Source organism: Oncorhynchus mykiss, chromosome 21, assembly GCF_013265735.2.
Source record: "Oncorhynchus mykiss isolate Arlee chromosome 21, USDA_OmykA_1.1, whole genome shotgun sequence".
In the NCBI taxonomy this organism is placed as follows: domain Eukaryota; kingdom Metazoa; phylum Chordata; class Actinopteri; order Salmoniformes; family Salmonidae; genus Oncorhynchus; species Oncorhynchus mykiss.
The window spans coordinates 36,794,995-36,939,173 of NC_048585.1; the positions used below are offsets into that span (position 1 = coordinate 36,794,995).

The 144,179-nt window shown below is 42.2% G+C and overlaps 2 protein-coding genes across 2 annotated transcripts; both read right to left on the reverse strand.

The window, feature by feature from the left end:
* Positions 1 to 739: 739 nt before the first annotated feature.
* LOC110500333 (tumor necrosis factor ligand superfamily member 10) lies at positions 740 to 84,864 on the reverse strand. Its single transcript, XM_021577646.2, has 6 exons — positions 84,206 to 84,864; positions 54,829 to 54,978; positions 6,714 to 6,750; positions 6,307 to 6,414; positions 3,596 to 3,759; positions 740 to 1,587 (listed from the first exon to the last, which is right to left on the reverse strand). Exons 1-6 carry the CDS (start codon positions 84,419 to 84,421, stop codon positions 1,297 to 1,299), a joined length of 966 nt encoding a protein of 321 aa, XP_021433321.2. The 5' UTR covers positions 84,422 to 84,864; the 3' UTR covers positions 740 to 1,296.
* Positions 84,865 to 101,815: 16,951 nt separating this feature from the next.
* On the reverse strand, positions 101,816 to 108,178 carry si:dkey-171c9.3. The gene is made up of 2 exons (XM_021577647.2): positions 108,012 to 108,178; positions 101,816 to 104,214 (listed from the first exon to the last, which is right to left on the reverse strand). Exons 1-2 carry the CDS (start codon positions 108,012 to 108,014, stop codon positions 102,823 to 102,825), a joined length of 1,395 nt encoding a protein of 464 aa, XP_021433322.2. The 5' UTR covers positions 108,015 to 108,178; the 3' UTR covers positions 101,816 to 102,822.
* Between the last annotated feature and the right edge of the window lie 36,001 nt (positions 108,179 to 144,179).

Below are 144,179 nucleotides of genomic sequence, written 5' to 3' on the forward strand. Positions count from 1 at the left end.
CTGTGCTCAACTCCTTTCTATACAGTCAGTATGTAATGTACAGTGCCTTGCGAAAGTATTCGGCAAACTTTAAACAACACTTTTTATGGATATCTTTAAGAAATGGCTTTCTTCTTGCCACTCTTCCATAAAGGCCAGATTTGTGCAATATACAACTGATTGTTGTCCTATGGACAGAGTCTCCCACCTCAGCTGTAGATCTCTGCAGTTCATCCAGAGTGATCATGGGCCTCTTGGCTGCATCTCTGATCAGTCTTCTCCTTGTATGAGCTGAAAGTTTAGAGGGACGGCCAGGTCTTGGTAGATTTGCAGTGGTCTGATACTCCTTCCATTTCAATATTATCACTTGCACAGTGCTCCTTGGGATGTTTAAAGCTTGGGAAATCTTTTTGTATCCAAATCCGGCTTTAAACTTCTTCACAACAGTATCTCGGACCTGCCTGGTTTGTTTCTTGTTCTTCATGATGCTTTCTGCGCTTATAACGGACCTCTGAGACTATCACAGTGTAGGTGCATTTATACGGAGACTTGATTACACACAGGTGGATTGTATTTATCATCATTAGTCATTTAGGTCAACATTGGATCATTCAGAGATCCTCACTGAACTTCTGGAGAGTTTGCTGCACTGAAAGTAAAGGGGCTGAATAATTTTGCACGCCCAATTTTTCAGTTTTTGATTTGTTAAAAAAGTTTGAAATATCCAATAAATGTCATTCCACTTCATGATTGTGTCCCACTTGTTGTTGATTCTTCACAAAAAAATACAGTTTTATATCTTTATGTTTGAAGCCTGAAATGTGGCTAAAGGTCGCAAAGTTCAAGGGGGCCGAATACTTTCGCAAGGCACTGTATGTATAAATGGCACAGATACAGCGAGCATACTGAACCACTCTTGGCTATCACATCATCACATACATTTCTTTGCCCTTTTTTTCTGCTACCGTTCGGTTCCATAGTTCCACAGTTCCACATTATATGATGTGAATTATAAATGAATACATTCTTCTGTCTTTTGATCCTCTGTGTCCATCCAATGTTTTCAGGTTCATAACTCCCTCCTTCACATGTAGAATCTACAGATCTATTTACAATTCACTTTGGAAAGAATGGGGGAGTTAGTCCTTGGGTCCTCACCCTTCCCTCCTCCTCTCCTCTAATCCCTCCTTTCACCCCCTAATTCCTCACTCTGGCAGTGTCGTCACGCTGCCTCCGTTCCTCACCCTATCCTTTTCATCCCACCCCATACCCTCTTCTGACAGTGGTCTCCCTTCTCTCTCTCTCCTCCATCTATCTTTACAGATCCAAACGGAACACCCCAAAATAACTTGATGACTCCTCTGCATGAACCATGGTGGGGGAAGAGACAGAGACGAAGAGCTCATCCCCGGCCCTCAGCTCAAACAGCCCTCCCTGGTAGACAGAGTGGAGGGCGTACTCTGCCTCTGGGGCCCAACACTTAGTGCCTACGCCCTTCAACAGCTGGATGGGCCGCAGGTAGGACGTCTTCTTGTAGACACACTGTACCAGCTGGTGACTGGCTGTTGGCTGGTCCCCTTCACTGGGCGACGGGTAACGGAAGTAGACCTAGGGATGGAGGGATGAGGGTTGGGATGGAGGGAGAGAGATATACATATTACTCAATGTGATAAAATGCATTATGATATGATTATAATGCAGTCGAAGACTTGTCTTAAGCATGCATCACCACTTAATAATGTCTTATTATCATCGCATATGATGCTCACTATATTAAAAAAAACTGAGTCTCATACTTGTTCCCACAATTGCAAAAGTATTCATCCCCCTTGGTGTTTTTCCTACTTTGTTGCAATACAACCAGTAATTTAACTGGATTTTTATTTGGATTTCATGTAATGGACATACACAAAATACTCCAATTGGTGAAGTGAAAAGAATGTGAAATCACCCCATTTGCTATCAAACCCATAAGTATGATCTGGTGCAACCAATTACCTTCAAAAGTCACATAATTAGTTAAATAAAGTCCAGCTGTGTGCAATCTAAGTGTCACAAGATCTCAGTATGTATACGCTTGTTCTGAAAGGCCCCAGAGTCTGCAACACTACTAAGCAAAGGACACCACGAAGCAAACGACACCATGAAGACCAAGGAGCTCTCCAAACATGTCAGGGACAAAGTTGTGGAGAAATACAGATCAGGATTGTGTTATAAGAAAATATCTGAAACTTTGAATATCCCATGGAGCACCATTAAATCCATTATTAAAAAATGGAAAGAATATGGCACCATAACAAACCTGCCAAGAGAGGGCCGCCCACCAAAACTCATGGACCAGGCAAGGAGGGCATAATCAGAGAGGCAACAAAGAGACCAAAGATAACCCTAAAGGAACTGCAAAGCTCCACAGCGGAGATTGGAGAATCTGTCCATAGGACCATTTTAAGCCATACACTCCACAGAGCTGGGCTTTACAGAAGAGTGGCCAGAAAAAGGCATTGTTTAAAGAAAGAAATAAGCAAACACATTTGGTGTTCACCAAAAGGCATGTGGGAGACTCTCCAAACATATGGAAGAAGTTACATTGGTCAGATGAGACTAAAATTGAGCTATTTGACCATCAAGGAAAACGCTATGTCTGGCGCAAACCCAACACCTCTTTATCACCCAGAGAATCCCATCCCCACAGTGAAGCATGGTGGTGGCAGCATCATGCTGGGGGGGGGGGGGGGGGGGGGGGGGGGGGGTTCCATCGGCAGGGACTGGGAAACTGGTCAGAATTGAAGGAATGATGAATGGTGCTAAATACAGGGAAATTCTTGAGGGAAACCTATTTCAGTCTTCCAGAGATTTGAGACTGGGACTGAGGTTCACCTTCCAGCAGGACAATGACCTTAAGCTTACTGCTAGAGCAACACTCGAGTGGATTTAGGGGTAACATTTAAATGTCTTGGAATGGCCTAGTCAAAGCCCAGACCTCAATCCAATTGAGAATATGTGGTATGACTTAAAGATTGCTGTACACCAGCGGAACCCATCCAACTTGAAGGAGCTGGAGCAGTTTTGCCTTGAAGAATGGGCAAAAATCCCAGTGGCTAGATTTGCCAAGCTTATAGAGACTTACAGCAAAATTACTGCATAAATAGGGGGGATAAATAGTTGTGCACGCTCAAGTTCAGTTTTTGTGTCTTATTACTTGTTTGTTTCACAAGAAAAATGTTTTGCATCTTCAAAGTGGTAGGCATGTTGTGTAAATAAAATGATACAAACCCCCCCAAAATCAATTTTAATTCCAGGTTGTAAAGGCAACAAAATAGGAAAAATACCAATACCACTGTGTGTATTAATACACGTGTGAATTGAAAATGTGTTTTTGCATATCCCAACTCTCCTTGGGACAACCTTGGAGAGTGGGGTCAACGCAAGGGTCAGCCATTATCAATGGCAACCTTGGAGAAATTAGAGTTAAGTGCCTTGCACAAGGATTACGTCGGCAGATTTGTCACCTTGTCGGTTTGGGGATTCAAACAAGCTACCTTAACCAGCCCAATGCTCTAAACGCTAGGCTACCTGCCGCCCTTATACAGTATACTTCAATGTCAAATGTGTTTACCTGAGAGTACATGTAGTAACGCCCATCCTGGGGCACACGCAGCCTCCCATCGGCTAAGGTCATGTTGTGAAGGTGGGCTCCGAAGCTCTGATTGGTCCACGAGCGGACTGGGTGGCGACATGATTGGTGGAGGTCGGGCTGGGGGGTGGGATACACGGGAGACCCTGTTGGAGAGAGAGTGCGCAAGAGAGAGAGAGAGCGAGCGAGGAAAGGAGAAAAATGGGCAGCAGCGGGCACAGAGAAAAAAACGAAGTGAGGGTGAAAGGGAGGGAGAGGCAGAAAGAAGTGAGTATAGGAGGAGTAACCAAACAGACAAGTACTATTCCTGCAGGAAAATCTATATCAGATAAGTGTGCATGCGTCCTAAATGGCACACTATTCCCTATTAAGTTCTATTGGCCCTTTATAAGGTACACCTATTTATTAATTTGCCTCCAGAACAGCCTGAATTCTTCATGGCATGGATTCTACAAAGTGTAGTTCAAACGTTACTCAATTGGTATCAAGGGACCTAACATGTCCCAGGAAAACATTCCCCGCACCATTACACCACCGCCACCAGCCTGTACCATTAAAACCAGGCAGGATGGGACCATGAACTCATGCTGCTTACGCCAAATCCTGACTCTGCCATCAGCATGACACAACAGGAACCGGGATTCATCGCCTCCTAAATTGTCTAGCGTTGGTGATCGCGTACCCACTGAAACAGCTTCTTCTTGTTTTTAGCGGATAAAAGTGGAACCCGGTGTGGTCGTCTGCTGCAATAGTCCATCCATGACAAGGACCGACGGAGTTGTACGTTCCGAGATGCCGTTCTGCAAACCACTGTTGTACTGCACCGTTACTTGCCTGTTTGTGACCTGCCTGTTAGCTTGCATGATTCATGCCATTCTCCTTCGATCTCTCTCATCAATGAGCTGTTTTCACAAACACGACTGCCACTGACTGGATGTTGTTTTTTTTCAGACCCCTCGACTTTTCCCAAATTTTGTTATGGTACAGCCTTATTATAAAATTGATTAAATTGACTCCCCCCCCTTATCAATCTGCACACAATAGCCAATAATGAAATATGGAAAACAGTTTTTATTTATTTTTGCAAATGTATTAAAAATTTAAAACAGAAGTGCCTTATTAACACAAGTATTCCGACCCTTTGCTATGAGACTCGAAATGGAGCTCAGGTGCATCCTGTTTCCATTGATCATCCTTGAGTTGTTTCTAAAACTTGATTGGAGCCCACTTATGGTAATTAAATTGATTGGACATGAGTTGGAAAGGCACACACCTGTCTGTATAAGGTCCTACAGTTGAGCAAAAACCAAGCCATGAGTTCAAACTAATTGTCCGAAGAGCTTCGAGGCAGGATTGTGTTTTTGATTTGCCATTATGTGGTATTGTTTGTAGATTGATGAAAAAATATTTAATACATTTTAGAATAAGCCTGTAACGTAACAAAATGTGGAAAAAGTCAAGGGTTCTGAATACTTTCCAAATGCACTCAATAGGGTGCCATTTGGGATGTAAGATGTCTTTAATTTGAACAAACTGATTCCTAATGTTCCTATTAGTTAAACCACACAAACGAGCTTGCATGGATGCATGCAAACACACACACACTCATAGCGCTAGGCGATGAGGTAAAACACATAGCCCTTTGAAGTGTGTGTAAGTGTGCATGCACGCCTGCATGCGTGCGTACATGCATGTGTACATTCCTGTAATGTCACCCAGGGCTTTTTGGCTGGTCTGGAATGGACTTCCTTATTGCCTTACAAGAAGAGCCAGGAGTTTTGCCAAGACAGGAGACCTTCCAGATCAGGATAAACTTCTGGCACTCATAAGGAATTAAAGTGAATTATTTCCTTATGAGAAAAGTTGACTCCCTCTTCCTCCTCCCTACTGACTGTTTTTTGATTTTTTTATTCAACCTTTATTTAACTAGGCAAGTCAGTTAAGAACAAATTCTTATTTACAATGACGGCCTAGGAACAGTGAGTTAACTGCCTTGTTCAGGGGCAGAACGACAGTTTTTTACCTTGTCAGCTCAGGGTAACTTTCGGTTACTGGCCCAATGCTCTAACCACTAGGCTACCTGCCGCCCCTGTTAACTAACAAAGAGACAGGCCTTGGCCTGGATGGCTAGCAAAGAGAGAGAGAGAGCAGGAGCGAGAGAGAAAGGGGAACCATGCCCTTAGTGCCCTGAAGAGCAGTGGATGCTGCTAAGGGGAGGACGGCTCATAATAATCGCTGGAATGGAGTCAATGGAATGGTACTGTATCAACCATGTGTTTGATACCATTCCATTTACTCCATTCCAGACATTATGAGTTGTCCTCCCCTCAGCAGCCTCCACTGCTTTAGAGCTGATGGTAATAACACCAGAAACGCAGGCCAAACCTGACTACAACCTGCTGTAGCATTTCAAATAATTCCCCATAAATAGCATACTATTTGAAAGCATTTTCAAATACTTATTTCAAATGCTAAATACCTGGGTAAACACTACGGAGTGTATCTGAGTATTTTCAAATACTTTCCAATTGTATTTCCAAATTTATTAAAATATTAAACTAGCTGTCTTTTCAAACAACAAATATCTAAATTACAAATGTAAAAGTAACTGAAAAGTAATTGAAATACCTTAAATAGTATTTGAACCCAGGTCTGGTACACACTAGCACAGACAGAGACACACACACTCTCACCTTGAGTGCTGCTGTCTCTGAGGGTCAGGTGGGCTGACGGCCGCTGGGGCACAGAGGTAGCGAACTTTGACCTCGAAGTGTTGAAGGTGTGAGGTAACGTTCTCGCTTCTGACAGAGAGACGCATAAACATGACATCATCATCATCATTACCATCATCACCACCACTCACGAGGTCATGACCGATAAAGACAAAATGTAGTTCCAGATTCAACACCACAATAGGGGGTATACATGTACTGTGTGTATAGATAGATTTGTCATTGTTTTTTAGTCAGACAATAGGTCATGGAGGTAGAGTATGATAGGGGATAGGTATTCGGTTGATAGAGTTTTAATTGTTGTCATTGTTACTGAGTATCACACAACAGTCATACAGACAGGTAAAGTATTTTAGAGATTGACTCACCTTGAAACGTCTGCTTTGAGATTATGTTCTCTGTCACCTATAAAATTAAGATAAAAGATTTCGTATGAGAACAGGTGGCATTGGTGCTGGCAGAGACTAGATCAGCATCATTATCTTTATGATAGAAGCTCCCAATACAACAGGTGACTCAAAGTATAGACATCGAAAGTAAAAAAAAAAAACACACAACCAATATCATCATTATCGTCATCTTCATCACTATCAGTCACGTGCTGTGGTTTAGTTACTTCCTTATGCCATTTCTCTGGCATGTACTGTAGTCTTGACTTACTCAAAGTTAAGACACTAATAAAGTCAAGCTTTCATTAAATAACACACTCCATCTCGCTCTCTTCTCAAATCCCTTACTCCTTTGACGGTGGTTTGGTGGGTACGTGCGAAAGATAAACAAACAAACAAAATAAACAGATCCAACAAGAGATATCACTTGTTTGTTGGGCAGAGTGTGTCTGTGGGTTAGATTCAAGATGCATTGCTTAAGTTCTGCTATGGGCATATAGACATTGTAGGAAAACGTATCAGGAAAGCCAATGTGATGGTATTTACACAATACATGTAGGCAGAGGAAAGACGGATATAGACATTGCAGGAGAACATAGCAGGAAAGCCAGTGTGATGGTATTTACACAATACATGCTGACAATTGGCAGCAACAACCAGTGATATTTCAAACTGTACTCTGTACTTTATGTGTACAGTATGTGTATATAGCCTTGTTATTGTGTTACATTTTTACTTTAGTTTATTTGGTAAATATTTTCTTAACTCTTCTTGAACTGCACTGTTGGTTAAGCGCTTGTAAGCAAGCATTTCAAGGTAAGTTTGGTGCAGTTGACAAATAAAGTTTCAGTTGATTTGTTGTTAGAAAGACCCTGTTCTCTGTCTGTCTGTCTATGTACACTACCATTCAAAAGTTTTGGGTCACTTAGAAATGTCTGTTTTTGAAAGAAAAACATTTTTTGTCCATTTAAATAACATCAAATTGATCAGAAATACAGTGTAGACATTTTTAATGTTGTAAATGACTTTTGTAGCTGGAAACGGCTGATTTTTTAATGGAATATCTACGTAGGCGCACAGAGCCCCATTATCAGAAACCACCACCCCTGTGTTCCAATGGCGCGTTGTGTTAGCTAATCCAAGTTGTTAACACAGCTGAAAACTGTTGTTCTGATTCAAGAAGCAATACAACTGCCATTCTTTAGACTGGTTGAGTATCTGGAGCATCAGCATTTGTGGATTCGATTACAGGCTTAAAATGGCCAGAAACAAAAAACTCTTCTGAAACTCATCAGTCTTTTCTTGTTCTGAGAAATGAAGGCTACTCCATGCGAGAAATTGCCTAGAAACTGAAGATCTCATACAATACTGTGCACTGCTCCCTTCACAGAACAGCGCAAACTGGCTCTAACCAGAATACAAAGGAGTAGGAGGCCACGGTGCACAACTGAGCAAGAGGACAAGTACATTAGAGTGTCTAGTTTGAGAAACAGACGCCTCACAAGTCCTCAACTGGCAGCTTCATTAAATAGTACCCGCAAAACACCAGTCTCAACGTCAACAGTGAAAAGGTGACTCCGGGATGCTGGCCTTCTAGGCAGAGTTCATCTATCCAGTGTCTGTGTTCTTTTGCCCATCTTATTATTTTCTCTTTATTGGCCAGTCTGAGATATGGCTTTTTCTTTGCAACTCTGCCTAGAAGGCCAGTATCCATGAGTCGCCTCTTCACTGTTGACGTTGAGACTAGTGTGTTGCGAGTAGAACAAACAGGACAATGACCCCAAGCATATAACCAAAGCAATGTTGGAATGGCTTCAGAACAATGTGATAGTTCCATGAAACATGGGACCAAAACTTTACATGTTGCATTTATATTTTTCTTCAGCGTATGTTGGTTCAGCTACAGTGGGGCAAAAAAGTATTTAGTCAGCCACCAATTGTACAAGTTCTCCCACTTAAAAAGATGAGAGAGGCCTGTAATTTTCATCATAGGTACACTTCAACTATGACAGACAAAATTAGAAAAAAAATCCAGAAAATCACATTGTAGGATTTTTAATGAATTTATTTGCAAATTATGGTGGAAAATAAGTATTTGGTCACCTACAAACAAGCAAGATTTCTGGCTCTCACAGACCTGTAACTTCTTCTTTAAGAGGCTCCTCTGTCCTCCACTCGTTACCTGTATTAATGGCACCTGTTTGAACTTGTTATCAGTATAAAAGACACCTGTCCACAATCTCAAACAGTCACACTCCAAACTCCACTATGGCCAAGACCAAAGAGCTGTCAAAGGACACCAGAAACAAAATTGTAGACAAGTACCAGGCTGGGAAGACTGAATCTGCAATAGGCAAGCAGCTTGGTTTGAAGAAATTAACTGTGGGAGCAATTATTAGGAAATGGAAGACATACAAGACCACTGGTAATCTCCCTTGATCTGGGGCTCCACGCAAGATCTTACCCCGTGGGGTCAAAATTATCACAAGAACGGTGAGCAAAAAGGGGGGACCTAGCGGGGGGCCTAGCGAATGACCTGCAGAGAGCTGAGACCAAAGTAACAAGGCCTACCATCAGTAACACACTACGCCGCCAGGGACTCAAATCCTGCAGTGCCAGACGTGTCCCCCTGCCTAAGCCAGTACATGTCCAGGCCCGTCTGAAGTTTGCTAGAGAGCATTTGGATGATCCAGATGAAAATTGGGAGAATGTCATATGGTCAGATGAAACCAAAATATAACTTTTTGGTAAAAACTCAACTCGTCGTGTTTGGAGGACAAAGAATGCTGAGTTTCATCCAAAGAACACCATACCTACTGTGAAGCATGGGGTTGGAAACATCATGCTTTGGGGCTGTTTTTCTGCAAAGGGACCAGGACGACTGATCCGTGCAAAGAAAATAATGAATGGGGCCATGTATCGTGAGATTTTGAGTGAAAACCTCCTTCCATCAGCAAGGGCATTGAAGATGAAACGTGGCTGGGTCTTTCAGCATGACAATGATCCCAAACACACCACTCGGGCAATGAAGGAGTGGCTTCGTAAGAAGCATTTCAAGGTCCTGGAGTGGCCTAGCCAGTCTCCAGATCTCAACCCCATAGAAAATCTTTGGAGGGAGTTGAAAGTCTGTGTTGCCCAGCAACAGCCCCAAAACATCACTGCTCTAGAGGAGATCTGCATGGAGGAATGGGCCAAAATACCAGCAACAGTGTGTGAAAACCTTGTGAAGACTCACAGAAAACGCTTGACCTCTGTCATTGCCAATAAAGGGTATTTAACAAAGTATTGAGATAAACTTTTGTTATTGACCAAATACTTATTTTCTACCATAATTTGCAAATAAATACATTAAAAATCCTACAATATGATTTTCTGGATTTTTTTCTCTCATTTTGACTGTCATAGTTGAAGTGTACCTAGGATGAAAATTACAGGCCTCTCTCATCTTTTTAAGTGGGAGAACTTGCACAATTGGTGGCTGACTAAATACTTTTTTGCCCCACTGTATATGCCCAAATGTTGGCCAAACTCACAATCCTATTGCTGCTGGTTTCTTTACAATTGTACATTGATAACATCTTATTTTACAGTGCACGCACACATACACAAAACACACACGCACCAGACAATTGCTTTCACACTGCAGTTTTGGTTTATAGCACGAAGAGCTGTGTTCTAAATGTGACCAGGGTTAAAGTTTGAGCACCGACTGCAACCATAACAGTAAAACCACCAGCGGCAATAACAACAAACAAACTAAGTCTTCAACCTTTCACCCTTTTTACAGAGACCCTAGTACAGTACAGACCCTGTAGAAAAAGAACTGAGACACAGGGTCCTGATTCACTTAAATGGATAGTGCAAGATTTTCAGATGAACTCGGATACCATTTTTATATCTCTGCGTCGAGCATAAAGGAAGTTAAACGTAGTTTCGCGAGCCAATGCTAACTAGCGATAGCGCAATGACCGGAAATCTCTGGATGCAGAGACCTAAAAATGGTATCCACAAGTTCATCTGACTAGGGAAGTAGACAGAGGGCTTAATTTCCAAAATCTTGACCTATCCCTTTAAAGTTCTTAAGAACGAATTTGAAAAAGTTCTTAAGATGATTCTGCACAGAGCCTTATTGGGGCCAGTAATCAATGCGACTCAAACTAGGAGTGCTGATTTAGGATCAATCCCCCCCCCCCCATGTAATCTTATTAATTACGATCTATGAAGGCCAAACTGATCCTAGATCAGCAGAACTACACCGTCATGCTTTGTGAATATGGCCACTGATATCAGAAAGAACTGATAAACAGGGTCTTGATTCACTAAACATTTTTAAGGAGGAATTTGAGAAAGTTCTTACGATTTTGCAAGTTTGCATGTACCTCATAACTTCCTTGAAAACTTATTTGCATTTTTGTTATGAAGCTTCTTGGATTTTTTTCTCTAGAAGGTTTTACTGAATCCATGCCCTCGTTATTCATTGTAAAAGCTAGTGAAAAGTGAAGAAGGAAAGAGGGAAAACAATGGGAGAGGGAAAGACAAGTATGCACATGAACAAGTATTAGGACTACTCTGGGAGCTTAGCAGAAAATGGAAACCCAATCCCTTAATATGTGTGTGCGGTGCAGGTCTGGGCCAGCCTAAACTCTCCATAGCTCTGTGGCACAGAAAGGGAAACTTATCTTGCCATAATCTACTCAAAAAAGTTTGTTTCTCAGTTCCTTCTGCAGGGCTGATGATAAATATGTAACATATATCTCATTTAAGAGACAGATATAGAAATATGATAGATAGAATGAACATGGTCTGAGTGATATACAGATCTAGATCTATGGAACGGACAGGGAACCTTATCTAGGTCTGATCTAATCTAAGAAGTTACTGTTTTCCCGTTCTTTCAGCAGGAGTTAACATTAATAAGTAACTTATACCTCCTTTAAGACACAGTTCTAGAAATACAGTAGACAGTCACAGTCTGAGTGATATACAGATCTGAGCTAGTGGTCTTATAGTGGGTGAATCTTATCTAGTACTAATATACTCTAAGAAGTTACCTTTCTGTCTTTCAGCAGGGTCAATTATGTAATAAGTAATTTATACCCTCCTATAGGTATAGAATAGAAATCTAGTAGATTGTTTTGTACTTATTATGGATTCCCATGCTGCCTAGGCAGCAGCTACTCTTACTTGGGTCCGGCAAAATTAAGGCAGCTATGCAATTTTAAAATCATTAAATACATTCAGAACAGATTTCACAACACACAAAGTGTGTTTCCTCTGGCCCCTACTCCACTATCACATATCTACAACACAAAATCCATGTGTACTTGTGTATAGTGCGTCTGTTGCTTCACAGTCCCCGCTGTTCAATAAGGTGCATTTTTATCTGTTTAAAAACAAATCTGATTCTACTGCTTGCATGAGTTATTTGATGTGGAAAAGAGTTTTGTGTAGTTATGGCTATTTGGAATACTGTGCTCCTCCCATAGTTTGTTCTGGACTGTGAAGAGACCTCTGGTGGCATGTCTTGTGGGGTATGCATGGGTGTCTGAGCTGTGTGCCAGTGGTTTAAAATGACAGCTCTGTGATTTCAACATGTCAATACCTCTCACAAATACAAGCAGTGATAAAGTCAATCTCTCCTCCACTTTGAGCCAGGAGAGATTGACGTGCATATTACTAATGTTTGCTCTCTGTGTACATCCAAGGGCCATCTGAGCCAATTGTCATTTTTTAAGTCCCTCCTTGTGGCACCTTTTATTTAAAAAAAATTCACCTTTATTTAACCAGGTAGGCCAATTGAGAACAAGTTCTCATTTACAACCGCGACCTGGCCAAGACAAACCAAAGCATTGCGACAAAAACAACACAGGATTACACATGGGATAAACAAATGTACAGTTAATAACACCATAGAAAAATCTTTATACAGTGTGTGCAAATTAAGTAAAGAGGTAAGGTAATAAATAGGCCAAAAGTGTCAAAGTAATTACAATTTAGCAATTTACACTGGAGTGATATATATGTGCAGATGAGGATATGCACGTAGAAATACTGGTGTGCAAATGAGCAGAAAAACAAACAAATATGGGGATGAGGTAGGTAGGTAGTCGGTTGGACAGGCTATTTACAGATGGGTTGTGTACAGCTGCCGCGATCGGTAAGCTGGTCTGACAGCTGACGCTTAAAGACAGCTGACGCTTAAAGTTAGGGAGGGAGAAATAAGCCTCCAACATCAGTGATTTTTGCAATTCGTTTCAGTCATTGGCAGAAGAGAACTGGAAGGAAAGGTGGCCAAAGTGTTGTTGGCTTTGGGGATGACCAGTGAAATATACCTGCTGGAGTGCATGCTACAGGTGGGTGTTGCTATGGTGACCAGTGAGCTGAGATAAGGCGGAGCTTTACCTAGCAAAGACTTATAGATTACTTGGAGCCAGTGGGATTGGCAACGAATATGCAGCGAGAAGTCAAGGATCGGTAGGATAGTCAGTTTTACGGGGTTATGTTAGGCAGCATGAGTGAAGGAGGCTTTGTTGCGAAATAGGAATAGGATAGGAGATGCTTAATGTGAGTCTGGAAGGAGCGTTTACAGTCTAGCCAGATACCTAGGTATTTATAGTTGTCCACATATTCAAAGTCAGATCCGTCCAGAGTAGTGATACCAGTCGGGCAGGAGGGTGCGGGCAGCGACTGGTTGAAGAGCATGCATTTAGTTTTACTAGCATTTAAGAGCAGTTGGAGGCCACGGAAGGACTGTTGTATGGCATTGAACCTCATCTGGAGGTTTGTTAACACAGTGTCCATAGAAGGGCCAGAAGTATACAGAATGGTGTTGTCTGCATAGAAGTGAATCAAAGAATCTCCAGCAGCCAGAGCATCATTGATTTTTAAAGAGTGTCGGCCCGAGAATCGAGCCCTGTGGTACCCCCATAGAGACGGCCAGAGGTCCGGACAACAGGCCCTCCGATTCGACACACTGAACTCTATCTGAGAAGTAGTTAGTGAACCAGGCAAGGCAGTCATTTGAGAAACCAAGGCTGTTGAGTGTGCCGATAAGAATGTGGTGATTGACAGAGTTGAAGGCCTTGACCAGGTCGATGAAGACAGCTGCACAGACCTGTATTTTATCGATGGAGGTTATGATATCGTTTAGGACCTTGAGCGTGGCTGAGGTGCACCCGTGACCAGTTCGGAAACCAGATTTCATAGCAGAGAAGGTACGGTGGGATTCGAAATGGTCAGGGATCTGTTTGTTCACTTGGCTTTCAAAGACTTTATAAAGGCAGGGCAGGAAGGATATAGGTATGTAACAGTTTGGGTCTAGAGTGTCTCCTCCTTTGAAGAGGGAGATGGCCGCGGCTGCTTTCCAATCTTTAGGAATCTCAGATGATACGAAAGAGAGGTTGAACAGACTAGTAATAGGGGTTGCAACAATGGTGACGGATCACTTTAGGAAGAGAGGGTACAGATTGTCTAGCCCAGCTGATTTGTAGGGATCCAGATTTTGCATCTCTTTCAGAACATCAGCTCTGGATTTAGGTGAAGGAGAAGCCGGGGGGCTTGGGCCAGTTGCTGAGAGGGGTGCGGAGCTGTTGGCCAGAGTTGGAGTAGCCAGGTGGAAAGCATGGCCAGCCGTAGAGAAATGCTTATTGAAATTCTCGATTATCGTGGATTTATCAGTGGTGACCGTGTTTCCTAGTCTCAGTGCAGTGGGCAGCTGGGAGGAGGTAATCTTATTCTCCATTGACTTTACAGTGTCCAAAAACATTTTGGAATTAGTGCTGCAGGATGCACATTTCTGTTTGAAAAAGCTAGCCTTTGCTTTCCTAACTGACTGTGTGTATTGGTTTCTGACTTCCCTGAAAAGTTGCATATCGCTGGGACTATTCGAAGCTAGTGCAGTACACCACAGGGTGTTTTTGTGCTGGTCAAGGGTAGTCAAGTCTGGAGTGAACCAAGTGCTATATCTGTTCTTAGTTCTACATTTTTTGAAAGAGGGAATGCTTATTTCTGATGGTGAGGAAAGCACTTTTAAAGAAGAACCAGGCAGCCTATACTGACGGGGTGAGGTCAATATCCTTCCAGGATACCCGTGTTTTAGGGAGCATTTGACAGTGATGAGGGATGGTCGTTTGACTGCGGAACCATAAAGGACGCAGGCAATGAGATAGTGATCCTGGTTGAAAACAGCAGAGGTGTATTTAGAGGGAAAGTTGGTCAGGATGATATCTGTGAGGGTGCCCATGTTTACGGATTTGGGGTTGTACCTGGTAGGTTCCTTGATAATTTGAGTGAGATTGAGGGCATCTAGCTTAGATTGTAGGATGGCCGGGGTGTTAAGCATATCCCAATTCAGGTCACCTAGCAGTACGAACACTGGCGATAGATGGGGGGGGGCAATCAATTCACATATGGTGTCCAGGGCACAGCTGGGAGCTGAGGGGGGTCTATAACAAGCGGCAACAGGGAGGGATTTATTTATTTCTGGAGAGATGGATCTTTAAAAGTAGAAGCTCGAACTGTTTGGGCATAGACCTGGATAGTATGACAGAACTCTGCAGGCTCTCTCTACAGTAGATTGCAATTCGCCCCTTTAGCAGTTCTGTCTTGACTGAAAATGTAATTGGGGATGGAAATTTTTTGGTGGCCTTCCTAAGCCAGGATTTAGACACGGCTAAGACATCAGGGTTGGTGGAGTGTGCTAAAGCAGTGAATAAAGCAAACTTAGGGATGATGCTTCTGATGTTAACATGCATGAACCAAAGCTTTTACGGTTGCAGAAGTAAACAAATGAGAGCGTCCGGGGAGATACAGGGCCTGGGTTAACCTCTACATCACCAGAGGAACAGAGGAGGAGTAGGATGAGGGTACGGCTAAAGGCTATAAGAACTGGTCGTCTAGTGCTTTGGGAACAGAGAATAAAAGGAGCAGATTTCTGGGCGTGGTAGGATAGATTCAGGGAATATTGTACAGAGAAGGGTATGGTAGGGTGCGAGTACAGTGGGGGTAAACCTAGGCATTGAGTGACGATGAGAGAGGTTGCATCCTAGAGGCTCCAGTTAAGCTACAGTACAGTAGTCCAGGTGTGCCATAACTAGGGCCTGTAGGACCTGCCTTGTTGATAGTGCTGTTAAAAAGGTAGAGTAGCGCTTTATTATGGACAGACTTCTCCCCATCTTAGTTATTGTTATATCAATATGTTGTGACCATGTCATTTTACAATCCAGGGTTACTCCAAGCAGTTTAGTAACCTCAACTTGCTCAATTTCCACATTGTTTATTAAGAGATTTAGGGTTTTGTGAATGATTTGTCCCACATACAATGCTTTTAGTTTTTGAAATATTTAGACTAACATTCCTTGCCACCCATTCTGAAACTAACTGCAACTATTTGTTAAGTGTTGCAGTCATTTCAGTCGCTGTAGTAGCTGATGTGTATAGTCATCCACATACATAGACACACTGGCATCACTCAAAGTGGCATGCTATTAGTAAAAATTTAGTTTGATCCTTTCAAAACAACCACCTTGTTCACAAACACAGAATCATTCACAGCCTAAAATATCTAAAATCCATTCTATAATATTTTCTGTGATCTCAGACAAACAACATGGCATCGACCTCTATTGTGACATTTTCTCTGTAGGGCACTGTGGAGCAACCACAGACATAGATTTCATGCCAGACATCCAATCTCATGATAACCCCTATACTGGAGTTTCCAGTCCTCTATATGCTTCACCTGCATTCATGGGCCAGGGAGGGGCAAGACAGTGTTGAAGCCCTCTTTAGAATAGGCATAGCACCTCCATTAGCACCAGCAAAAAGTATTTTATTAGTACCTGCACGCACACCTTATAACACCTAAGAATTTAGACGTTTGTTCAACCAGTTGCCTTGATCCGTTGGTTTCATTTCACTAGAAACCCTCTGAGCATAGAAATGTGTCTGGACTGGTAGAATATGAAGGCAATGCATTTAAACTTCAAAAGATTAGCATTCTCATGTCTGAACTGATCTCCAATGTTGTTATAAATGCTTAAATTGAATTAAATCTATCAAGAGTATTTTCCCTCTAGCATGGGGAGTAAACATAATCTATAACACATCCTACCCTACATTGTTTGTATTTATTGGAGGTATTGCCTAAGAAACAGACAACTCTTCCTCTACATTATTCACGGTTATATCATACTGGCACACACACACGTTTACCTGTCCAGCAACCAGACTTGAATTATCAGGCTTATATCATTCACAATTGGGGAGTTTGTACTGCTCTGTGGATGAATGATGCCACACACACACACACACACACACACACCTACCTCTATGTAATCCCTGGATGAACCGCTCCATATTGTCACGCCCATATTGTCACGGCCATAGAGAAGCTTTTTATTCTCTATTTTGGTTAGGCCAGGGTGTGACTAGGCTGGGCATTCTATGTCCTTTTTTCTATGTTTTGTATTTCTATGTCTTGGCCTGGTATGGTTCTCAATCAGGGACAGCTGTCTATCGTTGTCTCTGATTGAGAACCATACTTAGGTACCCTTTTCCCCCACCGGTTTTGTGGGAAGTTCATTTTGACTTTGTTCAGGGCACATAGACCAAGCTTCACGGTTTGGTTTTGTTCTTTGTTTTGTCGGCGTCATTTTTAAATAAAGAAAATGTACGCTTACCATGCTGCACCTTGGTCCAGTCCTTCAGCCAGCCATGACACATATAAACACAATCCATTAAAAGATGTACCTTAATCAAAAGTGGTGCTTTACAAAGGGAATAGGGTGCGATTTGGAACACATCCTATGATAGAAGTTTGTAAATATCTCACCTTATAAAATGTAGGATTAACTTGTCCAGAGTTCACAGTTTGGTTCTACATGTTATATGTTTACTATGAATGTCATACACTGAATAATAAGTATACTAGATCAGCATACCAAATGGCACCCTATTTCCCAATTTATTGCACACGTTTGACCAGAGCCCTATAAGCCTTGGGCAAACGTAGTGCATTAAATAGGACATAGAGTCCTGTTTACTATGACTGTCATATATTCATGCAGTTTCACATGTGTACTTAGAGGAATAAAAGTTAATATATGCCCATAACGCCACCTATACAACAACATAGGCGGCCTATATATCCTTTAAGCAGGGTTCATACAGACATTGGGATGTCAAATTCAAGGACTTTTTCAAGCACTTAATTGTAATTTTCAACTACCGAAATGTTATACAATTGTACAATTCATATAATAGTACATTTAACGGCAAATATAGAACCCCTCCCCCCAAAAATCATGCAAAAATAGTTTACATTTTTCATTTTTTATATTTCATTTCTAGTCAAATGAAACCAACGGATCAAGGCAAAAACAAATTAGTTATTTTTTGAACCTTTAAATTAACTAGGCAAGTCAGTTAAGAACAAATTCTAATTTTACAATGACTAAGACACCAACACATTTTTAGGCCTTGCCAATGTATTGATATTGTAATTATTATTACATTATAAAATATGTGAGAATAATGTGGATATTGCATCCAACAAATAGTATGTATAATTATTGAAGAACCACGTTAACGACAGTATCGATTTAGGTTTTACGTATCAAGGTATGGTGACCCGGTTTGAAGCATTCGATTTTGCAATGCATATATTGTTTTGGATTTGTGTGCCCATGAAAACAGTTTTTGCCCAATAACATAAGGAGACACGAAATTATATGTACAGTGCCTTGCAAAAGTATTCGGCCCCCTTGAACTTTGCGACCTTTTGCAACATTTCAGGCTTCAAACATAAAGATATAAAACTGTATTTTTTTGTGAAGAATCAACAACAAGTGGGACACAATCATGAAGTGGAACGACATTTATTGGATATTTCAAACTTTTTTAACAAATCAAAAACTGAAAAATTGGGCGTGCAAAATTATTCAGCCCCCTTAAGTTAATACTTTGTAGCGCCACCTTTTGCTGCGATTACAGCTGTAAGTCCCTTGGGGTATGTCTCTATCAGTTTTGAACATCGAGAGACTGAAATTTTTTCCCATTCCTCCTTGCAAAACAGCTCGAGCTCAGTGAGGTTGGATGGAGAGCATTTGTGAACAGCAGTTTTCAGTTCTTTCCACAGATTCTCGATTGGATTCAGGTCTGGACTTTGACTTGGCCATTCTAACACCTGGATATGTTTATTTTTGAACCATTCCATTGTAGATTTTGCTTTGTGTTTTGGATCATTGTCTTGTTGGAAGACAAATCTCCGTCCCAGTCTCAGGTCTTTTGCAGACTCCATCAGGTTTTCTTCCAGAATGGTCCTGTATTTGGCTCCATCCATCTTCCCATCAATTTTAACCATCTTCCCTGTCCCTGCTGAAGAAAAGCAGGCCCAAACCATGATGCTGCCACCACCATGTTTGACAGTGGGGATGGGTGTGTTCAGCTGTGTTGCTTTTACGCCAAACATAACGTTTTGCATTGTTGCCAAAAAGTTCAATTTTGGTTTCATCTGACCAGAGCACCTTCTTCCACATGTTTGGTGTGTCTCCCAGGTGGCTTGTGGCAAACTTTAAACAACACTTTTTATGGATATCTTAAAGAAATGGCTTTCTTCTTGCCACTCTTCCATAAAGGCCAGATTTGTGCAATATACGACTGATTGTTGTCCTATGGACAGAGTCTCCCACCTCAGCTGTAGATCTCTTCAGTTCATCCAGAGTGATCATGGGCCTCTTGGCTGCATCTCTGATCAGTCTTCTCCTTGTATGAGCTGAAAGTTTAGAGGGACGGCCAGGTCTTGGTAGATTTGCAGTGGTCTGATACTCCTTCCATTTCAATATTATCGCTTGCGCAGTGCTTCTTGGGATGTTTAAAGCTTGGGAAATCTTTTTGTATCCAAATCCGGCTTTAAACTTCTTCACAACAGTATCTCGGACCTGCCTGGTGTGTTCCTTGTTCTTCATGATGCTCTCTGCGCTTTTAACGGACCTCTGAGACTATCACAGTGCAGGTGCATTTATACGGAGACTTGATTACACACAGGTGGATTGTATTTATCATCATTAGTCATTTAGGTCAACATTGGATCATTCAGAGATCCTCACTGAACTTCTGGAGAGAGTTTTCTGCACTGAAAGTAAAGGGGCTGAATAATTTTGCACGCCCAATTTTTCAGTTTTTGATTTGTTAAAAAAGTTTGATATATCCAATAAATGTCGTTCCACTTCATGCTTGTGTCCCACTTGTTGTTGATTCTTCACAAAAAAATACAGTTTTATATCTTTATGTTTGAAGCCTGAAATGTGGCAAAAGGTCCTAAAGTTCATGGGGGCCGAATACTTTCGCAAGGCACTGTAGTTTCACTGCATTTCTGGGATTTTCGACGCAAAAAAAAACTGTAGGACAGCTAGATCCAGGATTCTTACATAGTTTAAGTTTAATGGCTAATTTAACTTGTTAATGCTTAATATATATAGTAAGTAATTGCCATAAATGCAAGGACAGGAAAGTCCTGTTTTATGTCACACGATTTTGGACAAATCCGTCAAGACACCAACGAATATGAAGCAAGGACCAGCCGACTAGAGCATACAGGTCGCAGTGGTGGGTGGTATAAGGTGCTTTAGTAACAAAACGGATGGCACTGTGATAAACTGCATCCAGTTTGCTGAGTAGAGTTTTGGAAGCTATTTTGTAGATGACATCGCCAAAGTCGAGGATTGGTAGGATAGTCAGTTTTACTAGGGTAAGTTTGGCGGCGTGAGTGAAGGAGGCTTTGTTGCGGAATACAAAGCCGACTCTAGATTTGATTTTAGATTGGAGATGTTTGATATGAGTCTGGAAGGAGAGTTTACAGTCTAGCCAGACACCTAGGTACTTATAGATGTCCACATATTCTAGGTCGGAACCATCCAGGGTGGCGATGCTAGTCGGGCGTGCGGGTGTAGGCAGTGAACGGTTGAAAAGCATGCATTTGGTTTTACTAGCGTTTAAGAGCAGTTGGAGGCCACGGAAGGAGTTTTGTATGCCATTGAAGCTCGTTTGGAGGTTAGATAGCACAGTGTCCAAGGAAGGGCCAGAAGTATACAGAATGGTGTCGTCTGCGTAGAGGTGGATCAGGGAATCGCCCGCAGCAAGAGCAACATCATTGATATATACAGAGAAAAGAGTCGGCCCGAGAATTTAACCCTGTGGCACCCCCATAGAGACTGCCAGAGGACCGGACAACATGACCTCCGATTTGACACACTGAACTCTGTCTGCAAAGTAGTTGGTGAACCAGGCAAGGCAGTCAATCGAAAAACCGAGGCTACCGAGTCTGCCGATAAGAATATGGTGATTGACCGAGTCGAAAGCCTTGGTCAGGTCGATGAAGACGGCTAAACAGTACTGTCTTTTATCGATTGCGGTTATGATATCGTTTGGTACCTTGAGCGTGGCTGAGGTGCACCCGTGACCGGCTCAGAAACCAGATTGCACAGCGGAGAAGGTACGGTGGGATTCGAGATGGTCAGTGATCTGTTTGTTGACTAGGCTTTCGAAGACCTTAGATAGGCAAGGCAGGATGGATATAGGTCTGTAGCAGTTTGGGTCCAGGGTGTCTCCCCCTTTGAAGAGGGGGATGACTGCGACAGCTTTCCAATCCTTGGGGATCTCAGACGATATGAAAGAGGTTGAACAGGCTGATTATAGGGGTTGCGGCAATGGTGGCGGATAGTTTCAGAAATAGAGGGTCCAGATTGTCAAGACCAGCTGATTTGTACGGGTCCAGGTTTTGCAGCTTTTTCAGAACATCTGCTATCTGGATTTGGGTAAAGGAGAAGCTGGGGAGGCTTGGAAGAGTAGCTGCGGGGGGGGGGGGGGGGGGGGGGGAGCTGTTGGCCGAGGTAGGAGTAGTCAGGAGGAAGGCATGACCAGCCATTGAGAAATGCTTGTTGAGGTTATCGATTATCATGGATTTATCAGTGGTGACCGTGTTACCTAGCCTCAGTGCAGTGGGCAGCTGGGAGGAGGTGCTCTTGTTCGCCATGGACTTTACAGTGTCCCAGAACTTTTTTAAGTTAGAGCTACAGGATGCAAATTTCTGCTTGAAAAAGCTGGCCGTTGCTTTCCTGACTGACTGTATTGGTTCCTGACTTCCCTGAACAGTTGCCACAGGATGTTTTTATGCTGGTCGAGGGCAGTCAGGTCTGGAGTGAACCAAGGGCTATATCTGTTCTTAGTTCTGCATTTTTTGAACGGAGCATGCTTGTCTAAGATGGTGAGGAAGTTACTTTTAAAGAATGACCAGGCATCCTCAACTGACGGGATGAGGTCAATATCCTTCCAGGATACCCGGGCCAGGTCGATTAGAAAGGCCTGCTCGCAGAATTCTTTTAGGGAGCGTTTGACAGTGATGAGGGGTGGTCGTTTGACTGCGGACCCATAGGGGATGCAGGCAATGAAGCAGTGATCGCTGAGATCCTGATTGAAGACAGCGGAGGTGTATTTGGAGGGCCAGTTGGTCAGGATAACGTCTATGAGGGTGCCATTGTTTACAGATTAAGGGTTGTAACTGGTGGGTTTCTTCCAACGCTACTGTGTTTTTCACACTCACTGAGTAGATGCAGTGTACTCAGTGTGTGTGTGTGTGCATGGTACTCAGTGTGTGTTCCTACGTGCAATATTTTCTTAGCTCTGTCCTCTCCACTGCACCATAACCTAAGTATGTAACCTGACTCTCAGCCATACCAGCTCTGACTGAGCTGCTGCACATTGTTGGCAGAGAGAGAAAGAGAGGGGGGAGAGAGAGACCAGTTCACAGTAAACAGCAGTACTACCACCCCAACCCCCCCTATACCAACTTGACCTTAGCTACTTTATCAACCAGCCTCTCTCTCCCTCTCCCCATTTCCTCTCCCCGCTTCCTTGTTCTTTCTCTCTGTCCCTATAACTCTACCTTTTTTCACTCTCTCTCTCCCTCAATCATTCCATTATTTTATTTTCCTTTTCCAAACAGTCTGCTCTGTTCACAGGTTATGGAGCAAGACCCCCGTAGCACGCTCCGCTCCAAGATAATATTTTCCCCCTTTATTTCTTCCTCTCTTTTTTCTCCTTTTTTTCCCTTTTTTTAAAAGACACAAAGGGCAGACAGACAGACAACTCCAAACTGGGTGGAATGCAAAACTTGACCCAGGACAGAGAGAGGGATGGAGGGAGCAAGGGACGATGGAGGGACAGATGGAGAGCAAGGAGAGGGGTAGACAACTAGACACACAGATGCCTTTTTGTGTTAGTGTTTGTTTTTCTGGTAGAAATTAGACTAAGACTTTTGTGACCCCCAGGTGGCCGTCATTCGTTATTCATTTTTAAGCCTGTTGAATATAGCCCACTTTGTTGGTACACATCACGTCCCATACCACCTCATCCTCGGGCAGGTGTTGAAGGGAGGGAAGGAAGAAAATAACACAAAGAGCACACATACACCTGTTGTATTCAGCGAAAGGGACAAATAAAAATGTGTTGAGTGTGTGCATGTGTGCTCTGTCTGATATGTTAGATGGTTAAACAATGTATCTATGGTTAAACAATGTATCTACAGTAACCAGGATCTAGACTAAATCTATCTACAGTTATTACATATCCCCCTCTATTTACTTCCTTCCCTCCCTTCAACCCATTCCCGAGGACAAGAAACTTCCGAAATTAACCAGCAATTTGTGTGTGTGTGTGTGTGTGGGGGGGGGGGTTAAAAAGAAAGGATTGGAATGAGGAAGAGAGGGTGGACAAAATGAGCCATTGAGACTGGGCAGCGGAAGAGGGGATGGTGAGGATTATCTACAACGTTTGGAGGAGGCTAGCCGAGGGGGGGTCACGTATAACACACATGCAAGGAGCAGAGGAGAGATGGATAAATTAACAATTTGGGTGACTATGAGTGGAGGAGAGGATGAGGAGGGGAAATAAAAGGATAGTAGAGGTGGATGAATGAGGAATGTAGATGACTATGGGTCAGATGAGCAGTGGAGAGAAGGAGAAAGGAGAGGAGGATGGATGAGATACGAGGATGACTATGGGTCAGATGAGTGGAGAAGAGGGGGAGAAAGGAGAGGGGGATGAATGAGAAGGACTATGAGTGCTGTATGGTCTCCTTGTCTCTAAGGTGTTAATAATAGATTATACCAGCCATGTCTGGTTAAAGCCACATGTGCCTAAGAGATTAGAATGAATGAAGGAACATCAGTGTTCATTTCAAGTTGACCTGAAATACTTGTTCCCTTCCAAGTTGTTTTATTTCACCTTATTTAACCAGATAGGTCACTTGAGAACAAGTTCTCATTTACAACTGCGACCTGGCCAACATAAAGCAAAGCAGTGCGACACAAACAACACAGAGTTACACATGGAATAAACAAACGTACAGTCAATAACATAATAGAAGAACTAACCGGACAACATGCCCTCCGATTTGACACACTGAACTCTGTCTGCAAAGTAGTTGGTGAACCAGGCAAGGCAGTCAATCGAAAAACCGAGGCTACCGAGTCTGCCGATAAGAATATGGTGATTGACCGAGTCAAAAGCCTTGGTCAGGTCGATGAAGACAGCTGCACAGTACTGTCTTTTATCAATGCCGGTTATGTTATCTTTTAGGACCTTTAACGTGGCTGAGGTGCACCAGATTGGAAACCATTTGCATAGCGGAGAAGGTACCGTGGGATTCGAAAATGGTCAGTGATCTGTTTGTTAACTTGGCTTTCGAAGACCTTAGAAAGGCAGGGTAGGATAGATATATGTCTGTAACAGTTTGGGTCTAGAGTGTCTCCCCCTTTGAAGAGGGGGAATTTGACGATTTGTTTATCTTGAAGTTGACCTAACTTGTTCCCTTCTAGTTGACGTTACTGTACTCTACAGTGAAGCGTCAGTGTCACCGCCCTTTAGTAGCCCCCGTGGAGGGTGTCTAGCAATGGAGCATTGGTCTTTAATGGTCTCCAACCCTGGTACAGGAGAAATACTGTATGCAGGCTTACACTGGCACATCTGATTCAGCTAAACAACTAATCGTCAGGAGCACACAAACTTTTGGTCTTATCTTAGGCTATAGGACATCTGTTTACATTCCTAAGCACTAATGCATACATGCCATCACTAATCCCTCTCCTGCCTTCTCTAAGTTTCCCTCCCCTCTCTCTCCCGCCCCTTCTCCATATACTCTCTCCTCTCCTCCCTCTGTTTCAGCCATCTCTTTTCAGAAATGTGCAATCTCTCTCTAGTTCAAGCCACTATCCCCACCTCCTTCAAGATTTCCACTATCATCTCAGTGCCCAAGAAAGGGAAAGTAACCCACTACTAACCCATAGCACTCACCTCTCATCATGAAGTGCTTCGAGAGGCTAGTCAAAGATCACATCGCCTCCTCCCTTCCTGACACAATTGACCCTCTCCAATTTGCCTATCGCCCTGACAGACCAACTGACGACGCAATCGCCATTGCACAATGCCCTCACCCATCTGGAAAAAAGGAATGCATATGGGGATGCTGTTCATTGACTACAGCTCAGCCTTCAATAACACAGTGCACTCTAAGCTCACGGCCCTGGGTCTGAACTCCTCTCTATGCAACTGGGTCCTGAACTTCCTGACATGCCACCACCAGGTGGTGAAGGTAGGCAACATTATCTCCTCGACACTGATTCTCAACCCAGGGCCCCACAAGGGTGCATCCTCAGTCCACTCCTGTATACCCACGACTGTGTGGCCTCATACAGTTCCAACTCCATCATCAAATTCAGAGTTCCAACTCCATCAAATTCGCTGATGACATGACAGTAGTAGGCCTGATTACCAACAATGACGAGGCGGCCTACAGGGAGGCGGTACGCACGCTGACGGCATGGTGCCAGGTAAACAACCTCTCCCTCAACGTCAACAAAACAAAGTAGTGGATTGTGGACTTCAGGAGGAACCAGGCTGGGCACACGCCATCCTCATCAACAGGGAGAGAGTCAAAAACTTCAAGTTTCTCGGCGCAACTCCAAGTAGCTGAATTGGTCAAATTACAAGGACACTGTGGTGAAGAAGGCATGACAGCGACTCTTCAACCTCAGGATGCTGAAGAAATTCTGCCTGCCCAAGAGGGTCCTCAGTGTTCTACAGGAGCAACATTAAGAGCATACGGGCGGGCTGCATCACAGCCTGGTACAGCAACTCCATCGCTGCGGATCGCAAGGCACTACAGTGGGTGTTACGCTCAGCCGAACGCACCATTGTCCTCCAGGACACCACCAATATTATATTTATAGAATTATTTATTTAATATTACATGTATTGCTTTTATTTCATTTTGACCTTCATTGTTGGAGCTCGGACCTTAAGATGTTCCCTGCACCCTGTAATTACACCAGCAACCCTGTACATGTGACTATTAAAATTATAATCTAATATCTCTGGTTCTCTGCTTCAGCCCTCGCTACATACCCCACATCTGGAACCACATCAAAAGGCCAATGCATGGAAGAGACATGGAGATAGATGTAAAAAGAGAGAGAGAGAATACCTAACACACACAGGGGGTCCAGCAGACAGGAAAAACACCGTCCCTTTTCTTTTGTTGTCTCCATTCCTCTATTTCTCTCCATTCCTTAGTCTTCCTCTCTTTCCCCTCCATTCCACCCTCTCTCCTTCCCTCCATTCCCCTCTGTTCCTCTCCATACAGTAAATAAGTCTGTGTTCCACGGTCAGGAATTCGACTACGTCATAGAAACTTATTCTCTCTCCCTGTGATAATAACTACCAGGTGTGTCAGCTACATGTTCTAAAGAATGGAATGCCTTCGTGAAAAGTAGGTTACGAGTCTTTTCTTTCTCTTTTTTTTCCTTTTCAATTTCCCTCCTCTGTTCTTCTCCCTCTCTCTCGCTCTTCAATCATTCCCACTCTTCCATTTATCTCTCCTCGCCTCTTTTCATCCATCAATCCATCTGTCTCTTTTATTTTACTTCTCTCCATTGATTAACCTCCCTCCATTCTCTAACACTTTTCTTCATCTATCACTCACTTTTCTTTTCCTCTACCCTCCCTCTCCATCACCAAGTACGAGGAGAGATTTATAATCGCGTTATTCATCGTTGTGGCAATAGGCCTAACCAATCCCAGCATTCCGTGGGTCTATGTTAATACACTTCATGTCTCCGAGTGTGATTGTGTGCGCCCACAGTGTGTGTGTGTGTGCGCGAGTGTATTTATGCGTGTATATGTATGCGTGTATAGTATTTGTGTGTGTGTGTTGTGGTCCATGTGTTTTACATTAGGATCTAGAATGCCTCTGTCTCTGCTGACATATAATGGACTACAGCCGCTCTCAATTAGCACACAGATTTGATGACCCACTGGGAGTGTGTGTGTGGGTGTATGTGGGAGAACCCCAAAATACTTTCTTACAGACAGACAGAGAGAGTGTGTCTATAGGAGAGGCAATGCATTATACTGTGTGATTGTGTGCATTGTGTGATTGTGTGCATCCGCTCGCTCAATCGCTCAAATGTGTATCTTGGATAGGGAGATATAATATATTCCACATTAACAGTGGCTATGTGAGGGCTCTAGCAAAACGGTTTGGTTAAAGCTAGGCCAGTTTTAAAATTTTTGTACAGAGACAGAATCTAACACAGACAAGCCAAAGCCCCACAGAAAACCATCGACACTCATTAGCCTGAGTATTTTCATACTAGAACATTGAGCAGAAAGAGCAAGCCAAGTGCTGGGTTTGGCTTACGCTAACCTAATGTTAGCCATATAGCCTAGCATAGCCTAACACTTGTTAACCCTAATTAAAAAAAATTGCCCCAGTTGCATAGAACATTAAGTGTTTCCCTTAAGGATTAAGGAACAATTTTCCCATACCTAAGGAAATTGTTTAAAGTGGAACTGACAGAGTTTAAGCAACATAAAACCTGTTCATATACACACAGGAAGAATAGGATACTTTTTATTTAAAAAAAAAATGGAAAGCAATTTAGAGTGGAAAAGCGGCCATGCATTTGGACAATTAATAGACACTGCAGTAAATAAAACTTATCATTAACATCTGTCTTGTCCAGGACCGGAGTCTACGCAGAGCGGTGCGCCATAGCCAATCAGAGCTACAGTAGGCCTATATGCAAATAAGTCATTTGCCACAAGGGCCTGAAATCAATCATTTGAACTGGAACGTGTGTTTACAGGCAGTAGCAACAGTTCGACTTCAGCTCATTAGAACGCATTTGCCAAAAGCCACCTGCATGGATATCAGCAAATATGGGAATACCACGGGAGTCCTCTTACGTTTGGGAACTTCACAGTTCTATTGATCAAACAACAATGAAAAGGTAGGCTCTCTCCCCCTCAGCTACCTATACACATCAACTACGAGATCACCAACTAATGCTAGACAGAGAGAGATAAGCTCAAATATAACCAGGGAACATTAGATAAACCCACTCAAACTTTTTAAACCGAAGCCAGACTGCAACATTTTCATAGCCTAGCTAGGACTATCGCATGTACACTTTCCCCCGCTGCATGCTGTAAATGGGACAAACAAAAGCAGTGTAATTTCAATTCAATTCACAGATGCGTGCGCATCAGGCTGTAATTTCATATAGTAGATGACTCAACTGTTGACTCATTGATGCTCGCTTGTGTGTTCTATTCTATTCGGCCTGCGGGGCCTTGTGTTTGACACGTGTGCTAGCCTATTAGCCAGGTTATTACTGACTTGTGATCATTGCCCTTGCTAGTTTGATTGTATTGACATTCCCAGCCTTAGTTACAGTCATCCATTTTTATTTATTATTTTGTCACCAAGATGGCATAGCAGTCAGACGTCTTTTGTCCTCGTCTTGTCGTGTCCCGTATATATATATATATAACTTTCTTCGCATACCTTTTTATTAATATTTTTTTCTATTCCATAAACTCAGCTTCAAAACACTCTCCTGCAACCCACAAATTTATAAAAAAAGAAAGTATTATTTACCTCAAATCTGTAATCCTCCATAGAAGCTAACCAGAAGCTAACCAGAAGCTAAAAAAACTCCAAGATCGCATAGCAGTTCAGACGTCTTTTGTCCTCGTCTTGTCGTGTCCTGTATATATATATATATTTACAACTTTTTTCACATACATTTTATTTTTATTTTCCATCAACTCATCTTCAAAACACTCTCCTGCAACCCGCCTCACCAATTTATATTTATAATATATATATATATATATATATATACACACAACTTTCTTCGCATACCTTTTTATTAATATTTTTTTCTATTCCATAAACTCAGCTTCAAAACACTCTCCTGCAACCCACAAATTTATAAAAAAATAAAGTATTATTTACCTCAGATCTGTAATCCTCCAAGAAGCTAGCCAGAAACTCCAAGAAGCTAGCCAGAAACTAGCCAGAAGCTAGCCCAGAAGCTAATCCAGAAGCTAATCAGAAGCTAGTTAGCTTCTTTACTGGCAAATCGTTAGTATTCAGCTAACCACGGTTTGTGGTCATCAGCTATCCTTTAGCTCGAAAATCTATCGCCAGTTTTGTGCGGCGCAGCGCTGCTCGGAACATACCGGACCAATTTTTCTCTCCATGTCCCTGGATTTCAACTGCTCTCTGGACATTCATACCCGGATCTCACAGCTAGCTAGCTGCTATCCGTGTGACAATCGGCTTTCGTCGATTCCGGAGCAAACATCAATTATTCCGGTGCTAGCCAGCTCCGTCAATCACTCCTGAGTTCCATCATTCACTCCTGGGCTGCAGTCACCTATCCGGACCTGTTTTACTGCCTACGCGGAGCCCCACCGGGCCTTCACAACTGGACTGCCGACGTTATCTACCTGAAGGAGATCTGGCAAATCGTTAGTATTCAGTTAACCACGGTTTGTGGTCATCAGCTATCCTTCAGCTCGAAAATCTATCGCTAGTTTTGTGTGGCACGGCTCGGACCGGAACATACCGGACCTATTTTTCTCTCCATGTCCCCGGATTTCTACCGCAAGCTCTGGACATTTATACCTGGATCTCACAGCTAGCTAGCTGCTATCCGTGTGACTATCGGCTTACGTCGATTCCGGAGCAAACATCAATTATTCCGGAGCTAGCCAGCTGAAGAGTTCCATCAGCCACTCCTGTGCTACAATCACTTATCCGGACCCGTTTTATTGCCAACGCGGAGCCCCACTGGGCCTTCACAACTGGAATACCGACGTTATCTGCCCGAGGGAGTTATCCAGCTGGCTCCTCCGTCGCGACGTTACCTGAACGCCCATCTCCGGTCTGCTAATCGTTAGCTGTCTTGTCGGCTGCTATCTGAATAGATCTATCGGACAATTATTATTTATTTTTTTCTTGGGCCTCTATATCTATTTTTTTTGCGAATTGGATTGATCCCATCTACCACACGGAATCCTACCAACGGAAATGCACGAGGTGGCTAAAAACAGACCTCCATCCTATGCTAGCTTGCTACCGATGGCCCGGCTAGCTGTCTGAATCGCCGTGACCCCAACCAACCTCACTACTCACTGGACCCTTTTGATCACTTGACTAAGCATGCCTCTCCTTAATGTCAATATGCCTTGTCCATTGCTGTTCTGGTTAGTGTTTATTGTCTTATTTCACTGTAGAGCCTCTAGTCCTGCTCACTATACCTTATCCATCCTATTAGTTCCACCACCCACACATGCGATGACATCTCCTGGTTTCAATGATGTTTTGTAGAGACAATATCTCTCTCATCATCACTCAATACCTAGGTTTACCTCCACCGTATTCACATCCTTCCATACCTTTATCTGTACATTATACCTTGAAGCTATTTTATCGCCCCCAGAAACCTCCTTTTACTCTCTGTTCCAGACGTCATTGCTTTTAGCCGTACCCTTATCCTACTCCTCCTCTTTTCCTCTGGTGATGTAGAGGTGATTCCAGGCCCTGCAGTGCCTATTCCCCAGACTGTCACGTTCTGACCTCTATTTCCGTTGTTTTGTATTTATTTAGTATGGTCAGGGCGTGAGTTGGGTGGGCAGTCTATGTTTGTTTTTCTATGTTTTGGGGCATTTCTATGTTTTCGGCCTAGTATGGTTCTCAATCAGAGGCAGGTGTCATTCGTTGTCTCTGATTGAGAATCATACTTAGGTTGCACTGTTTGTTTGTGGGTGATTGTCTATGTTGATGGCTTGTTTCAGCACAGGTCTCATTTTGTAGCTTCACGGTCGAATTTGGTTTATTGTTTTTGTTACTCGTTTGTATAGTGTTCAGTCTTTCTTGATTAAAGATTTACCATGGACACTTACCACGCCGCATTTTGGTCTTCCGATCCATCTCGCCTCTCCTCTTCAGATGAAGAGGAGGACGACCGTGACACAGGCGCTCTCTTTTGATGACTTTTGTAACCGTAATAGCCTTGGTTTCATGCATGTTAACATTAGAAGCCTCCTCCCTAAGTTTGTTTTATTCACTGCTTTAGCACACTCTGGAAACCCAGATGTTCTAGCTGTGTCTGAATCCTGGCTTAGGAAGACCACCAAAAATTCTTAAAATGTCATCCCTAACTACAACATTTTCAGACAAGATAGAACTGCCAAAGGGGGCGGTGTTGCAATCTACTGCAAAGATAGCCTGCAGAGTTCTGTCCTACTATCCAGGTCTGTACCCAAACAATTTGAACTTCTACTTTTAAAAATCCACCTCTCTAAAAACAAGTCTCTCACTGTTGCCGCCTGCTATAGACCACCCTCTGCCCCCAGCTGTGCTCTGGACACCATATGTGAACTGATTGCCCCCCCATCTATCTTCAGAGCTCGTGCTGCTAGGCAACCTAAACTGTAAAATGCTTAACACCCTAGCCATCCTACAATCTAAGCTTGATGCCCTCAATCTCACACAAATTATCAATGAACCTACCAGGTACCTCCCCAAAGCCGTAAACACGGGCACCCTCATAGATGTCATCCTAACTGACTTGCCCTCTAAATACACCTCTGCTGTCTTCAACCAAGATCTCAGCAATCACTGCCTCATTGCCTGCATCCGTAATGGGTCAGCAGTCAAACGACCTCCACTCATCACTGTCAAACGCTCCCTGAAACACTTCAGCGAGCAGGCCTTTCTAATCGACCTGGCCGGGGTATCCTGGAAGGATATTGATCTCATCCCGTCAGTAGAGGATGCCTGGTTATTTTTTTTAAATGCCTTCCTAACCATCTTAAATAAGCATGCCCCCTTCAAGAAATTTAGAACCAGGAACAGATATAACCCTTGGTTCTCCCCAGACCTGACTGCCCTTAACCAACACAAAAACATCCTACGGCGTTCTGCATTAGCATCGAACAGCCCCCGTGATATGCAGCTTTTCAGGGAAGCTAGAAACGATTATACACAGGCAGTTAGAAAAGCCAAGGCTAGCTTTTTCAAGCAGAAATTTGCTTCCTGCAACACTAACTCAAAAAACTTCTGGGACACTGTAAAGTCCATGGAGAATAAGAACACCTCCTCCCAGCTGCCCACTGCACTGAAGATAGGAAACACTGTCCCCACTGATAAATCCACTATAATTGAAAATTTCAATAAGCATTTTTTCTACGGCTGGCAATGCTTTCCACCTGGCTACCCCTACCAACAGCACTGCACCCCCCACAGCAACTCGCCCAAGCCTTCCCCATTTCTCCTTCTCCCAAATCCAGTCAGATGATGTTCTGAAAGAGCTGCAAAATCTGGAGCCCTTACAAATCAGTCGGGCTAGACAATCTGGACCCTTTCTTTCTAAAATAATCTGCCGAAATTGTTGTCACCCCTATTACTAGCCTGTTCAACCTCTCTTTCGTGTCGTCTGAGATTCCCAAAGATTGGAAAGCAGCTGCGGTCATCCCCCTCTTCAAAGGGGGGGACACTCTTGACCCAAACTGCTTCAGACCTATATCTATCCTACCCTGCCTTTCTAAGGTCTTTGAAAGCCAAATCAACAAACAGATTACCGACCATTTCGAATCTCACCATACCCTCTCTGCTATGCAATTTGGTTTCAGAACTGGTCATGGGTGCACCTCAGCCACGCTCAAGGTCCTAAACAATATCTTAACCGCCATCGATAAGAAACATTACTGTGTAGCCGTGTCATTGATCTGGCCAAGGCTTTCGACTCTGTCAATCACCACATCCTCATCGGCAGACTCGACAGCCTTGGTTTCTCAAATGATTGCCTCGCCTGGTTCACCAACTACTTCTCTGATAGAGGTCCGCACTGAAGTGTGTCAAATCGGAGGGTCTGTTGTCCGGACCTCTGGCAGTCTCTATGGGGGTGCCACAGGGTTCAATTCTTGGACCGACTCTCTTCTCTGTATACATCAATGATGTCGCTCTTGCTGCTGGTGAGTCTCTGATCCACCTCTACGCAGAGAGGTGACTGGAAACACATCTCCCTCACTAGCTTTAACACTGGAGTGATAAATGATAAGATGAACATGTGCAGGTAGAGATACTGGTGTGAAAAGGCCAACCCTCGCAAGGCTGCAGGCCCAGACGGCATCCCCAGCCGCGCCCTCAGAGCATGCGCAGACCAGCTGGCTGGTGTGTTTACGGACATATTCAATCAATCCCTATCCCAGTCTGTTGTTCCCACATGCTTCAAGAGGGCCACCATTGTTCCTGTTCCCAAGATAGCTAAGGTAACTGAGCTAAACGTAATCATGAAGTGCTTTGAGAGACTAGTCAAGGACCATATCACCTCCACCCTACCTGACACCCTAGACCCACTCCAATTTGCTTACCGCCCAAATAGGTCCACAGACGATGCAATCTCAACCACACTGCACACTGCCCTAACCCATCTGGACAAGAGGAATACCTATGTGAGAATGCTGTTCATCGACTACAGCTCGGCATTTAACACCATAGTGGCCTCCAAGCTCGTCATCAAGCTCGAGACCCTGGGTCTCGACCCCGCCCTGTGCAACTGGGTACTGGACTTCCTGACGGGCCGCCCCAGGTGGTGAGAGTAGGCAACAACATTTCCACCCCGCTGATCCTCAACACTGGGGCCCCACAAGGGTGCGTTCTGAGCACACTCCTGTACTCCCTGTTCACCCACGACTGCTTGGCCACGCACGCCTCCAACTCAATCATCAAGTTTGCGGACGACACAACAGTGGTAGGCTTGATTACCAACAATGACGAGACGGCCTACAGGGAGGAGGTGAGGGCCCTCGGAGTGTGGTGTCAGGAAAATAACCTCACACTCAACGTCAACAAAACTAAGGAGATGATTGTGGACTTCAGGAAACAGCAGAGGGAACACCCCCATATCCACATCGATGGAACAGTAGTGGAGAGGGTAGTAAGTATTAAGTTCCTCGGCGTACACATCACAGAAAACTGAGTTGGTCCACCCACACAGACAGCATCGTGAAGAAGGCGCAGCAGCGCCTCTTCAACCTCAGGAGGCTGAAGAAATTTGGCTTGTCACCAAAAGCACTCACAAACTTCTACAGATGCACAATCGAGAGCATCCTGTCGGGCTGTATCACCGCCTGGTACGGCAACTGCTCCGCCCACAACTGTAAGGCTCTCCAGAGGGTAGTGAGGTTTGCACAACGCATCACCGGGGGCAAACTACCTGCCCTCCAGGACACCTACACCACCCGATGTCACAGGAAGGCCATAAAGATCATCAAGGACAACAACCACCCGAGCCACTGCCTGTTTACCCCGCTATCATCCAGAAGGCGAGGTCAGTACAGGTGCATCAAAGCTGGGACCGAGAGACTGAAAAACAGCTTCTATCTCAAGGCCATCAGACTGTTAAACAGCCACCACTAACATTGAGTGGCTGCTGCCAACACACTGACTCAACCCCAGCCACTTTAATAATGGGAATTGATGGGAAATGTAAAATATATCACTAGCCACTTTAAACAATGCTACCTAATACAATGTTTACATACCCTACATTATTCATCTCATATGTATATGTATATACTGTACTCTATATCATCTACTGCATCTTTATGTAATACATGTATCACTAGCCACTAACTATGCCACTTTGTTTACATACTCATCTCATATGTATATACTGCACTCAATACCATCTACTGTATCTTGCCTATGCCGCTCTGTACCATCACTCATTCATATATCTTTATGTACATATTCTTTATCCCCTTACACTTGTGTCTATAAGATAGTAGTTTTGGAATTGTTAGCTAGATTACTTGTTGGTTATTACTGCATTGTCGGAACTAGAAGCACAAGCATTTCGCTACACTCGCATTAACATCTGCTAACCATGTGTATGTGACAAATACAATTTGATTTGATTTGATTACAGGTCGCAGTGGCGGGTGGTATAAGGTGCTTTAGTAACAAAACGGATGGCAATGTGATAAACTGCATCCAGTTTGCTGAGTAGAGTATTGGAAGCTATTTTGTAGATGACATCGCCGAAGTCGAGGATCGGTAGGATAGTCAGTTTTACTAGGGTAAGTTTGGCGGCGTGAGTGAAGGAGGCTTTGTTGCGAAATAGAAAGCCGACTCTAGATTTGGTTTTGGATTGGAGATGTTTTATATGAGTCTGGAAGGAGAGTTTGCAGTCTAGCCCGACACCTAGGCACTTATAGATGTCCACATATTCTAGGTCGGAACCATCCAGGGTGGTGATGCTAGTCGGGCGTGCGGGTGCAGGCAGCGAACGGTTGAAAAGCATGCATTTGGTTTTACTAGCGTTTAAGAGCAGGTGGAGGCCACGGAAGGAGTGTTGTATGGAATTGAAGCTCGTTTGGAGGTTAGATAGCACAGTGTCCAAGGAAGGGCCGGAAGTATACAGAATGGTGTCGTCTGCGTAGAGGTGGATCAGGGAATCGCCCTCAGCAAGAGCACCATCATTGATATATACAGAGAAAATAATCGGCCTGAGAATTGAGCCCTGTGGTACCCCCATAGAGACTGCCAGAGGACCGGACAACATGCCCTCCGATTTGACACACTGAACTCTGTCTACAAAGTAGTTGGTGAACCAGGCAAGGCAGTCATTAGAAAAGCCGAGGCTACTGAGTCTGCTGATAAGAATATGGTGATTGACAGAGTCGAAAGCCTTGGCCAGGTCGATGAAGACGGCTGCACAGTACTGTCTTTTATCGATGGTGGTTATGATATCGTTTAGTACCTTGAGCGTGGCTGAGGTGCTCCCGTGACCGGCTCGGAAACTGGATTGCACAGCGGAGAAGGTACGGTGGGATTTGAGATGGTCAGTGATCTGTTTGTTGACTTGGCTTTCGAAGACCTTAGATGGGCAGGATGGATATAGGTCTGTAACAGTTTGGGTCCAGGGTGTCTCCCCATTTGAAGAGGGGGATGACCGCGGCAGCTTTCCAATCCTTGGGGATCTCAGATGATACGAAGGAAGGTTGAACAGGCTGGTAATAGGGGTTGCGACAATGGCGGCGGACAGTTTCAGAAATAGAGGGTCCAGATTGTCAAGCCCAACTGATTTGTATGGGTCCAGGTTTTGCAGCTCTTTCAGAACATCTGCTATCTGGATTTGGGTAAAGGAGAAGCTAGGGAGGCTTGGTCGAGTAGATGCGGGGGGGGGGGGGGGGGCGGAGCTGTTGGCCGAGGATGGAGTAGCCAGGAGGAAGGCATGGCCAGCCGTTGAGAAATGCTCGTTGAAGTTTTCGATTATCACGGATTTATCGGTGGTGACCGTGTTACCTAGCCTCAGTGCAGTGGGAAGCTGGGAGGAGGTGCTCGTGTTGTCCATGGACTTTACAGAAGTGTCCCAGAACTTTTGGGAGCTACAGGATGCAAATTTCTGCGTGAAAAAGCTGGCCTTTGCTTTCCTGACTGACTGCGTGTGTTGGTTCCTGACTTCCCTGAACAGTTGCATATCGCGGGGACTATTCAATGCTATTGCAGTCCGCCACAGGATGTTTTTGTGCTGGTCGAGGGCAGTCACGTCTGGAGTGAACCAAGGGCTATATCTGTTCTTAGTTCTGCATTTTTTGAACGGAGCATGCTTGTCTAAGATGGTGAGGAAGTTACTTTTAAAGAATGACCAGGCATCCTCAACTGACGGGATGAGGTCAATATCCTTCCAGGATACCCGGGCCTGGTCGATTAGAAAGGCCTGCTCGCAGAATTCTTTTAGAGAGCGTTTGACAGTGATGAGGGGTGGTCGTTTGACCGCGGACTCGTAGCGGACACAGGAAATGAGGCAGTGATCGCTGAGATCCTGATTGTAGACAGCAGACGTGTATTTGGAGGGCAAGTTGGTCAGGATAATGTCTATTAGGCTGCCCATGTTTACGGATTTAGGGTTGTACCTGGTGGGTTCCTTGATGATTTGTGTGAGATTGAGGGCATCTAGCTTAGATTGTAGGACTGCTGGGGTGTTAAGCATATCCCAGTTTAGGTCACCTAACAGAACAAACTCTGAAGCTAGATCAATTCACATTTGGTGTCCAGGACACAGCTGGGAGCTGAGGGGGGTCGGTAGCAGGCGGCAACAGTGAGAGACTTATTTCTGGAGAGATTCATTTTTTTAAATTAGAATTTCGAACTGTTTGGGCATAGACCTGGAAAGTATGACAGAACTTTGCAGGCTAACTCATCCCCCTTTGGCAGTTCTATCTTGACGTAAAGTGTTATAGTTGGGTATGGAAATCTCAGAATTTTTGGTGGCCTTGCTAAGCCAGGATTCAGACACGGCAAGGACATCAGGGTTGGCAGAGTGTGCTAAAGCAGTGAGTAAAACTAAATTTAGGGAGGAGGCTTCTGATGTTGACATGCATGAAACCAAGGCTTTTTCGATCACAGAAGTCTAGGGACATGCAGGGCCTGGGTTTACCTCCACATCACCGGAGGAACAGAGAAGGAGTAGGATGAGGGTGCGGCTAAAGGCTATCAAAACTGGTCGCCTAGAGCGTTGGGGACAAAGAATAGAAGGAGCAGATTTCTGGGTGTGGTAGAATATATTCAGGGCATATTGTGCAGACAGGGGTATGGTGGTGGGTGATGATAAGAGAGGTTGTATTTTTTTATTATTATTATTATTTTTTTTACCTTTATTTAACCAGGCAAGTCAGTTAAGAACAAATTCTTATTTTCAATGACGGCCTAGGAACAGTGGGTTAACTGCCTGTTCAGGGGCAGAACGACAGATTTGTACCTTGTCAGCTCAGGGGTTTGATCTTGCAACCTTCCGGTTACTAGTCCAACGCTCTAACCACTAGGCTACCCTGCCGCCCGTATCTCTGGACATATCTCTGGTTATAATGGGTGAGGTCACCACATGTGTGGGAGGTGGGACAAAGGAGGTATCAGAGGTATGAGGACAATGATAACTAACCTGAACAACAGTATACAAGGCCTATTTATATTTGAGAGAGACATACCACAAGGAATAAAGTAATCACAGGTCTTGATTGGGAGAGCTAGCTAAAACAACAGGTGAGACAACAACAGCTAGTCAGCTAACACAAGAACAGCAGGTAAAATGGCGATGACTAGGCAGAGAGAGTCGGATTAACTACACACAGAGCCTGAGTTCGCGGCTGGGGCCGACAGATAAAACATAAATAAAACAGAATGGAGTACCGTGATTAATGGACAGTCCAGCAGGCATCAGCTATGTAGCCAAGTGATCATAGTGTCCAGGGGGCAGCAGTAGATGGAACAGGGAAGCCGCCACAACGCTAGTGCGCGGGCGACACGGCGTTTAAAGTTAGTAGCCCGGGGGTGGTAGGGGGGTCTGCTCAGACAGAGGCCGGTTGAAGGCACCGCGGATGGAGTATTCGTCGGCAGACCAGACGTGGTGGTGCAGCGGGGCGCCGCGTCGACAGACAATCCAAGCCAGATGGCAAAAGAGGCATTGTAGAATTTTGTTTGCTAGCCGGGAGATGTGCCTGGCTCACGTCTAACTGGTGCTAGCTTTGTGGCAGTGGTGTTAGCCACTATAGCCAATCGGTAGCAAAGGTGATCCGGTGCCAAGGTCCAGAGTTTACAGCAAGGATCCGGTGGAGTATTGGGCTCTAGCCGTGTATGAGTGGGGTTCGGGTGAACAGCTGAGTAGGCCGGGGGGTGGGCCTCAGGGATAGCGTTGGTACTGGGTGCCACGGAGGGTGCAGGCTAGCTGTGAAGATTAGAAGTAGTGGCCCAGGGATTACTGAGCCTGCAGGAGGAAGGGTTCCACATGAGGGAGGAGGATGTCTTCCCTGTAACGCACAGCATTGAGATTGCCTGCAACGACAACAAGCTCAATCTGATGATGCTGTGACACACCGCCCCACACCATGACAGAACCTCCACCTCCAAAATCGATCCTGTTCCAGAGTACAGGCCTCGGTATAACTCTCATTCCTTCAACGATAAACGCAAATCCGACCATCACCCCTGGTAAGACTAAACCGCGACTCGTCAGTGAAGAGCACTTTTTGCCAGCCCTGTCTGGTCCAGCAATGGTGGGTTTGTGCCCATAGGCAACGTTGTTGCCGGGGATGTCTGGTGAGGAGCTGCCTACAATAGGCCTACAAGCACTCAGTCCAGTCTCTCTCAGCCTATTGTGGACAGTCTGAGCACTGATGGAGGGATTGTGTGTTCCTGGTGTAACTCGGGCAGTTGTTGTTGCCATCCTGTACCTGTCTGTCCCACAGGTGTGATTTTCAGATGTACTGATGTTGTTACACGTGATCTACCACTGCGAGGACGATCAGCTGTCCATCCTGTTTCCCTGTAACGCTGTCTTAGGCGTCTCACATTGCAATTTTTTACCCTGGCCACATCTGCAGTCCTCATGCCTTCTTGCAGCATGCCTAAGGTACGTTCACGCAGATGAGTCAGTAGAAAGGTCTCTTTTGTGTCCTTAGTTTTCCGAACTGTGACCTTAATTGCCTACCGTCTGTAAACTGTTAGTGTCTTAATGACCGTTCCACAGGTTATGTTCATTAATTGATTATGGTTCATTGAACAAGCATGGGAAACAGTGTTGACCTCTTGAAGCTAGGGGGCACAGTCTTTAGACATAGTTTCAGGCTTTTTTTTTTGAAAAATAAGTGAGAAAGATAACATTGCGTCATTGTATGGCCGGGTGCCAGCAACGTTTTGTTTGGCGCAACAGAGTTTGGGCAGCCATTGCCTTTCCCTCTCCTACTGAAAAGAACAGTTGTGGTTGATATATTATTGATTATATATTTTAAAAACAACCTGAGGATTGATTATAAAAAATGTTTGACATGTTTCTATGGACATTACGGATATTATTTGGAATTTTCATCTGCGTTGTCGTGACTGCTCTTTCCTGTGGATTTCTGAACATAACACGCCAAACAAACGGAGGTATTTTGGATATAAAATAATCTTTATGGAACAAAAGGAACATTTATTGTGTAACTGGGAGTCTCGTGAGTGAAAACATCCGAAGATCAAAGGTAAATTATTAATTAGATTGCTTTTCTGATTTTCGTGACCAAGCTACTTGATGCTTGTTGTACATCATGTTTTGTCGAGCGATCGATAAACTTACACAAACGCTTGGATTGCTTTCGCTGTAAAGCATATTTTCTGACATGACAGGTGGATTAACAAAAGGCTAAACTGTGTTTTGCTACTTTGCACTTGTGATTTCATGAATATAAATATTTTTAGTAATATTATTTGAATGTGGCGCTATGCAATTCAGTGGTTGTTGATGACAATTATCCCGCTACAGGGATGGGTAGCGTCAAGAAGTTAAAACACTTCACAATGAAGATCTGTGAAGTTATTTGGATTTTTACAAATGATCTATGAAAGACAGGGTCCAGAAAAAGGGACATTTCTTTTCATGATGAGTATATATTAATCATATATTGAACTGCATCCATCTATTCTGACAACAATGTCTTACTGTACGTCATTGAATTTTTTGTCAAATATAACCTATTTTTAAAACCTCTTATGAAGTTAGTTTTGAAGCATAAACTGGGAATTTGATATTTTTAACAAATATTATAAATGTCTGTTTCATATCTGCAAAGTAATTAACACGCTGTCAGTTCCACTTTAAGGGCGTTGCATAGAGCCCTTAAACGTTCCTTAGGTAAGGGCATAATGTCAAATGTGCAATGAAATGGCAGAATTCAGATATGACCTCATTGTTTTGGCACTATCCACTGAGTTTGTAAACTAAGGAGCGCGACATGGTTCAATGTGCCAATAAATCAGCACAAAATACCTTTTCGGTTTTTCACACTGCCTGCGTCTTGAAGCTAAAATTGGGATCATGTATTCTCAGCTAATGTCCTTATAAAAAAATAGTAACGGAGAGCAATGTACAATACAGTTTTCAAGAGGGGAAGTATGGTTTTACAAGTACCTACTTTTCTTCTCCAAGAACTTGGGCTACAATACAGTGCGTGCAGTCAGGCAGATGTTCATTCTGAAAGAGACATTGTGTAGCCTCAGGGGGTTCACTTTGGACAAGCTCAGTCTCATACATCGCTAATCCAAGTCAATTAAGAGGCACATATATTCACATGCACACGCGTGCATGCACAAACAAATATATACATGCACACTATCCAAGTAAATTTACACCACAAGAAATAAGACATTCCATTTCAACTGGCGACAGGACTGGCATAGAACAATTGTATATTTGTGGTGGAACGGTGACTGTCAGAGTGTGTGTGTCTGTATTGAAGCGGAGAAGTAAGGAAATGAGGGGGATGCAGAAATAATCAGACACCAACACAGATGGGGAATGCCTGTGGTGGTGTCTGTGTTAAGGTAGTGTGTGATACAGACTATGACTCACCATTAAACTCACTGACTCAGTAGAAATCAAGGTAATCTGAACCAAAAGCAGACCTATGTGACCCAGGGTCCATATGTATCAAGCACCTGATTAGGACTGCTGATCTAGGATCTGCCTGTCCATCTAATGTTTTTATCATTGTGATCTAAAGGGCAAAACTGATCTCCGATACAGATGGCCCGAGATCAATGTGACTCATTGTACTACCAGAGATGGCTGATTTAGGTTGTGTTGATCTATGATGGTAAGACTCTGAATGGTGCCCCATATTTTAGGGGCAAGGGCGCTCAACCGAGTGTGTAGTTACGTGTGTATGTGTGGCTTTTGACTGTGTGTGCGCGCATGTTCACATGTACATGTTACGTGGGTGTTGAAAACCCCATTAAATGGAAGACACCATATAGCTTTATGAAGGATCCCTTAACATGACAGACAGAACTAAATCCAAACACTTTAACCCAATGCTATCAAACCCAATGCGCTCCTCACAGTAAATTTGTGATCTGATTTTTAACACCCACAGTGTTAAATGTAACACTTTCTTAGAAATTATATGTGACCATGTCATACACTGTGAAACTAACACTTTTCAAAGTGTTGACACCAACACCCCAAGAGTCTTGGGTACATAATACCATGGGTGTTATACATTTCAAATCATTGGAGCTGATGCTGTTACACTTTCTCAGTGTTAGGGAATAAAAAAATGTGATGTTACAGTAACTATATATGGGGGTGTTGTTTTAACACTGTAGGGTGTAAATTTGCATTTATTTCCTAAGGTGCCTTTAGAGTGAATTTTAGAGGTACCAGTACCACCCATGACTATGTTTGCTAGTGACAGAGACATGATTGTTGCATTTGATGGCTTTCAACCTGTAGCCTTAACCAAGTGAGTGCCTAAGTGAATATTTTATCATAAATATTTTATTATTTATGACAATACATTTTCCTTTTTTCCTTTTTTTTTTTTTCTTTTACAATGGTATACTTTGACAGCCTAGCTTTACCCTAACACAGTTGTTTGACACTTCTGGTTTGCAGGCCACATCAGCAAGTCACATTATACTGGCTGAGAAAGTGTCACAGTGGGGCAAAAAAGTATTTAGTCAGCCACCAATTGTGCAAGTTCTCCCACTTAAAAAGATGAGAGGCCTGTAATTTTCATCATAAGTACACTTCAACTATGACAGACAAAATGAGAAGAAAAGAAATCCAGAAAATCACGTTGTAGGATTTTTTATTTATTTATTTGCAAATTGTGGTGGAACATAATGTGTACTTAACCATAAACATCAATGCCCTTAAAATCAATACACAAGTATATATTTTTAAACCTGCATATTTAGCTAAAAGAAATCCAGGTTAGCAGGCAATATTAACCAGGTGAAATTGTGCCACTTCTCTTGCGTTCACTGCACGCAAAGTCAGGGTATATGCAACAGTTTGGGCCGCCTGGCTCTTTGCAAACTAATTCTCCAGAATTTTACGTAATTATGACATAACATTGAAGGTTGTGCAAAGTAACAGGAATATTTAGACTCATGGATGCCACCCGTTAGATAAAATACGGAACTGAATAAGCGTTTTGTTTTCGAGGTGATAGTTTCCGGATTTGACCTAAGGCTCGAATTTCTGTGTGTTTATTATAGTTAAGTCTATGATTTGATATTTGATAGAGCAGTCTGACTGAGGGGTGGTAGGCAGCAGCAGGCTCGTAATAGTCAAAGGTATACGGTTTAGAGAGAAATAGTCGATGCGTTATAATTCCTGTAATAACTTGCGGCTGAACTTGAAAGGGGTTCCTTCGTTACTTTACCGTTCATGTCTTCCATAGAGAATGTCTTGATCTACTTCAAATAAGGTCTGTTTCGTGCAGCCTTAACCTCTTGAACCTATAGGGGCGCTGTGTCATTATTGGATAAAAAGACGTGCCCGTTTTAAGCGCAATATTTTGTCACGAAAAGATGCTCGACTATGCATGGAATTGACAGCCTTGGAAAGACACAACTCTGACGTCTCCAAAACTGCAAAGATATTATCTGTGCGTGCCCCAGAACTAATGCAACAGGCGAAACCAAGATGATGTTTCATACAGGAAATGCCCCGGATTCTGAAGGCGCTGTGTTCCAATGTCTCCTTATATGGCTGTGAATGCGCCAGGAATGAGCCTGCGCTTTCTGTATATTCCCCGAGGTGTCTGCAGCATTGTGACGTGTTTGTAGGCATATCATTGGAAGATTGACCATAAGAGACTACATTTACCTGGTGTCCCGCCCGGTGTCCTGTGTGCGTAATCAGTAAGTCCATGCGCATTCCATTTCTTCAGAATTGAAAGTAAACTGCCACGATGGATTTTATCGTCGGTAGATATGTGAAAAACACCTTGAGGATTGATTCGAAACATCGTTTGCCATGTTTCTGTCGATATTATGGAGTTAATTTGGAAAAAAGTTCGCGTTTTAATGACTTTTTTTTTTTTCCCTTACCCAAACGTGATGAACAAAACGGAGTGATTAGTCGACACAAATAATATTTTTTGTAAAAACGGAACATTTGCTATCTAACAGAGTCTCTTCATTGAAAACATTTGAAGTTCTTCAAAGGTAAATTATTTTATTTGAATGCTTTTATGGTTTTTTGTGGAAAATGTTGCATGCTGAATGCTAGGCTTAATGCAATGCTAGGCTATCAATACTCTTACACAAATGCTTGTTTAGCTATGGTTCAAAAGCATATTTTGAAAATCTGAGATGACAGTGTTGTTAACAAAAGGCTAAGCTTGAGAGCAAATGGATTAATTTCATTTCATTAGCCATTTTCATGAATATTTAACGTTGTGTTATGCTAATGAGCTTGCTGATAGATTTACACAATCCTGGATACAGGGGTTTTTTCGTAGCTAAACGTGACGCAGAAAACGGAGCAATTTGTCCTAAACAAATAATCTTTCAGGAAAAACTGAACATTTGCTATCTGAGAGTCTCCTCATTGAAAACATCTGAAGTTCTTCAAAGGTAAATGATTTTATTTGAATGCTTTTCTGTTTTTTTGTGTAAATGTTGCCAGCTGAATGCTAATGCTAAATGCTATGCTAAATGCTACGTTAGCCATCAATACTGTTACACAAATGCTTGTTTTGCAATGGTTGAGAAGCATATTTTGAAAATCTGAGATGACAGTGTTGTTAACAAAAGGCTAAGCTTGAGAGCTAGCATATTTATTTCATTTCATTTGCGATTTTCATGAATAGTTAACGTTGCGTTATGGTAATGAGCTTGAGTCTTGTATTCACGATCCCGGATCCGGGATGGGGAGATCAGAAAGGTTAAACCACCTCGCCGTTTTGAAACCTGTGTAAATCTCACAAGGATAGGGTAACGTTTGTCAAAATATTTTCATAAAGCCACTCTACAAAAAAATGTATCCTCGCTTATATTTAGCCAATATTGATCAGAGGTACCTTGTCCTATGGATATCTACACAGTTAAAAAATTGGCAAGGTGGTGTAAGCCTACACGAAACACAGACCTTATTTTAAGTTAATCTAAAAATATCCTATGGAATAAATGAACGAAGGAACCGCTTTTCAGATTTTGCTAGAAGGTGTCATGGGAATTATGACTCGCACTTTGGTAGTCAATTCTTACCATGTCCATTATTAAAATAGGATTTCCTGCATATAGAAATTACAGTTTTTGTTTTCAACATTCATCACAGGTAACTTAAACTCAATTTTTATTCAAACAGTTGAGAGTATTTGTCTCCTAAGCAGACTCAGTATCATTGTCACTTCAGAGCTGTGTGTGTGTTTTACAGATGGCAGAGAAAAGCAGAACACCAGTGTGGGACGATTTCATGGAATTGGCACCAGGGAAAGCAAGGTGTCTTATTTTTTTTGTTTTTGAAAAATAACATTCCCAAAGTAAATGGCTATTTTTCAGGACCAGATAATAGAATATGCATATAATTGACAGCTTAGGATAGAAAACACTCTAAAGTTTCCAAAACTGTAAAAATATTGTCTGTGAGTATAACAGAACTGATATTGCAGGCGAAAGCAATAAGACTAAATAAGACTAAATAAGACTCTTATTTAGAAACCTCTGCGTTCCTATGCGTCCCTATTGAGCAGTGAAAGGGATATCAACCAGATTCCATTTTCTATGGCTTCCCTAATGTATCTAGTGTCACAAGACATAGTTTCAGGCTTTTATTTTGAAAAATGAGCGTGAGCGACAACATTGCGTCAGTGGTCAGCTGGTGTCTCTCAGAGTGATTTGTGCGTAATAGACAAATGCGTCCATTGTTTCTCTCGCTCCTACTAAGAAGCCAACTGACGCGGTTGATATATTATCGAATAGATATTTGAAAAACACCTTGAGGATTGATTGTAAAAAAACGTTTGCCATGTTTCTGTCAATATTATGGATCTAATTTGGAATATTTTTCGGCGTTGTCGTGACCGCAGTTTCCGGTGGATTTCTCAACCAAACGTGAAGAACAAACGGAGGTATTTCGGCTATAAAAATAATCTTTATGGAACAAAATGAACATTTGCTGTCTCGTCAGTGAAAACATCCGAAGATCAAAAAAGGTAAACGGTTAATTTGATTGCTTTTCTGATTTTCGTGACAAAGCTTCCTGCTGCTAGCTGGACATAATGCTATGCTAGGCTATCGATAAACTTACACAAATGCATGTCTTGCTTTGGCTGTAAAGCATAATTTCAAAACCTGAGATGACAGGGCGATTAACAAAAGGCTAAACTGTGTTTCACTATATTTCACTCGTGATTTCATGAATATGATTATTTTCTAGTAATATTTTTTGTCCATTGCGTTATGCTAATTAGTGTCAGTTGATGACAATTCTCCTGGATCCGGGATGGGTAGTTCCAAGGAACACCCATCCAAAAGCCCATATGTACTATATTAAGTTAAAATAAAAGTGTTCATTGTTCATTCAGTATTGTTGCAATTGTCATTATTACAAAAATGTGTATATATACACATTTAAAAAAATTGTCCGATTAATTGGTATCTGCTTTTTGTTCTCCAATAATCGGTATCGGCGTTGAAAAATCATAATCAATCGACCTCTAATCCAGATTGTCATACCTACAGTGCCTTGCGAAAGTATTCGGCCCCCTTGAACTTTGCGACCTTTTGCCACATTTCAGGCTTCAAACATAAAGATATAAAACTGTATTTTTTTGTGAAGAATCAACAACAAGTGGGACACAATCATGAAGTGGAACGACATTTATTGGATATTTCTAACTTTTTTAACAAATCAAAAACTGAAAAATTGGGCGTGCAAAATTATTCAGCCCCTTTACTTTCAGTGCAGCAAACTCTCTCCAGAAGTTCTCTGAATGATCTAATGTTGACCTAAATGACTAATGATGACAAATACAATCCACCTGTGTGTAATCAAGTCTCTGTATAAATGCACCTGCACTGTGATAGTCTCAGAGGTCCGTTAAAAGCGCAGAGAGCATCATGAAGAACAAGGAACACACCAGGCAGGTCCGAGATACTGTTGTGAAGAAGTTTAAAGCCGGATTTGGATACAAAAAGATTTCCCAAGCTTTAAACATCCCAAGGAGCACTGCAAACGATAATATTGAAATGGAAGGAGTATCAGACCACTGCAAATCTACCAAGACCTGGCCGTCCCTCTAAACGTTCAGCTCATACAAGGAGAAGACTGATCGAGATGCAGCCAAGAGGCCCATGATCACTCTGGATGAACTGCAGAGATCTACAGCTGAGGTGGGAGACTCTGTCCATAGGACAACAATCAGTCGTATATTGCACAAATCTGGCCTTTATGGAAGAGTGGCAAGAAGAAAGCCATTTCTTAAAGATATCCATAAAAAGTGTTGTTTAAAGTTTGCCACAAGCCACCTGGGAGACACACCAAACATGTGGAAGAAGGTGCTCTGGTCAGATGAAACCAAAATTGAACTTTTTGGCAACAATGCAAAACGTTATGTTTGGCGTAAAAGCAACACAGCTCATCACACTGAACACACCATCCCCACTGTCAAACATGGTGGTGGCAGCATCATGGTTTGGGCCTGCTTTTCTTCAGCAGGGACAGGGAAGATGGTTAAAGTTGATGGGAAGATGGATGGAGCCAAATACAGGACCATTCTGGAAGAAAACCGGATGGAGTCTGCAAAAGACCTGAGACTGGGACGGAGATTTGTCTTCCAACAAGACAATGATCCAAAACATAAAGCAAAATCTACAATGGAATGGTTCAAAAATAAACATATCCAGGTGTTAGAATGGCCAAGTCAAAGTCCAGACCTGAATCCAATCGAGAATCTGTGGAAAGAACTGAAAACTGCTGTTCACAAATGCTCTCCATCCAACCTCACTGATCTCGAGCTGTTTTGCAAGGAGGAATTGGAAAAAATGTCAGTCTCTCGATGTGCAAAACTGATAGAGACATACCCCAAGCGACTTACAGCTGTAATCGCAGCAAAAGTTGGCGCTACAAAGTATTAACTTAAGGGGGCTGAATAATTTTGCACGCCCAATTTTTCAGTTTTTGATTTGTTAAAAAAGTTTGAAATATCCAATAAATGTCGTTCCACTTCATGATTGTGTCCCACTTGATGTTGATTCTTCACAAAAAAATACAGTTTTATATCTTTATGTTTGAAGCCTGAAATGTGGCAAAAGGTCGCAAAGTTCAAGGGGGCCGAATACTTTCGCAAGGCACTGTATATACCAAACTTGTGCCATACCAGGATATGCGGTAATACTGGCACTGAACACAAGGGGCACTGTTCTCGAACTCCACTGATAGCATTGCTATCCTTCGGATTACAGAGTAACAAGTACATGTAACATCCCATAAAGAATGCTAACTAAATGCGAGCGCATTGCAAACATTTTGTACAATTTCTGACCTAAACTATACAAGTTTACAAGTAATTCAAAAATGCTACTCACAGTTTGCTGCAGGCATAAATACAAATTAGCCAGCAAGGCTCCTGATCCAGGAGTGGATTCCTTGCTGTTACCAAGCGAATGCTTGATTTTGGAAGACGCTAACCCTTAGCTAGAAAGCTAACAAGCTACTAAATTAGCAAACCAAATGTTCAACTGCAAAGCATTTAGTACATTTTAGACAGTTAACTTAATAGCTATAAAATATCTATATGGCAAGCATTTAGTTGTGAATTCCATACAGTAATTAGATCACCTGGTGCATGCTGCACAACAATGAGTGACTCAGAAGGCTCCGGTCTCTCGCCTTTGTGTGCTTGTAAACAAACACCACGTGACTGGGGACTTTAAGCTTCATAATAACGTGACCGGTGAAATGAAGAAAGCAATGTTCTTTATCTCCTAACGTATTGCACAACATGACTGCAGGTATTTACTTAATAAATCCTCTTGGTGTTAGGGGGCAGTATTTTCATTTTTGGGAAAAAAACGTTCCCGTTTTAAACGGGATATTTTGTCAGGAAAATATGCTAGAATATGCATATAATTGACAGCTTTGGACAGAAAACACTCTTCCAAAACTGCAAAGATATTGTCTGTGAGTATAACAGAACTGATGTTGCAGGCGAAAGCCTGAGAAACATCCAATCCGGAAGTGCCCCAGGTTTTAAAAGCGCTGCGTTCCAATGACTCCCTATTCAGCTGTGAATGTACCATCAACGAGCTTACGCTTTCTACATATTCCCCAAGGTGTCTACAGCATTGTGACGTAGTTTTACGCATTTCTGTTGAAGAATAGCCGTAGGCGGCCACATTGCGTAAGTGGTCACATGGTGGCTCCGAGAGAGATTCTCGCGTAAAATACAGAGGTAGCCATTACTCCAATCGGTCCTAGTGAAAAACGAATTGTCCCGACGGATATATTATCGAATAGATATTAGAAAAACACCTTGAGGATGGATTCTAAACAACGTTTGCCATGTTTCTGGTCGATATTATGGAGCTAATTTGGAATATTTTTCGGCATTGTGGTGACCGCAATTTCCGGGCGATTTCTCAGCCAAACGTGAAGAACAAACGGAGCTATTTCGCCTACAAAAATAATATTTTGGGAAAAAATGAACTTTGGCTGTCTACCTGGGAGTCTCGTGAGTGAAAACATCCGAAGTTCAAAGGTAAACTATTTAATTTGATTGCTTTTCTGATTTCCGTGACAAGGTTGCCTGCTGCTAGCAAGGCATAATGCTATGCTAGACTATGATAGACTTACACAAATGCTTGTCTAGCGTTGGCTGTAAAGCATATTTTGAAAATCTGACATGACAGGGTGATTAACAAAAGGCTAATAGCTGTGTTCCAATATATTTCACTTGTGATGTTCATGAATAGGAAGATTTTCTAGGAAGATTTATGTCCGTTGCGTTATGCTACTTAGTGTCAGATGATGACAAAGGTCCCATGCACGGGATGGAGTGTCACTACAGGTTAAAAAGTACCTACAAATATTCCAATTTATTTTATAAAAAAACTTCAAAGAAATCGTTTCAATGGTATGAAAAAACATCCGTGGCTTTTTCCAAATACCCCGGTATCCCGTATATACTTTCGTAATAGCTTCTAAATGCACTGTATATATTTACACATAGACTCTGTCCTAACATTTCTATATTTCTTAATTCCATTCTTTTACTTATAGATGTGTGTACTGTTGTGTAATGTTAGATAGAAAAACAAGCATTTCACTACACCAGCAGTAACATCTGCAAAATACAAAGCACGTGTAAGCAACCAATAACTGTTGATTTATGTGATAATGAGGTCATTTATTTTTCAAAATCAAAGAGTTAATGTAAATTAACTCAACACAGTCAAGTTAGTGGTGATTCCACTGTGATTCAAATAACACTTAATTTATTCACTGCAGGTGGTGTCGATTTCAATCCCACTGGTGAAAACCCCACTAGAATCAACACTCAAAACCGTTTTTACCCTAACACTTAGATTTAACACCCGTAAATTTGCTGAGCACTCACACAGAATGGAATGTATGTAGAGAACCTTCATGCTGACAGCCAGTGGAATGTTCCCTGAACACCAGTGTTCTTCAAATAAATAGTGGATTGGTCAGCCAATCTGCACCTAGTATTTGGCTCGTCAGTTGTACAATGTATAATTTTTTAACTATTTACCGTTTCAATGTCACACACACACACACACGGGGCACATTGGCTGCCTCAGACCAATCCACTATTTATTTTTAGAACACAGGTGTGAATCTATATGATTATTTACAGTCCTTCGACTTGGCCGCACAATAGAACTCTGGCGTGATAGAATTCAAAAATTCAATTTTTTTTACAGGTGATGACAAAGGCATAAAATTAATGCCAAGCGTCAGGTCTGGAGGAAACCTGGCACCATCCCTACGGTGAAGCATGGTGGTGGCAGCATCATGCTGTGGGGATATTTTCAACGGCAGGGACTGGGAGACTAGTCAGGATCAAGGGATAGATGAACGGAGAAAAGTAGAGAGATCCTTGATGAAATCCTGCTCCAGAGCGCTCAGGACCTCAGAAGGTGAACATTTGCCCTAGTCTAACAGTACAACTAGCCTAAGCACATAGCCAAGACAACACAGGATTGGCTTCGGGACAAGTCTCTGAATATCCTTGAGTCACCCAGCCAAAGGCCAGACTTGAACCCGATCGAACATCTCTGGAGAGACCTGAAGATATCTGTGCAGCGACACTCCCCATCCAGCCTGACAGCGCTTAAGAGGATCTGCAGAGAATGCGAGAAACTCCCCAAATACAGGTGTGCCAAGCTTGTAGCGTCATACCTAAGAAAACTTGAGGCTGTAATCGCTGCCAAAGGTTCTTCAACAAAGTACTGAGTAAAGAGTCTGAATACTTGTGTTATTTCTTTTTTTCTTTCTCAAAAACATTTCTTAAACCTGTTTTTGCTTTGTTATTATGGGGTATTGTGTGTAGACTGATAAGAAAAAACATTTAAGATTCATTTTAGAACAAGTCTGTAAACTAACAAAATGTGGAAAAAGTCAAGGGGTCACACGTACTCATACTTTCCAAATGCACTGTACCAAGGTATACTGCTTTGAATATGGAATCTTCTCTCAGCTAACCATTCTATTGGCTGTGCTAGCTATTGGGATGTCCATACACAAGCCTTTAGGCAAAAGTAGTACTTGATTTATTATAAACTGGGTGATTCGAGCCCTAAATGTTGATTGGGTATGACAAAATATTACTTTTTACTCTTCTTATTACATTGATAACCAGTTTATAATGGCAATAAGGCACCTCAGGGGTTTGTGGTATACAGGATGGCCAATATACCACAGCCCCTTGGGCCTTATTGCTTAACTATCTACTGTAGGGATAGGGGACATTAAACATCTGTAGGGATAGGGGGCATAGCCTATATCTGTGAGGTCTTACCTTAGAGATGTATGCCTTGATACCCTTGGCCAGTTTGACGCAGGGCCCTACCTTAGAGATGTACAGTACCAGTCAAAAGTTTGGACACACCTACTCATTCAAGGGTTTTCTTTATTTTTACTATTTTCTACATTGTCCTCAAAACTATGAAATAACACATATGGAATCATGTAGTAACTAAAAAAAGTGTTAAACAAATGAAGATATATTTGAGATTCTTCAAAGTAGACACCCTTTGCCTTTAGGACAGCTTTGCACACTTTTGGCATTCTCTCAACCAGCTTCATGGAGGTAGTTACCTGGAATGCATTTCAATTAACCATTGTGTGTTGTTCAGGTCTGTGGGACCAATTTTCAATGTTTACTAAAGTAAAACGTTTTTTTCAACCTGAGACGCATTGGCCTTGGCTCATTTTCTGTGAATAATATGTAAAATAACACATCATCATTTAGTGCACACCCCTACATATTTACATTACATATGTGGTGTTCGGGTCCACTGGACAGAAATAAAAGTAATAAAAGTGTGGAAAAGTGCGTGTGTAGATGAAAACAAGTAAAAATTAAACAAAAAGGTTTTCTGTGTGCCTTCACTGTCTTCCTCCTCTCTGGGGCCTGCTGTTTCAACATAGCACCAATAACCTGTCTCACTCCCTGCCTGTCTCCCGCTTTTCTCGCACTCTTTACCCTTTGTAGTGTGTGAAATTACACACATGTCTTGCGGGACCCTGCACACTTATTACAATACATTATTTCGATACATTGTAAACAATTCTGTATTTCCCACACTACCACAGCCAGGTGCAAATTGGGGGAGGGACATAACAAATAAATACTTTGCATGTGTGGCTCCTTACCACAATCAATCAGTATGGCTCTTTCGCGATGAGCTGGGCAAGGCATTGGTAAGACCTCAAATCCAGAGGCAACATATCCCAAGGACCCCAGCATCTGCAGCCATCGTGAGGAGGATTCAGGAGGAGGATGCTGGTGCCCCATCCGCCCGACCCACAGAAATAACACCTCCAATACCGGAAGAAAGTGTGGGTGATGTTGTTGCATGTGTTTGTGTCTGACTCTCTTACCTTGGCCTGCAGTAACTGTACATGTGAGTGAGATGTTACTAAAATTCCTGAAGTGTTTTCATCATTCTAGATTGTAGCAACAAGAAGAAGCACTGTGATGTGTGTGGACCCAAGAAGGACAGGAAGACAGTACACATGCATCAAGTGCAAGAAATACATTTGTAACACAAACACACAGCAAAACAAATCTGTCCCTCATGTGGTGTGTAGACAGGCCTTAATTTGTGTTCAATGGGGCTCATTTATAATTTTCATAAAATACTGTATGTAAAATGGGTCCTTCCAGTTAGTTCAGTTCCAAGCAATAAACATCAATAGTGATGAAAATACTTGTTTCATTTATATTTGTTCAAGATAAACATGACTTATTCTACCGTTGTCTTGATGTTAAGTTTTTTCATTTTAAATAAACGAATAGTGCTTTTATTGATACATTTGATCTGGCAGAGGTAAATGGCAAATATTAACCATGTCTAAATTATTTTTTTTTAACCTTTATTTAACTAGGCAAGTCAGTTAAGAACAAATTCTTATTTTCAATGACGGCCTAGGTTAACTGCCTGTTCAGGGGCAGAACGACAGATTTGTACCTTGCCAGCTCGGGGGTTTGAACTTGCAACCTTCCGGTTACTAGTCCAACGCTCTAACCACTAGGCTACCCTGCCGCCCCCAAATTGCTTGTAATTGATATCAGTCAACATCTCGTTATGGCTGTATTGTTTTAAAAACCCAATAAATGTTGTGTGTCCATCAGACACGCGAACATTGGGTAATTAACAAAAACATGGAAAAAACACAAGAGTTAACAGGCGTGCGCTTTGATAAAAGTTAATTTGTGGAATTTCTTTCCTTCTCAATGCGTTTGAGCCATTTCAGTTGTGTTGTGACAAGGTAGATAGACCTATTTGGTAAAATACCAAGTCCATATTAGGGCAAGAACAGCTCAAATAAGCAAAGTCATGAAGGTGCGGGAAATTCCAATAACTTTGAACATTTCTTCAAGTGCAGTCACAAAAACCATTCAAATGCTATGGTGAAATTGGCTCTCATGAGGACCGCCACAGGAAAGGAAGACCCAGAGGTATCTCTGCAGCAGAAGATAAGTTCATTAGACTTACCAGCCTCAGAAATTACAGCCCAAATAAATGCTTCACAGTTCAAGTTACAGACACATCTCAACATCAACTGTTCAGAGGAGACTGCATGAATTTGATTTGCTGCAAAGAAACCACCAATAAAGGACCAATAAAAAGAAGAGACTTGCTTGGGCCAAGAAACACGAGCAATGGACATTAGACCAGTGGAAATATGTCCTTTGGTCTGATTTTTGAGATTTTTGGTTCCAAACGCCATGCATGTCTTTGTGAGACGCAGAGTAGATGAACAGATCATCTCCACATATGTGGTTCCCACCGTGAAGCATGAATGTTGGAAAAGCATTCCAGGTGAAGCTGGTTTAGAGAATGCAGAGCGTGTGCAAAGCTGTCATCAAGGCAAAGGGTAGCTATTTGAAGAATCTCAAATATATTTTGATGTATTTAACACTTTTTTGGTTACTACTTGATTCCATATATGTTATTTCATAGTTTTGATGTTGTCACTATTATTCTACAATGTAGAAAATAGTAAAAATAAAGAAAAATCCTTGAATGAGTAGGTGTGTCCAAACTTTTGACTGGTACTGTAGGTTTTGATGCCCTCGGCCAGTTTGATGCAGGGTCCTATTGTAGTGCACTATCCAGGGAATAGGTTGCCATTGAGCACTACATTTGTGTTCTTCTTACCTTAGAGATGTAAGCCTTGATGCCCTCGGCCAGTTTGATGCAGGGCTCTCCAAACAGCTGAGCCAGGTTCTCTGGGATGTCTTGGTCTTTATCCAGAGCATTTAACAGACTGAGACACTTCAGCTCCTCTGTTACACCCTGGCTACGCACCTACAGGGAGGAAATAATATAAAAACTTGGGTTACGAGAGATAGTGTTATAGTGTTATAAGCGTACGTAGCAGTAACAAAGCATTTGGCAGACTGATACACTTCAACTGCTCTGTAACGCCCTGGCGTTTAAAAAAAAAAAGTTTATTTAACCTGGCAAGTCAGTTAAGAACAAATTCTTATCTAGGAACAGTGGGTTGTGGCCTTGTTCAGAGGCAGAAAGACAGATTTTTAGCTTGTCAGCTCGGGGATTCGATCTAGTAACCTTTCGGTTACTGGCCCAACGCTCTAACCACTAGGCTACCTGCCGCCCCAAAATCACCTGACCTCAAATCCGTGAAGCAAGCCTTCATGGTCGATTTGCTGCAAAGAAACCACCAATAAAGGACCAATAAAAAGAAGAGACTTGCTTGGGCCAAGAAACTCGAGCAATGGACATTAGACCAGTGGAAATAAGTCCTTTGGTCTGATGAGTCCAAATTTGAGATTTTTGCTTCCAAACGCCATGTCTTTGTGAGATGCAGAGTAGATGAACAGATAATCTCCACATATGTGGTTCCCACCGTGAAGCATGGAGGAGGTGTGATGGTGCTTTGCTGGTGACACTGTCTGTGATTTATTTACAATTCAAGGCAAACTTTCGATACGCCATCACATCTGGTTTGCGCTTAGTGGGACTCTCATTTGCTTTTCAACAGGATAATTAACCATCACACATCCAGGCTGTGTAAGGGCTATTTGACCTGGAATGCGATGCATCTACAGGGAGGAGAGAATAGAAAAGACTTAGCGACATAAAGCCATATAAGCAATGCATAGAGTGATATAAAGCATTCAACAGGCAGAAACTTTAGCTCCTCTGTTAAGCCCTGGCTACGCACCTACAGGGAAGGAACAAAGAAAACATATTTTCGGAGAGGTAGTGTAAGTGTTATAAGTGTGACATATGGCATTCATAGGTACTTTGAATGTCACAATCAATGAGAGATTGCGTCGATGATGGCAGACCAACAGCAAGATGAGAACAAGATTGTAATAAAGGATCGGTCATTTTATGAATGTTAGTGCTTTCATTATGTCTGGAATGTGTCATCCTTAACAACAGTTTCAATGTCATTCACAGACTGCTTAACTAGCGGTTGGATTCTCCTGGAATGAACTCGAACATACACCCATATCCCAGATATCTAATAGGCCAATAAACCAACCACTCCTCCAGGGCACACAGGAAATACTCAAATTTCTCTCCTTTCTTCCTCTCTTTTGGTCTTTCTCTCTATCTGAGACTCAGACTCATTCTATCCCCCACTCAGATCCCTGCAGTTAATTTCTGTATTACGTTTGCGTCTGTGTGTAATTTGTGTGTAATTGAGTGTGTGTGTAATTTGTGGCCAGGGGTACGGAACTGCTCAGCATCACGCATATTCTCTCAGACATATTGTTGACGTTTGAATGGTTCTCTATCCTCCTAATAAAGGGGGAGTGAGGGAGGAGAGGGGGACATGGGAGTGATTCCTCACGAAACCCAATCAAGAACAAAAAAGACCTATGGATTATATTTCATGAAAATTCCCCAAATCATGATTAGTACTTGTTGACATACAGTGGGGCAAAATAGTATTTAGTCAGCCACAAATTGTGCAAGTTCTCCCACTTAAAAAGATGAGAGGCGCCTGTAATTTTCAGACAAAATGAGAATAGTTTTTCTCCAGAAAATCACATTGTAGGATTTTTAATGAATTTATTTGCAAATTATGGTGTAAAGTAAGTATTTGGTCAATAACAAAAGTTTCTCAATACTTTGTTATATACCCTTTGTTGGCAATGACAGAGGTCAAATGTTTTCTGTAAGTCTTCACAAGGTTTTCACACACTGTTGCTGGTATTTTGGTCCATTCCTCCATGCAGATCTCCTCTAGAGCAGTGATGTTTTGGGGCTGTTGCTGGGCAACAGACTTTCAACTCCCTCCAAACACTTTCTATGGGGTTGAGATCTGGAGACTGGCTAGGCCACTCCAGGACCTTGAAATGCTTCTTACGAAGCCACTCCTTCGTTGCCCGGGCGGTGTGTTTGGGATCATTGTCATGGTGAAAGACCCAGCCACGTTTCATCTTCAATGCCCTTGCTGATGGAAGGAGGTTTTCACTCAAAATCTCACGATACATGGCCCCATTCATTCTTTCCTTTACACGGATCAGTCGTCCTGGTCCCTTTGCAGAAAAACAGCCCCCAAAGCATGATGTTTCCACCCCCCATGCTTCACAGTAGGTATGGTGTTCTTTGGATGCAACTCAGCATTCTTTGTCCTCCAAACACGACGAGTTGAGTTTTTACCAAAAAGTTATATTTTGGTTTCATCCGACCATATGACATTCTCCCAATCTTCTTCTGGATCATCCAAATGCTCTCTAGCAAACTTCAGACGGGCCTGGACATGTACTGGCTTAAGCAGGGGGACACGTCTGGCACTGCAGGATTTGAGTCCCTGGCGGCGTAGTGTATTACTGATGGTAGGCTTTGTTACTTTGGTCCCAGCTCTCTGCAGGTCATTCACTAGGTCCCCCTGTGTGGTTCTGGGATTTTTGCTCACCGTTCTTGTGATCATTTTGACCCCACGGAGTGAGGTCTTGCGTGGAGCCCCAGAGCGAGGAAGATTATCAGTGGTCTTGTATGTCTTCCATTTCCTAATAATTGCTCCCACAGTTGAATTCTTCAAACCAAGCTGCTTACCTATTGCAGATTCAGTCTTCCCAGCCTGGTGCAGGTCTACAATTTTGTTTCTGGTGTCCTTTGACAGCTCTTTGGTCTTGGCCATAGTGGAGTTTGGAGTGTGACTGTTTGAGGTTGTGGACAGTTGTCTTTTATACTGATAACAAGTTCAAACAGGTGCCATTAATACAGGTAACGAGTGGAGGACAGAGGAGCCTCTTAAAGAAGAAGTTACAGGTCTGTGAGAGCCAGAAATCTTGCTTGTTTGTAGGTGACCAAATACTTATTTTCCACCATAATTTGCAAATAAATTCATTAAAAATCCTACGATTTTCTGGATTTTTTCCCCTCATTTTGTCTGTCATAGTTGAAGTGTACCTATGATGAAAATTACAGGCCTCTCTCATCTTTAAGTGGGAGAACTTGCACAATTGGTGGCTGACTAAATACAGTATATACAGTGGGGCAAAAAAGTATCTAAACGCATAATTGGGAAATAATTGATAAAAATGTGTATATTTATGACATTTTGGCCTTTCCAGGACTCCATAATGTTTCATCTGTTTTTGATTTCAAGAAAACGTTTTATTTTACATTAATTTGACGCGTACCAAAACAGGGTGGGATCATTCTACAGTGGTCCCTGCAGAGTACACTCAAACCACAGTGACTAGAATGTATTAAGAACGCCCAGCTTCAATTGACCCAACAGTCAGCGTTTGAGCTGGCAACACTGTTTTTTACAAACATTTTGCGCAAACAATCCTTACAAATGTGACCATTTTATTTTTGGATGCAATGTTCAGACATCCACAGACGTGGAAACCGTAAAATGTAGGCCACATTAGTCCTAGTGCTAACTGAGGAAAGATTGACTTAACACAAGCGGTCATATTCAACTAACTCTCGGCTGACAGAAACCATAATATTAATTAGACAATAGAAATTACGGGTGAGCTTACCATTGATCAAAATCATTTCATATAACTCTTTCCAAAAATAGAAAGTAATCCGATGGGTAGTTTGTGGACACCGCCATGTTTCATTTTTCTGTTCAACCAAAGATAAGATGAGACTAGATGAGTTTGATCTGTTTGTAGTATGCATGTTGAAGGGGGTGTGTCATCTACCATCACTCATTTCCCATCATTCACTTACGGAAGTTTACTCGAAAGATGAGTGAATCATCCCTCACCTCATTTTGTTATAACATCTTTGGTTCAACAGACGTTTACGTGACAACCAGAATGCATTGTATAATGTCAACAAACATGGTGCCCCACATACCTGGCATTCCTAGGCCATCCTTAGCATTAGGTCATCATAATCAGTACAACCTTCAAAAAATTATTTTACACACATCATGTGTGTACATTACAATCTATGGATGAATAGGAATGCATGATTTGTCACCAGAACTTGAAAACGTAAATACATTATGAAAACAGTAAATACAGTTGAAGTCGGAAGTTTACATACACTTAGGTTGAAGTCATTAAAACTTGTTTTTCAACCACTCCACAAATTTCTTGTTAACAAACTATAGTTTTGGTAAGTTGGTTAGGACATCTACTTTGTGCATGACACAAGTAATTTTTCCAACAATTGTTTACAGACAGATTATTTCACTTATAATTAACTTTAATGTATGTAAACGTATGTAAACGTCCGACTTCAACTGTACATTATGATCCACACATATATACGGTAGGCTACAATCGAAATGACAAGACGATATACAGAAAATAAAGGACTTCCTTTGATTGGAATGCACACATGTCCAAAGTTATTATTTGTAAGGACAAAAATGAAGGCAATGCGAGTGCCAGCCAGAAAATGTGCCAAGGGGAAAACGTTTGTACTAGACTGTGTAAATGTCTGCATACTTGATCTGGGGAAAGACTAGGGTGTTGCTTGCGCTGTCATCAAAAAGAGTCAAGCCTCAAACAAATTGTCCACAACAGTGAAATGGGCTACATCTTTTTGAAATAATGAGGAGGCGGAACATACCTAAATTCAAACTGTTGTTAGAAAATAAAACTTATTGTAAAATAATTTCAAATTGACAAGTTTAAATATAGCCTATAGATAATTTGCAGGTAGCGTGTGGCTTGGTTTGAGGGCAGGGTGGGTTAACGTTCATGTTGTGTAACAATCACATTTTAGAACAGTTGAGTGCATTCTGACATCACGTTAGAGATATTTGGAACTCACACGTGAAAAGGTTAATTTATGAATAATGAAATATATAAACATAAATATAGAAAATATACCATTTGGATTTGGCAAAATTATCAATATATTGTTTAACATAATATACTCTACAGGTATATCAATGTTCCCGAGTGGGATCCCTGCTAGTTTTAAAGTTTTATCGCCCATTTTATATACAGAAATTGGTATATTAGGCAATGTATCCAATCACAGCCCTCCTTTTACTTGCATCATTGCACATTCTGTAAATCACCAGCAGACGGTGGCCATTTTGAATCCATTTTCACATTCACTCGGTAATGCTTACTTACATTTTCATATGACACAAATGTTTGCTATGTAGCACTTACAGACTAAACACTATGGAGTCTTAAAAGAGGCCCGGGTAAGGCCAAAATTTCATAAATATGCCAACTTTGATAAATTATTTTGTAATTATGCTTTTAGATACATATGTCAAATATATGTCAACAGTGCTTTCTCCAATGGGCTATTCTATGGATTACATTTAGTGAAAATCCTCAAAATCATGGTCTTATTTGTCTGTGTTTCATGAGGAATCACTAGCATAAAACAAGATTCTGGCACATTCTACTTACTGGAAGTATCTGGGTTCTCCAAAACAGTGGCTGGCTGGGCCTCAATCTAATATAGCCAGACATGGGGTGCGTCTCCATACTCTTGACAGTAGCATGAGTGTGCATGGCATGAAAGAGAACGTAAAAGTGGGCTATTGGTGTCTTTGTAGGCCTTCGCCAGACTATTTGTTATTAACCTTTTGAAGCTAGGGGGCACTATTTTTATGTTTGGAAAAATAACGTTCCCAAAGTAAACGGCCTATTTCTCAAGACCAGATGCTAGAATATGCATATAATTGACAGATTAGGATAGAAAACACTCACAAGTTTCCAAAACTGTCAAAATATTGTCTGAGTATAACAGAACTGATATTGCAGGCGAAACCCTGAGGAAAATCTAACCAGGAAGTGGCTTCTATTTTGAAAACTCCATGTTCCATAGCCTGCCTTTGCTCCATTTAAAGGGATATCAACCAGATTGCTTTTCCTATCGCTTCCTCAAGGTGTCAACAGTCTTTAGACATAGTTTCAGGCTTTTATTTTGAAAAATGAGCGAGAAAGATAACATTGCGTCATTGTATGGCCGGGTGCCAGCAGCGTTTTGCTTGGCGCAACAGAGTTTGGGCAGCCATTGCCTTTCCCTCTCCTACTGAAAAAGACAGTTGCGATTGATATATTATCGATTATATATTTTAAAAACAACCTGAGGATTGATTATAAAAAACGTTTGACATGTTTCTGTGGACATTACGGATACTATTTGGAATTTGTCTGCGTTGTCGTGACCGCTCTTTCCTGTGGATTTCTGAACATAACGCACCAAACAAACTGAGGTATTTTGGATATAAAAATAATCTTTATGGAACAAAAGGAACATTTATTGTGTAACTTGGAGTCTCGTGACTGAAAACATCCGAAGATCAAAGGTAAACGATTAATTTGATTGCTTTTCTGATTTTCGTGACCAAGCTACTTGATGCTAGGTGTTCATAATGTTTTGTCGAGCGATCGATAAACTTACACAAACACTTGGATTGCTTTCGCTGGAAAGCATATTTTCAAAATCTGACACGACAGTTGGATTAACAAAATGCTAAACTGTGTTTTGCTATATTGCACTTGTGATTTAATTAATATAAATATTTTTTTTTATATTATTTGAATGTGGCACTATGCAATTCAGCGGTTGTTGATAACAATTATCCCGCTAAAGGGATGGGTAGCGTCAAGAAGTTAACAGATGTTTACAGCAGTGGAGTGGAGACTGCAGTGTGTGCAAGTGTGTGTGTGTGTGTAATCCTTCCCTCCCATTAGAAAAACCCCTATTACAGGATTAATATGTCATTAACTCTTCCCATAGCCAGGACAGGAACACACACAAATCGACAAAGCCCCACAGATCTCAGGAACGCCATCAAGGAAGTAGGGAACAATGTAGTAGTGTTACCTCCGGACACCAAGCACCGGCCATGGCCCAGGGAGTGTGTGTGTGTGTTCACAACGCAGGATTTTACCAAGTCTTATTAAAGGTGATTATGGAAGAGAAGCCAGCCATGTAACTCAAAGCCAGGCCCAGAGACCTGGATTGTGTGTGTGTGAGGGAGTGGGTCGGTGTGTGTCATGCATGTGTCTATGTTTAAGCGCAACTGTACATTACATTTTGTAAGTGTGTACGTGTGCTTCACACAATCCATGTCTCAATTTTCTGAAGGCTTAAAAATCATTCTTTAATCTCTCTCCTCCTCTTCATCGACACTGACTGAAGTGAATTTAAGAACTTACAATAAGGGATCATAGTTTTCCCCTGACAATAAGGGATCATAGTTTTCACCTGGATTCACCTGATCAGTCTGTCATGGAAAGAGTTGTACACAGTGTATATCTCTCTATTACGATTGGGAATACTTCCAAAATTAAAACCACTTGGAGCTGATTTGCTGGCATTTTTACAGTCATTTATGTCCAACGATTTTAAAAAAGATATACACTACCATTCTAAAGTTTGGGGTCACTTGGAAATGTCCTTGTTTTTGAAAGAAAAGCAATTTTTTTGTCCATAAAAAACAAACATCAAATTGATCAGAAATACAGTGTAGACATTGTTAATGTTGTAATCGACTATTGTAGCTGGAAACTGATTATTTTAAAAAATGGAATATCTACATAGGCGTACAGACGCCCATTATCAGCAACCATCACTGCTGTGTTCCAATGGCACGTTGTGTTAGCTAACCCAAGTTTATCATTTTAAAAGGCTAATTGATCATTACAAAACCCTTTTGCAAGTGAAAACTGTTGTCCTGATTAAAGAAGCAATAAAACTGGTATGGACTATGTATGGAATAGGGTGCCATTTGGGACACAGTCATTGTATAAATCAGAAACAGAATGGTAACCAACCAGCCTAGAGTAATTTTTTCTCTCTCCATTCCCCTGGTCCCCTGCTCATGTCCTTGAGAACATTGTTATTGTTCTTTAAAAACCATTGCTGTAATGATTAGCTACGATAACACAATGAAGCACACACACATTAAGTAGAACAGGTGATTACAGATTTTCACTCACTTTAAACCAGGGTTAATTTAAAGCGGCAATTTGTAGCTTATTGGTTGACTTGACTAAATTCACATAGAAGTGTGAGTTACAGATCGGTCATTCTCATTTTAAGCAAGTCTAGGAAGTGGCAGACCTGTTCTATGTGTGCTATTTCAATGATTCCCTTGCTGATCTCACGGTCAGTTTGGCGTTGCCACAAATGTTAAGGTCAGCAGTTATGGTAATCTGATCCTCCATCAGAACAACATGGGGCTTCAGTTCAGCCAACTAACAGACAGAACCCGCTGATTCCTGGGTTCCGTCCCGGGGTTCCACTCCACTTCCATCTATGACTCAACGCATTCTACTGTGTCCAAAATCGCTCATGCATCCAAGTGGCTACCACCTTCAAACGCCTAGCACGTCCAAGACGCTAACGTTGTCGCTAACCTCTGACCTCTCTTCTGAACCTCCTGCTAAAGAACACAAGGGCTAGGATAATTTTCATAGAGCAGCCTGAAGCCACTGGATTCTCTGTCATGGAGGAGTGAAAGGGAAAATATGTTTTAGTGAAATGAGGCAAAAGGGGGTAAAGAGAGATTGGGAAGTTAAATAAAATAGGGAAGAGGTGTGTGAGGAGTTAGGGAAAGTAGTCATCCCAAGATGGCATAGTAGTTCAGACGAATTTTTGTCCTCGTCCTGTCGTGCATATAAATATATAGATATAGATATATTTATTTTAGATATATTTTAGATATTAGATTTAGATTTAATTTAGATATATTTACAACTTTTTTTTTTTCACATACATTTTTAATTTTCCAAAAACTCATCTTCAGAACACTCTCCTGCAATCCGCTTCACCAATTTATATTTATATAAAAAAGTATTATTTACCTCAGATCTGTAATCCTCCGAGAGGCTAGCCAGAAATTAGCCAGAAGCTAGCCGGGAGCTAGCCAGAAGCTGGTCCAGAAGCTACTCTGAAGCTGGATCTGAAGCTAGTTAGCTTATTTACTGGCTAATCGTTAGTACTCAGCTAACCACGGTTTGTGGTCATCGGCTGTCCTTTGGCTCGAGAATCTATCGCCAGTTTTGTACGGCGCGGTGCAGCGCAGCGCGGCTCGGAACGGAACATACCGGATTTCGGCCGCTGGCTCTGGACATCCATACCTGGATCTCACAGCTAGCTAGCTGCTATCCGTGTGACTATCGGCTTTCGTCGATTCCGGAGCTAACATCAATTGTTCCGGAGCTAGCCAGCTGAAGAGTTCCATCAATCACTCCTGGGCTGCAGTCACCTATCCGGACCCGTTTTGCTGCCTACGCGGAGCCTCACCGGGCCTTCACAGTTGGACTGCCGACGTTGTCTACCCGAGGGAATTGTCCGGCTGGCTCCTCCGGCGCAACGTTGCCTGGGCGCCCATCTGCGGCCTGCTAGCCGTTGGCTATCTTATCGGCTGCTATCTGAATAGACAATCGGACAATTTTAATTTTATTTTAATTTATTTATTTATTTTTCTTCTTGGGCCTCTATAACTATATCTATTGTTTTTATTTTTGTTGTTGTTGTGTGATTTGGATTAATCCCCTCTACCACACGGAAACCCACTAATCTACTAACGGAACGCAAGAGTTGGCTAATAACAGACCTCCATTCTATGCTAGCTTGCTCCTATGCTAGCTTGCTACCGATTTAGCTGTTTAAATCGCCGTGACCCCCAACCAACCTCTCCACTCACTGGACCCTTTTGATCACTCGACTGAGCATGCCTCTCCTTAATGTCAATATGCCTTGTCCATTGCTGTTCTGGTTAGTGTTTATTGGCTTATTTCACTGTAGAGCCTCTAGTCCTGCTCATTATACCTTATCCAACCTATTAGTTCCACCACCCACACATGCAATGACATCTCCTGGTTTCAATTATGTTTCTAGAGACAATATCTCTCTCTTCACCACTCAATACCTAGGTTAACCTCCACTGTATTCACATCCTACCTTACCTTTGTCTGTACATTATACTTTGATGCTATTTTATCGCCCCCAGAAACCTCCTTTTACTCTCTGTTCCAGACATTCTAAACGACCAATTCTTATTGCTTTTAGCCGCACCCTTATTCTACTCCTACTCTGTTCCTCTGGCGATGTAGAGGTGAATCCAGGCCCTGCAGTGCCTAGCTCCACTCCTATTCCCCAGGCGCTCTCTTTTGACGACTTCTGTAACCTTAATAGCCTTGGTTTCATGCATGTTAACATTAGAAGCCTCCTCCCTAAGTTTGTTCTATTCACTGCTTAATACTGTCAACAAAACTAAGGAGATGATTGTGGACTTCAGGAAACAGCAGAGGGAACACCCCCCTATCCACATCGATGGAACAGTAGTGGAGAGGGTAGCAAGTTTTAAGTTCCTCGGCATACACATCACAGACAAACTGAATTGGTCCACTCACACAGACAGCATCGTGAAGAAGGCGCAGCAGCGCCTCTTCAACCTCAGGAGGCTGAAGAAATTCGGCTTGTCACCAAAAGCACTCACAAACTTCTACAGATGCACAATCGAGAGCATCCTGGCGGGCTGTATCACCGCCTGGTATGGCAACTGCACCGCCCTCAACCGTAAGGCTCTCCAGAGGGTAGTGAGGTCTGCACAACGCATCACCGGGGGCAAACTACCTGCCCTCCAGGACACCTACACCACCCGATGTCACAGGAAGGCCATAAAGATCATCAAGGACATCAACCACCCGAGCCACTGCCTGTTCACCCCGCTATCATCCAGAAGGCGAGGTCAGTACAGGTGCATCAAAGCTGGGACTGAGAGACTGAAAAACAGCTTCTATCTCAAGGCCATCAGACTGTTAAACAGCCACCACTAACACTGAGTGGCTGCTGCCAACACACTGACACTGACTCAACTCCAGCCACTTTAATAATGGGAATTGATGGGAAATGATGTAAATATATCACTAGCCACTTTAAACAATGCTACCTTATATAATGTTACTTACCCTACATTATTCATCTCATATGCATACGTATATACTGTACTCTATATCATCGACTGTATCCTTATGTAATACATGTATCACTAGCCACTTTAAACTATGCCACTTTGTTTACATACTCATCTCATTTGTACATACTGTACTCGATACCATCTACTGTATCTTGCCTATGCTGCTCTGTACCATCACTCATTCATATATCCTTATGTACATATTCTTTATCCCCTTACACTGTGTACAAGACAGTAGTTTTGGAATTGTTAGTTGTTGTTGATTACTTGTTATTACTGCATTGTCGAAACTAGAAGCACAAGCATTTGTGTGTGTATGTGACAAATAAAATTTGATTTGATTTGATTTGCTTTAGCACACTCTGCCAACCCGGATGTTCTAGCTGTGTCTGAATCCTGGCTTTGGAAGACCACCAAAAATTCAGACATTTTAATTCCAAACTACAACATTTTCAGACAAGATAGAACTGCCAAAGGGGGCGGTGTTCCAATCTACTGCAAAGATAGCCTGCAGAGTTCTGTCCTACTATCCAGGTCTGTACCCAAACAATTTGAACTTCTACTTTTAAAAATCCACCTCTCTAAAAACAAGTCTCTCACCGTTGCCGCCTGCTATAGACCACCCTCTGCCCCCAGCTGTGCTCTGGACACCATATGTGAACTGATTGCCCCCCATCTATCTTCAGAGCTTGTGCTGCTAGGCGACCTAAACTGGAACATGCTTAACACCCCAGCCATCCTACAATCTAAACTTGATGCCCTCAACCTCACACAAATTATCAATGAACCTACCAGGTACCTCCCCAAAGCCTTAAACACGGGCACCCTCATAGATATCATCCTAACCAACTTGCCCTCTAAATACACCTCTGCTGTTTTCAACCAAGATCTCAGCGATCACTGCCTCATTGCCTGCATCCGTAATGGGTCAGCGGTCAAACGACCTCCACTCATCACTGTAAACGCTCCCTGAAACACTTCAGCGAGCAGGCCTTTCTAATCGACCTGGCCGGGGTATCCTGGAAGGATATTGATCTCATCCCGTCAGTAGAGGATGCCTGGATATTTTTTTTAAATGCCTTCCTAACCATCTTAAATAAACATGCCCCATTCAAGAAATTTAGAACCAGGAACAGATATAGCCCTTGGTTCTCCCCAGACTTGACTGCCCTTAACCAACACAAAAACATCCTATGGCGTTCTGCATTAGCATCGAACAGCCCCCGTGATATGCAGCTGTTCAGGGAAGCTAGAAACCATTATACACAGGCAGTTAGAAAAGCCAAGGCTAGCTTTTTCAAGCAGAAATTTGCTTCCTGCAACACTAACTCAAAAAAGTCCATGGCGAATAAGAACACCCAGCTGCCCACTGCACTGAAGATAGGAAACACTGTCACCACTGATAAATCCACCATAATTGAGAATTTCAAGAAGCATTTTTCTACGGCTGGCCATGCTTTCCACCTGGCTACTCCTACCCCGGTCAACAGCACTGCACCCCCCACAACAACTCGCCCAAGCCTTCCCCATTTCTCCTTCTCCCAAATCTGCTCAGCTGATGTTCTGAATGAGCTGCAAAATCTGGACCCCTACAAATCAGCCGGGCTAGACAATCTGGACCCTTTCTTTCTAAAATTATCTGCCAAAATTGTTGCCACCGCTATTACTAGCCTGTTCAACCTCTCTTTCGTGTCGTCTGAGATTCCCAAAGATTGGAAAGCAGCTGCGGTCATCCCCCTCTTCAAAGGGGGTGACACTCTTGACCCAAACTGCTACAGACCTATATCTATCCTACCATGCCTTTCTAAGGTCTTCGAAAGCCAAGTCAACAAACAGATTACCGACCATTTCGAATCTCACCATACCTTCTCTGCTATGCAATCTGGTTTCAGAGCTGGTCATGGGTGCACCTCAGCCACGCTCAAGGTCCTAAATGATATCTTAACCACCATCGATAAGAAACATTACTGTGCAGCCGTATTCATTGATCTGGCCAAGGCTTTCGACTCTGTCAATCACCACATCCTCATCGGCAGACTCGACAGCCTTGGTTTCTCAAATGATTGCCTCGCCTGGTTCACCAACTACTTCTCTGATAGAGTTCAGTGTGTCAAATCGGAGGGTCTGCTGTCCGGACCTCTGGCAGTCTCTATGGGGGTGCCACAGGGTTCAATTCTTGGACCGACTCTCTTCTCTGTATACATCAATGAGGTCGCTCTTGCTGCTGGTGAGTCTCTGATCCACCTCTACGCAGACGACACCATTCTGTATACTTCCGGCCCTTCTTTGGACACTGTGTTAACAACCCTCCAGGCAAGCTTCAATGCCATACAACTCTCCTTCCGTGGCCTCCAATTGCTCTTAAATACAAGTAAAACTAAATGCATGCTCTTCAACCGATCGCTACCTGCACCTACCCGCCTGTCCAACATCACTACTCTGGACGGCTCTGACTTAGAATACGTGGACAACTACAAATACTTAGGTGTCTGGTTAGACTGTAAACTCTCCTTCCAGACCCATATAAAACATCTCCAATCCAAAGTTAAATCTAGAATTGGCTTCCTATTTCGCAACAAAGCATCCTTCACTCATGCTGCCAAACATACCCTTGTAAAACTGACCATCCTACCAATCCTCGACTTTGGCAATGTCATTTACAAAATAGCCTCCAATACCCTACTCAACAAATTGGATGCAGTCTATCACAGTGCAATCCGTTTTGTCACCAAAGCCCCATATACTACCCACCATTGCGACCTGTACGCTCTCGTTGGCTGGCCCTCGCTTCATACTCGTTGCCAAACCCACTGGCTCCATGTCATCTACAAGACCCTGCTAGGTAAAGTCCCCCCTTATCTCAGCTCGCTGGTCACCATTGCATCTCCCACCTGTAGCACACGCTCCAGCAGGTATATCTCTCTAGTCACCCCCAAAACCAATTCTTTCTTTGGCCGCCTCTCCTTCCAGTTCTCTGCTGCCAATGACTGGAACGAACTACAAAAATCTCTGAAACTGGAAACACTTATCTCCCTCACTAGCTTTAAGCACCAACTGTCAGACCAGCTCACAGATTACTGCACCTGTACATAGCCCACCTATAATTTAGCCCAAACAACTACCTCTTTCCCTACTGTATTTTATTTATTTATTTATTTTGCTCCTTTGCACCCCATTATTTTTATTTCTACTTTGCACATTCTCCCATTGCAAATCTACCATTCCAGTGTTTTACTTGCTATATTGTATTTACTTTGCCACCATGGCCTTTTTGCCTTTACCTCCCTTATCTCACCTCATTTGCTCACATCGTATATAGACTTGTTTATACTGTATTATTGACTGTATGTTTGTTTTACTCCATGTGTAACTCTGTGTCGTTGTATGTGTCGAACTGCTTTGCTTTATCTTGGCCAGGTCGCAATTGTAAATGAGAACTTGTTCTCAACTTGCCAACCTGGTTAAATAAAGGTGAAATAAAATAAAATAAAATAAAAAGGGGAGAGAAGACAGAAGGGAGTGAGAGCAGAGAGAGGAGAAGGAAGAGGTGATAAATAGGTTAGGAAAGAGGGTAGAGGACAGCGGAGAGGGGAGTAGAAGGGATAGCGTACAGAAAGGAGAACGAAGAAGGGGGAAAAGGAGGGTAAAGAGAAATAGAGGCCTCGAGTCGGGGAGAGAGAAGAGAATGCGAGAGAGGAGAAAAAGAGGGGAATGTTCTTCCAGTAGCTTTAATTAATAGCTATAGAAATGAGCGTTGACTGTGGGACAGGAGGGCCCAATTTCAACATTTATTTCGCATTGAAGTGTGTCAATCTCAAGGTCAAATCAAATTAAAGGTTACATCTCTCTCTCCCCCTCGTCTCTCTATCCTTGCCCCGTCTTTCCGTATCCCTCTCACCATTCCCAGTCTATCCATCCCCCAGTCTCTCCCTCTCCCCCCGTCTCTCTCTCTCCTTCCCCCCGTTTCTTTCTGTCTCTCGCTCTCCATCTCGTCTCTCTCGGTCTCTCCCCATCACTCTGTGTCTCTCCCTCTCTCGGTCTCTCCCCATCACTATGTGTCTCTCCCTCCCCCAGTCTCTCCCTTCCACCGTCTCTCTCCCTCATCTCTCTCCCTCCCTGCCCCCAGCAACTCTGTCCCTCGCCCCGTCTCTCTCCCTCCCTCCCCCTGCAACTCTGTCCCTCGTCCCGTCTCTCTCTTGCTCTCCCTCTCGCTCCCACATCTCCCTCTCGCTCCCACATCTCCCTCTCGCTCCCACATCTCCCTCTCGCTCCCACATCTCCCTCTCGCTCCCACATCTCCCTCTCGCTCCCACATCTCCCTCTCGCTCCATGCAACTCTCTATCCCTTGCCCCGTCTCCCTCTCTCCGTCTCTCTCTCTCTCTCCCTCCTCGTCTCTCTCGCTCTCCCCCTCCACCCCCAGTCTCTCTCTTCCCTGTCTCTCCCACGTCTCTCTCTCCCCCCGCCTCCCTGTCTCTCACCCTCCCATCTCTCCCTCTCCGTCTTTCTCTCCCTCCCCCCTCTGTTTCTCTCTCTCCATCCCACGTCTCTCTCTCTTCCCCATCATCTCTGTCTCTCCCTCCCCCGTGTCGCTCTGTCCCTCCCCGTATATAGCGATCTCCCTCCGTCTCTCTTCCCCATCTCCGTGTCTCTGTCCCTCCCCATGTCTCTCACTCCCTCCGTCTCCCTCCCACCCACCCATGTCTCTCTCCCCCAGTTTCTCATTCCCTTCACCGTCCCTCTCTCTCCCTCCAGCTCTCTCTCTACCGCAGTCTTTCTCTGTCTCTTCCCCCCCCCACCTCTCCCTCCCCCAGTCTCTCCCTCCCCCAGTGTCTCTCTCTCTCTCCCCCAGTCTCTCCCACTCTCCCTCACCCAGCCTCTCCCACTCTCCCGAGTGGCACAGCGGTCTAAGGCGTAGCATGTCATTGCTAGAGGCGTCACTACTGACCCTGGTTTGATTCCAGGCTGTAACACAACCGGCCATGATTGGGAGTCCCATAGGGCGGCACACAATTGTCTCTCCCCCTCTCTTCTGATAGAGAAAATTAGCTCCATGGTCCAAAAAAATGCCTATAACCATTCCTGGAAGATCCGTTCTATTTATAACGGACAAAATCTGTATATAAAAAAGGTTTGCGTTATGCAAGTCAGTTGCACAACACTCATTGGCAGGAGAGAATGAATTGAGAGAGAGAGGGAAGAAAGAGAGAGGGGTGAGAGAGCGAGAAGGGGCGGAAAGATGGATGGAGAGAGAGACAGAGAGAAATAGGAAATAAGTGAGGAGGAAAGAGAGAAACAAAGAGATAGTGTGTGTACTTTGGCAGAAGGGAATGTGAGTGAGGTTTATGTTAGTAGCGTTGAGGGAAAATTCATGCATTGTGCTATTAAGATAAACCGCTGTGTCTCTCGTTCTCCAACTCCGTCTCTCTCCTTCTCCCTTTCTGCTGGAACGAGCATAGCCTTGCATCGTCAGTTAGACACTACATTATAAAGGCTTCAGCATGGTATTTCTGTATCAGCATGGTATTGACCTGTCTAGTGTTAACGTTTACTCTGTTTAAATCAATACGCAAAATCAATTACACTACCGGCCTAAAGTTTAAGAACACCTACTCATTCAAGGGTTTTTCTTTATTTGTACTATTTTCTACATTGAAGAATAATAGTGAAGAAATCAAAACTATGAAATAAAAAAAGTGTTAAATCAAAATATATTTTGAGAGTCTTCAAATTGCAAAGCTGTCATCAAGGCGAAGGTTGGCTTACTCTTTGCATTCTCTCAACCAGCTTCATGAGGTAGTCACCTGGAATGCATTTCAAATAACAGGTTTCTTCAAGTGCAGTCTCAAAAACCATCAAGCGCTACGATGAAACTGGCTCTCATGACGACCGCCACAGGAATGGAAGACCCAGAGTTACCTCTGTGAAAGATAAGTACATTAAAGTTAGCAGCCTCAGAAATGGCACCCCAAATAAATGCTTCATAGAGTTCAAGTAACAGACACATCTCAACATCAACTGTTCAAAGGAGACTGTGAATCAGGACGAATTGCTGCAAAGAAACAACTACTAAAGGACACCAATAAGAAGAAGAGACTTGCTTTGGCCAAGAAACATGAGCAATGGACATTAGACCAGTGGAAAGTTGTCCTTGTGAAATGCTGTGTGGGTGAACGGATGATCTCTTGCATTTGTATTTCCCACCGCAAAGCATGGAGGAGGTGTGATGGTGCGGGGGTGCTTTGCAGATTACATGGTCAGTGATTGATTTAGAATTCCATGCACACTTAACCAGCATGGCTACCACAGCATTCTGCAGCATTCTGCAGCGATACACCATCACACCTGGTTTGGGCTTAGTGGAACTATCATTTGTTTTTCCAACAGGACAATGAACTAACACACCTCCATGCTGTGTAAGGGCTATTTCTCCAAGAAGGAGAGTGATGGAGTGCTGCATCAGATGACCTGGCCTCCACAATCCCGGCCTCAACCAAATGGAGATGGTTTGGGATGAGTCGGACCACAGAGTGAAGGAAAAGCAGCCAACAAGTGCTCAACATATGTGGGAATGCCTTCAAAACTGTTGGAAAAGCATTCCAGGTGAAGTTGGTTGAGAGAATTCCAGGAGTGTGCAAAGCTGTCATCAAGGCAAAGGGAGGCTATTTGAAGAATCTCAAATATATTTGAATGTGTTTAACCTTTTTGGGATAGGGGGCAGCATTTTCACTTTTGGATGAATAGCGTGCCCAGAGTGAACTGCCTTCTACTCTGTCCCAGATGCTAATATATGCATATTATTAGTAGCATTGGATAGAAAACACTCTGAAGTTTCTAAAACTGTTTGAATGATGTCTGTGAGTATAACAGAACTCATATGGCAGGCGAAAACCTGAGAAAAATCCAACCAGGGAGTGGAAATCTGAGGTTTGTAGTTTTTAAAAGCTTGGCCTACCGAATACACAGTGTCTATGGGGTCAAGTTGCACTTCCTAAGGCTTCCACTAAATGTCAACCTTCTTTAGAAACTTGTTTCCGGCTTCTGTTATAAAGGAGGGGGAAATGGGAGCTGAATGAGTCATGGGTCTGGCAGAGTGTCTCAGGCTCGTGAAGCGCAGTCCCGACAGAGTTAGCTCTCGTTCCAGTGCTTTTCTTCAGACAATGGAATTCTCCGGTTGGAACATTATTGATGATTTATGTTAAAAACATCATAAAGATTGATTCCATACATCGTTTGACTTGTTTCTACGACCTGTAACGGAACTTTGAGTTTTTGTCTGGACGTAGTGCTAACAACAAGTGGCTATTTGGAAATAAATTATGGACTTTATGGATCTTTATAGAAAAAAAATCAGTAATTTATTGTCGAACTGCGATTCCTGGGAGTGCATTCTGATGAAGATCAAAGGTAAGTGAATATTTATAATGTTATTTCTAACTTCTGTTGACTCCAACATGGCGGATATTTCTTTGGCTGGATTGGGTTCTGAGCACCGTACTCAGATTATGCTTTTTACGTAAAGTTTTTTTTAAATCTGACACAGACTTCTCCTTAATGCAATCGCTATCTTTAATTATGTGAATAACAGTTGTATCTTTTATCAATGTTTATTATGAGTATTTCTGCAAATTCACCAGATGTTTTGGAATCAAAACATTACTGCAAGTAATGCGCCAATGTAAACTGAGATTTTTGGATATCAATATGCACATTATCGAACAAAACATACATGTATTGTGTAACATGTATTGTGTAACATGATGTCCTATGAATGTCATCTGATGAAGCTCATCAAAGGTTTATATATTTATGCTTTTTGTGACTCCTATCTCTGGCTGGAAAATGGTGAAAGTGTTTTTTTTTACTTGGCTCTGACCTAACTTAATCATGCAGTGGGGCAAAAAAAAGTATTTAGTCAGCCACCAATTGTGCAAGTTCTCCCACTTAAAAAGATGAGAGGCCTGTAATTTTCATCATAGGTACACTTCAACTATGACCGACAAAATTAGAAAAAAAATCTAAAAAAATCACATTGTAGGATTTTTTATTAATTTATTTGCAAATTATGGTGGAAAATAAGTATTTGGTCAATAACAAAAGTTTCTCAATACTTTGTTATATACCCTTGTTGGCAATGACAGAGGTCAAAGGTTTTCTGTAAGTCTTCAAAGTTTTCACACACTGTTGCTGGTATTTTGGCCCATTCCTTCATGCAGATCTCCTCTAGAGCAGTGATGTTTTGGGGCTGTTGCTGGGCAACACGGACTTTCAACTCCCTCCAAAGATTTTCTATGGGGTTGAGATCTGGAGACTGGCTAGGCTACTCCGGGACCTTGAAATGCTCCTTCGTTGCCCGGGCGGTGTGTTTGGGATCATTGTCATGCTGAAAGACCCAGCCACGTTTCATCTTCAATGCCCTTGCTGATGGAAGGAGGTTTTCACTCAAAATCTCATGATACATGGCCCCATTCATTCTTTCCTTTACACGGATCAGTCGAACTGATCCCTTTGCAGAAAAACAGCCCCAAAGCATGATGTTTCCACCCCCATGCTTCACAGTAGGTATGGTGTTCTTTGGATGCAACTCAGCATTCTTTGTCCTCCAAACACAACGAGTTGAGTTTTTACCAAAAAGTTATATTTTGGTTTCATCTCACCATATGACATTCTCCCAATCTTCTTCTGGATCATCCAAATGCTCTCTAGCAAACGTCAGACGGGCCTGGACATGTACTGGCTTAAGCAGGGGGACAAGTCTGGCACTGCAGGATTTGAGTCCCTGGTGGCGTAATGTGTTACTGATGGTAGGCTTTGTTACTTTGGTCCCAGCTCTCTGCAGGTCATTCACTAGGTCCCCCCGTGTGGTTCTGGGATTTTTGCTCACCGTTCTTGTAATCATTTTGACCCCACGGGGTGAGATCTTGCGTGGAGCCCCAGATCGAGGGAGATTATCAGTGGTCTTGTATGTCTTCCATTTCCTAATAATTGCTCCCACAGTTGATTTATTCAAACCAAGCTGCTTACCTATTGCAGATTCAGTCTTCCCAGCCTGGTGCAGGTCTACAATTTTGTTTCCGGTGTCCTTTGACAGCTCTTTGGTCTTGGCCATAGTGGAGTTTGGAGTGTGACTGTTTGAGGTTGTGGACAGGTGTCTTTTATACTGATAACAAGTTCAAACAGGTGCCATTAATACAGGTAACGAGTGGAGGACAGAGGAGCCTCTTAAAGAAGAAGTTACAGGTCTGTGAGAGCCAGAAATCTTGCTTGTTTGTAGGTGACCAAATACTTATTTTCCACCATAATTTGCAAATAAATTCATTAAAAATCCTACAATGTGATTTTCTGGATTTTTCCCCCTCATTTTGTCTGTCATAGTTGAAGTGTACCTATGATGAAAATGTACAGGCCTCTCATCTTTCTAAGTGGGAGAACTTGCACAATTGGTGGCTGACTAAATTATTTTTTGCCCCACTGTATGTTGCGCTTTCGCTGTAAAACCTCTTTGAAAATCGGACACGATGGGTAGATTAACAACAAGTTTATCTTTCATTTGCTGTAATGTGTGAAAGTTACATATTTAAAAAATATATTTTTGAATTTCGTGCACTACCTTTTCAGCGGAATGTTGTCGAGGGGTTCCGCGAGCGGAAGTTTAACACTTTTTTGGTTACTACATGATTCCATATGTGTTATTTCATAGTTTTGATGTCTTCACTATTATTCTCCAATGTAGAAAATAGTAAAGATAAAGAAAAACCCTTGAATGAGTAGGTGTTCTACAACTTTTGACTCCGGATGACTGTGTGATCTCACTCTCCATTGGATATGAGCAAAACTTTTAAATCATGTTAACACTTGCAAGGCCTCCGGGCTAGATGGAATATCAGGACCAGCCCGTTCACAGAGCATGCAAGGACCAACTGGCAAGTGTCTTCACAGACATTTTCAATCTTTCCTTGTCCCAGTCTATAATCCCAACATGTTTCAAGGTGACCACCATTGTCCCTGTTCCCAAGAACTCCAAGGTAGCATGCCTATATCACCCTGTAGCACTCACATCTGTAATTATGAAGTGCTTTAAAAAAACTGGTCATGACACACAACACCATCATCTCAGACACCCTGGGCCTACTTCAATTTGCATAACGCCCCAACAGACCCACAGATGGTGAAATCTTAATTGTACTTCACACTGCCCTCTCCCACCTGGACAAGAGGGAAAATAACTATGTCATAAACTGAGGGTATTTGGAAAAAGCCACAGGATGGTTATTCAATACCGTCAATTTCAAAACTGTTTCTTTGAATTTTTTCAATAAATTTGAACATTTGAATAACCTTTTAAGTTAATACCTGCAGTCAACTTGTGCAATATGTTAGGAGATGAAGCAGATTGCTGTCACACCCTGACCTCATTTCGTCTGTCATAGTTGAAGTGTACCTATGATAAATTACAGGCCTCTCATCTTTTTAAGTGGGAGAACTTGCACAATTGGTGGCTGACTAAATACTTTTTTGCCCCACTGTATATGTTATTAATAGGGATGCGCAACATATCGGTGAGCATATCAGAATCGGACGATATTAGCTAAAAATGAAAGCACGGCCCGATGTCTAGTTCGACGCCGATGTGCAAAACTGATGTCAAAGCTGACGTGCATACTTATATAAACGTAAGTAGATTACGTAACAAAAAACACAGCGCCATACAGAACAAAAGCAGAAAAATACTACGCGCACACTACCAAAAGTTCAAAGTTCAAGTCGAGCAGTCCTTTTTAAGAGTAAGAACATTTCAACGAGACAACTCAAAAGGCAAAATCCATTAATGCCAAGATAATGGAATTCATTGCCCTTGACAATCAGTGCTCTGTCGTGGATGATGTTGGCTTTCGCCGACTGGTCGAGCCCCAGTACACACTATTTTTCAGATGTTGCCCAACCAGAGTTATACAGTATTGTTGAAACTCACATCCATGAGCGTCACTGTTATTAGCTTCACGACTGACATTTGGACCAGCGATGTCAGCCCCATGAGCATTATGAGTCTGACAGCACAGTGGGTCGATGAGGATTTCATACTGAGGAAAGCTCAAGAATGTGCTGGTTCTCATACCGCTGCTGCCATTTCAATGGCATTTGAGAACATGTTTGAAACTTGGAAACATGAGCACTCCTAGCTCCATTCGAACAACTGACTCAACTGCATCTTCAGCAGACGGGATACCCTGTCATGGCATCGAAACGCCTGCTCAACAAAATTGCCAACACAGACCGTGGGGTTAAAACAAAAGTACTCGAGGCTGTGAACAAGCTCTCTGAGCCTCTTTACTGTGTCGCCACCATGCTCGATGCTAGATACAAGGACCGCTACTTCGATGCAGACAAGAAACTGTGATTATGTGAAATGTTACATACACAGGTGGACATGGGGATGGGGATATACGTAAATGCCAACCAAAACTTTTTGGTCAGTGTGTGTGTGTGTGTATAACCTTTATTTAACTAGGCAAGGCAGTTAAGAACAAATTCTTATTTACAATGACAGCCCACCCCAGCCAAACCTGGATGACACTGGGCCAATTGTGCACCGCACTATGGCACTCCCGATCACGGCCAGATGTGACAGATGTGACTGTAGTGACGCCTCTTGCACTGAGATGCAGTGCCTTAGACCGCTGTGTCCGTGTGTGTGTTAACTATTTACTGTACTAGAATGCTTAAAATGCCACTAAAATGTAAAAAATTGGTCATTGGTATAGTTTTTTTTGGCAAGGAAAATATTAGATATCGGTATTGGCTAAAAATGTAATATCTGTGCATCACTAGCTAATGTTGCATTAATTCAGTCACAATTGCCACAGAAAGGGGTTGCTAGTGTTAACTAACAGGGAAAACTCTAGAAAGTTTAGAAAAGTTAAGTTAAGTGAAGTTCAATCTTGTGCTTCTCTCCATGGGCTGATGGTTCCCACTAAACTGCGCAAGTACTTTGCTCACAAGCTTATACAGTTGAAGTCGGAAGTTTACATACACCTTAGCCAAATACATTTAAACTCAGTTTTTCACAATTCCTGACATTTAATCTTAGTAAAAATTCCCTGTCTTAGGTCAGTTAGGATCACCACTTTATTAAGAATGTGTAATGTCAGAATAATAGTAGAAAGAATGATTTATTTCAGCTTTTATTTCTTTCATCACATTCCCAGTGGATCAGTTTACATACACTCAATTAGTATTTGGTAGCATTGCCTTTAAATTGTTTAACTTGGGTCAAACGTTTCAGGTAACCTTCCACAAGCTCCCAACAACAAGTTGGGTGAATGTTGGCCCTATCCCCTGACAGCGCTGGTGTAAATGAGTCAGGTTTGTACGCCTCCTTGCTCGCACACGCTTTTTCAAATTTTCCATAGGATTGAGGTCAGGGCTTTCTGATGGCCACTCCAATACCTTGACTTTGAGCATTTTGACGCAACTTTGGAAGTATACTTAGGGTCATTGTCCATTTGGAAGACCCATTTGCGACCAAGCTTTAACTTGGACTGATGAGATGTTGGTTGCTTCAATATATCCACCTAATTTTCCTCACTCATGAAGTCATCTATTTTGTGAAGTGCACCAGTCCTTCCTGCAGCAAAGCACCACCACAACATGATGCTGCCACCCCCGTGATTCACGGTTGGGATGGTGTTCTTCGGCTTGCAAGCCTCCCCCTTTTTCCTCCATAACATAACGACAGTCATTATAGCCAAACAGTTCTATTTTTGTTTCATCAGACCAGAGGACATTTCTCCAAAAAGTATGATCTTTGTCCCAATATGCAGTTGCAAACCGCAGTCTGGCTTTTTTAATGGCGGTTTTGAAGCAGAGGCTTCTTCCTTGCTGAGCGGCCTTTCAGGTTACGTCGATATAGGACTTGTTTTACTGTCAGAAGCTTCTAAAGCCATGACATAATTTTCTAGAATTTTACAAGCTGTTTAAAGGCACAGTCAACTTAGTGTATGTACACTTCTGACCCACTGGAATAGTGATTGAGTGAAATAATCTGTCTGTAAACAATTGTTGCAAAAATTACATTTGTGGAGTGGTTGAAAAACAAGTTTTAATGACGCCAACCTAAGTGTATGTAAACTTCCGGCTTCAACCGTATATAAAAAAACATATGTGACCCGTTTCAAGAAGCTAGGCCAATGTTGCACGCCTACACAGGAGAGGCATTTGAACGTTTTTTTATTTTTACATAAATTGGTTTTTGGCAGAATTGCCTTCTGGAACTGCCTTCCTGTGCCTTAATAACAAATGTGTATGCCATCTGTAAACACGAATAAAATTGTTAAATTACAAGCCTAGTTTACAGGAAAAAGCCAGGAACCTTCCCGCTAACTGTGATTGACTGAGATAATTTATGGGCTGGACATTCCAAGAAATGAGTTCAGGTTGGTCTGCCATGTAGCACGCTTGTCTACATCATGTTAAATATATAGTGTTAGCCATGGAGAACTGCAAAAGTGTTGCTACTGCTCTCAATAATATGGCTTCCCTGAAGATCAGTGGGAACAAATTGTGATGGTCTACTTTCTGCACACGATCAGTGTGACCCGGGATGACTTGACACAACGGTCAAACAAGTTTTAGCTAACTTCAAACCAAATGGAAAAGACACGCTCCCGTGAAGTGTTCATCCATGTATATGGACGGGTAAGACTAACTCTATTTTCAGATATTATAAGTTTCTAATTTTGTCAGTAATTTTTATTGTAAGTTAAAGTGTACTGTTAGCTAGCAAGTGAACTGTTAGCTAGCAAGCAATCTGTGTGCATACTTACCTGATTTATTTGATTAATGGTTAAAAATGAATACTTAACAAATAGTAAGACATTTCTGTTCTACTAATGCTGTGTTTTTATGGACTCCACTCAAGCTCTCTGTAGCTAATCTGGGCGTATGGTCAAGAATGGGTTTCACCAGAGATAATGAGGGATTGTTCTACTCCTAAACTGTCTCAAAATCATTCTTGCATCTGGGAGACTAAGCCAGGTGGGGGTCTGCTCGGCCCAACAGTCAAGAGTGTTGGGTTGCCTAGTCTCATTATTCCAATAATTAAATCGATATTAAATAAAGATGATTGTTTGAAGAAATTACAAAGTCTCAGTATGAATTTCCACAACAAACCACACAATATTGCAAAGACTTTGATATTACCGGCCACAATTGATATGGTGAAAACAATGTGAGGGGAGGCAGAGGCATAGAAACTCACATCAATACCTTTGTCCGATAACACTGTCAAACTAAGAATTGATGATATAGCTAGCAATCAAAAGGAAACTGAGTAACGACTCAAACTCCCCACCTTATGCTCTCCAAATGGATGTTAGCTGTGAGGGCCAAGATACACGGACTTTAGTTTGCTACATGTCGGGGGATGCTATTCACAAAGACATATTGTTCTGTCTCACGATTCCCGAGCAAGAGTTCGAGGTACGCACTGTCGACCACGCCTCCTGACTTTGAGAATTTACCATGCGACATGCATCAAGCACACCCATCTCAGTAGTGGTGGTGAGATAATTTCTCTTATGTCAGACTAATTTGCAATTGAATGTCATAACCACACATAAGTATATGATGGTGAATTGAGAATACAATCAGGCGTACAGTTAGAATGTTCTGCAATTGACTGCCATAACTTGTTTTATTCGCTGTTAATTACATAATTTTCTTTATCGTGGTTGGGCTCGCGAGAAAGTTCTTGTATCAAAATGGGGTCGTAGGCCCAAAAAGTTTGGGAACCCCTGGGATAGTGTTAGGTTTAGAATAGGGCTTTAGGGTAAAGGTTTAAGTTTAGGGTTAAAAAAGGGTTAAGGTTAGGGTTAGTAGATAGTCAATCTGAAGATGCTCTATGAATAGGCAACCTTACGCTGTTATTGGGCTATGTAGCCTATACTCTTAGAAAATATTGTTATTTTGGGGCTCTATATAGAACCCTTTGGCTCTTTGGATGATATTAAAGATCACTTTACTAAAAAAGGTTATATATTTATATACCCCATGAGGGCAAAGAACCTTGAGGGTTTTACCCCTACCCCAGAGTGTGATGTGGATTTTTGCAAACAGCTAACAAAAGCTAACCCTTGTTAGACCTTGTTGATATCATGAAATGGCTAGCGGACATCCGAAACCTTAACTCTATGGCACGGGGAGATCGAATTTGTATTTTACAAAATTGTTACCGAGGTCAGAGTGGCAAACAGCAAGGTTCATTAAGAAAGGTTCATACAAACCTGCGCTGTTGCAAACTAAATGCTAGAAGCAAGAGGAAATAATGTGTTTAATAAAAACATTCTTATAAACACATGATTTCCTCTTGCTTTAAAATAAATACAAATTAAGGGGTTCTATATAGAACCTTTGTGATCATTTCAAATTTTAACTGCCCTTCAGGTCAAAAACCAACTGCCATTAAAGCATGAAGACGCAAGAGGAAGGTGGTTGAACTTGTAAATATACTATTTTTCAATTTATTAAGGTAAACAAAGTTGATTATTTATTTCAAATATATGAAGCCAAAGTCATATGATGAACTATGGGTTAGATAATGTTGTATTAGAATGTGTGCACCATTTGTAAGCTAGCTAGCTAGCCGAAAAAGCTAGGCTACTTTAATAAACCACTTTACAAGTTAGCTAGCTTACTCTTACAAATAAATATACTTTTTCAATTATGGAATATGAAAAATAGAGCTACAGACCCAGCCTGACATTGGAAATTATCTAATTGTTCATTGTATTTGAGTATTTCAGTGAGGGGACTATTTTCTTGAAGTCAAAGAAGACTGTTGCTGACCTCTGAACGTACGTGAACGGCCAGTGGGCTGACTGAGAGAAGGTATGTATCTAAATGATTTATTAATAAAGTATTATATATGCTATAATAAGTCTTGGTGATTCAATAGCCTAGTTAATCATGAATTGACTTAACACACTATCTATGTTTTGTTCAGTCTGGCAGTAACTCAACTATCAGAGGCAGAGGATCTCTTTTGGCTGCTGCTGACAACAGCTGCATGCAAATTGTTCTTCTACATCATAATAATATGTTTACGTAGCATTTTTTCTTCATTTTGGCATACTAATTCATGTTTCTGCTCCTTTCTTCGTATTCTCAGGAACCAGCCAGGCAACCACCCAAAATGTACTGTTCCATAAAGAAGTCAGTCAGAGTTGTTACCAAGATTGACATGGGTCATCATTCAAACAAAGGGATGCCGCCCAGGCCACAAGAGCATACTTCCAAACTATGTTTGCATATAATGAAAATAAAATCTCAAATATACTGGTCTTTTTCTCCATTATTTAACTGTTTATTCTATTATATTCTTAGCTAAAAAAAAAAATGATTTATTAGTAGTAGCCTTAATTCATAAATTACACAATACAGGGTTCCAGAGAACCAGTCAAGTTTGAACACCTACTCATTCAAGGGTTTCTTTATTTTTACTATTTTCTACATTGTAGAATAACACATACGGAATCACGTAATAATCAAAAAAAAGTGTTCAATTCTTTAAAGTAGACACCCTTTGCCTCAGTGACAGCTTTGCACACTCTTGGCATTCTCTCAACCAGCTTCAACTGGAATGCTTTTCCAACAGTCTTGTTGGCTGCCTTTCCTCCACTCTGCAGTCCGACTCATCCCAAACCATCTCAATTGGGTTGAGGTCGGGTGATTGTGGAGGCCAGGTCATCTGATGCACCACTCCATCACTCTCCTTCTTGGTTAAATAGCCTTTACAGAGCCTGGAGGTGTGTTGGGCCATTGTCCTGTTGAAAAACCAATTATATAAACACTAAGCACAAACCAGATGGGATGGCTGCAGAATGCTGTGATAACCAGCATGGCTAAGTGTGCCTTGAATTCTAAATAAATCACAGACAGTGTCACCAGCAAAGCAACTTGACACCATCTCACCTCCTCCTTCATGCTTCTTCACGGTGAGAACCACATATGCGGTGATCATCCGTTCACCAACTCTGCTTCTCACAAAGACACAAAAATGTGAAAATGTGGACTCAGACGAAAGGTCAGATTTCCACCAGTAATGTCCATTTCTCATGTTTTTTGGCCCAAGCAAGTCTCTTTTTCTTATTGGTGTCCTTTAGTAGTGGTTTCTTTGCAGCAATTTGACCATGAAGGCCTGATTCATGCAGTCTCCTCTGAACAGTTGATGTTGAGATGTGTCTGTAACTTGAACTGTGAAGCATTTATTTGGGCTGCAGTTAATTGCCGATTTCTGAGGCTGGTAACTCTAATGAACTTATCCTCTGCAACAGAGGTAACTCTGGCTCTTCCTTTCCTGTGGCGGTCCTCATGAGATTCAGTTTCATCATAGCGCATGATGGTTTTTGTGACTGCACTAGAAGAAATATGGACTCAGTCTTTTACCAAAAGGGGCTATCTTCATTATACCAACCCTACCACGTCACAGCACAACTGATTGACTCCAACGCATTAAGAAGGAAAGAAATTCCACAAATTAACTTTTAACAAGGCACATCTGTTAATTGAAATGCATTCCACCTCATGAAGCTGGCTGAGAAAATGCCAAGTGTGCAAAGCAGTCATCCAGGCAAAGGGTGGCTATCTAAAATATATTTTGTTTAACACTTTTTTGGTTGCTACATTATTCCATATGTGTTATTTCATAGTTTGAATGTCTTCACGATTATTCTACAAGTAGAAAATTGTATAAAAATACAAATTTAAAAAAAAGAATGAGTACGTGTGGCCAAACTTTTGACTGGTACTATTTATTTTTTTTGCTCAGAAAACGTGAGGTCTAAATAAAACCCCAAATAGTGTGTAAGGCTACACCAGGGTTCCACAACTGTTAGATTATTGGTGCACAATCTAACACAAACAACATGGTTGGCCGCTATTGTCAGACAGGCGACATGCCAGTTAACATTTTCGGTCACACGATTTCCTAAAACTTTGTCAAATCGTGCATGAAGTTCGTCCACAGCAGTGTTGGAATATCATCAAGCACGCCTCGTCATGAAACTTTATTCACAAAGTGTTCGTTAAACTCCAAAACTGCACTGCTGCTGCGGCCAACCCAACACCCTCCTCTCTCCCTCTTCCTTATCCAATCCACTGAACAAAAACCAATTCCTTACCTGTGATACTGACATATTCAGGTACACGAACAGTCCGGTGGTCGAGGCAATCTGTAGAACGATCACCACAATCACCACCATTGCGATCCACATCTTGGATGGCGCGGCATCGCGACGCGTGTTTGCCGTGGCCGGGACCATCATATACGTTGTGGATTCGTTGCTGACGCTTCTGAAGTAATCCTGCTGCTGCTGAAGGCTGTTCGGCGTGGCCATGGTAGCATTCCCGACACATGTGTATCCGTCAAAAACAACAACGAAGTCAAGGACGGGACGGGTATATTAAATCAATGCCCAGGCTACATGAGCTTGTCTTATGCTTTTCGATTCGGAAAGAGCCCCTTCATTCAATTTACCGTGTGAGGAGGAGAAGGAGGGTAACCACTCCAGTCGTTTATCCTATTCCTCGTATTTCTTCCTCTTTGCCCCGACGACTTGAGAGAAAGTTGACTGGGGTAACCACGTTCCAATCCTGCAGACAGAGAGTGTGCGCAGCCTGCCTCCGCTCCAGTTCCTTCAAAACAGAGATGCGTGCGTGGTGTTAACCTCTCAGTTACCTCCTGAGAAAGTCCACTGCCACTGCACTGAACAGAATAGGACAAATATTTAGCCAAAACTCTAGAAAACTGAGCCTTGATTAAATATTTGAACTTTCCCTTGGCAATCGTCTATTTTATTGTTAGTATGGCAATGGAAATGTGTATTTGAAATGAATGGTACTTTTTTTATCATGAACAATTAAAACCTAACTAAAGTGTTTTTCATCGAACTTATATTTTTTTATTAAGAATAGATTACATTTGTGAAACTAAAAGGGAAGCATTTATGGTAAAATAAACAACTTTCATCTCAAACACAAACTCCCAATGAAGATGCATTAAGTTGCATTTGAAATGACTGTAAAAGAAGCAGATAGATGGGAACAGATAAGTGACTGCTTTTAGCGTTGTAAATATGTCTGACTATCTTTATTAATAATCTTGATTTCCTTTCCGTCTCTCCCACTTTCTGTCTCTGGTCTCTACAGCTGTGTGGTCATGTGTGAGCCAAGGGGACCACTGCTTGTCTCATTGCTCCATGAGTGTATGCTCTATATTGAGATGGGAGACAGATTGTGGGGGAGACTGTGGTTTTGGGACCCCGCCAGACAGACAGCCCTGATACTGAGGACCTCGCCCCCTCAAACTTTGCTATAAGACCGACTGACCGAACAGAGCCCTGGGAGAAAGACACAGACACTGACTAATCTAAGGTCAGTTGTTTTGGGTGTTTTCTCCCCCAAATAGTTTGGCACAGGTACTTTGATTCTTACACTTCATAGTAGCGCACAGATGTGTGGTGATCCCTTTTCCAAACAAGTATGGCTGGCCTATTCCTCTCTACCTCTCCAAATGACTATGGCATCTCCCTCTCATAATTCCTGGAAGCAGGGGAAGGAAAGCCCTGTCGCTTTTATTTTCCCATCCCTGTAAAGAGGTGAAACCACAGGTCTGCTGCTGATGTCAAAGGAGAAATAAACTCTTCACAGAGATGTTCAACATGGTTGCGTTGAAGAGCAACAATAAACCAATCAGACATTCATATGACAGAGCTGGCTGCAATCATTTGATTCAAATGATAGGGGGACTCGAAGAAAAAAAAGTGTTTGAACCAATGATCTACAGAGATGAAATGATATACAGTATATGTCTCTGAGAGACAAATTAACCTTTTATTGAGTCAGGCTTGTAATGTGTACCCACTGGGCACAGACGTCAATTCAACGTCTATTCCTCGTTGGTTCCAAGACGTGGAAACAACATTGATTCAACAAGTGTGTACCCAGTGGGTAGTGTAGTGGTAGCCTATCTACTGTGCAACTGGGACTGCAGAAAATTATCAATGTATGTAATCCACATGTGTTACTATACAGACAAAAAGGAGTGTGTGCGTGTTCACACTGTATTTCACCTGTAAACTGCCTGGATGGAAAAATAGGTGATTGCAAAGTTAAACAAACCATACAAATCCATGCACGAGGTACAGATGCAAAGTTTGGTAACACAATTATGGCACAAACAGCACAAACATTCATTGTTACTGAACTTTGCTTATGCACTGTTCTTCAAGTAAATGTGTTTTTGTAACATTTTCCGTGGAAATTATTAAAGGTAGTCCTTGTGCATAGAGTTCTATGATTTGTTTAACTTTGCAATCATGCATTTTTGTTTGACATACATTTTAAAGGGTAAAATCTGAGTCTCAGTATCACTCTGTTACTCTGGAATTGCCCAGTAGCAAGCCAGCACTTCTTTCTCTCACTCACTCACTCTCTCGCTCGCTCACTCACTCACTCACTCACTCACTCACTCACACCTTGCCGTGAAGACTACTCTTCTGAAACTCTGTGCATGTATCGGTCTAAACCTGGGCTCTTTGTATATATATTTTGCATGTGTGTATGTTTCTGCCTATGTGTGTGTGTATGTTCCTGTCCGTATTGTGTCCCGCGGAAGGGGCTGCCCGTGGACAAATGTGGGAGGCAAAAGTTCACAATCTAAATTCCTGCCATGTTAGATATCTGAGCTGGGGGAATACATCAGACACACACACTCGCGCACACACGCAGGCAGGCAGAAACACACCTCAACCAAACATGTGCGCACACACACACACACACACACAAACACACACGCACACAAAAACATACCTTAGCCACACACACACACACACACACAAACACACACACACACACACACACACACCGGACGCACACACATACAGTGCCGTTTCTAGGGATAACTGACATAAGCAGCTGCCCCGCTAGGGGGCCCCCCAACCCAAAATGTATGTTCAGCTTACTGTTAGTTAGTATAGTAGAATACACAATGTGCAATTTGGAAATTTGGTAGTGCATCAGCAGTTTTCCTCTTTTTACTGTATGTCAGTCACTGACAGTCACTCAATTAGCCCATGTCAGCACTTTATAGATTGCTAGGTAAATTAGTCTAGCCAGCAATCTAAACCTTCTAGTAATCATGGCTGAATTACTGACCAGACACACAAGGCATGTGCCCAGGGACCCTGACCTCTAGGGGGCCCCCATTGATTTTGTTAGTCACTCTCACTGTGACATCATATGAACATGGCATGCACAATAAATATAAGTATGTGAACACCCCTTCAAATGAGTGGATTTGGCTATTTCAGCCACACCGTTGCTGACGTGTATAATATCGACCACACAGTCATGCAATCTCCATTGGCAGTAGAATGGCCTTACTCAGTGACTTTCAATGTGGCAATATCATAGGATGCCACCTTTCCAACCAATCAGTTCTTCAAATGTCTGCCCTGCTAGAGCTGCCACGGTCAACTGTAAATGTTGTTATTGTGAAGTGGAAATACCTAGGAGCAACAATGGCTCAGCAGTGAAGTGGTAGGCCACACAAGCACACAGAATGGGGACCATCGAGTGCTGAAGCACATAGCGCATAAAAACCTTCTGTCCTCGGTTCCAACTATCACTACCGAGTTCCAAACTGCCTCTGGAAGAAATGTCAGCACAATAACTGTTCGTATTGAGCTTCATGAAATGGGTTTCCATGGCTGAGAAGCTGCACTCAAGCCTAAGATCACTATGCGCAATGCCAAGCGTCGGCCGGAGTGGTGTAAAGCACACTTCACCATCTGGCTGTCCGGTGGATGAATCTGAGTTTGGCGGATGCCAGGAGAACGCTACCTGCCCCAATGCATAGTGCCAACTGTAAAGTTTGGTGGATGAGGAATAATAGTCTGTTTCTGGCTAGGCCCCCTAGTTCCAGTGAAGGGAAATAATTGTATATATTTCATATATACAATTGGATATTTCTTGATATCCAATTGGTAGTTACAGTCTTGTCCCATCGCAGCAACTCACGTACTGACTAGGGAGAGGCAAAGATCGAGAGCCATGCGTCCTCCAGAACACGACCCTGCCAAACCGCACTGCTTCTTGACACACTACTCACTTCTCCCGGAAGCCAGCCTCACCAATGTGTCAGAAGAAACACTGTTCAACTGGCGACCGTGTCAGCATGCATGCTCCCGGCCCACCACAGGAGTCACTAGAGTGCAATGGGACAAGGACATCCCGGCCTGCCATAGCTAGGTTGCAATGGAGCCCGCTTAGCCTGGAATAGCTAACAAACGTTTCCAGAAGCTGTACAAGCTGTGTTTATTATGCACTTGTCCAGGACAGAATTAACAATCCGAAGTTCCAATGTGGCTATGCTTAAAACACAAATCTCAATTCTGTGCAAATTTATGGAGAGAAATGTTTGTCTTTCTCAACGACACCTTGTCATCTGTCCCTATCTGAATGGCCTGTGCTAAATGGAACTTGCCTGCCAAGGAAACCGAAAGCAGCAGCATGCTGCTAAGCAGACGGGAGTAACTGCGAGAGGTTCGGAGCAGATTGACATCAGAAATAATAGCTTAGCTGCACCGGTGCCTGATCTACCTGCGCCTTCTTCAAATAAAAAATCAAATCACATTTTATTTGTCACATACACATGGTTAGCAGATGTTTATGGGAGTGTAGCGAAATGCTTGTGTTTCTAGTTCCGACCATGCAGTAATATCTAACAAGTAATCTAACAATTTCACAACAACTACCTTACAAGTGTAAGGGAATGAATAATAATATGTACATAAAAATATTTGGATGAGCGATGGCCAAACTGCATTGGCAAGATCCAGTAGATGGTATAGAGTACAGTATATACATATACCATGAGTAAGGTAGGGTATGTAAACATCATATAAAGTGGCATTGTTTAAAGTGGCTACTGATACATTTATTACATCCAATTTTTTATTATTAAAGTGGCTAGAGATGAGTCAGTATGTTGGCAGCAGCCACTCAATGTTAGTGGTCCCAGCTTTGATGCACCTGTACTGACCTCACCTTCTGGATGATAGCGGGGTGAACAGGCAGTGGCTCGGGTGGTTGTTGTCCTTGATGATCCTTTTGGCCTTCCTGTGACATCGGGTGGTGTAGGTGTCCTGGAGGGCAGGTAGTTTGCCGCCGGTGATGCATTGTGCAGACCTCACTACCCCCTGGAGAGCCTTACGGTTGTGGGCGGGGCAGTTGCCGTATCAGGCGGTGATACAGCCCGACAGGATGCTCTCGATTGTGCATCTGTAAAAGTTTGTGAGTGTTTCTGATGACCTCCTCCTTCTTCAGCCTCCTGAGGTTAAAGAGGCGCTGCTGCAACTTCTTCACCACACTGTCTCTGTGGGTGGACCATTTAAGTTTGTCTGTGATGTGTACGCTGAGTAACTTCAAACTTTCCACCTTCTCCACTATTGTCCTGTCGATGTGGATAGGGGGGTGCTCCCTCTGCTGTTTCCTGAAGTCCACGATCTCCTTTGTTTTGGTGACATTGAATGTGGGGTTATTTTCCTGACACCACACTCCGAGGGCCCTCACCTCCTCCCTGTAGGCCGTCTCGTCAGCAGGGTGGAGATGTTGTTTCCTACCCTCACCACCTGGAGGCGGCCTGTCAGGACGTCCAGGACCCAGTTGCACAGGGCGGGGTCGAGACCCAGGCTTAATGACGAGTTTGTAGGGTACTTTGTTGTTAAATGCTGAGCTGTAGTTGAAGAACAGCATTCTTACATAGGTATTCCTCTTGTCCAGATGGGTTAGGGCAGTGTGCAGTGTGATTGCGATTGCGTCGTCTGTGGACCTATTGGAGCGGTAAGCAAATTGGAGTGGGTCTAGGGTGTCAGGTAGGGTGGAGGTGATATGGTCCTTTACTAGTCTCCCAAAGCACTTCATGATGACGGAAGTGAGTGCTATGGGACGATAGTCATTTAGCTCAGCTATCTTAGCATTCTTGGGAACAGGAACAATGGTGGCCCACTTGAAGCATGTGGGAACAGAAGACTGGGATAAGGATTGATAGAATATGTCCGTAAACACACCAGCCAGCTAGTCTGCGCATGCTCTGAGGCCCTGGCTAGGTATCCCGTCTAGGCCGGCAGCCTTGCGAGGGTTAACACGTTTAAATGTTTTACTCATGTTGGCTGCAGTGAAGGAGAGCCAGCAGGTTTTGGTAGCGGGCCGTGTCAGTGGCACTGTATTGTCTTAAAAGAATTTGTTTAGTTTGTCTGGGAGCAAGACATCATGATCCGTGACGGGGCTGGTTTTCTTTTTGTTGTCCGTGATTGGCTGTAGACCCTGCCACATACCTCTCATGCCTGAGCCGTTGAATTGCGAATCTACTTTGCCTCTATACTGATGCTTAGCTTGTTTGATTGCCTTGCGTAGGGAATAGCTTCACTGTTTGTATTCGGTCATGTTTCCGGTCGCCTTGCCCTGATTAAAAGCCGTGGTTCGCGCTTTAAGTTTTGCGCGAATGCTACCATCAATCCACAGTTTCTGGTTGGAGAAGGTTTTAATAGTCGCTGCGGGTACAACATCACTGATGCACTTGCTAATAAACTCGCTCACCGAATCAGCGAATTCATCAATGTTATTGTCCGACGCTAGGCGGAACATGTCCCAGTCCACGTGATCGAAGCAATCTCGAAGCGTGGAATCCGATTGTTCGGACCAGCGTTGAACAGACCTGAGCACAGGCGTTTCCTGTTTTAGTTTCTGTCTATAGGCTGGGAGCAACAAAATGGAGTCGTGGTAAGATTTTCTGAAAGGAGGGCAGGGGAGGGCTTTGTATGCGCCCCGGAAGTTAGAATAACAATGATCCAGGGTTTTGCCAGCCCGGTCGCGCATTCAATATGCTGATAAAATTTAGGGAGCCTTGTTTTCAGATTAGCCTTATTAAAATCCCCAGCTACAATAGATGCAGCCTCAGGATATGTGGTTTCCAGTTTACATAGAGTCCAATGAAGTTCTTTCACGGCCGTCGATGTGTCTGCTTGGGGGGGATATACACAATTCTCTTGGTAGATAATGCGGTCTGCATTTGATTGTATGGAACTCTATATCAGCTTAACAAAATTACTTGAGTTCCTGTATGTTGTTATGATCACACCACGTCTCGTTAATCATAAGGCATACACCCCCGCCCTTCTTCTTACTAGAAAGATGTTTATTTCTGTCGGCGCGATGCATGAAGAAACCAGGTGGCTGTACCGGCTCTGATAACGTATCCCGAGTGAGCCATGTTTCCGTGAAACAAAGAACTTTACAATCTCTGATGTCTCTCTGGATTTCGTCTACCTTGTTGTCAAGAGACTGGACATTGGCGAGTAGTGTACTCGGGAGCGGTGCGCGATGTGCCAGTCCACGGAGCCTGACCAGAAGACCGCTCCGTCTTCCCCTTCTGCGGCGCCGTTGTTTTGGGTCGCCGGCTGGGATCCGATCCATTGTCCTGGGTGGTGGACCAAACAGAGGATCCGTTTCGGGAAAGTCGTATTCCTGGTCGTAATGTTGGTGAGTTGGTGTTGCTCTTATCTCCAAAAGTTCCTTCCGGCTGTATGTAATAAAACTTAAGATTTTCTGGGGTAACAATGTAAGAAATAATACATTACAAAACAAAATACTGCATAATGTCCTAGGAGCGCGAAGCAAGGTGGCCATCTCTGTCGGCGCCGGAAGTTTCTGGGATTGCCTGTGTCTGCGATGGCGTTGCTGACTTCGACTCTAGCAGAGGCTTTGTTGTCGGGTTGGGCTCTTTTTCCTCTCTCTGGATCTGACGGTGCACTGCCTGCTGTGGGAGGTCTGGACCTTTAGCCGGGAGCAGCGCGCGTACACTTTCCTGCTTCTCTTGGGCTCCGTGAAAAACTCAACTAATTGTGTAAGGGGTGGGACTGGGCGGATTTTGCCATTCCCTTCTCCGGCAGTTGTATTGGGCAATTCAATAGTGAGAAATGTCTTAGTCCCCGAAGCAAAAACGTTATGCTATTCAGGATCATCAGTACAGGACATCAATAAGCTGCTCCCAAACATTTTAAACTAGCATCAGGAAACTGAATCTATCATAGTTCATGTTCGATGCAATGACATTATGAAGGGCAGCTCATAACAGCTGAAGATGGATTTTAAATGACTGATTAGGTAACTATTTGACACCCAACAAACACCCCATAATATCTGTCCCTCTGCCCTCTAAATCGTGGCATTGAACGGTTCAGTAGACTTTTAGCACTCCATAACTGGCTACGAGACAATTGCAGCTCTGTAAGTGTATACTTTTTTGAGAATGTTGATACCTTCTGGAAACAAAGCTTGTATTATAAAGAGGATGGGATCCAACCAAATCATTTGGGTTCCTCGATCCTTTCACAGCATTATAAGGCTGCGTGGGGTCAACGATTCATCAATGACCTAAGCCCAGCTCATTTAATCCCTTCCATTGTGTCACTGAGTTACATAATGCTTCAGCAACTGTACGTTATCCCAGGGGCATTGGAAGACACAATGTAAAGTAGCCTAATTTACAGTGCCTTGCGAAAGTATTCGGCCCCCTTGAACTTTGCGACCTTTTGCCACATTTCAGGCTTCAAACATAAAGATATAAAACTGTATTTTTTGTGAAGAATCAACAACAAGTGGGGCACAATCATGAAGTGGAACGACATTTATTGGATATTTCAAACTTTTTTAACAAATCAAAAACTGAAAAATTGGGCGTGCAAAATTATTCAGCCCTCTTAAGTTAATACTTTGTAGCGCCACCTTTTGCTGCGATTACAGCTGTAAGTCGCTTGGGGTATGTCTCTATCAGTTTTGCACATCGAGAGACTGAAATTTTTCCCATTCCTCCTTGCAAAACAGCTCAAGCTCAGTGAGGTTGGATGGAGAGCATTTGTGAACAGCAGTTTTCAGTTCTTTCCACAGATTCTCGATTGGATTCAGGTCTGGACTTTGACTTTGCCATTCTAACACCTGGATATGTTTATTTTTGAACCATTCCATTGTAGATTTTGCTTTATGTTTTGGATCATTGTCTTGTTGGAAGACAAATCTCCGTCCCAGTCTCAGGTCTTTTGCAGACTCCATCAGGTTTTCTTCCAGAATGGTCCTGTATTTGGCTCCATCCATCTTCCCATAAATTTTAACCATCTTCCCTATCCCTGCTGAAGAAAAGCAGGCACAAACCATGATGCTGCCACCACCATGTTTGACAGTGGGGATGGTGTGTTCAGCTGTGTTGCTTTTACGCCAAACATAACGTTTTGCATTGTTGCCAAAAAGTTGACCAGAGCACCTTCTTCCACATGTTTTGTGTGTCTCCCAGGTGGCCTGTGGCAAACTTTAAACAACACTTTTTATGGATATCTTTAAGAAATGTCTTTCTTTTTGCCACTCTTCCATAAAGGACAGATTTGTGCAGTATACGACTGATTGTTGTCCTATGGACAGAGTCTCCCACCTCAGCTGTAGATCTCTGCAGTTCATCCAGAGTGATCATGGGCCTCTTGGCTGCATCTCTGATCAGTCTTCTCCTTGTATGAGCTGAAAGTTTAGAGGGACGGCCAGGTCTTGGTAGATTTGCAGTGGTCTGATACTCCTTCCATTTCAATATTATCGCTTGCACAGTGCTCCTTGGGATGTTTAAAGCTTGGGAAATCTTTTTGTATCCAAATCCGGCTTTAAACTTCTTCACAACAGTATCTCGGACCTGCCTGGTGTGTTCCTTGTTCTTCATGATGCTCTCTGCGCTTATAACGGACCTCTGAGACTATCACAGTGCAGGTGCATTTATACGGAGACTTGATTACACACAGGTGGATTGTATTTATCATCATTAGTCATTTAGGTCAACATTGGATCATTCAGAGATCCTCACTGAACTTCTGGAGAGAGTTTGCTGCACTCAAAGTAAAGGGGCTGAATAATTTAGCACGCCTAATTTTTCAGTTTTTGATTTGTTAAAAAAGAAATATTGAAATATCCAATAAATGTCGTTCCACTTCATGATTGTGTCCCACTTGTTGTTGATTCTTCACAAAAAAATACAGTTTTATATCTTTATGTTTGAAGCCTGAAATGTGGCAAAAGGTCGCAAAGTTCAAGGGGGCCGAATACTTTCGCAAGGCACTGTATGTCCCTCTTTTTGCACTGAATGCCTCTGCTGATCCCACAGCTACTGTATGCAGTGTGTCTATGAACCAGAGTGATACTGTTATCATTGAGGCAATGTGCCCTAGCAGGAAGTCCACCATGTGCAGCTCACCCTGCACCAACATAAATGACAGGAACATTTCTACCTCTGCTATGCTTCCCAATAAAGCAATAAAAATAATCAAGCATCCCAGAAAAGTGCTAAAATTAGCCCAATTTAACATACAGTACCAGTAAAAAGTTTGGACACACCTACTCATTCAAGTGTTTTTCTTTATTTTTACATTGTAGAATAATAGTGAAGGCATGAAAACTATGAAATATCACATATGGAATCATGTAGTAACCAAAAAAAGGGTTAAACAAATTCTTCAAAGTAGCTATGATTAACAACTCATGGTGTGACTGTGATAACATACAGGAACTCAAGTCCTTTTGTTCACCTGACCTAGAATACCTCACAATCAAATGACGACCGTATTATCTCCCAGGAGAATTCTCTTCGGTTATCGTCACAGCCGTGTATATCATCCCTCAAGCCGTTACCACGACAGCCCTCGAAGAACCACATCTCCTGAGGCCGAATTAACAGTAGCTGGGGATTTAAATAAAGCAAATTTTATGAAAGGCCTGCCGAAGTTCTATCAACACATTGACTGACATCGACCACTGCTACTCCAACTTCCGGGATCCCTACAAGGCCCTACCCCGCCATCCTTTCAACAAATCTAATCACAACTCCATTTTGCTCCACCCTTCCTACAGGCAGAAACTCAAACAGGAAGTACCCATGCTAAGGACTATTCAACGCTGGTCCGACCAATCAGAATCCATGCTTCAAGATTGTTTTCATCAAGCTGGATAGATGGCAACATTCACACAAAACTGAAAGTGCCATCGCATTTAACAATGGCAAGGTGACAGGGAATATGACGGAATACAAACAGTGTAGTTATTCCCTCTGTCAGGCAATCAAACAGGCAAAATGTCAGTATAGAGACAGAGTGGAGTCGCAATTCAACGGCTCAGACACGAGACCTATGTGGCAGGGTCTACAGACAATCAAGGACTACAAAGGGTAAATCCAACTTCTTGCTTACAGACAAGCTAAACACCTTCTTCGCCCGCTTTGAGGATAGCACAGTGCCACCAACGTGGCCCGCTACCAAAATCTGTGGGCTCTCCTTCTCCGTGGCCAACGTGAGTAAGACATTTAAGCGTGTTAACCCTCGCAAGGCTGCCGGCCCAGACGGCATCCCTTGCTGCGTCCTCAGAGCATGCACAGGCCAGCTGGTTGAAGTGTTTACGGGCATATTCAATCTCTCCCTATCCCAGTCTACTGTCCCCACATGGTTCAAGAGTTCCACCATTGTTCCTGTACCCAAGAAGGCAAAGGTAACTGAACTAACTGAACTAGCACTCACTTCTGTCATCCTGAAGTGCTTTGAGAGACAGGTATCATATCAACTCCACCTTACCTGACACCCTAGACCCACTTCAATTTGCTTACCGCCCCAATAGATCCACAGAAGATACAACCGCCATCGCACTGCACACTGCCCTATCCTATCCCACCCGAAAAGAGGAATAACTACAGTGATGGAAAAAAGTATTTGATCCCTTCTGATTTTGTACATTTATCCACTGACAAAAAAATTATCAGTCTATCATTTTAATGGTAGGTTTATTTGAACAGTGAGAGACAGAATAACAACAAAAAAATCCAGAAAAACGCATGTCAAAAATGTTATAAATTGATTTGCATTTTAATGAGGGAAATAAGTATTTGACCCCTCTGCAAAACATGACTTAGTACTTGGTGGCAAAACCCTTGTTGGCAATCACAGAGGTCAGATGTTTCTTGTAATCTCAGGAGGGATTTTGTCCCACTCCTCTTTGCAGCTCTTCTCCAAGTCATTAAGGTTTCGAGGCTGACGTTTGGCAACTCGAACCTTCAGCTCCCTCCACAGATTTTCTATGGGATTACGGTCTGGAGACTGGCTAGGCCACTCCAGGAACTTAATGTGCTTCTTCTTGAGCCAGTCCTTTGTTGCCTTGGCCGTGTGTTTTGGGTCATTGTCATGCTGGAATACCCATCCACGAACCATTTTCAATGCCCTGGCTGAGGGAAGGAGGTTCTCACCCAAGATTGGACGGTATATGGTCCCGTCCATCGTCCCTTTGATGCGGTGAAGTTGTCCTGTCCCCTTAGCAGAAAAACACCCCCAAAGCATAATGTTTCCACCTCCATGTTTTACGGTGGGGGTGGTGTTCTTGGGGTCATAGGCAGCATTCCTCCTCCTCCAAACACGGCAAGTTGAGTTGATGCCAAAGAGCTCCATTTTGGTCTCATCTGACCACAACACTTTCACCCAGTTGTCCTCTGAATCATTCAGATGTTCATTGGCAAACTTCAGATGGGCATGTATATATGTTGTCTTGAGCAAGGGGACCTTGCAGGGGCTGCAGGATTTCAGTCCTTCACGGTATAGTGTGTTACCAATTGTTTTCTTGCAAATGCACGTGCATTTTCAATATGGTTCAATGGGCATTTACCATCACGAATTTGGCATGCTCAAAAATCCTGCAGGAATGCGAAATTGACTGGCCCGATGAACTCGGGATGGCTGGGCAGTGATTCTGGTTCCTCTCCATCGCTCGTTGGGGTTGATTTCAGAATGTCACTTTGGTGATGGTACCTCATTGTTTAAACATATTGCAAATAGACAAAAGTCACCAGCAAGTCACCGTCCATCAGTCAATTAGATATCATTCTGACACCAAACTGATACAAACTGACACCACACCCATTTTTTCCAACTCGTTGAGAAGCCAACTATCACATACTTCAGAGCTGGCCCAAAATTTACAACGCCTTCTGTTCAAACCATAATAAAAACGTAAAACACGTAGTTATGTTCTAACTGCGGGTCCAGTTCTGACATTATGTTTAGGCCTAGCTGAGGCGACCCCGAAACCCACGTTTCGGCTCGATAGGTCATTTGGTGCCCGAGCCAGACCTTAACTGGTGCTGAAAATCCACTTTTTACCATGACTTGCTACGGGGTCCTTGAATGAGCTATCGGACAGAAACGTTGGTGTCCATCTATATGGGCCGAGGCAGTCGCAATGCACCTAGTCTTGCGACTCTGGGACATTTCTAAATGTCGGCATTTTCGTGATGTAAAAATGAATTGAAGTTATTGCAAATGTACGAGGCTGTTTCTCGGTCCGAGAACCTTCTAGAGCCACATAACGCACTATCGACCTGAGCTCTAGAACAGGTTTCTAAAGTTTCAGAACTCTAGGTCTGACGGTTCTTTAATAGTTTGAACAAAGTTAACTATTGCCGTCACTGTCTGTCTCTACACACCCCAATGTGTCCCTCCTTCCAAGCTGTGTGTGTGTGTAATTTAGTTTTTCTTGGAAATTTTATGGGAGACATGACTGATTTACAGTTCATCAGGGTTGCCTAATCGCACATATGAAGTTTGGAAAAGATCTGACCTTTTTAACCCTTTGAAACAGCCCCTATGACACCATTTAAGGCACTTCCGGTTGGCACAGAAAGCTATAAGGAAACACATATCCTGACTGGGGTATGCCTTTACAGAATCCTGAGTTTTAAGTGTTTACGTTAAGAACTGACCGATTTACACAGGGTTGAATGCACTATTTATCACAAACTGCTGGTTGGTTATGGGAAAAAACTTTTAGGGTGATTTTAACCACTTCCGTTTGCTTCAGGAAGCTTAGAATCAACACAGGTAGACCTCATAGTGTCCTGATGGACTGTCATTGAATACAGGTTCATAAGGCACTCATAACCCAAAAAGGCTTCAGGTTGACTATAGAGGAGCTGGCAATGTATTCCTATGGGGAGAGATATCATTGTAATCGGTGAGATCAAAAAACCCTGATATTTTATTTATTTAATTTTGCACGCCCAATTTTTCAGTTTTTGATTTGTTAAAAAAGTTTGAAATATCCAATAAATGTCGTTCCACTTCATGATTGTGTCCCACTTGTTGTTGATTCTTCACAAAAAAATACAGTTTTATATCTTTATGTTTGAAGCCTGAAATGTGGCAAAAGGTCGCAAAGTTCAAGGGGGCCGAATACTTTCGCAAGGCACTGTATTTACGGTGGGTTTTAGTGAGTGTGTGTTATTTCAGAAAATCACAGAAAATCACAGAAATCTTGCAGAGCTCCGAAGCACACTTTAAAGAGATTTGTATGAACACGCTGCAACTGGATCTGTAACTGTTCAAAAAATATATATATATATTTTTGAACATCACCAATTTGACATTGTACGATTTCTATTAAATGACGATAGATAAATGTCTGGTTCTTTTTTTATTGACACCGTAGGATCCTTTACTTTGACGTGAAGCGGAAAAATTATTGCTCTATTTTCATTTTGGACCTTTAATCCCAGAAAAATGGCCATAACTCAAAAACCGTTGAGGCCTGGACGCCATCTTGTTCGGGGCCAACTGCCCATTATGCCAAACCCATGCTCACCCAGTTTTGTCTTCGAAGTCTTTTCCGTTTAGGAGAAAAGGCCACGTCGTGATTCGTGATGTTTTGTACATTTGCAATATGATTCCATTCGCCCTCTTGTGGGATTTACCGGGACAGCGAAAAAATGACAAAATTTTTAATATTTTATAAAACGGAAACCGAAAGTCCGAGAGAGTTCGTTTGATGACTTCCTGGAAGATCCGGCCCTGCCACACGGCCCGACACCGTCCGCAAATTTTAGAAACGTTTTCGGACGTCTAGTAAGGGACCGTACATTTGCAATATGGACTTTCTCACTAACCATATGACAAGCGTCAAAATGTGCCCTTAGGTATGAAATGGTCCACTTACACAGACAGTGTGGTGAAGAAGGCGCTTAAAATGTGGTTTGTCACCGAAAACCCTCACAAACTTTTACAGATGCACAATTGAGAGCATTCTGTTGGGCTGTATCATTGCCTGGTAAGGCAACTGCACCACATACAACTGCAGGGTTCTCCAGAGGCTGGTGCGGTCTGCCCAACGCATCACCGGGGACAAACTACCTGCCCTCCAGGACACCTACAGCACCTGATGTCACAGGAAGGCCAAAACGATCATCAAGGACAACAACAACCTGAGCCACTGAATGTTCACCCCGCTATCATCCAGAAGGTGAGGTCAGTACAGGTGCATCAAAGCTTGGACCGAGAGACTGAAAAACATCAGACTGTTAACCTTTTTTCGATTGGGGGCAGCATTTTCACATTTAGATGAATAGCGTGCCCAGAGTGAACTGCCTCCTACTCTGTCCCAGATGCAAATATACAGTGGGACAAAAAAGTATTTAGTCAGCCACGAATTGTGCAAGTTCTCCCACTTAAAAAGATGAGAGAGGCCTGTAATTTTCATCATAGTTACACTTCAACTATGACAGACAAAATGAGAAAAAAAATCCAGAAAATCACATTGTAGGATTTTTTATGAATTTATTTGCAAATTATGGTGGAAAATAAGTATTTGGTCAATAACAAAAGTTTATCTCAATACTTTGTTTTATACCCTTTGTTGGCAATGACAGAGATCAAACGTTTTCTGTTAGTCTTCACAAGGTTTTCACACACTGTTGCTGGTATTTTGGCCCATTCCTCCATGCAGATCTACTCTAGAGCAGTGATGTTTTGGGGCTGTTGCTGGGCAACACGGACTTTCAACTCCCTCCAAAGATTTTCTATGGGGTTGAGATCTGGAGACTGGCTAGGCCACTCCAGGACCTTGAAATGCTTCTTACGAAGCCACTCCTTCGTTGCCCGGGCGGTGTGTTTGGGATCATTGTCATGCTGAAAGACCCAGCCACGTTTCATCTTCAATGCCCTTGCTGATGGAAGGAGGTTTTCACTCAAAATCTCACGATACATGGCCCCATTCATTCTTTCCTTTACACGGATCAGTCGTCCTGGTCCCTTTGCAGAAAAACAGCCCCAAAGCATGATGTTTCCACCCCCATGCTTCACAGTAGGTATGGTGTTCTTTGGATGCAACTCAGCATTCTTTGTCCTCCAAACACGACGAGTTGAGTTTTTACCAAAAAGTTATATTTTGGTTTCATCTGACCATATGAAATTCTCCCAGTCTTCCTCTGGATCATCCAAATGCTCTCTAGCAAACTTCAGACGGGCCTGGACATGTACTGGCTTAAGCAGGGGGACACGTCTGGCACTGCAGGCGTAGTGTTACTGATGGTAGGCTTTGTTACTTTGGTCCCAGCTCTCTGCAGGTCATTCACTAGGTCACCCCGTGTGGTTCTGGGATTTTTGCTCACTGTTTTTGTGATCATTTTGACCCCACGGGGTGAGATCTTGCGTGGAGCCCCAGATCGAGGGAGATTATCAGTAGTCTTGTATGTGTTCCATTTCCTAATAATTGCTCCCACAGCTGATTTCTTCAAACCAAGCTGCTTACCAATTGCAGATTCATTCTTCTCAGCCTGGTGCAGGTCTACAATTTTGCTTCTGGTGTCCTTTGACAGCTCTTTGGTCTTGGCCATAGTGGAGTTTGGAATGTGACTGTTTGAGGTTGTGGACAGGTGTCTTTTACACTGATAACAAGTTCAAACAGGTGTCATTAATACAGGTAACGAGTGGAGGACAGAGGAGCCTCTTAAAGAAGAAGTTACAGGTCTGTGAGAGCCAGAAATCTTGCTTGTTTGTAGGTTTCACACTAAAATCACTTGTTTTTCTAGTCAGAATTTTCTTGTAGTCTCAATATGCCTCCCTTTTTCCACCCACACACACACACACACACACACACACACACACACACACACACACACACACACACACACACACACACACACACACACACACACACACACACACACACACACACACACACACACACACATACCCTAACACAAGCTCAAAAGAGAGAAAAAAACACACACACTGACCTCATCCTTACTCCCACTCTCTCCCAGGGCCGGGTTAAGAAATCATAAGCCAGGGGGCTTCTTTTTTTCATAGAAGTGGGGTGTATTTTTTACTAGTGGCTTTAAACCACTAGTAGAATCTATGCTAAGATGCATTGAAAGTGTTCTGGAAGCTTGTTGTGGCGCAACACCCTTTTAGGACACTTTATGTTGTTTTCTTAATTTTGGCAGATACCTGTATGTTCTTGTAATAAAACTTAATCCACAGTTATTTTTGACCCTCTGTGGCTAGATTATTCTCTTTGGTGTATTTTGAACATTGAGAGCGTGCTCCTGTGTTTGGATAAAACATGTGTTATAATACAGTATATTTGGGCCCAGTACGTGCTTGGGCCCAGGCACTGACTCATACAATTCAACAGTCACATATTTATTAAGCATTTTGTATTTACTGTTATTTACCTTTCCAGCGGTCCCTGTAGCATACAATCAAACCGGTGTGATTAGAACACGTATTTAGAACGTTCAATTTCGAATGACGCAACAATCAGAATTTGAGCTGGCCACAGTTTTTTCAGAAACAGTTTGCACAAACAGAGTCCTTACAAAGTTATGTCCAGAATGGGAACAGTTTATTTTTGGATGCAATATTCAGACATTCACAGAAGTAGCTACAGCATAACACAATCATCCAAACCGGAAAAATGTAAACTACAGTACATTTGTCCTAGCGCTATCTGAGAAAAGATTGATATATTACAAGCGGTCATATTTTTATAACTCTCGGCTTACAGAAACTACAATATGAATGAGCTAATAGCAATTACTATTTATAATTAATCACATCATGGGTGAGCGAAATAATTGAGTAAAACACTTTCTAGATATCGAAAGTAATCCGATGATGGGTAGTTTGTGTGCTCCACCATGCTTGTTTTTTTTTCATCAACCAAAGATAATAAGAGGAGACAAGATGAGATTGGTCTGTTTATAGTATGCATGTTGAAGGGGTGAAATGGACTACTTCTATGTGAATTAATGAAGAAGCAAATATTGTCAATTTTCTCTTTCAGTTAAAGTTACAGTTCAGGTTCAAGTGCACAACAACATTGTCTGACCACTAACTCTAACCTTGTGGCATATTGTCAGTAAGCAATTATACATAAACAATGCATTCTTCATGTTGGATTTAGGTTATAGCCCATGTACATCAACCTCATCGGTTCTGACAATACGAGCATGTCATTTTGACCACTAACTCCAACCTTGTGGCAATATCATCAGAAGTTAGCAAATTTAAAGACCATTCTTAATTAGGTCTATAGCTCATGTAACAAACCTAATCATAATTGTGTGTTAAGGTTGTGTCGTATATCAAGCTCATCAGTTTTGACATTACCAACTGTTTTCCATCTCCAACACTTTGTTCAGGAGCTGTCTATTACTCTAATGTCGCCCTCTTGGGGTCAGTTAGTTTATTTTTTACCACCAGGCCGTCCAACACAGTCCAACCAGCCTGGAAAACTACACATATTCCCTATATGGTGCATTTTTTTTGACCAGAGATCTGGTCAAAAGTAGTCCACCATACAGGGATTAATGTGTAATTTGGGATGCATCCCTGGAGAGCTACATACACTGCTTCCTGGAGGCTTCCATTACACAACACCTCACCACAGCTCGGGCCAAGTTTTCAGCATAGGATTGACTGATTACAGAGGTTGGCGAGTGGGCTGGAGGGTGGGCTGTGTTAGTGGTCAGATCCAGATCCATCTCATTAGTTTTGGGTGAGCAAAGTTGGATGCTGGATGACTGGTTGGGATTGGTTGGATAGGGATAGACAATTAGATGAGCCCCTTGGTCCATTGGGTTTGGTTCCCTTCTCCCTATCTGCTCCTGCCGGAGAACCAGGGAGTCATGGAGAGAGGCTGCCTTCTGCTCTTCCCATCCCATGGAGAGTGCATCTGAGACCAGCCTTCCAACGTACTTCCTCAGCCTCACCTCACTCATGGAGGATGTGATGATTTGATCAACCATTTGATCACATATCAGAGAGAGGCCGTCAATATTTGTCATGTTATTTGTCATCCAGGTGGTGATCTCATCAGAGAGTGCATCCACATATAGTGCATCCACATATGCCATCAGCTTGGCTCTCCTTCCGTGGGGTCCTCGCTCTTCATAACCGTCCATCAAAATACCTGTTGGTATATCAAACTCTTCCTCTTCTTTCCAAACTTCCTCTCTCTCAGAACACTCCAGAGAAAGAGAGCTCAACAGATGCCCAATGAAATCCTCCCCCTCCTGTGTGTCCTCGACCTCCCCCACAGTCTCCAATGCGAGCCCCCCATCTCTGTGCTTTTCCTTAGGGGTAGGGGGAGGGGGAGAGGGGAGGAACTCTTTAGCCAAACCCCCCTTTAGTTTTTGGGTAAAGCTAGCCCTGCTCTGGACCATCTCTGGGAAAAGAGGGGTGGTTGGGGGGGCATCTGGGTAATCCAGTGATCCCACTGTAGGAAGCCCTGACTGGGGTAAGAAGGAGCAGTAGGAGTGGGTGTGTTTGGAGGGTTGTGAAGTGGAGGTGGATGATCCAGAGCTGTGGGACTTGATGGTCACATTGGGGTTATATTGAAGTTTCTCACCATTGCCACTCATCTCTGTGTGCATATGAACCTCCCCATGTCTTGTATTGTGTAGTCCCTGCTCCCTTCTATCTGAGGATGGGCTGGGGTTGGAAAATGACCAAGATCTTGTATTAGGCCAAAATATCTCACTTCTAATTGCTTCCTTCAAGGCAGCTGTGATGGCCAGAGAGGCTAACTTCTCAGCCAGTCTCTCCTGGACTGGAGGACACCCGGATGAGGACTCATATGTAGCTGAGTATATTATGTCTTCAGCCATGGTGTGGGCGAAACCGTGAATGGTTCTTTCATTGTCTGGGCTGGGATCTAGAACCTTCAGGCTCACACTTTCTGGACTGGGTTCTGGAACTTTTTGGACCCCATTCAATACCTCCATTGGAACCTATTAATAAAAAATAAAAATCCAAAAGACACATTTAGTTTGAGTTTATTGTACACATTTGAGAGCTAAGAGCTGTATTGTGGTACACAGTTACATTGTTTTTATTTATTTATTTTGACTTCAAGTTCAGGGGGGTAAAGTACTAAAGTAAAAACACTTTAAAGTACTACTTAAGTAGTTTTTGGGGGTATCTGTAGTTTAATTGACTAATTGTATTTTTGACAACTTTAAATTTTACTTCACTACATTCCTCAATAAAATAATTTACTTTTTACTCCATATATTTTCCCTGACACACAAAAGTACTCATTTTGATTCCTTAGCGGGACAGGAAAATGGTCCAATTCACACACTTATCAAGAGAACATCCATGGACATCCCTACTGCCTTTTGATCTGGCGGACACACTAAACACAAATGCTTAATTTGTAAATTGTGTTGGAGTATGCCCTGGCTATCTGTAGATTTAAAATTTAAAAAAACATGTTGTTGTTTGGTTTGCTTAAGAAGCTATTTGACATGATCTTTACTTTCACCGGGTGATTTTCACTTTTGCTTGAGTCATTTTCTATTAAGGTATCTACTTTTACTCAAGTATGACAATTGGATACTTTTTCCACCACTGTTCAAGTTAAAGTTTATGTTGTCTGTGTGTTCCTGTGTTTCTAACGTCACAGACTACAGTAGGGTTGGGAAAAGTCAGTGGTCGGAAACCACAGCCAGTGTGTGTGTGTATGCGTGTTGTGCGTGAAAAAGACAAGAGGTTGGAAACCCACAGCGAGCCTGCCAATCACCACAGCTGTCAAGGTTCCAGGAAGTCAGTGGGTCACATGACAGACTGACAGGAATTGCAGTTTTATTTAAATCAGAGATGAAAGAGAAACCGTTTGGCTTTGTTCTTCAGTCTTTTACTGTGGTTGAATGTCTGACTTTATAAGAGCTTCTATGATACATTGTAAAGCCAATACCTACTCTCTCTGCCTTTGCATGCTCTACAATATTAGGCTACTACAAGAAAGTGAGAAAAAAGATGTACAAAGTTAGACTAGAAGACCTTTATTATCCCAAACTTGGGAAATTTGATTGGCATTTTAAGCTTCACAGCATCACCAAGTACATTTAGATAACTATGAGTACTAGGAAACATTTCACAACACTTACCTTCACTTACAAGTACAAAAAAAACTATTAAAACGTTCTTGGCTTTCTCACTGCAAGAGCATGTCTATAACACATAATTGAACTGGCACAAAGTCAAGGCGTTTATTCCTGTCTATGTTATTACAGAGAACTGACCTGAAACCCAGGATGTGTTTTGATAGATGATGGAAGTGTGTGTGTGTGTTGGATAATTTCACAGATGTAATACAGCTCAATAAAGGATAGTTCACAGTGGCAACAGTGTGTCAGGGTGTTCTAATGGATTACTGTATCCACATGTGAAATGTATTTGGTTTGAATGTGTGTGCAGGGGAGGCTCCTCAGAGGAGGAAGGGGAGGACCCATCCTCCTCAATGAATTTCATTAAAAAAAAAGTATAATTGTTAGATAAACTATACTAAATATAATTTTAAAACACACTGTTTTGCAATGAAGGTCTACAGTAGCCTCAACAGCAGTCCGTAGGGTAGCACCATGGTGTAGCCGGAGGACAGCTAGCTTCCGTCCTCCTCTTGGTACATTGACTTCAATACAAAACCTAGGATCTCACCCCCTTCCATAACTTACACAGTAATTATGACAACTTCTGGAGGATGTCCTTGATTTCTTGATCACATAGAGCTGATGTGTTGTGCAGTGAAGTCCACAAATGAAGGGAAAGGGTGAGAGGTGGAGAGTGCATAGATGTGAGAAGGAATACAAGGTGGCTGCTATTTACGTGTGACCAGGGGTGTAATTGTTCCGCCGATTCTGTTGAAAAACGTTTCTTAAACGGAAGCAAACGGAATGAAAAGGGGATAAACATACCTGACTTTGTCCAATATAAACTCTCATTTTCAACTTTTGGACTAATGATTACACCCTAGATCAGCTTGATACAGTCAAGAGTGTGCAAGGCGGTATTGAATGTGTTGCTGTCTGTCCATGTGTCACTGTTTGTCACCTCAATATTTTATTTCGACCTGTGTGCATCTACATTCTAACTTTTTATTCATAGACTAGGTTGTAGCAACCTCATGAGTATCATATAGTAGCATAAACCTAGTGATGTTACATTGAACTGGGTGAATGGAACATGAATGACAGTCATCCAATATGCTGTAATTTAATATTTTTACTAAACAATTACAGTCTCCAGATACAGTATGATGTTATAGTAATAATAATCAGTTCTTTTCAGAAGGGTGAATGTCAGCCCCAAATGGCTCCCTATTCCCTATATTTCACTACTTTTGACCAAAGTCTTATGCAGACAGAGCAGATGCAGAGCGAAGTAATGTGGAACCAATCAGACAGACAGGGATATCTCTTTGGCTATTCAGACACGAGGACGTAGACGCATGCTTCTCCCCAAATGGCACCTTATTTCCTATGTAGTGCATTACTTCTGACCAGAGTCCTACAGGCCCTGTTAAAAAGTAATGCACCATGTACAGAATAGGGTGCCAAATATCTTGCATGCTCCAATTTAAAAAAATTTTTTTTTTGATTTTATCCTAATACAATATTTTGTTTAAAAAGTAAAGTACTTAGTAAAGTTAATTATGCCGTTGACCTTAACAAGGGCCACAGGATCAGTGGAAGCAAAATATCCCCATACATCAAAGATGCACCATCATATTTTACCGTAAGTTTGAGGTCATTTTGTGCATTTGCTTATTTTTGAATTTTTTTTGTTGCCAACTATTTTCATGTCATCTGACCATAGCACCATCTGCAGTTTGAAAAACGGCATTGGCACTTGGATTGGAACCGGTGCTATGGTCAAATGACATGAACATAGAGCTATTTTGCCACGCACACCAGGTGTGGGTTTGGTATTGAAAAACAGAAGCATATGCAGAAAAATACCTCATAATTATGGTAAAATATGGTGGTTGATCTTTGATGTTATTGGTCTATTTTACTTCCACTGGTCCTGAGGCCCTTGCTAAGGTCAACAGCATCATGAACTTTACCAAGTATCAGGACATTGTAACCAAAAACCTGGTTACCTCTGCCAGGAGGCTGACACTTGGCCGCTAGTGGATCTTCCAGTAAAGTAATAACCGCAAGCACTAATCAAAATCCGCCCCCAAAAAATGTTGATTGACCACAAAATCAACATTTCAGTCTCCTGAATTGACCCCGTTTAAAATGTGGTTTTGAATTGAAAAGGGCAGTCCATAATAGCTGACAAAGGATATTAAGGATCTGGAAAGATTCTGTATGGGGGAAGGGTCTAAGATCCCTTCCAACGTGTTCTCCAATCTCATAATTTTTTTTAGAAAAAGGCTCAGTGTCATTATCCTCGCCATTGAAGACTGCTATTGAAGACAGGGGTGCCAATAATTTGTATTACTTTTTAAAATGTTGTATTACTTGTTAAGAAAAATCTCTTTCTTTGAGAAATTGTATTAGCATAAAAAAATATGATTTCCTTTTTCTGAGCATGCAATATAACTCAGTATTTGTATTTCTTTTATACTGTCTTTTTGCTTATCTTTATTTAAGGGTGCAAAGAATGATGGACCTGACTGTATAGGATTTCTAGAAATAAAGGATAAATAAATTAAGAGATTGGAGAAGAGACTAGTTCTAGAGAAGAGACAGTAAAGATAGTAAAGAAAACCTTTTTAGGCATGTAGGCTACTCACCATTTTCTATCTGTGAAAGAAGCGTCAGGCAAGAGAAGACATGACAGGCTTGCTGTAGCTGAGATGCAAATGGCCATGATGAGGAAATAGATATACTGTTATGAGCATATACTCACTTCCTGTGTGTGTTATATGAGACGGAGATATGAGAGAGAGAGAGAGAGAGATATTAAAAGGTCAAATGGTTATAGAGAGTGTTGTAATTTATGTCACCCTTTCATTCTAATGCAAAATAATTCTGGCACATGAAAATAGGACTAGGCCCGACAATTTGTTAAAAGAACCCTAGGGACTTTTTGTAATATGAATTTGACTTTCAAATAGGAGTGCTTCAACAGTAAAAAAATATATTTGCGTGAACTTTTTGTCTGTTGTAAATGAGCTAGATTTAGCTTGCTAACCTCATTTGGAACGTGCCTCTTGCAAATCACACTCACATAAATTAAAACTGTTCAACAGTGAAATGGTTTAATTGTTTTTATAGGTCAGAACAAAGACAGTACAGTATGAATATAGGTTGAAACTGCCTTTCCAAAAGAGTGGAGCTTGTCCGAAGTAATTTTGAGTTTTCTCATGTCAATTAACTCATGACATTCCTGGATTACTCATTACACTTACAAAGTCAGATTTAATCAACAAAAAATGTAGTCAGTTAAAAAAAGGTTAAGGGTGCTGTGTAGGTAAATATCTGGCTGTCTTGGCAAAATCACCAGGTAATGCTTGTTGTAGGGGATATCATGGCGACATTGACTAGCTAAGCTCATGCGCAGAAACACGGCATTGGGTCTAACGGTCGTTGTGCAGGCCGTAAAATCAAAGGCACTCCTTCGATATGAAGTTGTTTTTGAAGAAAACATGTTCAGCTACTTAAGACATTGGCTAGAATCTATGTTGAGGCTTTAGATTTTGAGAAAATGAACAACTAAGGAATCATTTTTCAGTTTTCTCTTTGACTTCTCAAACCCCAATCTGCAGCCTGGTCTGCTTGATCGGTTTCGCAAGCCATCCCAGAATTTTGTCTCATGATGATTTTGTCCCTCTGTGTTTAGAAATGCTGTGATAAAATCAGAGCAGAACTCTCGCAAAAATAAGCTCATATACGTTCCTATGGGTTTATTTTGGACCCTAAGCTTGTGCTACCTTCACACCTTTGAGAAAATGACTCCGATTGTTAGGGCGGAGACATGAGCATCTTGTCATTATATACAGATTTCTGTTAAAATAATATTTTCAGAAATATGCTATGTAGAGCAAGCGCCTCTCTGACATTTAGAATATGGAGCCACTTCGGCTCTATTCATGGTTTTCTATCTGCAATGTTTGCAACTGAACGTGGCCCTGATCTTGTGAAAGAAAGCAAAACCAGAGACAGTACAGTCCTGTTGGAAAACGTATTGTGCAAAATGCATTATGCAAACCACAAACGCTGCCTGCAGGAAACTACTACTACCGAATTTTGTAAGAACGCATAAACCTCAACAAACACCAGCAAGCTCCAATTGGTTGCTAAAAGTTTGAAAATTCTAAAGGCTCCACCACCTAACAAAAGCATCATAGCCGAGCGCTGATAGGCTAACTAGCAACACATTTCAACCAATCAAAGTGTGCTTGTTTGAAATGAAAAAGCTTTGCGGTAGCTTTTAATAAAGAATGACATCAAGACGAAGCAGCTGCTTTATAAGTGGAAGGCACTGTTGAGCGATACGGCCCAAGTGGTTTGTGCTGATTGTACGGAGATTGTGACAGCCGGTTAATAACCTCTTGAAACTAGGGGGCACTATTTTTATGTTTGGAAAAATAACGTTCCCAAAGTAAACGGCCTATTTCTCAGGACCAGATGCTAGAATATTTATATAATTACAGATTAGGATAGAAAACACTCTAAAGTTTCCAAAACTGTAAAAATATTGTCTGTGAGTATAACAGAACTGATATTGCAGGCAAAAGCCTGAGGATAATCCAATCAGGAAGTGCCTCTTATTTTGAAACCTCTGTGTTCCTATGCAAGCCTGTCCTCCATTTAAAGGGATATCAACCAGATTCCTTTTTCTGTGGCTTCCCTACGGTGTCAACAGTCTTTAGACATAGTTTCAGGCTTTTATTTTGGAAAATTAGCGTGAAGGATCACATTGCGTAAGTGGAGAGGTGGGGGCTCTCAGAGTGAGTTGGTGCGCAATTGAGTAAACCGGCCATTGTTCCTCCCACTGTTATGGAAAAAGCTACACACTCGGTTGATATATTATCGAATATATATTTTAAAAACTACCTGAGGAATGATTATAAAAAACGTTTGACATGTTTCTGTGGACATTATGAAGACTATTTGGAATTTCCGTCTGCGTTGTCGTGACTGCTCTTTCCTGTGGATTTCTGAACATAACATGACAAACAAACGTCGGTATTTTGGGTATAAAAATAATCTGTAACTGGGAGTCTCGTGAGTGAAAACATCCGAAGATCATCAAAGGTAAACGGTTAATTTGATTGCTTTTCTGATTTTCGTGACCAAGCTTCCTGATTCAATGTGTACATAATGTTATGTTGGGCTATCGATAAATTTACACAAACGCTTGGATTGCTTTTGCTGTAAAGCATAATTTCAAAATCTGAGACGACAGGGTGATTAAAACCTCTTAGAGCTACCCCCTACTTTTTTCAATTTCCGTCTGAAGAAATACCCAAATCTAACAGCCTGTATCTCAGAAACAGAACCAAGGATATGCATATTCTTGGTACCATTTGAAAGAAAACACTCTGAAGTTTGTGTAAATGTGAATTGAATGTAGGAGAATATAAATCAATAGATCTGGTTTAGAGAATACAATGAAAAAAAACGTACGTTTTTTATTTTTTATTTTTGTATCATCATCTTTAAAATGAACAAGATAAAACAAACATTCAGATAGGAATTTCAATATTTGGAAGACCCTCAGTCCTCTATCAAATCAATGTTTTTACATAGCCCTTCTTACATCAGCTAATATCTCAAAGTGCTGTACAGAAACCCAGCCTAAAACCCCAAACAGCATGCAATGCAGATGTAGAAGCACGGTGGCTTGGAAAAACTCCCTAGAAAGGCCAAAACCTAGGAAGAAACCTAGAGAGGAACCAGGCTATGTGGGGGGGCCAGTCCTCTTCTGGCTGTGCCGGGTGGAGATTATAACAGAACATGGCCGAGATTTTCAAACGTTCATAGATGACCAGCAGGGTCAAATAATAATAATCACAGTAGTTGTAGAGGATAACACAGGACAGCACCTCAAAAGTAAATATGAAGAGTTTAGGGTTCCATAGCCGCAGGCAGAACAGTTGAAACTGGAACAGCAGCAAGGTCAGGTGGACTGGGGACTGCAAGGAGGCATCATGGCAAGTAGTCCTGATGCATGGTCCTAGGGCTCAGGTCCTCTGAGAGAGAGAAAGAGAGAATTAGAGAGAGCATACTTAAATTCACAAAGGACACAGGATAAGACAGAATAAGTACTCCAGATATAACAAACTGACCCTAGCCCCAGCATAAATACTGGAGGCTGAGACAGGAGGGGTCAGGAGACACTGTGGCCCCATCCGATGAGACCCCTGGACAGGGCCAAACAGAAAGGATATAACCCCACCCACTTTGCCAAAGCACTACACAATATTGTGCTGCAGATGCCAGGTGCCATAGCAGTCTCTTTCTGCTGTAAAGCATAGGGTCACCAAGCATGTGGTGCAGGTGATGACTTAATTTTGCGAAGAACACAGCGACGCCTCCATTGCTGTGCCTTTTTGGCCCTGAGGCACATTCATGCCTGAAGAAATCCATTTGGGCAGATGAACACCGCTTGTGGCAGGAGCTGGATGAACCAGCTTCAGTGGGGGATGGAAACCTTGGCCCTGGGTCCTGCCATTCGGAGTCAGTGTCACTGTGAAAGAAAATGCTCAGTTAGAATTGTTTCACATATGAGTCCTGTATCAACAGGTATAATAAACAGATAAATATATACATATATATATATAGATAGAGTATAGGGAACATAAGGTTGAATATATTATTATGACCTACTAGATCTACTGTCTCTTTTATATTATGACATTTCAGCTAGATCTACTGTCTTTATTATATTACAACAGACCAGCTGTATCTACTGTCTCCATTTCACTTTGGCCATTGTTGTGGGCCTGCCCTCCCCTCAACAGCCTCAAATAGGCTATTTCATGTAGGTGGGGGTGGGGCGGCAGACACACGCATCTCACATTTCATGACATTACATGTTTATATATTGCTTCTAAAATTAAAAAAAAAATCACTAATAATATTTAATATTATTAATTTCAAACAAGGGTATTAGCATGATAAGAACTTACCAGTCCAAAACGATGTCCTCTCCTGTTCAAAAAATATTCCTCCACAATCGCTAAATGAATCGTCCTACAACAATCTCTGTCTCACTTTCCCAATAATGTTTTCAAAAATTGTGTGTACATCTGTATATCTAGACTTAGATGTAGCTTTCCCTGACTTAGTCGCCGTACTGATTGATATATAAACAGCTGAATCTGCGCGTTTACCAAACAATGCAGTGCGTAATATGTGTTTCTCCTTCCGGTATGAAACTTCAATAGCGAATTACTCTCGAATTACTCTCTTTAATCGTTGTTCAACCATGACTCGGAGAAACATAAGATATTCAGGTTTTTTATGTGCTGTTTATATTATAGTCTCGAACGGAACTCATGCAGTTTATTCTCAAGTGATTGCTCGTTGGCCAATAGAATGGATGGTAGAGGCCCACTCACCGAAAAATTCTCAGAAGGCACCCTGATCTGTGCCACTGTATTTCCTTTTCTTCGTGCGAATGACGTGGATTTGGGCATTGTCTGGGAGCAACATTATATCCTTTGTTTCAGACTTCTTAGGGCTGAGATCCCGTTAACGGGATCGATATGACAACAGCCAGTGAAAGTGCAGGGCGCCAAATTCAAAACAACAGAAATCTCATAATTAAAACTCCTCAAACATACATGTATTTTATACTGTTTTAATCCCACCACAGTGTCGGATTTCAATTAGGCTTTACAGCGAAAGCATCACAAACGATTATGTTAGGTCACCACCATCTCACAGAAAAACACAGCCATTTTTCCAGCCAAAGAGAGGAGTCACAAATTGCACAAATAGAGATAAGATTAATCACTAACCTTTGATGATCTTCATCAGATGGCACTCATAGGACTTAATGTTACAAAATACATGTATGTTTTGTTTGATAAAGTTCATATTTATATCAAAGAAATCTCAGTATACATTGACGCGTTACATTCACTAGTTCCAAAAACATTCGGTGATATTGCAAAGAGCCACATCATTTTACAGAAATACTGATTATAAATGTCGATGAAAATACAATTGTTAAACATGGAAATATAGATATACCTCTCCTTAATACTACCACTGTGTCAGATTTCAAAAAAACTTTACGGAAAAAGCAAACCATGCAATAATCTGAGAACGGAGCTAAGAAAAATAAATAAAAATATCCGCCATGTTGGAGTCAATAGAAATCAGAAATAACATTATAAATATTCCCTTACCTTTGATGCTCTTCATCAGTTTGCATTCCCAGGAATCCTAGTTCCGCAATAAATGTTTGATGATTTGATTTGTTCGATAATGTCCATTATTTATGTCCAAGTAGCTACTTTTGTTAGGGCGTTTAGTACACAAATCCAAACGCTCGTGCAGGTCCAGTTGAACGTCGGACGAAAACTTCAAAAAGTTATATTACAGGTTGTAGAAACATTTCAAACTAAGTATAGAATCAATCTTTAGGATGTTTTTATCATAAATCTTCAATAACGTTCCAACCGGAGAATTCCATTGTCTGTAGAAAAGCCATGGAACACAGGTCGCTATAATGTAAAATGCATGTGACCAGGACCTGGCTCTCTTCCAGACCACTGACTCAAAGAGCTCTCATCCGGCCTCACATCACAGTAGAAGCCTCATTCAAGTTTCTAAAGACGGTTGACATCTAGTGGAAGCCTTAGGAAGTGCAACATAACCAATATCCCACTGTGTATTCAATAGGGGCTGGGTAGAAAATCGACCAACCTCGATTTCCCACCACTTTGGATTCCTTCTCAGGTTTTTGCCTGCCATATGAGTTATGTTATACTCACAGACATCATTCAAACACTTTTAGAAACGTCAGAGTGTGTTCTATCCAATATTACAATAATATGCTTATATTTGCAACTGGGACTGAGGAGCAGGCCCTTTACTCTGGGCACCTTTCATCCAAACTACTCAATACTGCCCCTGCAGCCATAAGAAGTTAATATCAAACTTGTATGCCATATGTAAATATGAATACAATTTTTAAATTACGTGCCTAGTTGGTTTAGCCACAGAAAAAGAGAGCAACGTTCCCGCTAGCCATGATTGGCTGAGATAATGAGTGGGCTGAACATGCCGAGAGATGAGTTTGGATTGGTCTGCCATATAGCTCGCATCTGTCTATTGGAGCTGATCAGTACATCTAGATAATCGTGTCAAATGCAGATTTATTTGAAATGTATCGTAGTAAAACTGCATAAACCTAATCTCAAGTTATTGTACTGTTAGCTAGCTAACATTAGCTGGCTGGCTCGCTAGCTAACGTTATGTGTATGCTCTCCACTTTCTGGAGGACTGCGTTTTGAAATCAGTGGAATTCTAGTATGGTAGCTAAGGAGTCTGGATTACATCGTGCAAGGCATTAGACAGGAGACACATCCAACCAGGATGTATGTAAGATAGTCTAGCTAGCTACATTTTCAGATATTACACATTTCTAATTTTGACAAAGTGGTTTCATTTCAAGTGTACTGTTAGCTAGCAAACGTTAGCTGGCTGGGTCGTTAGCTAACATTATGTGTATGATCTTGTTCTTCGTATCTCAGACACATTTGCTTGACTAGTTATAGCCATAGAACCTGGAACCCTGCAGATTGATGCAGGGTAGTAACGTTGGGATTATGGTCCATTGTTTAGCTAGCTATCTAACGTAAACTCACTCACTTTTGTACATCGCGCTGGTCCGTACAATTTACCTCATTTTAGTGCCCAAAAAACATAATACTTCCAGATCAACTGTAATATCAATACCAATGTAAAGCAGAATTTCTCCCCTTTCCAACAAAATCAATGACAAGACCTTCATGATGCCCATCTCTGCATGATTCAAGAAGGCAATGAGCTCTGTCGGGTCTTATTAAAAATGGCGGGTGGGGAAGCTAAACCTATTGCATGATAGTGAGAAGGAGAGATGTCGTGTGGGGAAACCTTATCGCCTCTAAAATGTAAATAAAACACTATAAAGAGTTTATATAATGTGTCATTACATACCAATTTGAAGGTTTGTGTCCAATTTGAATCAGGTTTTTAGGGCGGTGCTAAAGTGATCTTCAGAAGTAAACAGCGGCTTTTGAGAGTCATGATAGCTTGCAGTGTTGACGCAAAAAAATGACCCTGTCCCTGTTCCTTTCTTGTGCGAGAAGTGCTACACCTGGTGGAGAGAGGCTGTAAGACAGAATTATTTGCTTTATGCGTGCTGTACATTACACCATGACACGTCACGATGTAACGTACAGCGTCGGCGGGGTCCGTTTTTTCAACTTTTCTCCAATACTATAGATCCATTACCATTTCAATCAACGCTTGAATAGAAACGTAGTTCACACCCCAGATTTTGATGTCAACATAGTTGCTACAGTCCCATTAGTTTTCTTTGCATCCTCATTTGAATGTTGCAGTTGTGCACATTTGTACGGAATGGGGTTAGCGTGCGTTACATCTCTTAACAAAAGACTCATCTCTAATTTTGAAAAAGTATAACTGATTAATTTTTGAACGCTCAACACCCATTGAATATGTCCGGTGTCAGTAAACGTCGACAACAAAGCATAATTCAATTGTTTTTCAGCGCTGTTAATAACCAAAGCGCTGGATAACATGAATGCTGCCTATCCTGCTCTGCTAGGGGGAGTAAAATTGTCAGGAGTGGGGTGTCTCATTATGTGTATGGAAATAGCTAGCCAATGTTAGCCAATGGGTCCTTGACTGTCGTTGTGAGGTCTGAGCTTTCAGAACAATCCTACTTATTGGCCTACTTATTCAGTGTGCGCTCTGAACGCAAAATGCTCTGAATTTACGAAGGAACAATCTGACAGCACAGTTGCAGTTGCAGTCACCAATGCTCTGGATAACATATTGTAACAGTCTAACAAGATCTGCTAGGGTGAGTAATGTTCAGTGAGCTGTTCTCTCTCTCTTATATGTCTGGAAGTAGCTGGTAAGTTAGTACAGAATGCACGGATCCACCCTCAAAGAGATGGGTAAGGCTAAGGCTTAAGAGGGTGTGAACAATGCTGAATGGGTATAGACAAAGAAGGGCTCTCTCAATAGTAGTACCAACACATTGAAAGACGTATTTTTCAAAAGTGAGTTTACAAGTTGATCAACTTCCAAAGCAGAATTACTATCCCATTGTTTCCTCAAATGCAGTGTATACTACGCCATTTTGTAGATCGGAGTCTCTACTTTTATCAAATGTAAAAAAAGAGAAATTCAAATGTTGTTACATAATACCGACTGGGACTATGGCTGAAGTTTTTTTTTAGAACTGGTACATTTGTCGAGACTGACTGAATACAAACCATTCACTGGGCTCTGGGTAAAAGTTGCCTCTGCAGGCACAGATCTGGCATTGCTTAACCTTCAAATCCTTACCTAAACCAGTAGGTGGGGTAAAACAAAGGGAGAATCTCAATTGCATTTCTTTGATTCCTTGCTTCCTTTCTCTTCGCCTCCTGCTTAAAGCCAATTGGATGAGAAGGTTAGAGGGGAGGGACCTCTCAAGGAAATGCATTTGAGAATCTCTTCACATTTCGATCAGAGTGTATGGAATCAGAAGAAAAGGCGAAGCTTATTTTGGACCTAAGCTTGTCGCCTGCCTTCCCCCTTTGGGATATCGACTTGTTAGGACGGAGACATGAACATCTCGTCATTATATACAGTATATATATATATATATATATATATATATATATATATATATATAAGTACCAGTCAAAAGTCTGGACATCAAAACTAGGAAATAACACTTGAATAACACTTGGAATCATATATTTTAACTTTGAGAATCTTCAAAGTAGCCACCCTTTGCCTTGATGACAGGTTTGCACACTCTTGGCATTCTCTCAACCAACTTCATGAGGTAGTCACCTGGAATGCATTTCAATTAACAGGTGTACCTTGATAAAAGTTTATTTGTGGAATTTCTTTCCTTCTTAATGCATTTGAGCCAATCAGTGTTGTGACAAGGTAGGGGTGGTATACAGAAGATAGCTCTATTTGGTAGAAGACCAAGTCCATATTATGGCAAGAACAGCTCAAATAAGCAATGAGAAACGACAGCCCATCATTACTTTAAGACCTGAAGGTCAGTCAATCTGGAAAATTTCAAGAACTTTGAAAGTTTCTTAAAGTGCAGTCACAAAAACCATCAAGCGCTATGATGAAACTGAATCTCATGAAGACCGCCACAGGAAAGGAAGAGCCAGAGTTACCTCTGCTGCAGAGGATAAGTTCGTTAGTGCACCTGAGATTGCAGCCCAAATAAATGCTTCACAGAGTTTAGGTAACAGACACATCTCAACATCTACTGTTCAGAGGAGACTGCTTGGGCCAAGAAACAGGAGCAATGGACATTAGACCGGTGGAAATCTGTCCTTTGGTCTGATGAGTCCAAATTTGAGATTTTTGGTTCCAACCGCTGTATCTTTGTGAGATGCAGAGTAGGTGAACGGATTAGCTCAGCATGTGTGGTTCCCACCATGAGGATGCAGGAGAAGGTATGATTGTGTGGAGGGTGCTTTGCTGGTGACACTGTCTGTGATTTATTTAGAATTCAAGGCACACTTAACCAGCATGGCTACCACAGCATTCTGCAGAGATACGCCATTCCATCTGGTTTGTGGTTAGTTTGACTGTCATTTGTTTTTCTTTTTTTGAATTTGACCCCTTTTTCTCCCCAATTTCATGGTATCCAATTGTTTAGTAGCTACTATCCTGTCTCATTGCTACAACTCCCGTACGGGCTCGGGAGTGACGAAGGTTGAAAGTCATGCGTCCTCCGATACACAACCCAACCAAGCCGCACTGCTTCTTAACACAGCGTCATCCAACCCGGAAGCCGGCCGCACCAATGTGTCGGAGGAAACACCACAGGAGTCGCTGGTGCGCGATGAGACAAGGATTTCCCTATCGGCCAAACCCTCCCTAACTCGGAACCCAATTGTGCATCACCCCTCGAACCTCCTGGTCGCGGCCGATTATGACAGAGCCTGGGTGCAAACCCAGAGTCTCTGGTGGCACAGCTGGCGCTGCAGTACAGCGCCCTTAACCACTGCGCCACCCGGGAGGCCCCTGTCCTTTGTTTTTCAACAGGACAATGACCCAACACATCTCCAGGATTTGTAAGGGCTATTTGACCAATAAGGAAAGTGCTGCATCAGATGACCTGGCCTCCACAATCACCCGACCTCAACTTAATTGGGATGGGTTGGGATGAGTTGGAATGGGAAGGAAAAGCAGCCAACAACTGCTCAGCATATGCGGGAACACCTTTAAGACTATTGGAAAAGCATTCCAAGTGAAGCTGGTTGAGAGAATGCCAAGAGTGTGCAAAGCTGTAATAATGGCAAAGGTTGGCTACTTTGGATAATCTCAAATATAAAATATATTTTGATTTTTGTTTACTACATGATTCCATATGTGTTATTTCATAGTTTTAATGTCGTCACTATTATTCTACAATGTATAAAATAGTAAAAATAAAGAAGAACCCTTGAATGATTAGGTGTCCAAACTTTTGACTGGTACTGTATCTCTGCTACGGACTATTTCTGTAGTATTCACATTTGGCCAGTAGATGGCAGTAGTGAATTACGTCTGCTATCTCCACATCTGTAGTTTGACAAAAGAAGGATAATGATAACTGACTTCATGAAAATTAATCGACTGGTTGTTTTCATAAAACTGCTTGTATGTGTGCAGTCCCTGACACACACACACCTTTCCTTGAGTAGCACAGTAGTTGTTTTCAACAGGTTGTAGGAAGAAATAGCAATATAATTAGGTCACTTATTTTGAGATTTTTTACAACTATTCCCCAGGTCGTTGCTGTAAATATGAATGTGTTCTCAGTCAACTTAACAGGTAAAATAAGGGAAAAAAATAAAAGTAATATTCAAGGAGAAAAGCAGAGTATAAAGTAGGTTGCAGTGTTGGAAATGAAATGGCGGGAAGTTTAAATGTTGAGAAGTAGCTCTGGTGTGATGTGATTGGCTGGTGTTGATACATTGATAGAATAAATGGCTGAACTGATGCATTGCAAACATCCAGGACAGACAGAGAGAAATGATTTAATTCACACAACTCCTGCTGTGGATACCGGTGTGAGTGGTGTATTTTTTGCCATTTTGTGTGTCCTAGCTAGTGTGACCGTGCATGATTTCAACGTATCCATCCGTGCTGATATTGAAATGTAACTGTTCCACAAAACTTGAGTGAAGGATAAATGTAAATGCATTATGATAAATAACGGTGTTCCATTTACAGGTGTTCCAATGAAATTTCCATATTTAAACTATCAAGATTCCTGATAAGTGCAATTCAAAACGGCAAAGAAAAGAGTCACATCACATTGGAATTTTGTCTTGATAAATCCAACACATCAAAGGAACATTGTCCATAAATCAATACCAGCATTTAGGCAGCTTTACGAAATGAAACGTAAACCATTTTGAATTACAGGTTGCGCTGACAGAAAAAATAAATAGGTTTGCGACCTAATAGCTGGTGAGCACATCGGAGAAATGTAATATTGTTTAGAAAAGAGCGAGGCCTACGGTGTCACCTGAGGTAACAGCGGCTAAATTCTTAGAGTTTATTGTATAGACTTCACTGAGGAGGAAGTGAATGTCCTAAAAATGTAAATAGGGGAACATTCAAAAAGTTATTTTTAGATGACTATACTAAAAATATATTCACGTCACCAAATAATTGATTAAATGGAAGCAAACAGAACAAAACGGGCATAAACATACCTGAATTTGTCCAATAGAAACTCTTGTTTGCAACAGTGGGACTATGATTACATCCTAGACTAGCTAGATGCAGACAAGAGAGTGCAAGGCGGTATTGAATGTGTCAATGTCTGTCACCTTCATTGCTCAAATTTTTCTCGACCCGTGCACCTACATTGTAGATTTTCATTCATGGGCTAGGTCATAGAAACCTCATGATGGGTATAGGGAACATTTTAGTGTCAAGTAGTAACCTAAACCTAAACCTTATATTGAGCTGGGTGAATGGAATATGAATGACAGTCATCCAATATTCTGTAATAGAAATAAGGCCATGCTCATACAAAAATTATTGTCCTCCTTTATCTTAAACGGCACTGACCGCCACTGATGAACGAGATAAACTGTTAATTAGCCTATTCAAACTTGTAAGACGTTATCAGTGCTTGTGTAACGAACTGTGCCCACAAACCATCTCCTGGCCTGTACACAAATGGTAAGAATTACAGCTGGCTAAACAGGGGTGCTGTCAATTCAGCACCACGGACTTAACCTGTCCCTGATAACTGGGACATTAAAAAACAAAAGTCAGAGGTAATTCTAGCCGAAATATGTTTTCATTTATGGTACCTGTCATGTACACAATAAGCAAGAGTTAATTACTCAATACATTAGGGGGTGGTCACAGAGTTGATCATAGTCTACTGATAACTTCTAGATAGCCTAGTTAAGAAGTTTGGAAGGGATAGGTCAATATAACAGAGGCAGACAGACACCTTCACTTATTTTTTACTAAATGCATGGATATTATACACATAAGACATTTTACATTTTTTTTAGAAAATATGAAATTTGATTTTTGAAAATGTATTTAGTTAGTTTCACACTAAAGTAAAACAACATATTCCACTAAAGTAAAAAATATATATATATATTTGAAATCAACAATAACGAAAGCACATACTGCCGCACACAAAGACCATTCATATCATTTGATTTTTATTTTTATTTATCCAGATTAAATACTTTTCTTTAAACTGGTAGTCTATTACTACTTTATTTAAACAGGATGGTGTCATTGAGTGTCCTTGGTGTCAACCATCAAGCGCTATGATGAAACTGGCTCTCATGAGGACCGCCACAGGAAAGGAAGACCCAGAGTTACCTCTGCTGCAAAAGATAAATTAATTAGTGTTACCAGCCTCAGAAATTGCTGCCCAAATAAATGCTTCACTGTAGGGGGCACTATTTTCATTTTTGAAAAAATAATGTTCCCTCAGTAAACAGGCTATTTTATCAGGACAAGGTGCATATAATTGACAGCTTAGGATAGAAAACACTCTAAAGTTTCCAATACTGTAAAAATATTGTCTGTGAGTATAACAGAACTGTTATTGCAGGCGAAAGCCTGAGAAAAATCCAATCAGGAAGTGACTCTTATTTAGAAACCTCTGTGTTCCTATGCGCAGTGAATGAGCAGTGAATGAGCAGTGAATGAGATATCAATGAATGAGATATCAACCAGATTCCTTTTTCTATGGCTTCCCTAATGTGTCTAGTGTCACAATACATAGTTTCAGGCTTTTATTTTGAAGAATGAGCCTGAACGTCAACATTGCGTCAGTGGTCAGCTGAAGTCTCTCAGAGTGTTTTGTGCGTAAAGGACAAATGCGGCCATTGTTTCTCTCTTTCCTACTAAGAAGCCATCTGTCCAGGTTGATACATTATCTAATAAATATTTGAAAAACACCTTGAGGATTGATTTTAAACAACGTCTGCCATGTTTCTGTTGATATTATGGAGGTAATTTAGAATATTTTTAGGCATTGTCGTGACCGCAATTTCCGGTCGATTTCTCAGCCAAAAGTGAAGAACTAACGTAGCTATTTCGGCTACAAAAATAATACTTTTGGGAAAAAAGGAACATTTGCTATCTAACTGGGAGTCTCGTGAGTGAAAACATCCGAAGCTCATCAAAGGTAAACAATTTAATTTGATTGCTTTTCTGATTTGTGACCAGGTTTCCTGCTGCTAGCTAGGCATAATGCTATGCTAGGCTATCGATAAACTTACACAAATGCTTGTCTTGCTTTGGCTGTAAAGCACATTTTCAAAATCTGAGATGACAGGGTGATTAACAAAAAACAATGCTGTGTTTCAATATATTTAACTTGTGATTTCATGAATATAAATATTGTCTAGTAATATTTATGTCCGTTGTGTTATGCTAATTAGTGTCAGTTGATGACAACGCTCCCGGATCCGGGACGGATAGTACCAAGAGGTATAGGTAACAGACACATCTCAACATCAACTGTTCAGAGGAGACTACGTGAATCAGGCCTTCATGGATTAATTTCTGCAAAAAAAAACACTACTAAAGATCACCAATAAGAAGAAGAGACTTGCTTGTGCCAAGAAACACCAATGGTATTAGACCAATGGAAATCTGTCCTTTGGTCTGAATTTTCGATTTTTGGTTCCAGATGATCTCTGTCACGGCAGATTTCCTCCTCTTCCTTTGAAGAGGTGAAACAAGGATCGGACCATTATGCGGCGTGGTAGGTGTCCATGTTTTAATAGGGAAAACTGAACATGAACACAAATACAAAATAACAACGTGAACTGGCAACGAAACAGTCCCGTGACGCACAGACACAGGAAACAATCACCCACAAAATACCCAAAGAACATGGCTGCCTAAATATGGTTCCCAATCAGAGACAACGATAAACCACTGCCTCTAATTGAGAACTAATCTAGGCAACCATAGACTTACATAAACACCTAGACCAGAAAACACCCCATAAACATACAAAACCACTAGACCAGGGAAAAACACATAAATCCCCCATGTCACACCCTGACCTAACCAAAATAATAAAGAAAACAAAGATAACTAAGGCCAGGGCGTGACAATCTCTGCATGTGTGGTTCCCAGCATGAAGCATGGAGGAGGAGGCGTGATGGTGTGGGGGTGCTTTGCCAGTGACACTATCTGTGATTTATTTAGAATTCAATGCACACAACCATCATGGCTACCACAGCATTCTGCAGCGATACGCCGTCCCATCTGGTTTGTGCTTATTGGGACTATCATTTGTTTTTCAACAGGACAATGACCCAACACAACTCCAGGATCTGTGAAAGCTATATGACCAATAAGGATGGAGGGCTGCTTCAGATGATCTGGCCACCACAATCACCCAACCTCAACCCAATTGAGATGGTTTGGGATGAGTTGGACCGCAGAGTGAAGGAAAAGCAGCCAACAAGTGCTCAGTATATATGGGATCCAAGACTGTTGGAAAAGCATTCCAGGTGAAGCTGGTTGAGAGAATGCCAAGAGTGTGCAAAGCTGTCATCAAGGCAAAGGGTGGCTACTTTGAATAATCTCAAATATAAAATATATTTTGATTTGTTTGACACTTTTTTGGTTACTAGATGATTCCATATGCCTAGAATTTCATGTCAGCATCCCATTTGTGTGGCCGTAATGCATCCTAAGAAAGTCCATGTCTTTTGCTGTACGCTCCATCAGCAATCTACTATCCCTTATAGTACAAAGGTCTACCTATTCAATTCTGTGCGAGAAATTAATATTCCAAACACAGTCTGAGACTGTTGTGGGATGCCACTAGCATTAATAAATATTTTTTACGCAACGGGGCTGATGCAACAGGTCAGAACGTTTAAGCTTAAAATGTTGTTAAATTATTAGGTTATTTCTTAACTTTATAAGCGCATTAATGCACACAAGCTATAAGCTCTAAGAGCAAATGTTCCATTAGCGTAAAACACAATCATCAAAAGTGACCGAAATGCAATTATGCATGTAATGCTTTTATTATGAAGGTGCATTTTATGGTGAGAATTATCTTTCCCAAACTTGAAACTCACGCGCTGCTTATACAGTGGGGCAAAAAAGTATTTAGTCAGCCAACAATTGTGCAAGTTCTCCCACTTAAACATATGAGAGAGGCCTGTCATTTTTATCATAGGTACACTTCAACTATGACAGACAAAATGAGAAAGAAAATCCAGAAAATCACATTGCAGGGTTTTTTATGAATTTATTTGCAAATGATGGTGGAAAATAAGTATTTAAGTTTTTGGTCAAAAGTTTATCTCAATACTGGCAATGACAGAGGTCAAACGTTTTCTGTAAGTCTTCACAAGGTTTTCACACACTGTTGCTGGTATTTTGGCCCATTCCTCCATGCAGATCTCCTCTAGAGCAGTGATGTTTTGGGGCTGTTGCTGGGCAACACGTACTTTCAACTCCCTCCAAAGATTTTCTATGGGGTTGAAATCTGGAGACTGGCTAGGCCACTCCAGGACCTTGAAATGCTTCTTACGAAGCCACTCCTTCGTTGCCCGGGCGGTGTGTTTGGGATCATTGTCATGCTGAAAGACCCAGCCACGTTTCATCTTCAATGCCCTTGCTGATGGAAGGAGGTTTTCACTCAAAATCTCACGATACATGGCCCCATTCATTCTTTCCTTTACACGGATCAGTCGTTTCCACCCCCATGCTTCACAGTAGGTATGGTGTTCTTTGGATGCAACTCAGCATTCCTTGTCCGCCAAACACGACGAGTTGAGTTTTTACCAAAAAGTTTTGGTTTCATCTGACCATATGATATTCTCACAATCTTCTTCTGGATCATCCAAATGCTCTCTAGCAAACTTCAGACGGGCCTGGACATGTATTGGCTTAAGCAGGGACACGTCTGGCACTGCAGGATTTGAGTCCCTGGTGGCGTAGTGTGTTACTGATGGTAGGCTTTGTTACTTTGGTCCCAGCTCTCTGCAGGTCATGGGATTTTTGCTCACCGCTCTTCTTTTGACCCCACGGGGTGAGATCTTGCGTGGAGCCCCAGATTGAGGGAGATTATCAGTGGTCATGTATGTCTTCCATTTCCTAATAATTGCTCCCACAGTTGATTTCTTCAAACCAAGCTGCTTACCTATTGCAGATTCAGTCTTCCCAGCCTGATGCAGGTCTACAATTTTGTTTCTGGTGTCCTTTGACAGCTCTTTGGTCTTGGCCATAGTGGAGTTTGGAGTGTGACTGTTTGAGGTTGTGGACAGGTGTCTTTTATACTGATAACAAGTTCAAACATGTGCCATTAATACAGGTAACGAGTGGAGGACAGAGGAGCCTCTTAAAGAAGAAGTTACAGGTCTGTGAGAACCAGGTCTGTGAGAGCCTGCTTGTTTGTAGGTGACCAAATACTTATTTTCCACCATAATTTGCAAATAAATTCATAAAAAATCCTACAATGTTACTTTCTGGATTTTTTTTCTCATTTTGTCTGTCATAGTTGAAGTCTACCTATGATGAAAATTACAGGCCTCTCTCATCTTTTTAAGTGGGAGAACATGCACAATTGGTGGCTGACTAAATACTTTTTTTTCTATTTTTTTTGCCCCACTGTATATGCCAGTTAGGCTACATACATCTTAGCCATATACATTTAAACTCAGTTTTTCACAATTCCTGACATGTAATCCTAGTTAAAATTCCCTGTCTTAGGTCAGTTAGGATCACCACTTATTTTAAGAATGTGAAATGTCAGAAGAATACTAGAGAGAATAATTTATTTCAGCTTTCATCACATTCCCAGTTGGTCAGAAGTTTACATGCCCTCAATTAGTATTTGGTAGCATTGCCTTTAAATTGTTTAACTTGGGTCAAACGTTTTGGGTAGCCTTCATCAAGCTTCCCACAATAAGTTGGGTGAATTTTGGCCCATTCCTCCTGACAGAGCTGGTGTAACTGAGTCAGGTTTGTAGGCCTCCTTCCTCGCACACGCTTTTTCAGTTCTGCCCACACATTTTCTATAGGATTGAGGTCAGGGCTTTGTGATGGCCACTCCAATACCCTGACTTTGATGTCCATAAGCCATTTTGCCGCAACTTTGGAAGTATGCTTGGGGTCATTGTCCATTTGGAAGACCCATTTGCGACCAAGCTTTAACTTCCTGACTGATGTCTTGAGATGTTGCTTCAATATGTCCACCTAATTTTCCTTCTTGTGATGCCATCTATTTTGTGAAGTGCACCAGTCCCTCCTCCAGCAAAGCACCCCCACAACATGATACTGCCACCCCAGTGCTTCACTGTTGGGGTGGTGTTCTTCGGCTTGCAAGCCTCCCCCTTTTTCCTCCAAGCATAACGATGGTCATTATGGACAAACAGTTATATTTTTGTTTCATCAGACCAGAGGACATTTCTCCAAAAAGTGCGATCTTTGTCTCCATGTGCAGTTGCAAGCCGTAGTCTGGCTTTTCTATGGAGGTTATGGAGCAGTGACTTCTTCCTTGCTGAGTGGCCTTTCAGGTTATGTTAATATAGGTCTGATTTTACTGTGGATATACTGTAGATACTTTTGTACCCGTTTCCTCCAGTTTAGTCACAAGGTCCTTTGTTGTTGTTCTGGGATTGATTTGCACTTTTCGCACCAAAGCAGATTATTTTCTTGGAGACAGAATGGGTCTCCTTCCTGAGCGGTATGACGGCTGCGTTGTCCCATGGGGTTTATACTTGCGTACTATTGTTTGTACAGATGAAAGTTCTTGACATTTTCCAGATTGACTGCCCTTCATGTCTTAAAGCAATGATGTACTGTTGTTTCTCTTTGCTTATTTTAGTTTTTCTTGCCATAATATGGACTTGGTCTTACCAAATAGGGCTATCTTCTGTATACCACCCCTACTTTGTTACAACACAACTGATTGGCTCAAACGTATTAAGAAGGAAAAAAATTCCACAAATTAACTTTTAACAAGACACACCTGTTAATTTAAATGCAATCCAAATGGAACCTCATGAAGCTGGTTGAGATCATGTCAAGAGTGTGCAAAGCTGTCATCAAGGCAAAGGGTAGCTACTTTGAAGAATCTCAAATAGAAAATATATTTTGTTTTGTTTAACACTTTTTTTTGTTTTAGCCACTCAAGGACATTTAGACTTGTCCTGAAGCCACTCCTGCATTGTCTTGGCTGTGTGCTTAGGGTCGTTGTCCTGTTGGAGGGTGAACCTTCGTCCCAGTCTGAGGTCCTGAGTGCTCTGGAGCAGGTTTTCATCAAGGATCTCTTGATCCTTTCATCTTTTCCTAGATCCTGATTAGTCTCCCAGTCCTTGCCACTGAAAAACATCCTTACAGCACAATATTGCCAACACCATGTTTCACCGTAGGGATGGTGCCAGGTTTCCTCCAGATGTGACGATTGGCATTCAGACCAAGGAGTTCAATCTTGTTTCCATCAAACCAGAGAATCTTGCTTCTCATGTCTAAGAGTCCTTTAGGTGACTTTTGGCAAACTGTAACTGGGCTTTATGTGCCTTTTACGGAGAAGTGACTTCCGTCTGGCCACTATAGCATAAATTCCTGATTGTTGGAATGCTGCAGAGATGGTTGTCCTTCTGGAAGGTTCTCCCATCTCTACAGAGGAACTCTAGAGCTCTGTCAGAGTGACCATTGGGTTCTTGGTCACCTCCCAGTCCAAGGCCCAGTTTGGCTGGGAAGACAGCTCTAGGAAGTGTCTTGATGTTTCCAAACTTCTTCCATTTAAGAGTGATGGAGGCCACTGTGTTCTTGGGGACCTTCAATGCTGTAAAAATGTTTTGGCACCCTTCCCCATATCTGTGCCTTGACACAATCCTGTCACGGACCTCTAAGGACAAATCCGTCATCCTAATGGTTTGGTTTTTGATCTGACATGCACTGTCAACTGTGAGACCTTTTATAGACAGATGGGTGCCTTTCCAAATTATGTCCAATCAATTGAATTTACCACAGTTGGACTCAAATCAATGGGAACAGGATGCACCTGAGCTCAATTTCTAGTCTCATAGCAAAGGGTATGAATACCTATGTAAAAATTGTATTTATGTTTTTTATTTTTAATACATTTGCAAAAATTTATTTTTTGAATAACGTAACAAAATGTGGAAAAGGGGAAGGGGTGTGAATACTTTCCGAATACTCTGTATGTGCGCAGGAGAGGGTAGAGTTTAGGTTCTGGTTTTATATTCAGACCCTTTGTGGGCTATACTCGGCCATGTCTCAGGATGGTAAGTTGGTGGTTGAAGACATCCCTCTAATGGTGTGGGGGCTGTGCTTTGGCAAAGTGGGTGGGCTTATATCCTTCCTGTTTGGCCCACAGTGTCTCCTGACCCCTCCTGTCTCAGCCTCCAGTATTTATGCTGCAGTAGTTTGTGTCGGGGGGCTAGGGTCAGTTTGTTATATCTGGAGTACTTCTCCTGTCTTATCCGGTGTCCTGTGTGAATTTAAGTATGCTCTCTCTAATTCTCTCTTTCTCTCTTTCTTTCTCTCTCTCGGAGGACCTGAGCCCTAGGACCATGCCTCAGGACTACCTGGCATGATGACTCCTTGCTGTCTCCTTGCAGTCCACCTGGCCGTGCTGCTACTCCAGTTTCAACTGTTCTGCCTGCGGCTATGGAACCAAGACCTGTTCACCGCACATGATACCTGTCCCAGACCTGCTCTCTAGAGACAGCAGGAGCGGTAGAGATACTCTTAATGTGCGGCTATGAAAAGCCAACTAACATTTACTCCTGAGGTGCTGACTTGCTGCACCCTCGACAACTACTGTGATTATTATTATTTGGCCATGCTGGTCATTTATGAACATTTGAACATCTTCGCCATGTTCTGTTATAATCTCCACCCGGCACAGCCAGAAGTGGACTGGCCACCCCTCATAGCCTGCTTCCTCTCTAGGTTTCTTCCTAGGTTTGGCCTTTCTAAGCCACCGTGCTTCTACACCTGCATTGCTTGCTGTTTGGGGTTTTAGGCTGGGTTTCTGTACAGCACTTTGAGATATCAGCTGATGTAAGAAGGGCTATATAAACAATTTGATTTGATTTGAACTAGGGATGGTTTATCTGATCATTTCAGATACATTCTAATTTTGCAATGGTCTGACAAATGGATTTGACCATAAAGGCATTGATTTTTTTCTTGCTCCATATCTGTTATGGCATTTTCGACTACACTTTTTCCAAGTGCAGAGCAATACGTAAACCTACCCAGACAGTCACCCTTAGTCCTGCAATTAATAATATACAGACCCAGGCTTTTACAGAGTACTTTTTCCATTTTGGTTGACAATACTGTCGCAGCTTTTTCTCTGTGTAGTCAGTTATGATTCATATACAGATGTAGTACAATGTACATGGATGTTCCCCTCTAAATCCATGTAGTCTGCTTTTTTACAGTTCTAGCATTTAGATCCCCATTAACAGAACTGTGCCTACTGACTGATAATGAATTATATCAGAATAGAGAGTCTAAATACAATCTTTGTTAAAATATGGAGAGTCAGATTGGGTCATCCGCATTGCACACATGTAAATGTCTGAGTTGACAATTCATTGTTTTATCTTTAGCTAAATGTACGTTTTTCCTTTTCTGTCTGCTGTGATATAATTGGAAAGATCTTCATTAAACCAGATTATAATCCTTATTATAAACTGTAGGTTCCAGCCCTGTATGCTAATTGGTTGACAGCCGTGGTATATCAGACAATTTACCACAGGTACGACAAAATATGTATTTTTACTGCCCTAATTATGTTGGTAACCAGTTTATAATAACAATAAGGCACCTCTGGGGTTTGTGGTATATGGCCAATATAGCATGGCTATGGGCTGTGTCCAGGCACTCAGTGATGCGTCGTGCATAAAAACAGCCCTCGTGCCTTATTGCTTAATTAACATTTTACATGTGGATGTTTCACTGAAGTTACCTTTCTCTCCTCACATTCTCAGTTCCTCTTCATCCCTATCTTTCTTTCTCTGTTTGGAGTGGTTTTTGCAGGTTGATGGAGATGTAGGCGGTGAGGCGTGAGTCAGTGGGTGATTTCCAAATGGCTCCCCATTACCTTTATATTGCACTACTTTTTAGCATAAATAAGAAAAATACCTAAAAATATATATAAGAAATAAAAGTAACAAATAATTAAAGAGCAGCAGTAAAATAACAATAGCAAGGCTTTATATAGGGGCTACCAGTACAGAGTCAATGTGTGGGGGCACCAGTTAGTCGAGGTAATTGAGGTAATATGTACACGTAGGTAGAATTATTAAAGTGACTATGCATAGATAATAACAGAGAGTAGCAGCAGCAGCATAAAGGTGGTGGGGTTGTCAATGCAAATAGTCTGGGTAGCCATTTGAATAGATGTTCAGGAGTCTTATGTCTTGGGGGTAGAAGCTGTTTAGAAGCCTCTGAACTAGACTTGGCGCTCCGGTACCGCTTGCCGTGCAGTTGCAGAGAGAACAGTCTATAACTAGGGTGGCTGGAGTCTTTGACATTATTAGGGCCTTCCTCTGACACTGGTTGGTATCAAAGTACTAGATGGCAGGAAGCTTGACCCCAATGATGTACTGGGCCGTACCCACTACCCTCTGTAGTGCCTTACAGTTTGAAGCCGAGCAGTTGCCATACCAGGCAGTGATGCAGCCCATCAGGATGGTCTCGATAGTGCAGTTGTTTAACTTTTTGAGGATCTGAGGACCCATGCCAAATATTTTCAGTCTCCTGAGGTGGAATAGATTTTGTCGTGCAATCTTCACGACTGTCTTGGTGTGCTTGGACCATGTTGGTTTGTTGGTGATGTGGAACTTGAAGCTCTCAACCTGCTCCACTACAGCCCCGTTGATGAGAATGGGGGTGTGCTCGGTCCACCCCAATGGTCCCTAGTCAAATGAAGTGCACATAATAGGGAATAAGGTGCCATTTGGGATGCATTCCCTGTGTAGGCTTGACTGGCCTTTACATATCAGTAGCTAGCTTTCCATCCAGGTGTCGATTATATTTTAATACAAATATTTTCATGCGAAAAATATGCAAATTTTCCCACCAGTTGTGTGTTTCCACCAAACTGACTGGTTGGGGATAAAAGTCAGTGCATCCTGCATGATAAAGCAGTAGACACAAAATGTACTTTCCCTTGTAAAGTTGCAATATGTAACTTTTTGGATGACCCTATGAAATACACACAGAAATGTTATAGATCTGTCCTTCTCATTAAAAACAAGTCTAAGTAGCGATACATATGTTCTATGTGCGCTATTTCTATGTTTCCCATTCTTAACTTTCATTTTTGCATCTTTTACTTTAGGTATTGTACACCAGTATCAAACAGCTAAAAATAATATACTTTTGGTTAAGGAAATTATATTTCACAGCGATTTTGATGATACAATGATTCTCTACACCAGGGCTGTCCAACCCTGTTTTTGGAGAGATACCCTCCTGTAGGTTTTCCTTTCAACACCAGTTGTAACTAACCTGATTCAGCTTATCAACCAGCTACTTATTAGAATCAGGTGCACTAGATTAGGGTTGGAGTGAAAACCTACAGGATGGTAGCTCTCCAGGAATAGGGTTGGACAGCCCTGCTCTACACTATACCTGCTTGTTTTTTCACACAAACTGAAATGAGGCAAATTGTAAAATTTTTGCTACCAGGAAAGGGCAGAGCAATTTCTGCATAGTGCATCTTTAAGTTTTCATGTGCTGAATACTAATCTAAATTTCAATGTGTTTCCATCACATTTTCAACTCTACCGATCGTTTGGTCACAATAGAAAATGTGTCTACTCTGGTTTTGGCACGTACGCTTTAGCCAACATCTCACAGATACAGTGTAGGTCGGCTATGCGGGTAGGGTAGTTTACATGATGAGATTATTATGTATAAGAGCGAGAATATTTTTTATTTATTAAAACGGCAGTCAAGCATCAATCACCATATGTCACCAATATTTATTGGAAAGGAGCATCAAGATCACTGTGCACTTTCACCACCCTGTTAAATTCATCAGTAGCCTAATAAACTGCATGGTTTCCTGAGTTATAGTCGGAGGACCACACACCATATCATCGCGTGGTTCCAAGTTTATTTTGATATGATGGTTATAATATCAATTAGGGCTGACCCCATTTAGTCGACTGGTTGATTGTTTGGTCAATAAACTGGTGGTCTACCAAGATTTTTTTGAGTCGAGCAGTGGCAAATATATAAAATATATATATGTGGCCCTCGCTACATATTCATCGCCAGACCCACTGGCTCCAGGTCATCTATCAAATCAAATCAAATTTATTTGTCACACACACATGGTTAGCAGATGTTAATGCGAGTGTAGCGAAATGCTTGTGCTTCTAGTTCCGACAATGAAGTAATAACCAACGAGTAATCTAACCTAACAATTCCAAAACTAATACCTTATACACACAAGTGTAAAGGGATAAAGAATATGTACATAAATATATACTACTGAGTGATGGTACAGAACGGCATAGGCAAGATGGAATAGATGGTATAGAGTACAGTATATACATATGAGATGAGTAATGTAGGGTATGTAAACAAAGTGGCATAGTTTAAAGTGGCTAGTGATACATGTATTACATAAAGATGCAGTAGAGGATATAGAGTACAGTATATACATATACATATGAGATGAGTAATGTAGGGTATGTAAACATTATATTAAGTAGCATTGTTTAAAGTGGCTAGTGATACATGTATTACATAAAGATGCAGTAGAGGATTTAGAGTACAGTATATACATATACATATGAGATGAGTAATGTAGGGTATGTAAACATTATATTAAGTAGCATTGTTTAAAGTGGCTAGTGATACATGTATTACATAAAGATGAAGTAGAGGATATAGAGTACAGTATATACATATACATATGAGATGAATAATGTAGGGTATGTAAACATTATATTAAGTAGCATTGTTTAAAGTGGCTAGTGATATATTTTTTACATAAATGTCCATATATTGTCATTATTAAAGTGGCTGGAGTTGAGTCAGTGTGTTGGCAGCAGCCACTCAATGTTAGTGGTGGCTGTTTAACAGTCTGATGGCCTTGAGATAGAAGCTGTTTTTCAATCTCTTGGTCCCTGCTTTGATGCACCTGTACTGACCTCGCCTTCTGGATGATAGCGGGGTGAACAGGCAGTGGCTCGGGTGGTTGTTGTCCTTGATGATCTTTATGGCCTTCCTGTGATATCTGGTGGTGTAGGTGTCCTGGAGGGCAGGTAGTTTGCCCCCAGTGATGCGTTGTGCAGACCTCACTACCTTCTGGAGAGCCTTACGGTTGTGGGCGGAGCAGTTGCCGTATCAGGCGGTCATACAGCCCGACAGGATGCTCTCGATTGTAGATCTGTAGAAGTTTGTGAGTGCTTTTGGTGACAAGCCGAATTTCTTCAGCCTCCTGAGGTTGAAGAGGCGCTGCTGCGCCTTCTTCACGACGCTGTCTGTGTGGGTGGACCAATTAAGTTTGTCCATGATGTGTACGCAGAGGAACTTCAAACTTTCCACCCTCTCCACCACTGTCCCGTCGATGTGGATAGGGGGGTGCTACCTCTGCTGTTTCCTGAAGTCCACAATCATCTCCTTTGTTTTGTTGACGTTGAGTATGAGGTTATTTTCCTGACACCACACTCCGAGGGCCCTCACCTCTTCCCTGTAGGCCGTCTTGTCGTTGTTGGTAATCAAGCCTACCACTGTAGTGTCGCCTGCAAACGTGATGATTGAGTTGGAGGCGTGCTTGGCCAAGCAGTCGTGGGTGAACAGGGAGTACAGGAGAGGGCTCAGAACGCACACTTGTGTGGCCCCAGTGTTGAGGATCAGCGGGGTGGAGATGTTGTTACCTACCCTCACCACCTGGGAGCGGCCCGTCAGGAAGTCCAGTACCCAGTTGCACAGGGTGGGGTCGAGACCCAGGGTCTCGAGCTTGATGACGAGTTTGGAGGGTACTATGGTGTTAAATGCTGAGCTGTAGTCGATGAACAGCATTCTCACATAGGTATTCCTCTTGTCCAGATGGGTTAGGGCAGTGTGCAGTGTGTTTGCGATTGCGTCATCTGTGGACCTATTTGGGCGGTAAGCAAATTGGAGTGGGTCTAGGGTGTCAGGTAGGGTGGAGCTGATATGGTCCTTGACTAGTCTCTCAAAGCACTTCATGATGACGGAAGTGAGTGCTACGGGGCGGTAGTCGTTTAGCTCAGTTACCTTAGCTTTCTTGGGAACAGGGACAATGGTGGCCCTCTTGAAGCATGTGGGAACAGCAGATTGGGATAAGGATTGATTGAATATGTCCGTAAACACACCAGCCAGTTGGTCGGCGCATGCTCTGAGGACGCGGCTGGGGATGCCCTCTGGGCCTGCAGCCTTGCAAGGGTTTACACGTTTAAATGTTTTACTCACGTCGTGTCAGTGGCACTGTATTGTCCTCAATTGTCCTTTCCGGTCACCTTGCCCTGGTTAAAAGCAGTGATTCGCGCTTTCAGTTTCACGTCAATGCTGCCATCAATCCACGGTTTCTGGTTTGGGAATGTTTTAATTGTTGCTATGGGTACGACATCGTCACTGCACTTTCTAATGAACTCGCTCACCGAATCAGCGTATTCGTCAATGTTGTTGTTGGAAGCAATGCGGAACATATCCCAATCCACGTGATCGAAGCAGTCTTGAAGCGTGGAATCAGATTGGTCGGACCAGTGGTGAACAGACCTGAGCGCGGGAGCTTTTTGTGTTAGTTTCTGTCTGCAGGCTGGGAGCAACAAAATGAAGTCGTGGTCAGCTTTTCCGAAGGAGGGCGGGGGAGGGCCTTATATGCGTCGCGGAAGTTAGAATAACAGTGATCTAGGGTTTTACCAGCCCTGGTTGTGCAATCGATATGCTGATACAATTTAGGGAGTCTTGTTTTCAGATTAGCCTTGTTAAAATCGCCAGCTACAGGATATGTGGTTTCCAGTTTGCATAGAGTCAAATAAAGTTAGTTCAGGGCCATCAATGTGTCTGCTTGGGGGAGAATATATACGGCTGTGATTATAATCGAAGAGAATTCCCTTGGTAGACAATGCGGTCGACATTTGATTGTGAGGAATTCTAAGTCAGGTGAACAGAAGGACTTGAGTTCCTGTATGTTGTTATGATCACACCACGTCTCGTTAATCATAAGGCATACCCCTCCGCCCCTCTTCTTACCAGAAAGATGTTTGTTTCTGTCGGCGACTCTGTTAGCGTCTCTCGAGTGAGCCATGTTTCCATGAAGCAAAGAACGTTACAGTCTCTGATGTCTCTCTGGAATGCTACCCTTGCTCGGATTTCATCAACCTTGTTGTCAAGAGACTGGACATTGGCGAGTAGTATGCTAGGGTGGTGCGCCATGTGCTCGTCTCCGAAGCCTGACCAGAAGACCGCTTTGTTTGCCTCTTTTACGACGTCATTGTTTTAGGTCGCCAGCTGGGATCTGATACATTGTCCTGGGTGGAAGGCAGAACACAGGATCCGCTTCAGGAAAGTCATATTCCTGGTCGTAATGATGGTGAGTTGACGTTGCTCTTATATTCAGTAGTTCCTCCCGACCGTATGTAATGAAACCTAAGATTACCTGGGGTACCAACGTAAGAAATAACACGTAAAAAAACGAAATACTGCATAGTTTGCTAGGAACGCGAAGCGAGGCGGCCAGCTCTGTCGGCACCGGAAGTATAAGTATAATAATAATAATAATAATAATAATAATAATGCTCCGCCTTATCTCAGTTCACTGGTCACGATAACAACACCAACCTGAAGCACACTTTCCAGCATGTATATCTCACTGATCATCCCCAAAGCCAACACCTCATTTGGCCACCTTTCCTTCCAGTTCTCTGCTGTCAGTGACTAGAACGAATTGCAAAAAAAAGTTGGAGACTTTTATTTCCCTCACCAACTTTAAACATCAGCTATCTGAGCAGCTAACAAATCGCTGCAGTTGTACATAGTCCATCTGTAAAATGCCCACCCAATCTACCTACCTCATCCCCATACTGTTTTTATTTACTTTTCTGCTCTTTTGCACACCAGTATCTCTACTTGCACATCATCATCTGCTCATTTATCACTCCATTGTTAATATGCTAAATTGTAATTATTCGCTCCTATGGACTATTTATTGCCTATCTCCTCATGCCTTTTGCACACACTGTATATAGACTTTCTTTTTTTCTATTGTGTCATTGACTTGTTATTGTGTTATTGGCTTGTTTATTGTTTATTCCATGTGTAACTCTGTGTTGTGGTCTGTGTCACATTGCTTTGCTTTATCTTGGCCAGGTCGCAGTTGTAAATGAGAACTTGTTCTCAACTAGCCTACCTGGTTAAATGAAGGTGAAATAAAAAAATACAAATAACAGTAATTTCTGTTAACGCATTCAATATATTATTATTACAGTCTTACAGTTGTCACTGTAGGAGTGGAGATGTTGTTTGCAGAGCAATTGTGTCACTTCTCTTGCGTTCCGTGCAAGCAGTCAGGGTATATGCAGCAGTCTGGGCAGCCTGGCTCGTTGTGAACTGTGTGAAGTCCAGTTATTCCTAACAAAGGCCGTAATTAATTTGCCAGAATTGTACAGAATTATGACATAACATTGAAGGTTGTGCAATGTAACAGCAATATTTAGACTTAGGGTTGCCACCCGTTAAGATAAAATACGGAATGGTTCCGTATTTCACTGAAAGAATAAACTTTTTTTTCCCCGAAATGATATGATTCGACCATATTAATCACCAAATGCTTGTATTTCTGTGTGTTATTATGTTATAAGTAAGTCTATGATTTCATATTTGATAGAGCAGTCTGACTGAGCAATGGTAGGCAGCAGCAGGTTCGTAAGCATTCATTCAAACAGCACTTTCGTGCGTTTGCCAACAGCTCTTCGCAATAATTCAAGCACTGCGCTGTTTATGACTTCAAGCCTATCAACTCCCGGGATTAGGCTGATGTAACCAATTTGAAATTGCTAGCTAGGCTACGCTTAGGCTTCACTTGTGAGAAAATGTTTTGGTTTATTTCATTCCATTTATGACTTGTCAATTTATTAATTGTCTTTTGTTTGCAGAGCTCCTGTCAATCTTGATTGAGCACATGCACCTCATTACGCATATAGAAGTAGGAATAGTCTACCTGGACTGCACATAAATGTAGGCCTATAAGTGTGCCAACTCAGCAAAAAAAGAAATGTCCTCTCACTGTCAGCTGTGTTTATTTTCAGCAAACTTAACATGTGTAAATATATATATGAACATAACAAGATTCAACAACTGAGCCATAAACTGGACAAGTTCCACAGACATGTGGCTAACAAAAATGGAATAATGTGTCCCTGAACAAAGGGGGGAGAGTCAAAATGAACAGTCAGTATCTGGTGTGGCCACCAGCTGCATTAAGTACTGCAGTGCATCTCCTGCTCATTGCCTGCACCAGATTTGCCAGTTCTTGCTGTGAGATGTTACCCCACTCTTCCACCAAGGCACCTGCAAGATGACATTTCTGGGGGGAATGGCCCTAGCCCTCACCCTGCGATCCAAAAGGTCCCAGACGTGCTCAATGGGATTGAGATCCGTTTTCTTCACTGGTCATGGCAGAACATTGACATTCCTGTCTTGCACGAAATCACACACAGAACGAGCAATACGGCTGGTGGGATTGTCATGCTGGAGGCTCATCATCCTGATGAGCCTACAGGAAGGGTACCACATGAGGGAGGAGGATGTCTTCCCTGTAGCGCACAGCGTCGAGATTGCCTGCAATGACAACAAGCTCAGTCCGGTGATGCTGTGACACACCGCCCCATTCCTTTGACGATAAACACGAATCCGACCATCACCCCTGGTGAGACAAAACCACGACTCGTCAGTGAAGAGCACTTTTGCCAGTCCTGTATGTTCCAGCGATGGTAGGTTTGTGCCTATAGGCGACGTTGTTGCTGGTGATGTCTGGTGAGGACCTGCCTTAAAACAGGCCTACAAGCCCTCAGTCCAGCCTCTCTCAGCCTATTGCGGACAGTCTGAGCACTGATGGAGGGATTGTGCGTTCCTGGTGTAACTCGGGCAGATGTTGTTGCCATCCTGTACATGTCCCTTAGGTGTGATGTTCGGATGTACCGATCCCGTGCAGGTGCTGTTACACGTGGTCTGCCACTGCGAGGACGATCAGTTGTCCTTCCTGTCTCCCTGTAGCGCTGTCTTAGGCGTCTCACAGTAAAGACATTGCAATTTATTTCTCTGGCCACATCTGCAGTCCCCATGCCTCCTTGCAGCATGCCTAAGGCATGTTCACGCATATGAGCAAGGACCCTGGGTATCTTTCTTTTGCTGTTTTTCAGTCAGTAGAAATGCTTCTTTAGTGTCCTACGTTTTCATAACTGTGACCTTAATAGCCTACCGTCTGTAAGCTGTTAGGGTCTTAACGACCGTTCCACAGGTGCATGTTCATTAATTGATTATTGTTCAAAGAACAAGCATGAGAAACAGTGTTTAAACCCTTTACAATGAAGATCTGTGAAGTTATTTGGATTTTTACGAAATATCTTTGAAAGACAGGGTCCTGAAAAATGGTTGTTTCTTTTTTGGCTAAGTTTAGCTATGTATCTCACAAAATTGTAGGCCTGACAGAAGTTAGGATTACAAAACAGATAAAAAATAGCAGTTATTGGCAATCCATCTAGCTAGCTAAGTTTACTAGCTAACAGTGAGAAGAAACAATAATGTTTAAATGTACTGTCGCAAATCTCAATCTGAGATTTTACTCTAAAATAAGCACTAAGCATGCCTGATAGACATTTCTTTAGCTAGAAACTGTCTGCCTACATACCTGGGTACATTTGTTCAGTCTGGTCACTGTTCAAAGGTTGAGGGTTAAGATATAGTTCTAAATGTAATTTCTGTGCCTGTGCACATGTATGCATGTTCAACTATTCTAAACCTAAAGTAATGTCATGCTGACAGTTCAACTGGCATTCAAGCTATACAATAGAGTATAATTTATTATGTCATCATCATGTCTGTCATCATGGCATGCAACCATTTTGCTCGATCCATGAGATAAGACATGAAATAGATAAGATGGCAGTGTAACATTTTTGTTGGTAAACCTTTGTTGGTAAAGAACCTAAGATTGGGACCTAAGTGTTTAAAGACAGACTAAGCAAGTCAGTTACGAACAAATTCTTTTTGAAAATGAAGGCCTACCAAAAGGCAAAAGGCCTCCTTCGGGGACAGGGGCTGGGATAAAAATAAATAAATAAATAAAATATCAATATAGGACAAAACACACAACATGACACGAGAGACAACATTACACTACATTCAGAGAGACCTAAGACAACAACATAGTAAGGCAGCAACACATGACAACACAGCATGGTAGCAACACAACAAGACAATAACATGGTTCCAACACAACATGGTAGCAGCACAAAACATGGTACAAACATTACTGGGCACAGACAACAGCACAAAGGGCAAGAAGGTAGAGACAACAATACATCATGCAAAGCAGTCACAACTGTCAGTAAGAGTTTCCATGATTGAGTCATTGAATGAAGAGATTGAGATAAAACTGTCCAGTTTGAGTGATTGTTGCAGCCCGTTCCAGTTGCTAGCTGCAGCGTACTGAAAAGAGGAGCGACCCAGGGATGTGTGTACTTTGGGGACCTTTAACAGAATGTGACTGCAGGAGGAGTATAGAGTGCAGTGATGTGTCCTCTACAGAGCATTGGTGGCAAATCTGATGGCATAATGGTAAAGAAAATCTAACCGCTCGAGAGCACCCTTACCTGCCAATCTATAAATGATGTCTCCATAATCTAGCATGGGTAGGATGGTCATCTGAATCAGGGTTAGTTTGGCAGCTGGGGTGAAAGAGGAGCTATTACGACAGAGAAAACCAAATATAGATTTAACTTTAGCCTGCAGCTTTGATATGTGCTGTGAGAAGGACAGTGTACCGTCTAGCCATACTCCCAATGAGGTCACTGCCTCATGCTCTAAAACCTCAGAGGTAGTAATGAGTGGGGACCAGTGGGGAGAGGGGCATTCTTACCAAACCACATTACCTTTGTTTTGGAGGTGTTCAGAACAAGGTTGTCACGCCCTGGTCTTAGTATTTTGTGTTTTCTTTATTATTTTGGTTAGGCCAGGGTGTGACATGGGTTTATTATGTGGTGTGTTTTGTCTTGGGTTTTTTGTAGGTATTGGGATTGTGGCTTAGTGGGGTTATCTAGTATAGTCTATGGCTGTCTGGAGTGGTTCTCAATCAGAGGCAGGTGTTTATCGTTGTCTCTGATTGGGAACCATATTTAGGCAGCCATATTCTTTGAGTGTTTCGTGGGTGATTGTTCCTGTCTCTGTGTTAGTTTGCACCAGTAAAGGCTGTTTCGGTTTTCGCGTTACGTTTCTTGTATTGTATTCGTCATTATCTTTATTAAAGATGTATGAAAATTACCACGCTGCATTTTGGTCCGATCCTTGCTACACCGCCTCTTCAGAAACCGTAACAAAGGTTAAGAGTAGAGAAAGCTTGTTAGACTGTAAGAACGCTTTGTTGTGGAGCATTTAACACAAAATCCGGGGAGGGGCCGGCTGAATATAAGACTGTATCATCTGCATGTAAATGGATAAGAGAGCTTCCTACTGCCTGAGCTATGTTGTTGATGTAATTTGAGAAGAGTGTGGGGCCTAGGATTGAGCCTTGGGGTACTCCCTTGGTGACAGGCAGTGGCTGAGACAGCGGATGTTCTGACTTTATACACTGCGCTCTTTGAAAGAGGTAGTTAGCAAACCAGGCCAAAGACCCTCAGAGACACCACTACTGCTTAGCAGTAAGAATGGAATGGTCTACCGTATCAAACGCTTTGGCCAAGTCAATGAAAATTGCAGTACAACATTGCTTAGAATCAAGGGCAATGGTTACATCATTGATGACCTTTAATGTTACAGTGACATGTCCATAACCTGAGCGGAAACCAGATTGCATACCAGAGAGAATACTATAGACATCAAGAAAACAAGTCAGTTGATTATTGACACGTTTTTCAACCAGTTTTGATAAACAGGGCAAAATAGAAATATGCCTACACCAGTTAGGATCAGCTTGATCTCCTCCTTTAAATAAAGGACGAATCGTGGCTGCTTTCCAAGCAATGGGAAACTCGCCAGAAAGGAGAGAAATGTTAAAAAGTTTGGAGATAGGCTTGGCAATGATAGGGGCAGCAACCTTAAAGAAGAAAGGGTCTAAACCATCTGACCCAGATGTTTTTTTGGGGTCAAGTTTCTGGAGCTCCTTTAGAACCTCGGATTCCGTGACTGCCTGCAGGGAGAAACGTTGTAGCGGGGCAAGGGAAAGAGGGAGGGTATTAGGGATAGATGCATTTGAAGGGGTGGGAGATGAGGGAATGTTGGACGGGCAAGGAGGCATGGCTGAGTCAAATAGGAATACTGGGTTATTGAAGTGGTGATTAAAGGGCTCAGCCATGTGCTCCATGTCAGTAACAACCACATCATCAACTTTAAGGGACATGGGCAGCTGTGAGGAGGAGGGTTTATTCTCCAGGTCTTTAACCGTTTTCCAGAACTTCTTGGGGTTAGATCCACAGAGAGAGAACTTTTCCTTAAAGTAACTAACTTTGTCCTTCAGGATAGCCTGAGTGCACTTATTTCTCATTTGTCTGAGTATGCGTCTGCCGAGCCTTTCACCAAATGCAATTCTTGAGGTGGAGTAACTCTGCAAGATCACGGTCGAACCAGGGGCTGAACCTGTTTTTAATTCTCATTTTCCTTATGGAGGTGTGTTAACAATACCACTGAAAATATAAAAAAATAAAGTCCAAGCGTCTTCGACAGAAGGGATCAAGCTGATTCTATACCATTTTACAGAGACCAGTTCATGAAGGAAGGCTTGCTCGTTAAACCTTTTTAGCAAGCATCTATGACAAATCAGGACAGGTCGTTTCACTGAGCAGCCATTACGAACACAAGGTCATTACAGAAAACACCAGACTGATACCTATCTGGATTATTTGAGAGGATAACATAAGGAAGAGTAGCCTTTTCTGAGTGTTTGGAGTCCTACCTTGTGGGATTGGTAATTGTAGAAAAGGCCCATGGAGTTGGTGGAATACTCCTTTAATTCATTGCCATTTACTCAGCTGGACCAGGGGCGCTCTAATTAGGTCAGGTGGAAATGTCCGACAGATCTCAACTCCATAAAACGAGGAAATTGCCAACGCCTGATCTCGCTGCTTTCTCTTCCTTAACTCCATCTGATCCAGAAGTTCTGTGCGTCCATGAATCCACGTAAGTCCACCGACTATGTTACCTTTCATCTGAATTATCTGTGGCGATCGGGAGAGTGGGCCATTCAGTTATTGTTAATAGTTATAACCGCGGACCGCGGCTTGGAGCGCAGCTTCAAACATATTGTGTAATGTGAATTGTCAATGATCACGGCCCTACGAATCCTCATAGGCCAATTATGCAATCGATATGGTTCATGTGTATTGAAATTAATTATATGTACACATGAAGACAATTGAAAGAGTGAAATGAGAAACGTCATTGTTGCTATCAATCTTTGATAATGGGGATTATAGATTGGATAACCATTCACTGTTTGTATTCTTTCATAATTTATGATATAGTTACGAGCCTAAATGAGCCTAAATCATCGCGGATGATTACTATTGACTTCTTAATGAACTGGACTGTTGAATTCCCTAAATTATGTTAATAATGAATGATATGATTTGATCTTTGATTATGAATTTGATTGGATACATGTTATTTGTTTCCTTTGTGATGCAGCACAGACTACTCAGTAAATATGCCACTTTATGGTTAAAGGAATTCCTGCCTCAGTCTCATCCATTCCTCTGTCACCTGACACGTGACCACCTGTTCACCTTCACTGTCAGTCATCCTACCTGTCCAGCTACCCACACAGATTCCACTAATCTTACAGGTAATAATCTCATCATTGCTGGTAATCAGGCCTACTACTGGTAGTCAGGCCTACTAATCAGGCCTACTACTGTTGTGTTGTCTGCAAACTTAATGATTGAGTTGGAGGCTTACGTGGTCATGCAGTCATTGGTGAACAGGGATATAAGGAGGGGGCTGAGCACATACCTTTGTGTGGCCCCTGTGTTGAGGATCAGTATCAATATCAAAACCACAATTACCATATTGGTTGGAATCTAGCTTGAGCCAAAGCCTACCAGTACTCTCTGCATTGTTGGCAAGAGCCCGGAAGTTAGCATTTAACTGCTAGTCCACACCTGTCATTTACGAAGCATGTGACAAATACAATTGGATGGCACCCAAGTCCTTTCCATGATGACAATTGTGTATCACTGGCATACAGGTTAAATTCAAGCCACCCCTTTACCTTTGGGCCACAAAGTCCATTAACGTTTAAGAGTTACAAAACAATATCATAAAGTGGAAAATTACACAGCTAATCTTTTCATACGTAATAACTGATACTAAAGACGGCTATGAAGCACAATAAAACTGTTTGCATTTCAGAACAGTCCCCCATTAACCTGCCAGTTTCTAAGAAATACACACAAAATATGAAAATACAATTAACTAAAGGATTAGTTTGTTCGGCTGAGTGGCAAATGGGCTGAATCAAGCGCAGATTGAGCATTGTCTTTTGTCCCCTCAAAGACAAAAGTTTGATCTGAGTTGGTGAGCCCTTTTCTCTGTGCCTGGTGGCATAGAGTCCATCAACAGGACACAGATATCAACAGCCTGAGGAAGGAGGAGATTATGGCCTGAGGAAGAGTTACTGGGTGATAAGGGGATGCCCCAGGCATGTGTGTAAAAATATATTGGATGGGAATGATAGTGAGCAGAATACATCTTTGTCAGTCAGACACAACTAGAAAGATAAAACGCATGCTTACTTTCACCATGTCTAACATTTTGAGCAAAAAACATGAATCATTAGAAAATACTGTTGGTGACACTCCCTTTGACATCTTCATGCTATCTACTGTTAGCACTAGCAGAGGAAGAATGCGTACTATGGCCAAGTCAAGTGCGGTCTGTCCCTCCTGCTTCTTCATAGTAGGGTCGTCTCTGTAGGCCAGCAGTAGAGCACACGAGGCAGAGTACAGCCCTTCTGAGCCGCCTCGTGGAGAGGGCTGAAGGGTCACTTGTCTGTG

What these genes read in the sequence shown, in the direction of transcription:
- LOC110500333 (XM_021577646.2), bottom strand. Translation starts at nt 84,421, where the DNA reads ATGGCCACGCCGAACAGCCTTCAGCAGCAGCAGGATTACTTCAGAAGC. An exon ending in TGAATATGTCAGTATCACAG is followed by an intron (nt 54,979 to 84,205) that starts GTAAGGAATTGG and finishes TCCTCCCTGTAG; the next exon opens with GTGCGTAGCCAGGGTGTAAC. An exon ending in CAGAGACAGCAGCACTCAAG is followed by an intron (nt 3,760 to 6,306) that starts GTGAGAGTGTGT and finishes TCTCTCCAACAG; the next exon opens with GGTCTCCCGTGTATCCCACC.